The following is a 107,926-nucleotide window of genomic DNA, read 5'->3' on the forward strand; positions in this document are numbered from 1 at the left end:
TGAGCCACCGCGCCCGGCCGCTGTTTTAATGTTAAGACTGAGCTCAGAGAGGTTAAACCCTCTAACAAGGTCACAGGACTAGTGGGTAGTGCAGCCAGGAGCCAAAATGTGTGCCCCACACTGCCTGCCGACAGCTACACCTGCACTTCGTGGATTCTTGGTGGGGGTCTCTGACCCCCAAAAGTGAATGTAAATTTCATGTCTATGCATTTTTTTCTGGGGTTTGCATCTTTCATTAAATTGTCAAAGGAGATGTGGGATATGAAAGAGATCAAGTTGCTCAGATTGCTCCATTCCTTGCTGTATTCATGGAACTGAGGCTCTGAGAGAGAACGCCCCTCACTCCCTGCCCCTCTGCACAGCAGTGGGCACAGAGCTGGGCACCTGGCCAGCATTGACCAGAGACTGGAAGCATTGTTCCTGATGTGTACCTGCTAGGAGGGCTTTCTTCGTGCTCCTCCTTTCCTCCAGCCCCATATTCCAGTAGCCACCTGGCTCTTGAAGCATCTGGAAGGATTGATCTGGAACATCAGATCAGTCCTATAGATGATGGGGGCCATGGAGGCTTCTTTTTTTTTTTTTTTTTTTTCCAAACAGGGTCTCGCTCTGTCGCCCAGGCTGGAGTGCAGTGGTGCGATCTTGGCTCACTGCAGCCTCCGCCTCCATGGAAACTTTTAAATAGGGGAAGACACCATCAGAGATAGAAGGTGTTTTAAATGGGGCATCTGGTTGCCATTTAAACTAACCAACCTGGAGGATGTGGGCTCCCTGCACTCTGGTAAGTCCAGCCACTTTGCTCTTCACATTAACTGTGAAGGGAAAGACCCTAACTCATGACGGTAGGTAGTTAGGAAGTAACTCCTTCTGGTTTTGGAGGCTACTGGCAAGGAGGTTACGAACTCATGGCCTTTCCCTTAATGTCCTGCCTGCCTGGAATGCTTCCCCCAGATAACCAAATGGTCCACTCCCTCACCACCCGGCGTATTTTTTATCTGGTATCTTCCCGACCGGAATGGCAGCTACCTGAAAGCAGAGGTTTTGCTCATTGCTATATACCGAGGGCCGAACACAATGGCTGGCACACAGTAGGTACTCAATGGACATTTGTTGCATGAATGAGGAGTAGGAAGTTGGGGTGGCAGCTGAAGGTTATTTTGTCCATCCCCCAACTCCAGTGCTGGAATCGGTGCCTCCCCGGCAGCCCTGAGCACAGTGGTTTGTGCATATTAAGAATCCCATACAAGGGGCTATTGGGTTATAGCTATTTTCAATCCCTCTCAACTTTGGGTATAGTTTTGGAAATATCAGCTGCAGTGACTTCTACTCATCCTCAGAGCCAGCTACTGCTTTGATGGGCAGCCCTGGCCTTTAAAATCTTGGCAGGAAGGGTCATTCCCACTGGCTGGGGGTGGAGCCTCCTTGTCAGGAACCTCCCAAACCAGAGGAGCTACTTCCTAACTACCTGCCATCGTGGGACTCAGACTGACTAAGCTAGCGTCCAGCTTCCCCTGCTCTGGCTGTGTGTGCTCGGGCAAGCTGCCTGATCTCTCTGAGCCTCTGTTTCCTCCCTGAGGATTAAGTAAACTCATGCAGTAAAAGGTCAGGATGAGGGAGGCACTACCTTATCTTCCTAGCTAGTATTTGTGCACAGGGATGGGAAGGGAGTCGGGGAGCGGAGGGGCCACTCAGGGTGGAAGAGAGGGATTCAAAAGGTGGCAGGAGGTTCCGAGATAAGGAGGAACTCAGGCCTTGTCAGGCGGGACACGGTGGCTTTGGGAGAGATGTATGTTGGGTGGGAGAGGGGAGGTTTTAGAGAAGGAGGTGCGGTCCCAGGAGGCAACTCCGCAGACTACAGTTGCGGGAGGGTGGTGGGCTCCTCAGGCCCCAGGGGATGCAGGCTCCCTCGCATCCCCTTTCCTGCAGGCTGCTGGCCCGTGGCAGAGTCCCGCTGGTGCTGCCTTGCCTTCGTTGAATGACTGGGAGGCACTCGGACAGGCAGCTTCTTCTGTGTCTCTTTAATACCCTCCAGGCCCGTCCAACCCTCCACTCCCCCTCCCTCCCCTCCCGCCGCCTTTAAGGGTGGGCCCCCTCCCCCAGCCCACGGACTAAGGCACCAGGTGGCTGCAGCCGGCCGGCCCGGACACAGAGACGCACAGGTTGGGGATGCTGACTGCAGACGCGGATGAGCAGGGCGGGCGAGGGAGGCAGGGTTCAGGCCGCCGCGGGGCTCCCCCAGCCTCTGGGCCCATCCTGGGGGGCGTGGAAGGCGCCGACAGCCCCCGAAGGCAGCCAGTTGGGAGGAAGTGGGGAGCCACGGCGGGACTGCATCCTCACTTGCCGCCCTTGCGGGACAGACACCGAGGGAGGCACGAGAAAGTCTGCTTGACGCGCGCCAGCAGCGGCAGCGGCCGGTGGGCTTCCCGGGGCGTGCGCGGCACCAGGCGCTGCAGGGTTCCCTCGGAAGCTGCGGAGTGCGGCCCAGTGGAGGAGGCCGAGGTCGCAGAGCCCTGCCGGCAGCGCTTGCATAGCGGCAGCAGCGCGCGCAACTCCTCCTCGTCGCGGAAGGGGCTCTCGCCGAAGCGCTCCTCCAGTTGCCGGCGAAGCTTGGGTGGGCGGGTGAGGTGGGCGGGGTCAAGGCCGGCCGCGGGACGGGGTCAAGGCAGCCGGCCCCGCCCCCACCCTCCCGACCTTCGCCCTTCTCCGAGCGTCCCATACCTCGCTGAGCCCCTCCCTTCCTGAGCGTCTTCTTTGCCTCCCGTCTCCCGGGTTTCCATCCCGTCACTGAGTTCCTCTTCCCTTCTAGGAGGCCCTTCCCTCTCCCTGACCCCTCTTCCGCCTTTGACACTCCCGTTTCCAGACCTGCTAAATTGACCCCAGGCGCCCAGCGGGATCACTCCTCCCTCTTTGCACTTCTGGGTAACTCCTCCCGCTTTGCACCTCTGTGCTCACAACCCCATTCCCACAGGTTTCTTCCTTGCCCGACTCTTTCCCAACGCCGTCCTGCAGATAAGCCTCTGGGTACCGCCCTCAACCTGCTGAGAGCCCTCCCCCTCTCATCCTTTGTTCCCAGGGAAGCTTAGTTCCTGACATTTCTACGTGGCATCTGCCCAAGAGGTATAAGAGGGAAACTGCTGTGGTCTCATCAAGGACACAGGGGTGGAGTAGGACATAGTTCTCCCCGATGGGGTCAAACACTCAAATCCTTCAGGTTCCAGCCAGGTAGGGCAGGCAGTGGGAAGTGCTGGAAGACCTAGTCAAATGGGAGGGCCCGCACTGATCTAAAGGCATTCAAATTCTACATTGAAAAAGAAAACACCTGGCTGTCTGACAAAATACACCTAGGAGCTGGATTAGCTCAAAGGCCATGAGTTTGAGACCCTAGAAAAATCCGGGTCTGAGGCACAGGCTAAATTTGTTCCAATCAGTGATCAGTTTGAGTGGGAAGAAGGATCTCCCACCCATGGCCCAACCCAGCCCTTGACCCCATCCATCCCTACCTTCTGGGAACTGCCCCAGCCAAACTCTTCAAGCTGCTGCCTAAAGCCTGGGTTGGGGTTGGCGATGGGCCGGGTGGCCTTGATGGCTTCAAGCACGTCCCGCCAGCCTAGCCCCGTCACAGTCATCACATACGCCGTCACAATCGTGGTGCTGCGAGAGATGCCTGCAAAGCTGGGATCCCCGACAACCCCTCAGGCTTCAAGTAAGATCCAGTGTCCTCCATGCCCCCCATGCACCCCACCCTGCTTCAGCTCTCCCACCCTTGCCTCCTGAGCTCCAACCATAAGGGACCTGTCAGGACTTGCCATCCCACCTCCAGGCCTTTGCCATGCTGTTCCCTCTGCCTAGAGCACCCCCTGGGTTCTCCCACATCAAAGGCCTGAGTGAAACACCATTCATTCAGTCAACAAATATGTCCTGAGCATCTGTTCTTTTTCAGGCACTGGGAATGTAGCGGGTATAAAACAGACACGGTCTTTGCTGTCCTGGAGCTTACAGTATGGCTGGGGGGACAGACATTGATCAGAGAATCAATTCCAGGTGGTGATAATAGCTTTGAGGATGAGTCTGGGGGCTAGGAGATCCACATAGGAAGAGGTATTAATCTATAGGTGGAGTGGGGTTAGAGAAGGGGTTCCCAAGGAATAGACATCAATGAAGTTTGAAAGATGGATAAGGGTTACTCAGGAACCTTGTGGGCAGTGTGTACAAAGACCATGAGGCATAAGCCTTGTAGATTTGGAAGATGGGGAGGAGGTTAGTACAGCTGGAAAGGGGAAGGAGGGAGAGGGTGGGAGATGAGACTTGGGAAAACAGCCTCGTTGCTGGGCCTCCAGCAGAGCCAGCCTGAGCCTGGATAGGATGGGCGCTCAGCGAGAAGTTAAGGAATGAATGACATCAACTGAGCAAGGGGCACCTGGGAAGACCCAGAATTCTTGTCTCCCAGCTTGGGGTTCCTCACTGCCCTGCACCATCACCTCCAAGGCCTGGAGGGGAGGAGAGAGGCCCAGAACTACTGGAGGGTGAACTACTTGCATGACCTCACTATTCCTCCCAACAGTCCCGTCAGGTCAGCTTTCTTTCTTTTCCCCATTTTACAGATGAGGACATTGAGTCTCCGAAAGAAACAGCTACTTGGCTATGGCCACACAGCTCATAAGGAATAGAGCCCCGGGTTGGCCGCTCTCCAATGAATGGTGGGCCCTCAGGCACTGTGACAGGCTGGAGAAGATCCTTCACAGGTTCAACCTTCCCATAGGATGAGTATGTGTTCAACAGAGGGCACAGCCACTTCCTTCCTCCCCCACCTTACCCCCCAACCTTGACTCACCAGTGCACAAGGCAGTTCCCCCCATTAAGGCGGCAGCAGTGGATGAAGTTGATACATTCTTTGAAGTGCTTTTTGCTAGAGGAGAAAGCAATAGGGTAGGGAGCACTGTGGAGCAGATCTCTCAGGAGTTGTTCCACCCCCACCCCAATTACAGGATAGCAAGGGACACAGAGCACTGGGTTCCCCAGGTCAGCCAGCACATGCAGTGAATAGGGGCCAGTACTTAGCATGAGCTGGAGGTGTGTGTGTGTGAAGCAAGAATGGTGGCATTTCAGGCAGTGAGAGAGGCCAGTCAGGGCCAATCTCACCATCTAGGCAGGAGCACTCCTCCTGTGGACCCTGTTATCATGATGGGTTTATTGTGGCCTTTCAAAGAAATGGGTGGGAGGAAATACAAGGGTCCCACTCCTCTGGGGTCTGCAATCAGAGCACCTGGGCACAATGACGGGCAGCAGCGGGCTGGGAGCAAGATTCCCAAGGGGCAGGACTGTCTGCCTGGCTCCATCCCAAGCGGGGACGCATGACTATTGATGTTACAAACAAAAATCCCATTTTCTGAGCTTGGTTATACTTCAGGCCCTATGCTAGATCCTTGACCTCTGTCATCTGATCTTTGAAAGCCTCCTTGACTCTGATCATGCACTCTGGATTTACAGGTGAGGCTCAGAGAGGGGAAGTGATTTGTTCAAGGTCACACAGCAAGTAAATGGCAAAGCCTGGCTGGAACCCAGATGTCTTAACCCCAAGGCCAGGAACAGACTGAACGTGACCCTTTCAAATCAGCCGGTGTAGCTGGTCCCAAGGTACAGAGTGTCTTTTTCCCATTTCATACTGATGAGACTGAGGCTCGGGGAGGTCGAGAGTCTTGGCCAAGGGCATATCACAAGGGCATGATTGAGACAGAGTCAAACCTGGGACTGGTTGGGCTGACCACCTGTGATAACTTTCTGGCCTGAGTACTTTGTCCTCCTTCAAACCCCCTCCCCTTCGCCCACCACAGGAGGCGGCTGTCTGTCCATCTGTGGGTCCATCCAGGGGAACTTACATGGGTACCTCAGGGGTATCAGCCACCGGGATGCGAAGGTAGGTGATATCCTACAAGTACAAAATACACTCAGGCAGGGGACCTTGCTTGCAACCCTCCCTGACGCTGGTCTGAGCTGCCCAGGCAGGGCATGACCCCAGCCCAGTTCCTGCCCCTCTCTGGCCCACCGTGGTCCTCTCTGTCCAAAGAAAGTAGTCATCTCTGAGGCCTCCCAGCTGTGACCACTTGTGATTCCTGAACCTTCTAAGCAGATGGTGTCTCCTAACCCCATCAGCGACTTGGGCATGAGGTCTTCTATCCCTCCCAACAGGGACCCAGGAACCTTTATCAAATCACCAGGAAAGGGCTACTTAAAGGGACTCCACTCCAAATGCAAATTACAAAATTACTTCGTAAAAAAGGTAAAGCAGATTTGATTATCTTGAAGAGAAACAAAAATCATGAAAACAAGTATACATTTCATGAATCCTGGTTATAAAATGATGTGCTAATTGTGAGAATAATCAAGGAATAAATTGTCAGGATTTTTTTCCAACAAACTTGCTGTGATGTCCTTTGTTTCCTGATTAGCCATACAATATCATGAAGATTATTTTTGCCCGCCTCCTGAGGACCTCCTTGCTTTTCTCAAGAAACCGTCTTAACATTTTGATGTTCAAATGGATCTTTTCAGGGGCCAGGCCCACCACTGGCAGTAACTAACGGACCACCAGCCAGGTTTTCATTTATCCATGGCTTTGTGTGAGATTCCAGCCCTTCTCTCACTCACATTCCCCAAGGTCATGACATCCTGTATCTTTGGCAAAGTTTGCAATTTCACTTTGCAACACATTTGGCCTTGGGTTTGTGTGGTGCTATCAAACCCTGCCTGGTAAATGCGCTGATGGAGCGGGAGGGAGGAGAGATGCTCGGGAGAAGCAGGAAGGGCCATAGGAGCAGAGACTCACTGTGTAGACTGTCATTTCATTAGTAAATACACTCATGACTTGACAACCTTCCCCATGCAATCTAGTGACTGTTTACTCCAAATACTCCCAAACGAGGCTGCCCTAGGAGGCAAAATAAGACTCCAATGGCCTGGAAATTTCTTCTCTGAATGACATTGAAAATCGTAGATTATTGGAGGTTGCTGTTAGAGAATATCAAATCTGACATATGGGAAAACTGAGGCCTAGAGAAGGGAAGGACCTTGGCCAAGGTCACACGGCAAGTCTATGGCAGAACCGGATCTTCGTTTCAGATCTCCAGGACCTTTTCCCACCCATGGTTCTTTCTCTCCAGTGGATGATACAGACTCTAATAGATAAGGGAGAAGAGGCTCTGTTCATGGGATAAGAATATGATTAACTTTGTTACAGTATCAGTTGTGATTTTTTGGGCACCTATTTATGTAGTTCCCAACCACTCAGTGAAGTGGGTACTGTTACAAAGTTCCCATTTTACAGATCAGACAGCTGAGGCTCAGAGGGGGCAAAGTCCTGTCTGCAAGGTCATAAAACAAATAAACGGTGAAGATGTTCCTGACATAAGCACGTGTAGTCTGGATTTATTACTTTCCTCTGCTGGGTCCTAACACCCTCATGCCCCTTTCCCAGGAGTTGATAATACCAGCACCAACCGCTCTAGAGGGGACCACACTTTACAGTGTGCAAAGCACCTTCACTATCTTGCAGTCCCTGTGCATCCTCACAACAGCCCCCTGGGGGCAGACAGAGCTGAGGGATCGAAGCCCTAGAGAGGTGAAGTCACAGTCCAAGGTTGCATAGCAAGACACAGAGCCCAGAGTCATCCGTTTGGATTCATTCATCCAGTTGGGCCATGGGAAGCCCATATGGGGGCCATTTTAAGGTTCAGTGTGAGACTTTGGTGCTAGATGGCCTGTGTTTGTACCCCAACTCCTCAGCTTCCTGGATATGTGACCTTAGGTGAGTTAATTGACCTCTCAGGGCGTCAGCTGCCAAATAGGGATGATAATGTAAAATGGCCCAGTGGTGAGACCAAATGAGTTAACATGAGTCAAGAAGGAAGCATAGCACCTAGCACATAGTAGATATTTGATAAACGGGTCTGCACCCTCCCACCCCGCATAGCCCTGGGATGGGGGTAAGAAGTACCTGCAGCAGAGGCTGGGGTGACTCATGGATAGAGATGATGTGTGTGATCTTATTCCGGCCCAGCTGATCCAGGTCTTTGGCATCTGAAAGAAACAGGATGTTTGAGCCAATCTGGCTGGCGTAACTTATTTGTCCCTGATGGCCAAGTGCGGAGGGAGCTCACTGCCTGCCCAGCTCTCCCCCTCACCCCACCACTCCACCTTGGCCCACCCTCTGCTGGCTCCCTGATCCTCTTGCTTCTGAGGCACATGCAAATAACAGTCCAGCATCTCTCCATCCTTGCTCATGCTGTTCTTTTCATCCAAAATACCCTTCCCAGGCATATTCTTTGACCCAGCAATTCTACTTCTAGGAATCTTGTCTACGGAAGCACTTGCTCACACAGAAAGCCGTGTGTGGAGGATGATGTTCTCTGCAGTCCTGCTTATATCACAAATAGTTTAAACATGGGAACAACCTAGTGTTCATTAAAAAGGGACTGTATGATTAATGGTGTAGGCATACTTTGGCACAGCATGCAGCCATTAAAAAGAGTTATATATGTTGATGTGCAATGATGCCCACAATGTATTTTTAAGGATACAGAATAAGCTTCCACTTTTATTTTAAATATTATGCCTTTATCTACAAAGATATATGAACAAGGGATGTACCCGACAGTGGCCCTCTCTAGGGGCTGCATACCCAGCATATGCAGACCTTTTATATTCAGAATAAATAACACATGTCCCCTCTGTCTCCATTTCCTCATTCGATGAGCATTTACCGAGTGCTAATCATTTGCATACTTTGGCTGGGCACTGGAGGTCTGGGGCCAGCTTCGTAGCTCCTGCCCTTATGGGGCCTGCACACTTACAGAGGATTCAGACCTTACTTGGCCAAATACTCACAGAAATCAATGTGGCATGAGCAGCTGAGGGAGCTCCCAGGAAGGAAGGAACCAGAATTTATGAGGGTAAAGCACCTGAGCCCCTCCCTCTCTGAAGCTTTCTCTGACTCTGCAGATGGAAATGATTTTCTCACCTCGGGTCACCCAAGCCCTGGACCAGTCTGCCCCTTAGCATGTTTTCTTTTTCTTTTTTCTTTTTTCTTTTTTTTTGAGACAGAGTCTCGCTCTGTCGCCAAGGCTGGAGTGCAGTGGCACGATCTCGGCTCACTGCAACCCCCGCCTCCTGGGTTCAAACGATTCTCCTGCCTCAGCCTCCCGAGTAGCTGGGATTACAGGTGCCCACCACCATGCCTGGCCGATTTTTGTATTTTTAGTAGAGACGGGGTTTCACCATGTTGGCCAAGCTGGTCTCAAACTCCTGACCTCAGGTGGTCTGCCCACCTCCGCCTCCCAAAGTGCTGGGATTAAAGGTGCGAGCCACTGTGCCCGGCCCCCTTAGCATGTTTTCTACCAAGCATGTTTTCTACCCAAGGTCTATGTTCAGCTGTGCCTGCCAGCCACCAACCTGGAAGCCACTGAGGAACAACGTATCTATACACGGGTGTCCCCTCCTCCTGACTGAAGATTGCGGAAGGAATGGATGAGAGAGTGGGGAATGTAAAGCTTGCCAGTTCACCCCCGCCAACTTCCAGCTCCAGGCTGCCCACCTGCTTCAGGGCTCTGGGGTGTGACGGGATTGGTGCTCATGACCCTGCTCACAAGAGGGCCCAGCCCGTCTCCAGAGACCTCTCCTCTGACAAGGAGGAAGTTAAGAGGGGAAGAGTTCCCAGCTTCCCCGCTGGAAGCAGCACCCCTAAACAGACTTCAACCCAGAACCTCAGGGTCAGAAGAGCCCTCAGCGGCTGGTAGACCTTTTGTGCTGAGGAGGAGGCTGAGGCTTAGTGCGGGTGTAGACTTGCTCAGGTCCACAGCCCAGGCCCGGAGCCCTTTGCTCTGTTCCTTTGGTCTTGTGGTAGAACACTGGGTAAGGCTGAATGGCGGGGAGGGATGTCAACGTCAGGCCCCCATGCTCCCTCCATGTCTCTTCGAGCCTGGGGACATTCACCTGCACATGCACCCCTTGTCCTTCATCAGCTTTTTCCTCCTCCCAGCCTGCAGCCGCTTCCCTACCCCCAACCCCATTCCTGAGATACATGGGCCAGGGCATGAATGGTGGACACAGGCCTGAGACGGGCAGAGTGCCATGGCCTCGGGACAGAGTGGGCAGTGCTCACCAATGAAGTTTCCGAGGTAGAGTCCGGGAAGTACCTAGAGGAAGGACAGGCAGGGGTCAGTGGGGCAGAGGCACCCCCTTCCACCCCCAGGGCAGCTGGGGGGCCCACAGCCCCTCACTGTCCTATGAAGGGTATGAACCTCAGGGCTCAGGGAGCACTCGCTTCCCTTTTGTGGGCCCTGGGTCCTCTGTGAGAGGGGTCTGGGGCTCTGGGGAGGGTAGGCGAGGGGGCCAGTTAACCAACCGAGGGAACCAAGGGAGGCCAGCTTGGGTATAAGAGGGGAGAGGAGGAAGGCAGGTCTTAGGAGGAGAGGAGAGAGGTGGACTTGCAGGGTGCCGGGATGGAAATTTTGGGGCTGGGGAGGCAGAAAGGCAGGGACATGCAGAGGCGGGACAGGATGGAGAAACAGCTCCGGAGACAGCAGGCGAGTCAGCGACAAGGGAGAGGGACACATGCAGACGGAGAGCCGGACTCACTGGGAGACAGCCCGGGAGTGACAGCCAAAACAAGACACAGCGAGAGACACAGAGTCTAGGAGAGAGGGCGGACACAGCGGGGACAGAGACGCAGGGTCAGAGAAGGAGAGACCCGACAGCCGCGGTCTCAAGCCACAGGAACACGGAGATGCCGCCGCACAGAGACCGGCGAGACCAGAAGGTCAGAGGCGGGCGGACGGAGCTGGTCAGCGCCGGGCCGCGGCGGCCGGGGCGGGGGCCGGGGAGGCTGCGCGGGGCCCGCCCCCTACCTTGGTCATGCCATTGCCCATGATCCCGGGGGCGGCGGTCCGAGCGCACCCCCAGCTCGTCGCCGGGAAAGCGATCCGGTCACAGCTGCCCTGACGTCCCAGGCCCGGCGCCTGCAGCCTGGCGGGGAGCGGGGGGCCTGGCGTCCTCGGCCCTGCCCAGCCCTGCCCAGCCACTGCCACCGCCCGCCGACCCCCGGCCCGGGAGGGAAATGGTGGTGGAGCCGCCGCTGCCGCCGCCGCCGCCACAGGCTCCTCCTACCCCTTCGGTCATGTGGGGCCCCCCCTCGGGTCGCGGCGGGGGGCAGGACAAAGCCCCAGTGTGCCGGGCCCACGGCCCGCGGGACAACGGCAGTTTGTTGGGGCCGCGTGGGGCCGCCACCTCCGGAGGTGGGGGCGGGGGCGCTACCCCACCCTGGCACCGGCAGGCGCAGGCTGATGGGGGGATGTCGTCTAGAGCCCCCCGGCCGGTCCACAAACTCCCGTCCCCCTTCCGGCTCTGCCTGGACCTCCCTGCGGGCCCCGGGGCAAAGCACCCAACTTCTCCCGCCGCGGCTTCCAGCAGAAACGTGACGGGGCTGGACTTTGATCGCCAACGGCTCTCTGCTCTTCAGAGTCTGCTTGGAACGTGATAAGTGGGTAATTCCTTCCGATACATCCCCTCCACCCGTGCAGACACCCTACCAACCAGCCATCCTCCTTTCCCATCCATTCTCCCACCCTCTTGTTCACTCATTCACCCGTCCATCTTCCCATCCATACATCCACCCTCTCCTTCCTTCCTTCTACCCATTTCGGCCCCTGGGAGGGATGGTGCCATCTAGGTAAGCTCTGGGACCAGGCACAACTGCCATTAGGTGCCCCAAGAAATCACAGGTGAATGTTGGGGAGGGGTTTCAGGGAGGGTTCCAGTCTAAAGGAGACTACATCAGGATGTATTAATAGCTAGAGGTCAGGGTCCTGGAAGGGGTCTGGAGACCAAGGTTTGAGGCCCTGTTCACCTCTGACCTGCTAGATGACCCTGGGAAAGTCCCCATGAGCCCCAGCTAACCCTATCTGTGTATCTAAGGATGTTGAGGTGAGCCCTTCCGGCTCCCAGGACCAAAGCTGGAGAAAGTAAAATAATCAAGACACTTCCTATAGGACTGAAATAGAAGCAGCTGCACCAGCTTTGTTCCTCCAGCCATCACCCCCACCCCTCAATCTATAGTAGTAGGTGACTGGGGATTGTGGATAGAGAGCAGGACAGAGAGAATCCACAGAGCCCTTTGAAATACAGTGATTGGAGAAAAATAAAACTGTTTCTTTCCTGTTTCTTCCTCCCTCAAGTTCATAGCATACATGGGACTGCCTGTCTCAGCTCTCATAAAAGCCCAGAGTTCTCATAAATACCAAATTATTCAGTAAATACTTACTGAGCATCTAGTAAGAGACTAGGGACACAGCAGTGGGTAGAGATTGTTCCTACCTTCATTAGCTAATGGTCTAGACCAGCATTGTCCAAATGAAGTATAATGCCAGCCACATGTACAGCCACATTTAAAAAGCAGAAACAAGTTAATTGTTGATAATATTTTTATTTAACCCAATATATCCAAAATACCATTTCAACATATAGTCAGTATTCTAAAACTATAAATGAGATATTTTATATCCTTTTTAAATTGTATTAACTCTTCAAAATCTGCTGTCTTTTACATTTACAGCAAGTCTCAATTCAGACAAGTCACATTCCAAACGCTTACTAGTCATATGCAGCTAGTAGCTACATATTAGACATCGCAGATCTAGAAGGGAAGGCAAACAAAGTAAGCAAAGAGACAAATTATTTACAAATGGTCCCAGTTTTCTACGAAGGAAACAAAGCGGACATGGAGAACCTCTCTGAATAAGTGGCATTTGAGCTGAGAGGTGACGTATAAGAAGAACCCAGCTGTTTAAAGAGCGGAAAGCCAGGTGCGGTGGCTCATGCCTGTAATCCCAACACATGGGGATACTGAGGCGGGAGGATTACTTGAGCCCAGGAGTTTGAGACCAGCTTACGCAACATACTAAAACCTCACCTCTAAAAGAAATTTGGCTGGGTATGATGGCTCACATCTGTAATCCCAGAACTTTGGGAGGCCAAGGCAGGAGGACTGTGTGAGCCCAGGAGTTTGAGACCAGCCTGAGAAACATAGGGAGAGCCTGTTTTTACAAAACAAAAACAAAAAAATTAGCCGGGACCTGTAGTCCCAGCTACTCAGGAAGCTGAAGTGGGAGGATCACTTGAGCCCAGGCAGTCGAGATTGCAGCAAGCCATGATCACACCACTGCACTCAAGAATGGGTGACAGAGCGAGACCTTGTCTCAAAAAGTAAAAAATTACGCACACAAAAAAGAAAAAGAGTGGAGAGAGTATTTCCAGCAGAAGGAACAGCATGGGCAAAAGCCCTATGATGGGAGTAGCTTGGCCTCTGTAAAAAGCCAGTGGGACTGCAGTAGAGGGAGCTACAGGAGGTGTTAAGAGGACGGTTGGGGGCCAGAGCATGCAAAACCACATATGGCCATGATTGGGAGTTAAAGTTTTTCTTATCTTCTTCTTCTTTTTTTTTTTTTTTTAAGACGGAGTTTCGCTCTTGTTGCCCAGACTGGAGTGCGATGGCGCGATCTTGGCTCACTGCAACCTCCACCTCCTGGGTTCAAGCAATTCTCCTGCCTCAGCCTCCCAAGTAGCTGGGATTACAGGTGTGTACCACCATGCCCAGCTAATTTTGTATTTTTAGTAGGATGGGGTTTCTCCATGTTGAGGCTGGTCTCAAACTCCTGACCTCAGGTGATCTGCCCGCCTCGGCCTCCCAAAGTGCTGGGATTACGGGTGTGAGCCACCGGGCCTGGCCAGTTTTTCTTCTCTTCTGTCTGATAAAAACCCAACAGGAAAATTTAATCTGGGAGGCCAGGTCATCTGATTTATTTAAGTCAAATACTTTGACCCCTCACTGACCCTTTCCTTTGTGGGGGCCACTGCAGCAGCTCAAGTAAGAGGTGACAGTGCCCTGGGACAGAGTGGGACCCGAGAAGCTGGAAAGAAGGGGATGGACTCAGCATATATGAATATTTTGGCAGGGCAGCTGAAAGGACTTGCAGATTGATTGGATGTAGGGGGAAGGAAGGAATATTAGGATGGCCCCAAGGCTTCCTGCCTTGAAAGTTACTATCTGTGTCACAGAAATGAAAGCAGGGGTCTTCACCAATTCAACACATGTTTATTGGGCACTGAGCTATATGTAGAAAATTGTGTCAAAGATGTGCTGACTTAAGTTTCCCCAAATGCCCGACCCATGGATGGTGTAAAGAAATGCTGATGCTGGGCGTGGTGGCTCAAGACTGTAATCCCAGCACTTTGGGAGGCTGAAGTGGGAAAATCGCTTGAGCCCAGGAGTTGGAGACCAGCCTGGGCAACATGGCGAAATTTTGTCTCCACGAACAAGCAAACTAAAACAAAAAATTACCTGGGTGTGGTGGCACGAACCTGTAGTCCCAGTTACCTGGGAGGCTGAGGTGGGAGGATTGCTTGAGGTTGAGGCTGCAGTGACCTATGATCACAGCACTGCACTTCAGCCTGGATGACAGAAGAGACCCTGTCAAAAAAAAAAAAAAGGAGAGAAGAAAGAAAGAAAGAAAGACGAAAGGAAGGAAGGAAGGAAGAGGAAGGAAAGAGAGAGAGAGAGAAAGAAAGAAGAAAAGAAAGAAAGAAAGAAAGAAAAAGAAAGAAAGAAACCAAGAAAGGAAGGAAGGAAGGAAGGGGAAGGAAAGAGAGAAAGAAAGAAAGAAAGAAAGAAAGAAAGGAAGGAAGGAAGGAAGGAAGGAAGCAAGGAAGCAAGGAAGCAAGGAAGGAAGGAAACTGATAAACGAGCTTGAAGACTAGCTCCTTACCATGGCCCTGGCCTTAGCTCTGCGATCCTAGGCAGGTGAGCCAATGTCTCTTAATTTACCCATAGAGGGGCAATTATAACAGTCCTTTGTACTCCCACTGAGTGTTAAGGGGGAAGACACAAATTACATGTAGGAAATAATTCTTTTAAGTTAAAAGCCCGTATGTGTTATTAGATCTAACACATTTAATATCTATGTACTGTTCAGCCTTTGGAATTATTAGTTAATACAAAGCCCAATCTGTCTTAAATCATGAAATGACCATTTTACAAAACCAATAATAGGAAGATGCTAAAATATGGGTCTCACCCTGTCATTCCCTTGCTTAAAGCCCTTTAGTGGATTACTGTGGTAGACAAAATAACGGTCCCCCCCAAAGGTGTTTACACTCTGTTTCCTTGAAACTGTGAATGTTATGTTACATGGCAAAGGGGAATTAAAGCTGCAGATGGAATTATAGTTGCTAATCTCGGCTCACTGCAACCTCTGCCTCCTGGGTTCAAGCTATTCTCCTGCCTCAGCCTCACGAGTAGCTTGGATTACAGGTGCCCACCATCATGCCTGGCTAATTTTTGTATTTTTAGTAGAGATGGGATTTCACCGTGTTGGCCTCGCTGGTCCTGAACTCCTGACCTCAAGTGATCCACCCACCTTGGCCCCCCAAAATGCTGGGATTAGAGGCGCGAGCCACCGCACCTGGCCAGAATCAGCTGATCTTGAGATGGAGAGATTATGCTGGATTACTCAGAGGGGCCCAACATAATCACAAGGGTCATTATTAGTGAAAGAGGGAGGCAGGAGAGTAGGAATCAGAGGGCATGAGATGACAGAAGCAGAAGTTGGAGTGGTGTAATTGCTGGGTTTGCAGATCGAAGGGGGCCCACAGCCAAGGGATGCAAGTTGAAAAGGCAAGGAAACAGATTATCCTAGAGCTTACAAAAAAACTCAACCTTGCCGACACCTTCATTTTAGCCCAGTGAGACCCATTTCACACCTCTGACCTCAAGAACTGTAAGATACTACGTCTGTGTTGTTTTAAGTCACTATGTTGTGATTACAAGCAGCAACAGGAAATTCATACACTCACCAACACCTTTAGGAAAATGTCCAACCTGCTTAGCATGGCACACGAGGAGGCCTTGTGGGATGTGGTTTCTGCCACTGACTTTAAGCAAGTTTTTTTTCAACTTCTCTGGGCCTCAGTTTCATCATCTATGAAATAGGGAGGAAAAAAAAACCTCTCTGTAGGTCTGTAGTAATATTAAATGAGAGGACATGTTTCAAATACCTAGTAGAAAGACTGGAACACAGTACATTATTATTATTATTACCATTGGCATTACTATTATCACAGAAAAATTGACAGAGTAAGAACCCTTGTCTCTACTCCCTTCACTAGGGCTATGTTTCCACATCTGTGAAAAAGGAAACAAGACCAAACAGGTGTGGAAGTCTTGTCTCTCCCCTCTACTCCACTCTTTCCTAGTTACTGATCTGTGTCGTGCTTTGCTTTCTCTAACTTCCAACTTCGCATATGCTGTTCTCTCTGCCTGGAATGCTCTTCCCATCCTCCTTACCAAGCTAACTCTCATTCCTCCTGGAAGTCTTTACTGACTCCTATTAGACTAGTTTAGAAACCACTATTGTGCATTCCCAAAGCATGCTAAACTTCCTCTATCATATTATTGCTATGGCCTGTGTTGTTTTTCATTGGGAAAAAAAATCTTAAATCCAGGTAAGGATACTTTGACCTATTTGCTTCAATTGTGTTGTTTAAATAAAACAAAAACATTCTAAATAAACTTGAAGTAGTTAAGTTTCCTTTTCTCTCCCCACTTCCTTCACTCTCTCCCCAACTAGTATCATGAATTTAGTGCGTATCTTTTGACAGGCGGGGATACTCACCACTATACTCACAAGGATTGGCTATGGTGCATATCTTTTGAGTCTGTGTTTTTAAACTCTTACTATCTATACATACAAAAGAATATGAAACACACTTTATATGTGTTTATAATTAACACAAATTGTAACCTTTAAAAAACATTTCTCATTCTACAACTTTCTTTTATTCACTCAACAATAGGTTTTGGGAATATGTACATATCGATATAGCTCTGGATCATTCTTATCACTGTATGGTATTTTATTATTAGAATATATTGACCGGCTGTGGTGGCTCACACCTGTAATCCTAGCACTTTGGGAGGCCAAGACCAGTGGATTACCTGAGGTCAGGAGTTCACGACCAGCCTGGTCAACATGGCGAAACCATCTCTACTAGAAATACAAAAATTAGCTGGGCGTGGTGGTGGGTCCCTGTAATTGTAGCTACTAGGGAGGCTGAGGCAGGAGAATCACTTGAACCCGGGATGTGGAGGTTGCAGTGAGCCAAGAGCACACCATTGCACTCCAGCATGGGTGACAAGAGCAAAACTGCGTCTCAAAAAAAAAAAAAAAAAAAGGAATCTATCCCATTTTATTCACCCATCACCCTACTAGTGGACATTTAGATTGTTTCTAATATTTTCGGCGTTATCAAGAACATTGCAAACAACATCCTTATACATATGACCTATGTAGTGGTGTAAAAATTTCTTTAGGAAGGTTGTCACCTTGCACACTAACTACAAGATGAAAGGTATTCCATGGAGATGTGGGCCTATAGGATATTGTCTAGTAGTGGAATCTATAGGCTATTCAGTGGGCCTATAGGATATTGTCTAGTAGTGGAATCTCTGGGTTGTAAGGTTCCACAACTTTATGAGATACTGCCAAATTGCATTCCAAGGTGTGAATAGCATGTAAAGGCTCCCGTTTCCCCACGTCCTCACTAACATCTGACCTCATAAAAAACATTGACATATTTTATTTTTGTATAGTTGATGTATTTCAAATCATACAATTATTTTTATTTACATTTCTCAATTGGCTTACTGGCCATTTGAGTTTCTTCTGCTGAAAATTCCCTATTTATATCCTTTGCCCATGTTTCTTTTCTTTTGTAGGGGTGAGGGTAGGGATGTCTTTTCCTTAACGGTTTGAAGGAGTTCCTTGAGCACCAATCCTTTGTTATATATGTTCTAGATGTTTCCTCCCAGTCTGTAGCTTATCTGCTAATCGGATTTACCATGTCTTTTGTGCAGTGGCATGATCTCGGCTCACTGCAACCTCTGCCTCCAGGGTTCAAGTGATTCTCCTGCCTCAGCCTCCCGAGTAGCTGGGATTACAGGCATGTGCCACCACACCCAGCTAATTTTTGTATTCTTAGTAGACACAGGGTTTCACCGTGTTGGCCAGGTCTCGATCTCTTGAGCTCATGATCTGCCTGCCTCGGCCTCCCAAACTGCTGGGATTACAGGCGTGAGCCACCACGCCCAGCCTGGCAGTTTAAATTTTGAGGTAGTCACAGATCATCTTTTTCCTTTATGAGTAGTGTTTTATTATTGTTTATCTAAGAAGTCCTTTCCCACCCCAAGATAATAAATATAACATGTATATGTCTTAAATATTTGTTATCATATTTATTTAATCCATTTAATTAGGCATCTATTTTTCAACTCTATGGAAAGTAAATTTCTCAGTGCCATTTACCGAGTCCTCTATTTTTTCCCCAGTGATTTTTTTTTTTTTTTTTTGAGACGGAGTCTGGCTCTGTCGCCCGGGCTGGAGTGCAGTGGCCGGATCTCAGCTCACTGCAAGCTCCGCCTCCCGGGTTTACGCTATTCTCCTGCCTCAGCCTCCCGAGTAGCTGGGACTACAGGCGCCCGCCACCTCGCCTGGCTAGTTTTTTGTATTTTTTAGTAGAGACGGGGTTTCACTGTGTTAGCCAGGATGGTCTCGATCTCCTGACCTTGTGATCCGCCCGTCTCGGCCTCCCTAAGTGCTGGGATTACAGGCTTGAGCCACCGCGCCCGGCCATCCCCAGTGATTTATAATGCCACCTCTATTGTACATCAGGTACACACACACGCACACACACACACACTCTCTCTCTCCTGTGTCTGTTTTGAAGCTCTACTCCTCATTGGCTTGGTAGGCAGAGAAGTGTCTCCTTGCCCCAACATATACACATTGTTCTTTTGATTTTGACAAGATTCCTCAAAAATCCTGATTGGACTGGGGAAAATACACGTCTTTCTGATATTGAGCCTTCCCATCCATGAACATGTATATTATTGCATTTATTTGATGTCCTTTCATAATATTTTGTAATTTTCTCTATGAGAATATAAACTCCATTAGGGCAAATGCTCTGTCAGTTTTCCTCTCTGCTGTATCTTCAGAGTCAAGAACAGAGCAGGACACAGAGTAGATGCTTCATAAGAATTTGTTGTTTAACGTCTTTCATATACTTTATGAGATCTGTTTCTACATATCTTATATTTCTGTTGCTATATATTTTTATTGTAGTTTCCAATCAGCTATGGTTGGTATATAGAAATTCAAATGTCATTTTTGGGTTGATTTTTTTTTTAAAAAAAACCTTTAATTTGTTCTAATACTCTGTAGATTATTTGGATTTTTAAATGCAGACAGTTCTGAGGGACATCTATTTCAGAAGAAGAGAAGAATGGATATTGTGTAGGCAACTAGCAGCATCTTCCACACTACTACTGTATGAAGCTAGAAGAGTCAGGTACTCTAGCCCTGGCAGCGTTTGTGGACTTTAAATCTGAAACAAATAGTACAACAAAGCAGGTGTCTGTTGAGTATTCATTTGGCCAATTCCAGTACTAGTAGTAGTATCTATTGAGCACAGGTGCCAGTAAAAGCAACAGCATCCAGTGCTATTTGCAGCAGTCATGTCAGTAGTGGTGTCTGATGTCCAGTAATAATCAGAAATGGCACCCCAATCAAAGTTTCTGCAAACTCTGATTTTGACCATAATTTTGATCAGCTAGACTCCCTGAATTCCTTCCCCATTTTTTGATTCTGATTTCCAACAACTCTGTGACTCATTCAATATCCTACCAATGAATTCCATTTCTATTTCAGTTAATCAAAGATAGTTTTTTTTGTAACCAAGAATTCTGAACAATTAAACTCTCATATTATCTGCAAATGATAACTTTGTCTCTTTCTTATATATGCATTCAAATAATGAAATGCATAGATCTTAAGTTTTCAGTTTAGTCAATTTTGACAAATGCGTATACTCAATATAACCCACATCTTTATTAAGAGAAGGAAATCCCCATCACTCCAGAAAGTTCCTTCATCTCCTTCCCAGTCAACCCAACCTCAGTACTTTAAAAAAAAAAAAAAAAAAAAAGAGCTGGCTGGGTGCAGTGGCTCACGCCTGTGATCCCAGCACTTTCGGAGGTCGAGGCAGGTGATCACGAGGTCAGGAGTTCGAGACCAGCCTGGCCAATATGGTGAAACCCTGTCTCTACTAAAAATACAAAAATTAGCCGGGCGTGGTGGCATGCACCTGTAATCCCAGCTACTCGGGAGGCTGAAAAAGGAGGATCATTTAAGCTCAGGAGGCAGAGGCTGCAGTGAGCCGAGATGGTGCCACTGCACTCCAACCTGGACGACACAGCGAGACTCTGTCTCAAACAAGCTACAATGAGCTATCGCTGTAGTCACTAAAATGAAAAAGATGGACAACATCAAATGTTGGTGAGGCCATAGACCTTAAGAATTAGCGGCTGGGATAGCAAAGGTGACTGGCCGCGTTACTGACTGACCAAGTGACCAGGTGACTTAGTGAATAACTTCTTTAAGTAAGGAAACTCAGTAAATTACATCTGGTAAATTACATTTACCAAAAGCTGACAACTTTTCAGACTCAGCGCTCTTAGTTTAAGGGAAGTGCAGTTGGAGGCGGCGGGGGGCAGAGGCAGCCAGCCTCAGAACGAATAGCCCCAGGGTCGCGGAGAGGCGGGCCTGGGAAAGAAAGGTTGAGGAAGCCGGGGGACCTAGGCTGCCAGGACACCCAAGAGCCTCCAGAGGCTCTAGTGGATCGGAGTCTGCGCACTCCGCCGAGAGCGTGCCTTTGGCTCACCCAATCAGAGCGGCGGATCCAGCCGCTTCTCTGTCGCCTTGGCAACGGGACGCACAAGCACGCGCTGCGAGTGGTGGCGGTTTGGATCTGGCCCGTGGGGAATCGCGTTATGTCGCGACCCAAGGTAGGAGTCAACCTGACCCAGATGCTTTTATCGTCCCTAGAAAAAGGGAGGAAAGCCGCAGAGGGATTCAAAATCGGTTGGGGATGGGTGTTCCCCGCGGAATGGGTAGCGGGGTGGGGCGGGGAGAGGGGGTGGTGTTCTTGCGGAGGAATTCCGGAAAAAGGAAGAAAAAAAGTCAACGAACTTAGAGGAAAGACTACAACTCCCGGCATGCACCGCGCCGCCCAAGCTGCTGCGCAAGTCCAGCGAGCCCGGCCAGCTGGGGGGAAATTTACACAACAGTGGGATTCTAAGCTCCGTGACCCCTGGGGAAGTTGAACCTCAGAATTTCAGATTTCCTGATTTGGCGAAGCCCGCCTGCCCGTCCATCCATCCATCCATCCATCCATCCATCCATCCATCCATCCATCCATCCATCCATCCGTTTATCCATCCATTCAAAACAACGCTAATTAGTGTCTTTTCCCCCATCAAGCTCATTGCTGGTCAAGGGACACAGGTGAATCAGACAAACCTCTGCCCTCTAAGAGGGCACAGACCAATTCCCCCGTTTTAAGAATGGGAAAAATGAAAGTCGAAGAGGGAAAATGAATTACTGTAAAAACCGCTCTCCCCACCCCAACCCACTTTTTTTTTTTTTTTTTTTTTTTGAAACGGAGTCTCACTGTGTCGCCAGGTTGGAGTGCAGTGGCGTGATCGCAGTTCACTGCAGCCTCTGCCTCCCGGGTTCAAGCGATTCTCCCGCCTCAGCCTCCAGAGTAGCTGGGACTCCAGGCGCACGCCACGACGCCCAGCTAATTTCTGTATTTTTAGTAGAGACGGGGTTTCACCATGTTGGCCAGGATGGTCTCGATCTCTTGACCTCGTGATCTGCCCGCCTCGGCCTCCCAAAGTGCTGGGATTACAGGCGTGAGCCACTGCGCCCAGCCTCCATCCTACTTCTTAATCCCAGCTCTCATTCATGAGTGGAACCTTCATTTATCTTCTTTCTTTCCTTTTTTTTTTTTTTTTTTTTTTGAGACGGAGTCTCGCTCTGTCGCCCAGGCTGGAATGCAGTGGCCGGATCTCAGCTCACTGCAAGCTCCGCCTCCCGGGTTTACGCCATTCTCCTGCCTCAGCCTCCCGAGTAGCTGGGACTACAGGCGCCCGCCACCTTGCCCGGCTAGTTTTTTGTATTTTTTAGTAGAGACGGGGTTTTACCGGGTTAGCCAGGATGGTCTTGATCTGCTGACCTCGTGATCCGCCCGTCTCGGCCTCCCAAAGTGCTGGGATTACAGGCTTGAGCCACCGCGCCCGGCCTTTTTTTTTTTTTTTTTGAGACGAGGTCTCACTTTGTTGTTCAGGAGGGAGTGCAGTGGTGTGATCTTGGCTCAGTCGACTTCCTGAGCTCAAGCGATTCTCCTGCCTCTGCTTCCCAAGTAGGTGGGATTACCAGTGTGTGCCACCATGCTCAGCTAATTCTTTTTTAGTTTGTGTAGAGACAGGAGTCTCTATGTTATGTTGCTGTGTTGCCCAGGCTTGTCTGGAACTCGGCCTCAAACCATCTACCGCCTTGGCCTCTCAAAGTGCTGGGATTACAGGCATGAACCACTGCACCTGGTCAGCCTCTTATTTCTTTAATTCCCTCTCCCAACAAAAAGTGAGTTTATCTGCTTTCAGAGTGCCTTGAACTTCGCCTTTTTACTACAATTCATTACTCATGTGACTATTTGTTTAACATCTGTCTTCCTCGCTGCTCTGGGATCTAATCTGACTTGTTCTTCTCCATATTCCCGGTCCTCAGCACAGAGCTAACTACAGTTGATACATATTGAATGACTGTTGAACGACCTACCTAGATGCTCAGCTAAAAAACTGGGACTGTTGGCTCCTCCATCTTCCTCACATCCCACATCCAATAAAAGCCTCCTTCCTCTAACTTTCTGAATATGTCTTGAATTTATTTTTTCCTCTACCTCAACTACTATGCTAATCATGACCAAACTCTCAAATTTTTTTTTTTTTTTTTTTTTTTTTTTTTTTTTTTTTTGGAGACAGGGTCTCATTCTGTTGCCCAGGCTGGAGTGCAGTGGCATGAACACGGCTCACTGAAGCTTCAACCTCTTGGGCTTGAGTGATCCTCCTGCCTCAGCTTCCTGCGTATCATTTTATAAAAATATTATTAAGAAAAAAGAAAACAAACATCTACTGAAATAGTCCCTTCCCATGAACCCAACTGATTCCTTTGAAAGGAAGGACGAACTGCAGGTTGCTGAAGAATGCACAAACTCTTAGCAGTCTACACTGTGAATATAGTTTAGACATGGGTGTAGCAGACCACGTTGGATGAAGGAAAAAAATAGTGGACTACTTCTTTGTGAAACGATGAATTTTGTTTTTGTTGTTGGAAAGGGAAACAAAGGTCTCCTATATATTGACTTAGGACTTTGCGGTTTCTTTCAAATGACCCAGGGGAAATAGGAGTATGAATTTATTTGAACAGGATCATTCATGTCAGCCTTAAGAGAACATGCCGGGATATACTTTGTGTACTCTCACAAAAACATGCCCAGAGAAGGCCAGAAGTCAGAATACTATATGTTCCAACCATTGACCTCATCTCCTCAAGGTGATGGTCGCCAAGACCTCAGCTCCAAGGCATGCTGGGAACTCTTCAGAGGGCTAAGGGGAAATGAGGAATTGGATCAGGCAGGAATGAAACTGGGGTTAGTGGAACCAGCTAAGCAATGAAGCTGATCTCTGGTTAGATGTTCAAAGTCTAATCACAATGAGTAGGCTGGTGTGGCAAACTGGTTTCAGCATGACTGTCTCCACCTGGTGGGTAGTACCAGGGAGCTCAGAGCAGGACTCCAGGAATAGAGCCAGGAATGAAGGCAGCTGGCAGTGTCACAATCCTATGCTCTTTTTGACTCAACACCAACTGGTGCCATTCATGCTACCCTCCATGAATGGCACCAACGAGAAATAAAAGTTCTCTGTTTGTAGCCCATACAAGCAACCAAGCCACTTTTGAATCATTTTCTCAATAAGATCATTTTTAAAAAAAATTCTTGTAGCCTTATCTTTTCTAAATGCATTATTTTAGTGGTTTGGGGAAAGTTTATATCCCTGGGCTGTTTTTTGGGTCAAGATAGTAATAGGACTTCTATCTCAGGCAATATGACAGATGAGATTTCTTGAAAAGCTTATTAACACAACACACTTAAAACTGTTGGCCAAAATATAACAGACATCCTTTGAACTGTGTAACTGACCTGCGTATGTGGAGGGGCAAGGATTGGTAGAAGAAAAATCCCCAAGGGACCACCACCCTAACACAGACACACAGACACACAGGCACACACACACACACACACACACACACACACACACACACACACAGAAGAAAAATAAAAAACAGAATTGTCACTAACTGATTCTGCATTCGTCATTTTCCTTGGGGAAGTCATTGATTGTCTCACAAACAGGAGTTGAAGTGTCATGGGGCCCACTGGGCAAGGAGTTGGAACTGAGACCTCACCATAAAGCTGGACCCTTCAGAGACCCCCACCCTTAGTAAAAGTGTAATTAGAACCAATTTACCCTTCAGCAGTGGGAGACAACTAGGAAGCTAGGCAGCTTCAGTGTAGGGGAAAAAACCTTTCTCCTGAGAAATCTTTTTTTTTTTTTTGTGACGGAGTCTTGCTGTCGCCCAGGCTGGAGTACAATGGCACCATCTCTGCTTACTGCAAGCTCTGCCTCCCGGGTTCAAGCGATTCTTCTACCTCAGCCTTCCGAGTAGCTGGGATTACAGGTGCTTGCTACCACCCTGGCTAATTTTTGTATTTTTAGTAGAGACAGGGTTTCACCATGTTGGCCAAGCTGGCCTCAAACTCCTGACCTCGTGATCCACCTGCCTCAGCCTCCCAAAGTGCTGGGATTACAGGCATGAGCCACTGCGCCCAGCAAGAATTCTTAACCTTAGATGAGTCCTCAGGCTAGTCTGAGAAATGCTAAATAAGATGTTACCATAAAGTTTACTGTTCTTGGGTGCCCAGGCAGATGTAAATGCTAAACATCTCGGAGTCAAACATCTTTGACTCCTATAATGGTCGAATTACATAATAATTACATAATAAAAGATGTTTTAAATGAATTATATAATTGCATAATTGTATAAGAAAAGATGTTTTAAGTAAGTTTAAAAAAAAAAGCCTGTTCATGATAAACCCTCAGAAAACCAGGGAATAGTAGGAAATTTACTCAATTTAGTACAGGAAACTATAGGAATCTACAGCCAGTATCATTCTTAAAAGCTGAAATAGAGAATGCATTCCTCTTATGATCAGGAGCAAGATAAGGATGTCAGCTGTTACCACTTTTAGTCAACTTTGTATATACTAGAGTTTTCACCAGTGCAATAAAGCAAGAAAACTAAATAAAAAGCGTAAATATTGAAAAGAAAGAAGTAAGTCTGCCTTTATTCACAGATGACATCATTGTATCCAGAGAAAACTCCAAGGATTTACAAACTACCAGAACTAATAATTCAGCAAGGGCATCAAATACAAGGTCAATGTACAAAATCAGTTATACTCCTATGTATGTATCAGTTTCCAATTTGTGACAAATTGTCACAAATTCAATGGCTTTTAAAAACACTAACTTATTATCTTACAGTTATTTATTTATTTATTTATTTGAGATGGCGTCTCACTCTGTCACCCAGGCTGAAGTGCAGTGGCACAATCTCGGCTCACTGCAACCTTTGCCTCCTGGGTTCTCCTGCTTCAGCCTCCTGATTAGCTGGGATTATAGGTGTGCACCACCATCCTGGCTAATTTTTGTAATTTTTAGTAGAGATGGAGTTTCACCATGTTGGCCAGGCTGGTCTTGAACTCCTGATCTCAAATGATCTGCCTGCCTCGGCCTCCCAAAGTGCTGGGATTACAGGCGTGAGCCACTGTGCCTGGTCCCTGTCTTACAGTTAATGAGATCAGAAGTCTGAAAGGGTTCTCGCTGGGCTAAAATCAAGGTGTTAGCAGGGCTGCCTTCATATCTGGAGGCTCTAGGAGAGAAGCCCTGTTTTTTGCCTTTTCTAGTTTCTGGAGACTGTCTCATGGTCCTCTTTCATGTTCAAAGTCAGTTCTCACAGTGTGTGACTGCCACTCTGACATTGACTCTGCCTTCTTCCACATTTAAGGATCCTTACATTGGGCCCACACAGAAAATACAAAATAATCTTTCTATTTTAAGGTTCTTTGATTAACAACCTTAATTCCATCTGCAATTTTAAATTCCCCTTGCCATATAATGTAACACATTGATAGGTTCTAGGGATTAGGACACAGACATCTTTGGAGATGGCCTTTTTCTGCTTGTTACAATTTACTATCATCAGGTAGAAAATGAAATTTGAAAATACTGTATCCAATAGCATCATAAAATTAAAAACCTAAGAATAAATTTAATTAAAAATGTACAAGGCTGCTATACTGAAAACTAGAAAATAGTGTAGAAAAAATTTTTTAAAACATTTAAATTAATGGAGAGACCATATTACTCATGGGTTGGAAGGCTCAGTACCTTATAATGTCACTTCCTGAAAATATCTGTAGATTCAATGCAATCCCAGTCAAAATCTCAACATGTTTTTTCGTAGAAATTGGCAAGCCAATTCTGAAATTTATGTTGAAGTACAAAGGACCCCTAATTGCAAAGACAATCCTGAAATCAGAATTTACTCTACCTGACTTCAGGATTTACTAGAAAGCTACAGCAGTAATTAAGCCAATGTGATAGTGACATAAGGATAGACAAGTAAATAGAATAAAACACAGTCTCGAGATAGATCCACATACACATGGTCAATTGAATTGTGACAGACGTGCCAATGCAATTCAATGAGGAGAGGAAAATTTTTTTAACTAAAGGCTCTGGAGCAACTGGATAAACATATGGAAAATGGAATTGAAAGCATGAGAGAGGATTAAAGATAAAATACAAAAAGACGAGGACAGCTTGACTAGTGTTGGGGGAGTTGGAAGGGCTTGAATGGAAGAATGAAAGAAGATTTCACTGTGTTTCAGTGGGGCTTGCTTCTGCCAGTTTTATAAAGCAGTATCCTCCACCCCTCTCCGCCGCTCTTTGAGGGGTAGGCTGGTGTGCTAAGCAGAATTCTAAGATGGGCCCCAAGATTCCCACCCCCTGGCGTACATGCCTTGTACAATTATCTCTCCTTGAGCATGGAGGAGTCTGTGAATTTGATGGTATGGTTACTATGGTGATTACCTTCCATTACTTAGGACTCCATCATAGGTGACTTGGAGAGGGGAGGATTGGAAGTCAGAGGGACGTGCTCCACGTGGCCTGGAGGAAAACAAACGTGCATGTTGTGAAGTGCCTATGGGGGCCACACTGCAGCTGCAGGCAGCCTCTAGGAGCTGAGAGCAGTCCCCAGCAGACAGCTAGCAAGTAAACAGGGACCTCCATCCTACAACCCCTGGCAACTGAATTCTGCCAACAACCTGAATGAGCTTGGAAGGGGACCCCAAGCCCCAGATGAGAGCCATAACCCCAGCCATCACCTTGACTGTGGCCTTGTGAGAGCTGAGCTGATGATGCAGCTAAGCCATGCCCACGCTCCTGGCCTATGGAAACTGAGATAATGGATTCCCATCATTTTAAGCCACTGATTTTGTAATAATTTGTTACCCAGCAATAGAAAATGAATGCAGATGGCAGGTCTGTCCCAGCTGCAAATGTCATCCTGCACAGGACCAATTTCGATTTCTCTCGTCATACGTGCCTTAGGGATTGGTCTTCCCAGGACAGAGGGCCAAGCTGTTTTGGACGTGGTTGAAGTGAAATAATACCCACCACCCACTGAGGATTTGAAAGGTCCATTTGGGGTGAAAGGAATTGACATTGCTCTGAGTCTTTAACCTAGCCTCTTCTGGGATCAATTTAATCAAACATTCCAAGTTAAGAGTAGGAAGTCCAGATCGGCTGGGTGTGGTGGCTCACACCTGTAATTCCAGCACTTTGGGAGGCCGAGGCGGGCAGATCACCTGAGGTCAGGAGTTCCAGACAAGCCTGGCCAACATGGTGAAACCCTGTCTCTACTAAAAACACAAAAATTGGCTGGGTGTGGTGGTGGGCACCTTTAATTCCAGCTACTAGGGAGGCTGAGAATCACTTGAACCCGGGAGGTGGAAGATGCAGTGAGCTGAGATTGCGCCACTGCACTCCAGCCTGGGCGACAGAGCAAGACTCCATCTCAAAAAAACACAAGGAAAAAAAAAGTTCAGATCCTTCTCACACAGTGTATTGAGCTGAGCTTTCAAAACTGGGGTTCAGGGCTGACCTTTGGAGTACTGAAAATCAGGCATTTGCTATACTGGTCGTATCTGTGGAGCAAACCTGCAGTAAGGTGGTACCTTGGATACTTGGGAGTTCATTCATAGCAGATAAATTCTGGTCCATTTGCTGGGGACATGGTGGCCAGTGGGAACTTGATCAGACTGGACCTTCATGTCTCAGAACCTAAGCATTATTGAGTCTGATGGTTTCGGCATTTTCATATGTGCAGTAAGTTAACCTGGGAAAGCAGGGCAGATATACAAAACCAGTTACAGCCTTTTCCTTTCCTCATTGCAGAACCAAAATTACAAGGGCCATGGATTGTCAAAGGGAAAAGAGCGGTGAGTGGTCCCATCCAATCCAACAATCACAGACAACCAACCTCCCTCCCTCCCTCGCCTTTTCAATCCCTCTCTCACTTTTCTACTTCAACAATTATAATGAAAATGATAGTAGAAGTAGTAAAGCTAAACCATTATTGAGCACTTACCATGTGCCAGGCTCTGGGCCTGTCACTTTACCTGTATTGGCTCATTGAATCCTGACCCCAACCATTTGAAGTAGATACTACTATTGTGCCCATTTTACAGATGGAGAAACTGAAGCTCAAAAAGGCTAAGTGACTTGCTCAAGATCACATGATCAGTTAGGGGCAGAGCTTGTTGGACTCCAGGGCCCACTATCTAACTTTGGTCTCTCCTGCCTCCTTCAACAACCCTGTGATGACTTGATGACTTGCATGTCAGCTGTCCTCTGATCTGCTTCACTCTGCATCGACAACCTGGATGCCAAACCCAGCACCCCTTTGGATCTCCTAAAGAGAATCCACTTGCACAAAGCAGGAGTGAACAATGTAGACTTTATTGAAGATTTTTGTGGGGAGTTAGAGGAGGTAGTTTACATAGCAAATGTTTTGATAATCTATTCTCTGGCTCATTAGATATTTCTCTCTCTCTCTCTCTGTCTTTCTCTCCTTTTCTTTTCTGTTCTTTTCCTTTGAGTTTCGCTCTTGTTACCCAGACTGGAGGGCAATGGCATGATCTCAGCTCACGGCAAACTCTGCCTCCTGGATTCAAGTGATTCTCCTGCCTCAGCCTCCCGAGTAGCTGGGATTACAGGCATGCGCCACCATGCCCAGCTAATTTTGTATTTTTAGTAGAGACAGGGTTTCACCATGTTGGTCAGGCTGGTCTTGAACTCCCGACCTCAGGTGATCCACCTGCCTCGGCCTCCCAAAGTGCTGGGATTACAGGCGTGAGCCACCGTGCCCAGCCAGATATTTCTGTTCTTTCTAAAGTCCCTCCTGGCTATACCACCACTGAGGAGGGCATGTGTGATTTGGGATGCTTCTCTCATGCAGCGCCCATCTTCTTTGCCTTCTTTCTCTCCATACTGACTATCCCACCAACTTCAAATCTCTCACTCTCTTATGCAGGGCAACTCAGCAATGTTCCGGATCCTGGCCCTAAACATACATGCCTGCCTGCCTGCCTTCCTTCCTTCCTTCCTTCCTTCCTTCCTTCCTTCCTTCCTTCCTTCCTTCCTTCCTTCCTTCCTTCTTTCCTTCCTCAAAAGACCAAAACTGTCCCAGGAACTTACCCTTTCTAGCAGTCTTATGTTTCTATCTTATTGACTAGAATTGTGTAACGTGGCCACCCCAACTGCATGGGTAGCTAGGAATACAAGTTATGTTAAGTGTCATTGTACTGTTATTACTATTCTGCACCCTGCTTTTGTCACACAAAATATGTTTCATGTTTATCCACGTTGGCACATGTAGCTCTGAATGCATTGTAACTGCTACCTCTGTTTCATTGTGTATCACACGTTATTTACCCATCTTCCTGTCGAAAAACACTTATGAAGTACTGGTTTCAGCAGAAACTGACCCTGGGGGAAGGATGTGAGAGCAAATGGTTTATTTGGAAGGTAATTCCAGTGAGCACTGACAGGGAAGTGGGGAAGTAAGACAGCTGAGGAGGGAAACCAGTAAAAGGTGCATCATCGACAGGTAATTGCTGTGAGCAAGTGGGCTCAATCCCCCCAGGGAATTCCTGGGAGAACGTAGAATGCACTGCAGACTCATCCTAAGTGAGAGATGAGAGACTTAGCGGATTTATCCACCAACTCCAGTCGTCACTGCTTGTATGCTGCTGGCAGAGGGGCAGTTCACTCTGGTGCTTCCAATCTGCTCCACATGCTGGCTGAGCAGACTCCGGGGGCCAGGGAAAACCCTCAGGTAGCATCGAAGGTGCTGGCAGTGGGAAGCTCTTTGATTTGCACGCACAGGAGTGGTGAATGCCAAAGGGATATGGGTAGACCACCAACAGTGTGTGCCACAGGTTATTTCTGTAACAATATTAACAATTACAGACAAGTATCTTTGCACATGTGTTTCCTGGTAGAAATGCAGAGTACAAACCCAGGGTATAGAGCTAGGATAGGTTGCTGAGTTTAGGGTACGTGCATATTCGATTTTACTGACAACTGCCCAGTGGCCCTCCAAAGTGCGTTCTACCAGCAGAGGAGGAGTTTCCATTTTATCCCATTGTTGCCAAAACTTGGACCTTTAGATTTTTGCCAGTCTGATGTGTGTGACATAGTCCTTGATTGTTGTAATATGCCGAATTGCTCTCCAAAGATGTGTCCAATGTGCACCCCATCAGCATTGTAAAATAATTGTCATTTCTCCACATTCTTGCGAACATTTGATATTTGCCTGATTTTTAATATTTTCTGCAACCTGATGGATTTTGAAATTGTATCTCTTTGTCGTTTTGGGTCTATTGCATATATTTTTAGTAGTCCATGTTGTCTCCTCTATTGACTTTTAGCGAAACCTCCTAATTTTATCTTTTTTTTTGTCATATTATTTGTAGAGATGAGGTCTTACTATGTTGCTCAGCCTGGTCTCAAATTCCGGGGCTGAAGTGATCCTGCCTTGGCTTCTCAAAGTGCTGGGATTACGGGCATGAGCCACCGTGCCCGGCCTATTTGATCTTTTAAATGGTTACTTTAGAGCAGCAGTTCTAAAAGTTTAAGCTCAGGGTGGGTCCCTTTACAACTTAAAAATTATTGTGAAACGAATTAACTTTTGTATATGTGGCATACATCTAACAATGTGTACCATATAAGAAATTTAAGCTGATAAATTTTAATTTATTTTATTATTTTGTTTTATTTTTGAGACAGAATCTCACTCTGTCACCCAGGCTGGAGTACAGTGGTGCGATCTTGGCTCACTGCAATCTCCGTCTCCCCAGGTTCAAGCAATTGTCCTGCCTCAGTCTCCCTAGTAGCTGGGATTACAGGCATGCACCACCACATCCAGCTAATTTTTGTAATTTTTAGTATAGATGGGGTTTCACCATGTTGGCCAGGCTGGTCTCGAACCCCTGACCTCAGATGATCCACCCACCTTGGCCTCCCAAAATGTTGGGATTACAGGCATGAGCCACCATGCCTGGCCTAAGCTGATAAATTTTAAAAATACTTATTCATTCATTTAAAAATCAATAAAATACTCATTACATAGTAGCATAAACTTTTTTTTTTTTTTTTTTTTTGGAGACAGGGTTTTACCCTGTCACCCAGGCTGGAGTGCAGTGGTGTGATCTCAGCTCACTGTAACCTCTGTCTCCCGGGTTCAAGCGATTCTCGTGCCTCAGTCTCCCAAGTAGCTGGGATTACAGGCTACCACGCCCGGCTAATTTTTGTATTTTTAGTAGAGACGGGGTTTCACCATGTTGGCCAGGCTGGTTTCGAACTCCTGACCTCGAGTGATCCGCCTGCTTCGTCCTCCCAAAGTGCTGGGTTTACAGGTGTGAGCCACTGTGTTCGGCCCAACATTTTTAGGAGTTATAGTTATATTTCCCCACCAAAATGTACTGAGGTGAGTAGTAGTCATTTTACATTTTTGTGAATCTCTTTAATGTTTGGCTTATTGGAAAACATTTGACTTTCCAGATCTTCTGTGCTCAATCTGTTAATATAGATTGTTTTGGTCGAAGGACAGGAAGAAAATCCAGCCTCACAAAGGTATTTGGAAAAGGGAAGACTTTGTGTACCCCTGAAAGAGAGTTGGGGACCCTGAGGAATATTTGAGACCACACTTCACAACCTATGGCTCTAGGGGATTACAATATGCATCCTTACCTTATCACCTTCAAGTCTACCTTGAAGCATAATTACACCACTTCAGGTACAACTAAGAACCCTACAGCAACACACTTCTGTTTGCTCCCCTCTGGTCCTTTGTGCTGCTATTTTTGTCATATATGTACTTGTAAATATGTTACAAACCCTTCATTACATTCTCACTATATTTGCTTTAAATAGCTACTTGTATTTTTTTTTTTTAATTAAGACATGGAAGAAGTTATTCCATATTTACTCCACTCATCTTTCCTTCTGAATTTCCATCTGGTATAATTTTCCTTCAGCCTGAGGAACGTTCTTTAGTGTTTCTTATAGTGTGGATCTGTTGGCAATAAATTCTCTCAGCTTTTATTTATTTGAAAATGTCTTTATTTCACTGTCATTTTTTAAGTAAAGTTTTACTGGATATAGAATTCTAGGTTGATCTTTTTTTCTTTAAGCACTTGAAAGATGATATTCTTTTGTCTTTTCAGGCTTATGTTGTTTCTGATGTGAGGTCAGCTGTTCTTTTTTTTTTTTTCGGTGGGGGGACAGAGTCTCGCTCTGTCGCCCAGGCTGGAGTGCAGTGGGGTGATCTCAGCTTACTGCAACTTTCACCTCCCAGGTTCGAGGGATTCTCCTGCCTCAGCCTCCGAGTAGCTGGGATTACAGGTACCTGCCACTACGCCCAGCTAATTTTTGTATTTTTAGTAGAGACGGGTTTCTCCATGTTGGTTAGGCTGGTCTCGAACTCCTGACCTCAGGTGATCAACCTGCCTTGGCCTTCCAAAGTGCTGGGATTACAGGCGGGAGCCACTGTGCCCGGCCAGAGTCAGCTGTTCTTGTCTTCCACTCCCACTCTCCACCCCTCCCCCCCACCCCCCTATGCAATGTGTCTTTTTTCTCAGGCTGTTTTTTTTTTTTTTTTTTTTTTTTTGAGACTGTTCTGTTTTTCAGCAATTTGGCTATGGCTTACCTGGGTGTAGTTTATGTTGCGTCTATCTTGCTTGGGGTTAATTGAGCATCTTGGATCTGTGAGTTGATAATTTAATCAAATTTGGAAAACTTTTTAGCCACCATTTCTTCAAAAAATATTTTCTGTCCTATCTCTTCTTCCTCTCTTTCTTGAACTTCAATTACATGTATGTTAGACTGCTTGATATTATCTCACAAGTCGCTGAGGTTCTGTTCATGTAAAAATTTTTTCTCTAATTCAGTTTGAACAATTTCAGTTGTACTGTTATAAAATGTATGGTTTTTCCTTCTCAATGCCCAGTCTCTTGTTAAGCACATCCATTGAACTTTTAATTTCAGATATTATATTTTTCCCTTCTAGAATTTCCATTTGGTTCTTTTTTTTTTTTTTTTTTTTTTGACAGTTTCTTACTCTGTCACACAGGCTGGAGTGCAGTGGTGCGATCATGGCTCACTGCAGCTTTAACTTCATGGGCTCAAGTGATCCTCCCACCTCAGCTCCCCAGGTAGCTGGGACTACAGGCACGTGCCACCATGCCTGGCTAATTTTAAAACTTTGTGTAGAAATGGGGTCTTACAGTGTTGCACAGGCTGGTCTTGAACTCCTGGGTGATCTTCCCACCTCAGCCTCCCAAAGTGTTGGGATTACAGGTGTGAGCCACTTGGCCATTTGGTCCTTTTCTGCAATAACTCATCTATTCACACATTGTATCCATCTTTTCCCATAAATCCTTTAACATATTTATAAAGATTTTTAAATTCCTTCTCTAATGATTCTGATAACTGAGTCATTTATGGGTTTATTTCAATTGGCTATTTTTCCTCTTGATTATGTATTACATTTTCCTACTTTGCTATTGCATGTGTTATATTTTTAGAACTGCACTCTGGATCTTGTGTATGAAAAGCAATTATATATAATAAATTTTAGTCTATATATACACACACATACATACACACACTTTATAGAGTATGTAAGCTCCTTCCTCTGTCTAGCGGTTAGGGTTAGGGGCTGATCTTTCAGATTCCTCCTAAAGCTGAATTGAACATGGATTGGGCTGCAGCTTTAATTAAATTGTGTGCACTCCAGTCCAGTCTCCTTCACTGCCATTTTGAGCTTGTTAGTGTTTGAACTAGGTGGGGCTGCAGTGCCCATTATTGTTTAATTTATTTTTATTTTTAGAGACAATGTCTCACTATGTTGCCCAGGCTAGTCTCCAACTCCAGTTTTTCATCTGTCAACATAAAAAAATAGAGACAAATCTCCAAGTAAAAAGGTTTTATTTGGGAATAATATACAAGAAGTAGAACTGCAATCTAGGATGTCCATATAGACTAGGATGGCCCCCAGCATGTCTGAGAACAAAGGAAAAGATTAGGGTTCTCCTGGGGAAAGAGGAGATTTACATAAGTTGTTTCAAAAGAAAGTTCATTGGTGCTAGCAGGGTTTTTTATGAGAGCTGGCGAGTTCAGTAGCAGATTGGTGAGTGTCAGTAGTTGCTAGGTAGGACTTGGAGTCTTGGAGTTCTTGTTAGGCCCTTGCAGTTTTGGATTGGGCCTGAGAAACAGTGTCAGGCTAGTATTCTTCTGTTAGCTGCTAGCTGCCCTTGTGCTGTTAGCAGTACTTGTGTCTCATGTGGTAAGCTGTGGTTTGGAAAATGTTCTTGTGATGGTTCTTATTATCTGGCAACTCATACATGAGAATCCTCCCTTCATGACCTTCCCTGGCTCTGTTTCTTTACTTTTTTACTTTTTATTTTTTGAGATGGAGTCTCACTCTGTCACCCAGGCTGGATGCAGTGGTGGGATCTCGGCTGACTGCAACCTCTGCCTCCCAAGTTCATGAGATTCTCCTGCCTCAGCCTTCCAAGTAGCTGGGACTACAGGTGTGCACCCCCATGCCCGGCTAAGAGCATGGGGCGGAGGCTGGAGAGCAGTGGCGTGATCTCGGCTCACTGCAGCCTCTGCCTCCCAGGTTCCAACGATTCTCCTGCCTCAGCCTCCTGGGTAGCTGGGATTACAGGCACATGCCACCATACCTGGCTAGAAGCTGGGAAAGGCAAGGAAACAAATTCTCCCATAGAGCCTCCAAAAGGAATGAAGCTCTGCCAACCCATTTCAGTCCCTCTGACTTCTGGGACAGTAAGGTTATTCATGTATTTATTTATGTATTTATGTATTTATTTATTTATTTATTGAGACAGGGTCTCACTCTCTTGCCCAGGCTGGAGTGCAGTGGCACAGTCTCAGCACACTGCAACTTCCACCTCCCGGGTTCAAGTGATTCTCCTGCTTCAGTCTCCCTAGTAGCTGGAATTACAGGCGCCAGCCACTACACCCAGCTAATGTTTGTATTTTTAGTAGGGACAGGGTTTCACCATGTTGGCCAGGTTGGTCTGGGACTCCTGACCTCAGGTGATCCGCCTATCTCGGCCTCCAAGAGTGCTATGATTACAGGCAGGAGCCACTGCGCCCAGCCTAATTTTTTTGTGTTTTTAGTAGAGACGGGATTTCACCAGGTTGGTCAGGCTGGTCTCCAACACCTGACCTTAAATGATCAAATGATCCACCCGCCTCGGCCTCCCAAAGGGCTGGGATTATAGGCGTGAGCCACCTCGCCGGGCCCCCGGCCCTATTTTGCCAGGGTCTGACATAAGTGACTCCATTTTGAATCTAACAACTTTCACATACCACTAATTATAATGTTAGCTCGAGTTTTTTTAGATGCTTTTATCAAGTTGACGAAGTTCCTCTCAGAGTTTTTAAATGAATGAGTGTTTAATTTTTGTCAAATGCCTTTTCTGCATCAATTGATATGATCATGTGATTTCTCCTTTTTAGTATGTTAATGACTGTTTTTTTTTTTTTTGAGACAGTCTCTGTCGCCCACACTGGAGTGCAGTGGCGCTATCTCAGCTCACTGCAACCTCTGCCTCCCCAATTCAAGCGGTTCTTCTGCCTCAGCCTCCCGAGTAGCTGGGACTACAGGTGCCCACCACCACACCTGACTAATTTTTGTATTTTTAGTAGAGATGGGATTTCACCATGTTGGCCATTCTGGTCTTGAACTCCTGACCTCAAGTAATCTTCCTGCCTCAGCCTCCCAAAGGGTTGGGATTATAGGCATGAGACACCATGCCTGGCTCATTGATTAATTTTTGAATATTGAACCAGCCTTGCCTGCTGGAATAAACTCTGCTTGGTTATGGTGTATAATCATTTTTATATATTGCTGAAATCTATTTGATTGCATTCTGTTAAGGATTTTTCCATCTATATTCATAAGGGATATTGGTCTGTGGTTTACTTCTTGTGTACTGTCTTTGGTTTTGATATCAGGTTAATACTAACTTGGCAAAATTGAATTTGGAAATTCTCCCTCTTCTTCTATTTTCTGGAAGAGATTGTGTAGGATTGGTGTTAATCCTTCTTCAAATATTTGGGGAAATTCTACAGTGAAACCATCTGAGCCTGGAGATTTCTTTTTTGGGAGGTTTTGAATTATGAATTCAATTTCCTTAATAGCTATAGAGCTATTCAAATTACCTATTTCATATTGGATGAGTTGTAGTAATTGTGCTTTTTGAGGAATTGGTCCATTTCATCTAAGCTGTCAAATGTAGGTGTGTAGAGCATTTCCTCATTGTGGCTGTGATACCTGCGGGCTCCATAGCAGGAGCCTCTGTTTCGGTCCTCTTATTGGGTAGCTGGGTCTTTCTTTTGTCAGTCTTACTGACAAATAGGCTTGTCGATTTTATGGATCTTTCCAGAGAACTTGCCTTTTATTTTACCGTTTGGCTATACTGTTTTTCTGTTTTCGATTGTATTGATTTCCAGCTCTCCTCTAGGCCCTCTTTAACATCACCCCAGAGTGGGAGGGCACCTCATTACTGCCAGGTCGGGGAGGAAGTCCAGGCTCCACACGTGGTCTCCACTGCTCAGTGGGGGTGGAAGCCTCATTACCGCCTGGCAGAGGTGAAAGCCTGGCTATGTCTGTGGCCTTCTCTGACAGCACCGGGCAGGGGTGTTGGGTGCCCTGCTGCAACCTCAGGGGAAGTCTAGACTCCCTACCCAGCCTTTGCTGGCATCACTGGGAGTGGGCCACAGATGTGTTCTTGGGGATCCAGCTGGAGTAGAGCAGTGATGTCCAAGTCTTCTGCCTGGTTAGGCTGCTCCTTTCTTGGTCCTTTGGCTAGAAACGGGGTGCTTTTGTTGAAGCTTTATCGTCTGTGCCCATTGGCATTTCTGGGTTGGTGGCTTTTCATCTCCATATCTGAACTATATGAGATAAAAAGGAAACTCAGGGAATTCACCACCTTGTAGTTCCCATGGTCCTGAAGTCCTCAGCCAGTCTGCCCTCTTCTCTATCTTTTCGTCTTGTATTTGTTTTATAGATAATATCTTGAGTTTTCAGTTGTATCAGTAGGAGGAATAGGAAAAAGTACATCCGCTTCATCTTCCCAGATGATTGCCAGGAGAGGGCTTTGCAAATACTTATCATTTCACGTAAGGATTAGTCATAGCACATGGAAAGCAACCAGATCATGCCTGGCACGTAGTAGGCTTGGATACAATGATCATTATTTTTCAATGATTCGAAGATGCTATAATTCTCAATTTGATTATGCTAAGTGTTGTCATGCTCTAATGCTAAATTCTAAAATACAGTGTGGAACTTTCCAGGTATGGAACTTGACTTCTCTTCCTCCCACTTTTTTCCTCTCCCTGCGCCACCCTAGGAAAATCATTGATCCTGAGCAAATGTTCATTGCCTTGTCTTGCAGAGAGCAGAGAGCGTCAATCCGGTTCAAGACCACCCTCATGAACACACTCATGGACGTCCTTCGCCACAGGCCAGGATGGGTGGAAGTGAAGGAGTAAGACACTCCCCCCAGCCTTGTCCCTTCTTCCCTTTGTCTCATAGGTCCTTGTCTTCCTTCGGTTTTCTCCTAATTCCCCTGGGTGGCCACTGGGACTTGTCCCAAAGTGGCTGTGATATTTATTTAGCACCCACAATGTGCCAGGCACATTATCGCTATCATCTCTGTCTTATTTAAGCTTTCCAACTAAACTGTAAGATAAGATTATGTTCAGAGTTATGAAACCAATTGCTTAAAGTCACACAGCATTGCAAGCGTCAGAGCAGGATTCAAACCCAGGCGCATTTGTGTCCTACGGCTTTCAGTAGAAACTAGGAATGCAGCTACCACAGACCTGTGGCCTGGATCCTCCTGTGATGGGTCCAGATCAAGGACTGCTCTTCCCTGGCCACTTGCTAATTCTGTGACTTTGGCCTGTAAGCCTGCCTTTCTTCTTTCATGCTGGCCTCTGGGGACACTGATTGAGACAAATCAGCATGTGATGCCTGGCACACAGTAGGTGCTATTAGTTAGGGCTAAGGATTGGATGTATGCAATGGAAACCCAAAGTAAAAGAGGCTTCGACCTGCTAGAAGTTTATCTATCCCATTGAAGTTCATATGTAGGAAGTTCAGAGATGGTAAGGGGGCCCCACAGAAATGTGAGATCCATCTGCTTCTGTCTTTCCACTCTACTATCCCTTAGGTGAAGTCCTTGTTTTTCATAGTCCAAGATGGAGTTCCAGCCTTGCTTTCACATTCCAAACAGCAGGAGGTAGGCAAGAGGCAATAAAAGGCATAAGCCAGGTGCAGTGGCTCACACCTATAATTGCAGCCCTTTGGGAGGCCAAGGCGGGAGGATCGCTTGAGCCCAGGAGTTCAAGACCAGCCTGGGCAACATGGCAAGACCCTGTCTCTACAAAATTTTTTTTAAAAAGTTAGCCAGGCACGGTGGTGTGTGCCTGTAGTCCCAGCTACTTGGGAGGCTGAGGTGGGAAAATTGCTTGAGTCTAGGAGGTCGAGGCTGCAGTGAGCTGTGATCACACCACTGCACTCCAGCCTGGGTGACAGAGTGAGACCCTGTCCCAAAAGAAAAAAAAAAAGAAAGAAAAAAAGAAAAGGCAAGCCCATCCCTTGAAGGACACAACCCAGGAGTCTCTCACAGCTCACTGGCCAGACCTTAACCATGTGGCCACACCCAGCTACAAGGGAATCTGGAAAATGTAGGTTTTTTTTTTTTTGAGACGGAATCTTGCTCTGTTGCCCAGGCTGGAGTGCAGTGGCACAATCTTGGTTCACTGCAAGTTCTATCTCTCAGGTTCACGCCATTCTCCTGCCTCAGCCTCCTGAGTAGCTGGGACTACAGGCGCCCGCCACCACACCCAGCTAATTTTTTGTATTTGTAGTAGAGACAGGGTTTCACCATATTATCCAGGATGGTCTCGATCTCCTGACCTTGTGATCCACCCGCCTGGGCCTCCCAAAGTGCTGGGATTACAGGTGTGAGCCACCACACCCAGCCGAATCTGGAAAATGTAGTTTTTATTCGGGGAAATACAGGCTACATTTTCTCAAGTAAATGCTGAAAATTCTTTTACTGTAGAGAAAGGGGAGAAGGGATAAGAGGGATAGCTGCCCTGCTGTGTGGTGCTCAGGAAATATGTGCTGCTTACCATTAGCTAAGCCTTCTGGACACTCTGTAGCATTTTGCATGCATGATCTTTTAGTCATCCCAACAAATCTTTCAGGTAGATGTTATCATCATCCCCATTTTACTAATGAGAAAACTGGGCACAAAGTAGTGAAAATGCCATGTTTGAGGTCACTCAGCTTGTGAGGGCTTGGGCTGGGATTTGCATCAATACCTACATGTTGGAAGAAAAAATATATAAAATCTTTTTAATTTTGATTAAGTCCAAAAAAAGTATATATATACAATTTCATGTCTTTTAGAATATTCACAAAGTTGTGTAATCATCACCATTTTTTTTTTCCCCACATACCTGCTATGTCAAAACCATGATCTAATTCCAGAACATTTTCATTATCCCAGGAAGAAACCCCATACCCACCAGCAGTCATTCCCATTTCTCCCTCCCTCCAGCCCCTGTCTTGGGCCCTGTCTCTATCTATTCTGGACACATCATATAAGTGGAATTATACAATATGTAAACTTTTGCCTGTCTTCTTTCACTTAACGTAATGTTTTCAAGGCTTATCCATGTAGCAGTATGTATCAGTACTTCATTCCTTTTTTTGTTTCTTGTTTTGTTTTTTTGAGACAGGGTCTCAGCCTGTCACCTAGGCTGGAGTGCAGTGGTGCAGTCATGACTCACTGCAACCTCAACTTCCTGGGCTTGAGTGATTCTCCTGCTTCAGCCTCCTGAGTAGCTGGGACTTCATTCTCTTTTATGACTGAATAGTATTCTACTGTGAAGAAGTACCACATTTATTTATCTATTCATTAATTGATAGATGTTTAGGTTATTTCCACCTTTGGGCTGTTATACATAATGCTGCTGTGAACATTCATGTATGAGTTTGAATGTACATATGTTTTCACTTTTTGTGGGTATATACATAGGAGAGGAGTGACTGGGTGATATGATAACTCTATGTTTAACTTTTTTAGGAACTGCTAGACTGTTTTCTCAAGTGGCTGTGCCATTTTACATTTCCACCAGGAGTGTATGAGGGTGCCGATTTTTCCACATTCTCACCAACTCTTGTTATTATTCATCCATTTATTTATTTATTTATTTATTTATTTATTTATTTATTTAGAGAAAGGGTCTCTCTCTGTCACCTAGGCTGGAGTGCAGTGGTACAATCACAGCCAACTACAACCTTGACCTCCTGGGCTCAAGTGATCCACCCACCTCAGCTTCCTGAGTGGCTGGAACTACAAGCACACACCACCATACCTTGCTAAATGTTTTAAGTTTTTTTTTGTAGAGATGGGGTCTCATTATGTTACCTAGGCTCATCTTGAACTTCTGGACTTGAGTGATCCTCCTGCCTCTGCCTCCCAAAGTGTTGAGATTATAGGTATAAGCTACCGTACCGACCCTCGCGTTTATTATGGCCATCCTAGTGGGTATGAAGTGGTATCATTGTGGTTTTGATTTGCATTTCCCTGATGGCTAACGATTTTTAGCATCTTTTCATGTGCTTATTAGCCATTTATAAATCTTCCTTGAAGAAATATCTATTGCCCATGTTTAAATTTAGTTGTCTCTTTATATTCGAGTTATAAGAATTCTATCTTATAAGGGTATTCTTATATATGATTTGCAAATATTTTCTTCCATTTTGTGAATTATCTTTCCTCTTTCTTTACTGTGTCTTCTGAGGTAAAAACTTTTTCATTTTGATAAAGTCCAATTTAACCTATTTTTTCTTTTGTTCCTTGTGCTTTTGGTATCACATCTAATAAACCATTGTCTAATCCAAGGTCACAAAGATTTACTCCTATGTCTTATTCTAAGAGTTTTATAGTTTTAGCCCTTACATCTAGGTGTTTGATTTAATTTTTTTTTTTTTTTTTTTTTTGAGACGGAGTCTCGCTCTGTCACCCAGGCTGGAGTGCAGTGGCCGGATCTCAGCTCACTGCAAGCTCCGCCTCCCGGGTTCACGCCATTCTCCTGCCTCAGCCTCCCGAGTAGCTGGGACTACAGGCGCCTGCCACCTCGCCCGGCTAAGTTTTTGTATTTTTAGTAGAGACGGGGTTTAGTAGAGCCAGGATGGTCTCGATCTCCTGACCTCGTGATCCGCCCGTCTTGGCCTCCCAAAGTGCTGGGATTACAGGCTTGAGCCACTGCGCCCGGCCTTGATTTAATTTTTTATATGGTGTGAGGTAGGGGTCCAACTTTAATATTTTAAAATACTTACTTTTAAACTTTTTTATTTTGAAATAACTTTAGACCTACAGAAAAGTTTCAAAAATCATACATAGCTTCCTCTTTTAGCAGTTTCACCACCTTTCCCTGTTAGCAGCTTATGTAATCATAGTACATTTGTCAAAGTCAGGATGTTAACACTGATATATTACTGTTAACCAAGCTGCAGACATCATTTGAATTTCACCAGTTTTTTTCCACTAACATCCTTTTTCTGTTCCAGAATCCAATCCAGGATCCCACTTTGCATTTAGTTGACCTTTTTTACCTTAAATATGTTTCAGTTCCTTGGTCTTTGTCTTTCATGCCCTTGACACTTTTGAAGAGTACATTTTGTAGAATGTCCCTTGAATTGGATTTGTCTGATGTTTTCTCATCATGAGGTTATGGATTTTGGCAGGAATATCACAGAAGTGGTGCTGTGCCCTTTCCAGTGGAACTCATCGGGAGTTTGTGATGTCAATGTGTCTTATCACTGGTGACAGTACCTTGATTGACCATTAGATTAAGGTGGTGTCTGCCAGGTTTCTCCAATGTAAATTAACTTTAAAAAAATAATTAATATGTATCTCATGGGCAGATACTCTGAGACTGCAAATATCTTGTTCCCAACAAACTTTCATGCAATTTAGCGTGAAAATTTAGGTTTTAGCATTTTTTGATAATTCTTTTTTTTTTTTTTTTTTTTTTTGAGACAGAGTCTCACTCTGTCACCTAGGCTGGAGTGCAGTGGGACAATCATGGCTCACTGCAGCCTTGACCCTCTGGGCTCAAGTGATCCTGCCACCTCAGCCCCCTGAGTAGTTGGGACTACAGGCCCATGCCACCATTCCTGGCTAATTTTTGTATTTTTTGTGGAGATGAGGTTTAACCATGTTGACCAGGCTGGTCCTGAACTCCTGGGCTCAAGTAATCCCCCTGCCTTGACCTCCCACTGTGCTGGGATTATTGGCGGGAGCCACCGTGCCTGGCCTTTTTTGAGGATTCTTGCCTAAATCTAATATTATTACAATAATTGCAAAATGGTTACTCTCTGTCATTCCTTCTACATGTATTAGGTGGCATTCTTCTGTAGAGAAAGTTTTTCTCTTCCTGCCCCTTATTTAATTATTTAGTATCAGTTTGGCTCATTGCAGTCTATCATCTTGCCTAGAGGTTACCACACCTAGATTTTCCCAATAGGAAACTGAGGCCCAGAGAAGAGGGCAAGGTCACATAAGTGCTACTGCCTGACAAGACGAGAATCAGGGCTCTTGACTCCTGTTCTAGTGCTCCTTGCACTGTGTGACATGACTTGGTAAAAACATCAGGGTGGCAAAAAGGCAGCACTGGGCATCTAGATGAAGCCCCAGCCAGCCAGCCAGGAATCTGCGAGTCTATGGTGTCTGAGGGTTTATAGAACACATGGCCATTTCCTTTTTTTTTTTTTTTTTTTTTTTTTTTTGTGAAATCGAGTCTCACTCTGTCGCCCAGGCTGGAGTGCAGTGGTGCAATCTCGGCTCACTACAACCTCTGCCTCCTGTGTTCAAGCAGTTCTCCTGCCTCAGCCTCCCAAGTAGCTGGGATTACAGGAAACTGCCACCACGCTGGGCTAATTTTTTTAGTTTTTAGCAGAGACGGGGTTTCACCATGTTGGCCAGGCTGGTCTCAAACTCCTGATCTCAGGTGATCCACACTCCTCGGCCTCCCAAAGTGCTAGGATTACAGGCGTAAGCCACCATGCCCAACCAGCCACTTCTCCAGTGGGTTTCCATCAGTTCTTGAAACCGTTCTTGCAAACCACTGTGCCTGGGCACAGCCACAGGGGAGGTTTGGAGAAGGACCAGGCCCCAGATTTTCATGAGTAACTTAGGACAAAATTTGGAAACCATAGATTTCTAGTTCCAGTGTCATTCTGTTACCATGTGCTTCACGTCACCATATCTGTGCACAGTGTGTGCACCGATGTCCATCTCTGGACATCTCTGAGCACAGTGAAAGGCTGGGCCTGTCTGCCTGCTTTAAAGCCCTTCTGCACATGGTGTGACATTCAGGAGAAACACCAAACCAGCAGCCACAAGGAGAAGCAATTTAAATCTTTAGTTCTAGGAAAATTCCAGGCTGGGTGCAATGGCTCACACTTATAATCCTAGCACTTTGGGAGGCCAAGGCGGGCGGATCACCTGAGGTCAGGAGTTCGAGACCAGCCTGACCAACATGGAGACACCCGTCTCTACTAAAAATACAAAATTAGCCAAGCGAGGTAGTGCATGCCTCTAATCTCAGCTACTCTGGAGGCTGAAGGAGGAGAATCATTTGAACCCGGGAGGCAGAGGTTGCAGTGAGTTGAGATCGTGCCATTGCACTCCAGCCTGGGCAACAAGAGCGAAATTTCGTCTCAAGAAAAAGGAAAGAAAATTCCAAAGGGAGCTCCATTTACAACACAAGGCTCAACTGCTTGTTCATTGTTCCAGTTGCTATGGCTGTGTAACAAATCCCAAAATTTAGCTGCTTAGGACAGCATTGCATTAGGCACGGGGCTCCTGTGAGTTAGGGACTCTTACAGGACACAGTGGGACTGGCTTGTCTCTGTGACATCAGCTGGGGGCATCAGCTGGGAAGAGTCCAGATCTGGAGGTCACTTGGTGGCAGGAGTAGTCTGAGGGCATCTGACTCACAAGTGTGGCAGTCGATGCTAGCTGTTTGTGGGGATCTCACTAGGGCAGACAGCTGAAGAAGGTTCTCATGGGTTCTCCTTGTGGCCTCACAGCCCCGCAGCCTCTGGATGAGGGATATAGTGTAGGCATCTTTTGGAACTACAGTCTGCCCCTGCATCCTCCCCATTGGTCCTGTTCAGGGCCTGTTCATTCATCATCCCAAGGTGATGGCGATGTCTCTTCACTTTTCTCCATTTCTGCCTCAAATTTCCTTCAGATGTCCTTTAAAACTCAGTCTACTTGTCTGTATTAGAGAAAAGGGGTGGGGGGAAAGGGAGACAAACCAAACACTTTTTTTTTTTTTTTTGAGATGGGGTCTCACTCTGTCACCCAGGCTCGAGTGCAGTGGCACAATGTTGGCTCACCACAACCTCCAACCCCCTGCTCAAGTGATTCTCCCACCTCAGCCTCCAGAGTAGCTGGGACTACAAGTGCATGCCACCGCTTCTGGCTAATTTCTTGTATTTTTGGTAGAAATGGGATTTTACCATGTTGGCCAGGCTGGTCTCAAACTCCTGAGCTAAAACAATCCATCCACCTTGGCCACCCAAAATGCTGGGATTACAGGTGTGAGCCAGCACGCCCAGCCCCAAACACCTTTTAATAGGAAAATGGATATACTGTGGTATGTTCACCCAATGGAATGGGAAATGGCAATTAGAATGACTGAATTAGACTCCTATGTATCAAAAGGATCGATCTCCAAAACAAAAGTTTGGTGGGAAGAAAGCATGTTGTGAAAAGAAACAGACGGGAGTGGTTCTAACCACAGAGCTTGGACTCTGGAGCCTGAGATCTGAGTTCAAATCCTGCTCTGCCGGTAAGTAATAAGTATTAGTGTTAAGTTTAAAATCATGACAAACAATGCCATGTGCCATGATGCATGGATACACACATATGTACATGATGAAACTATAAAGTCACTGCAGGCCGGGCACGGCGGCTCACACCTGTAATCCCAGCATTTTGGGAGGCCAAGGTGGGTGGATCACCTGAGGTCAGTTCCAGACCAGCCTGGCCAACATGGCGAAACCCTATCTCTACTAAAAATAAAAAATTAGCGGGTTGTGGTGGCACGCACCTGTAGTCCCAGCTACTTGGGAGGCTGAGGCAGGAGAATCGCTTGAACCTGGGAGGCAGAGGTTGCAGTGAACCAAGATCACGCCACTACACTCCAGCCTGGGCAACAAAGTGAGACTCCGTCTCAAAAAAAAAAAAAAAAAAAGCCACTGCATAGAAATGATAACACACCAAACTCAGGCTGATGGTTTCCTTTGCAGCAGGAGAGAAGAAGATAGAATCAGGCAGGGATAGACAGGGGGCTTCAGTTGTATCTGTACTTTTTTACTTAAAAATGATTGTGAACAATCATGGTGGTGTTTTATTTCCTGTGGCATCTTTTCAAGCTCCTCCTCCCAGCACCCTAGCACTGGCACCCAGATTTGGTAGATTGACCCGGTTTCCTCTCCCTGGCATGGTGGTGGAGAATGGGTCAGAATTTGGAGCCGGCAGAGCTGGATGTGGGTCCTGCTGCTGCCATGTCCTCGGTGAGCAAGGTCATCCCGCCTTAGAGCTCTGGGGATAATCCAAGTCACCTTTGAGGGCTGCTCTGAGGATTTGGTGAACAGAGAGTTTTGTGAACTGGGAGGGGCTTGCAGAAGTTAGCTCATTCCACTGCGGGCTGCAGGCGTGGCAACTGGCAAGAACAAGTGAGGCCAAGTGGCTGTCGCACCACAGAGAGTCGTAGGGACTGTGGTCTGGGGAGGGTGTGCCCTGTCTGAAGGGGTGGCCGCTCCTCAGCCCAACTAATAGGTGCCAGGAGGCACTCTGGGTTCAGTGATAGCTCAAGGGAAGCCAGCCACCTGGATTTTTGTGGGAACAGTTCCCTGGTTTTTGCTCTGGTCTAACAAAGAACATTTAGGCCAGTGACACCCACGGCCACTTTCAAGAGACTCCAGAGGGACACATTGCTGCCTACCCTTCCTCAAACCCCCTCGGCAGCACCTCCCTGGGCCCTGCAGTGCCAAGGTCCTCAGATCATGACCTTTATCCCCACCCCCAACCGCAACCCCAGCGAAGGAGAGTGGGATTTCTACTGGTGCGACGTCAGCTGGCTCCGGGAGAACTTCGACCACACCTACATGGACGAACACGTGCGGATCAGTCACTTCCGGAACCACTACGAGGTAAGCTGGGCAGGCAGGAGGGGACCGAGCCAACCAACTCATGTAACTGGGTGTGGCCATGAGCTGGAGCTGGTACAAGGATCAGAACAGAAAAGTATACTGGAAAAGTGTATTAGAATGTGGGATGCAACGCCGGGTGGGGAGTATGAGGGCTAGACCTATGGAGAGCCAAATGGTTTGGGGGTATAGAGATCTAAGGCCTGAGGATTGGAGGTCACAGGTTGGTTGGAGTTTCAGCACCAAGATTTGAGGAGCAAGCTGGTTTGAGGGTGCAGGGTCTGAAGGGAGAGGATGTATGAATGATTATGGTGATTTCAGGGTGGAGGCAAGTTGAGAAGTTTGGGGTCTAAAGATGGGAAGGAGGTCTAGAAGGGACAGGACTGGGGGAGGCTGTGGTGGGAGATTTTTAAAGGTTAGTCTAGCTTAGTGGTTAGAAGCATGAATTTTTTTTTTTTTTTTTTTTGAGATGGAGTCTTGCCCTTGTCACCCAGGCTGGAGTGCAATGGCACGATCTTGGCTCACTGCAACCTCTGCCTCACGGGTTCAAGTGACTCTTCTGCCTCAGCCTCCCGAGTAGCTGAGATTACAGGTGCTTACCACCACGCCTGGCTAATTTTTTATTAGAGATGGGGTTTTGCCATGTTGGCCTGGCTGGTCTCGAACTCCTGACCTTGTGATCCGCCTGCCTCAGCCTCCCAAAGTGCTGGGATTACAGGTGTGAGCCACCGCACTCAGCCAAAAGCATGAATTTTGGAATCAAGACAGGCCTTGGTCAAATCCTGGTCAAATCCATAGCTTCGTTGGATAGCTATGAGCAATTGACTTAATCTCTCTAAGCCCCAGTTTCCTCATCTGTGAAATGGGGATAATTCTTGACTAGCAAGCTCTTTCTGGGTCAAAATTACTCTTACTGTTGCTATTTTGTGGGCCAGAGCATGGAGGCTGCAGGGTGGCTGGTGGATGTGTGTGGCTGGGAGGGGAGCGGGGCTGCGAGCAGGAGCTGATGGCTGCCTGTCCTTCCCGCCACCCAGCTGACCCGGAAGAACTATATGGTAAAGAACCTGAAGCGGTTCCGGAAGCAGCTGGAGCGCGAAGCGGGAAAGCTGGAGGCAGCCAAGTGCGACTTCTTCCCCAAAACCTTTGAGATGCCTTGCGAGTACCATCTTTTTGTGGAGGAGTTTCGCAAAAACCCAGGAATCACCTGGATCATGAAGCCTGTGAGTGCCCAGTGCCCGGGGCTGGTGGGAGGGAACAAGTCCCAGGCACCAGAGCAGGGATCAGGTGCAGACACTGTCTGGGAATGCAGCCTTAGATGCAGTCTGCCTTCCCGAAGGGCCAGCTTTAGCTCCTCTTCTCTGCAGTGTGTGGACCCAGCAGCTATGGCTGCCGGCACACAGTAGGTGCTCAATGAGTGTTTATTGAATGCAGAAGTGATCAAAGCCCTCTTATGTTTCCAGGCCTGAGAATGTTCCAGGCCCCAGGGAGGGAGTGGGAGGGAGGAGGGAGCAGACCTTTCCTGTGGAGCTGAAGACTGATGTTGGCTGATGCAGATTTAGCCAATAACACAGGTGCTTGGAGGGCAACTGACATTGGGCTGACAAAAATAATGGATGCTCCCAACGGGCACGGAGCCAGGGTGTACCTGCCTCCCAGGTTCTTCCCCTGGCCCATCCTGCCTCTCCTGTGTCCAGGGAAGACGGTGAGGAAGGCTGTGGCTGCAGCAGTAGGGATTAGGCTGATGCGCATGGAGTTCTGTGACCCACCGGGGCAGATTCCAGCTCCCAGCATTATCCTCTCAGACAGATGGTAATTTGTGCTAATTGGGAACAGCACTTGCATATTAAATTGATTCCATTCCCAGCCCACAGCCTTTGTTAGCAGCAGACACAACGGCAGCTACAGCTGTAATTAAGAGGAGGCATCTTGGCTCTGTGTGTCTGTGCGTCTGTGTGTGTGTGTCCTGTCTCCCAAATCGTGAGGCACCCTGTCTGGGGAGTGGAGAGTGGGTGCTTCTGTGCTTCTAGTCATTTCTGGCCTGGGTTCTAATTCTGTGTCCACTGCTTACAAGCTATATGACCCTGAGCAGGTCACCCAACCCCTTTAAGTCCCTCTGGGCTCATTTCTTCATCTGTAAAATGGAATTAATGAGTGTGTCTACCTTACAGGGTTGTGAGAGAATTCAGTGAAGTTACACACATTCAACACATGAATTATACAAGTTATATCAAGGGCTTGGCATTAAGTGCCTGATAATTGACCACTGGTATTTCCAAGAGTCCAGGAAACACTGTCTCTTCGCTGTGTCCCTGGGAAAGCACTAGGTCAGTGTTTCTCAAACCCTAGAGTGCCCGTGCAGCATCCAGGGACCTGGTTCAATGCAGAGCCTGATTCACAGGTCTGGGTGGGGCCTGGGAATGTGCATTTCTACCAGCTCCCAGGACCTGCCAGTGCTGCTGGTCTGTGCATACACTTTCAGTATCGAGATTGTGGAGCAGCGGTTCTCAAACTTGAGGATGCAACAGAATCTCCTGAAGAGCTTGTTCAAGCATCCCACCCACCACCCCAGAGTGTCTGATTCAGTCGGCCTGGTGGGGGCCTGAGAATTTGCATTTCTAGCAAGTTCTCAGGTATAGCAGTCAGGGTTCTCCAGAGAAAGGAAAGCGTGTGTGTGTGTGTGTGTGTGTGTGTGTGTGTGTGTAAGGAATTGGCTCATACAATATTGTGAGGGTTGGCAAGTCTGAAATCTGCAGGGCAGGCCAGCAGGGTGGAGCTTCAGGCAGGATTTCTATGTTATAGTTTTGAGGCAGAATTGCTTCTTTTTCAGAAACACTCAGTTTTTACTCTTAAGCCCTCAACTGATTAAATGAACCCCCCCATGCTATCAAGGGTGGTAACTTAAAATTAATGATTACAGGCCAGGTGAGTGGCTCATGCCTGTAATCTCAGCACTTTGGGAGGTCAAGGTGGGAGGATCGCTTGATCCCAAGAGCTTGAGACCAGCATGGGCAACATGCAAGACTTAGTCTCTACAAAAAATACAAAAATATTAGCTGAGTGTGGTGGCATGTGCCTGTAGTGCCAGCTACTTTGGGGGCTGAGGTGGGAGGACCGCTTGGGCCTAGGAGGTTGAGGCTGCAGTGAGCCGAAATCATTCCACTGTACTCCAGCTTGAGTGACAGAGTGACACCCTATCTCAAAAAAAGCTAATTGCAGATGTTAATCACATCTACAAACTACCTTCAGAGAAACATCTAGACTAGTGTTTGACCAAGCAACTGGGCACCATAGCCTAATCAAGTTGACACATAAAATTAACCATCACCCCAGGTTCTGAGGGTGCTACTGGTCTGAGTACCACACTTTGAGAACCACTGGGTTTCAGTATTAATTCCAGGATCTTATTTGGATTCCGTTCAGGAGGAGAGAGTGTTAAAAACAGAACATTGCCCTAAATTTGGAGAATAGAGGGAGAAGAGTCCCCCCAGTCCCTCCACTCTTCCCATAAGGCCTGTCTTTGTGACATGGTTGATCTTTGCCCACCCACAGGCGAAAGTTTTCGCATAGTTGCTGTGGCCCGGCCAGTCACAGGGCAGCCCTCGGGCATCTCCTCTGCATTGTCTTCCTGGTGTCTGCCGAGTCTTCATCTTCCTCATCAGTGGCAGCAGAGCAGCCCAGGACTCAGAAGGGAGCAGGCAACATCATCCCCTCTCCACCACCCTGTGGGGACCCTCCTCCCACCAGGCCACAGCCCCAGCCCATCTTGGAGCTCTTAGGGGAATATAAGAACAGACCCAAGAGGGTCTGGCATTTAAATGTCCAGTGTAAACATTGCATTGCTCTTAACTTTTTTCCCATGGAAGCATTCTCCCTTGCCAGCAGTTCAGGCTGGCAGGGTTGGTGGGGAGGTGGGCAGGACACTGACATGGGTCATGGGACCACTGTGACTCCAGTATGCCTTGTGGTATGGGGAGGTGGGTGCTTGGCTGTCAGGGACTGGGCCTGTCAGTCTCTCTGTGTGCCCCGCAAGCTGCTCAGGGACAGGGCCTATCTATCTGCTCACCCTGTGTCCACTAAGCTGGTCTAACACTTCACACACCGCAGCAAGCGTTCTTGGCAACCAGGGGGCTGTTCTCAGCCTTGGGGGCCTATTTCCAAACTGCAAGGCAGGAAGAGCCACATTCTAACATTCCATTACACTAGTTTACCCCAACCAGAGCTTCTCAGAATTTTTCACTGAAACTTTCTAAGAGTTGGGATGATTTGCTTAGTAAAGAATAGAAAATCCAAATAACAGCAGCTTAGACAAGAGGGCAAGACTTCTGTACTGTTTTTATGCCATTGGCCTCTGGAATCTGGTGAAATGTGTGGACCCTATCACAGAATAGTGGTGTTTTTTTAACCACTTCATTGAAACAGAATTGGCATACAAAAAGCTGTGCATATTTAATGTAGACAGCTTGATGAGTTTGGAGATAAGCATGTACCAATGAAAGAGTTGTGGTTTTCAAAACAGAAAATACAGTACATTTCATTATAAAAGAAGGCAGCTATATCGAAAAGCCATTATCAAACTGTTAGTCTGGGTTCCCCAAGAAACGGATGCCAAGACAAAATTAAACAGTTTGGCTGGTGAGAAAAAATGGGGAGGGAGCTAGCAGGTGAGACTGGGAGAGAAGTCAGGCCTCCAAGGAAGGAAAGAAAGAAGAGAGGGAGGGAGGGAGGAAGATTAGAAGCCTTTGGAAAGTTCATCAAGGCTCCTGGGAGGCCTCAGCCAAAGTTGGCTGTCAGGAGTCCACTGTCTCTCAGGAATGGCTGGTCTTCATATCCCCTGGGGCGCAGTCACTGACTGAGCAGCCCTAGCAAGGCGCTCTGGCAAACACAGCTAGACCTCAACTGGAAGCAGCTGGCACTCTCAGTCAGTTACTCTGTTGGAGGCCTGCAAGGTGCATTGTCATGGGCACCACACAAGCTATTACGAAATTCTTTGTGCTATAGAAATATGTGTGCTTTTCATTAACAATTAAAGAGGATCTAACAGCAGGCCTCACAGCTACCATAATTTTAAAGTCAAGAGGAGCATAAACAATATTTTGAGATATCTGCAACAATTGTAATGTGATATCGAAATCACTGTGATCTCTTTTGATGGCAAAGTCACAGGCATGGCTAACACTCCTATGATTTGTTGCATTCCTAATAGAGAGAAATGTGAACATCTGGTTAGGGGTTAATGAAAATAAAGATGAAAAAAAATTTTTTTTAAATTTACATTTACAGACACTGGGGAATTTTTTGAATGACGAAAAGCCGACTCTAGGGATGGTTTATTGGGTGGCTTAGCAACCCCACCAATTCCCAGCCCAGCAGGCTGGCTGCTTCTCCCGGGCCCCTCTTCACACCTCCCCTGCCTTGGGAATAAAGGAATGCCCTGGCCTCATGTCCTTTTTGAAGAAGACACACATTTTTCCCAGAAGTCCCTGTAGCAGGCTTCCCGTAGCATCCTGCTGGCCCCTGCCTGAACCAATCACATGGCAATCACCGTGAGGGCTCAGACCGCCCCAGAGGACAGGGCCACCGGGAGGAGTTGGTCCAGATGGGTTCTGTTGGCAGAGGAGAGGAGGGCATGGCTGCGCCACTGGCTGTATTCCACACCCGATGAATGCTACGTGAGGAATGCAGCCCCCAGCGACAGGGCATGGGGTGACAAGGGGACAAGGACTTTGGTTGGCCACAGCTGGCACAAAAATTTATGGCTTATTCTGATAATCCATTCAAATAGTGGTTTCCAATAAAAAATATATCTTTTTATAAAACGCATAATATGGCTGGGCGCCATGTCTCACGCCTGTAATCCCAGCACCTGGGGATGCTGAGGCAGGTGGATCACATGAGGCCGTGAGTTTGAGACCAGCCTGGGCAACATGAAGAAACCCTGTCTCTACAAAAAATGTAAACATTAGCCGGGCGCGGTGGCTCACGCCTGTAATCCCAGCACTTTGGGAGGCCGAGGCGGGCGGATCACAAGGTCAGGAGATCGAGACCACGGTGAAACCCCGTCTCTACTAAAAATACAAAAAATTAGCCGGGCGCGGTTGTGGGCGCCTGTAGTCCCAGCTACTCGGGAGGCTGAGGCAGGAGAATGGCGTGAACCCGGGAGGCGGAGCTTGCAGTGAGCCGAGATCGCGCCACTGCACTCCAGCCTGGGCGACAGAGTGAGACTCCGTCTCAAAAAAAAAAAAAAAAAAAAATGTAAACATTAGCCAGGTGTGGTAGTTCCCACCTGTAGTCCCAGCTACTCAGGAGGCTGAGGTGGGAGGAGTGCTTGAGCCCTGAAGGCAGAGGTTGCAGTGAGCTGAGATGGCGCCACTGCACTCCAGCCTGGGTGACAAAGCAGGACCCTGTCTCAAAGAAAAAAGCATAATATAAAAATATTTCCCTCCCAAACCATCAAGTAATAGAGATGTCCCCAGAAGTAGCAATGTTTATCATGTGATTTTGTGTATCCCCGGCACTTTGCAAGAGGTATATGAGCCCCAGGTTTGTGTAGCACAGATTTAACTATCTCGGATTTGTCACCCGTTGGCTGGGTGACCTTGGGCAATGTGTTTGGCCTCTCTGTTCACTGGTTCTCTCGGCTGCAAAATGGGGATAACATTAATGTTTATGTCAAAGCTGTGTGTTTTTTTCAAGCTTTAATGAGGTAACGCGTGTAAATCACAGTGCCTGGCACAGAGTAAACACCTGGTAAGTATTAGCTGCTGGCATTGCCATTGTTATGAACCATTTTACTAAAGTTCGTATTCTGATTATCTATTTCAGAGAAGCAAACCACTCCCAGACGTAGTGACTTGAAACAACAGTAATGTCTTATTTAGTTCATGAGCCCCCAGCTTGGGCAGCGCTTGACAGGGAAGGCTCATCTATGCCCCAGCATCCACTGAGGGCTGGAAGATCCCCTTCCTAGCCTGCTCACTGGCTGGGCTAACAAGTAGGTGCCGGCTGTTGGCTGGGAATTCAGCCAGGGTTGAGGGCTGGAAGACGCAGTTGCCTTCCAGGTGGGCCTCTTCCTGTGAGCTGGGCTTCCTCACGGGATGGCTGCTGGGTTCTGAGGGCGACCATCCTGAAAGAGAGAGCCAGGTGGAAGCTATATTGCCTTTTATGATCTGGCATTGGAATGCACACATCACTTCTGCCATAGGCAATTAGTAGAGACACTTCCAGATTCAAGGGAGGGGACATTGACTTTACCTCTTGACAGGGTTCTGGAGAACATATAGGACTAGAAATATTGTCGTGGTTGTTTTTGGAAACTGCCATCTGCTGGATGTATTAGGTGATTTCCTAATCAGTATTAGGTGATTTCCATCTCACCAACCCCAATGTAACACCATGCAGGCGCTTCATCTTCCATTCTTTAGGGTTAGTCCCTTAGGAAGGCACCTCCTGGAACAGTCGTGTCAAGTTAGTAACAATGGCCTGAACAATAAAGGCATTTTGTTATCTCACAGAACTAGAAGGCTGAGGGTAGGCAGATCCAGGTTTGGGGATGTGCTCCATGATGCCACTAGAGGCCCAGGCTCCTTCTCTCCATCCACTCTGCAGCCTGTGTGCTGGCTTTTTGTCATCAGACTTGTCACCTCATAGGTGTGACATGGCTGCTGCAGTCACAGGCATCATCTCTGCAGACAGTAGCATTCAAAGAAAGAAGGAAGGAGGCCAGGACTTTTCTTCCCGACCCCCTTTCTCCCCAGCTCCTTCCCTAATATTTTTAGAAAGGAGAAACATCTTTCCTGGAATCTCTGAACAAATGTCTCCTTAGGTCTGATTGGCTAAAACTGGTCATGAGGTTTCCACCAACTGCAAGGGAAGCTGGGAAAACCTACATCTGGCCTTTCCAGCCTCCCTCATGAGAGGTGGGCTTTGCTAGCAAGGAAGAAGAAGAAGGAAAGTGGCCATAGGAAAGGCAGCCAATAGGGTTGGAGATAGGGGTTCCTAGATCAAAGAGTATGAACCTGAAAAGATACCTTTTAATTGAAGTTTAATAAACCATAGAAGAGTAGTCAAATTATAGGGGCACAGTATGAATTTTCACAAAGTGAATCCACTCAAATAACCAGCACCCAGGTCATAAACAGAGCATTCCCTACCCCTCAGCCACCCTCTTAGACCCCCTTCCACTCACTCACAGCCCCTCAAGGCACTAAACAGCATAGGTTTGCTTTGTCTGCTTTTGGACTTCAATTAATTGGAATCTTATAGGGTGAGTACCTTGTGTCTGGTTTCTCTCCCTTGACATGTTTTGCAGTTCATTCTGCTGTTGTGGGTAATTGTACATTACTGTCATCTTTGTATACTATTCCATTGATTAAATATTCATCCATTGGGTAGTCTCCGGGTGGAGCTATTATGATAGTGCTGCTATGGGTGTCTGGGGCCATGTCCATGGTGACATGTCCAGACATTTCTGTCATGTAGGTCCCTAGGAGAGGAATTTCTGGGACCTAGGATAGAGGATGCCTATGTTCAGCTTTAGCGGATGCTACCAGTTTCCAAACAACATACTCTCATACCAGCAGTGTGTGCAAGTTCCAGTATCTCCACATCCTCACCAATACTTGGTATTGTCTGTCTTTAATTTAACCATTCTCAGGTAGTATGTAGTAGTATCATATTGTGATTTTCATTAGTGTAAGAATTAAAGAAAGAGGAGAGAAACTCGAAAGGTGGCTCGCCAGTCAAGACAGGTTTATTTTAGAGAAAACAAACCTGAGAGGAGCCTTCTGGCTGAGTTAGGTCAGAGCCACACTTTCTTACAGACTTAAGAGTTTTTTGTTTTGTTTTGTTTTGTTTTAAAGGTGGAGTCTCGCTCTGTAGCCCAGGCTGGAGTGCAGTGGCGCGATCTCGGCTCACTGCAAGGTCTGCCTTCTGGGTTCACACCGTTCTCCTGCCTCAGCCTCCTGAGTAGCTGGGACTACAGACACTCACCACCATGCCCAGCTAATTTTTTGTATTTTTAGTAGAGACGGGGTTTTGCTGTGTTAGCCAGGATGGTCTCGATCTCCTGACCTTGTGATCTGCCCACCTCAGCCTCCCAAAGTGCTGGAATTACAGGCATGAACCACCGTGCCCCAGCCAGACCAAGAGTTTTTAAGGATTCAGGGTGGGAGAATTTATTAGAGGCTTGGACTGCTTCTGTGTCTCTTTGTTGTGCTTATCTGGGAGGGAGAGTTGTGTGTCTGTTCCCATACATCTTTCTGCAGCTGCAGGCATATCCCCCAAGTCTGCTTTTAGCTTTCCTATCTTAGTGCACCTGAAGGGAAAGGAATGTGCTTATTAAGACCCACTGTTTTACTGGAGTCCATTGTATGAGGGTGAAGTTTGGCAGTTGCCCAAGAGACTTTCCCCCCGCCTCCCTCTGTGCCTGAGCTGTCTTATCAGTGTTTTACTGTCTGCTCTTTCTGGCTGTTCATAGTTAGAAGAGAAGTGATTTCCTTGGAATGCATGAGGCTAGAAAGGGAGCTGGAACTTAAAGTGGTGGTGTTTGTCCAAGATGACGGTGCTCTTGTTTTGTCAATTAGCACTTCTCTGTTGGTGAACTCTCTGATGAAGTTGAGTGCCTGTTCTTTTGTTTTCTTTTCTTTTCTTTTCTTTTTTTTTTATAAAGACAGAGTCTCATACTGTTGCCCAGGCTGTGCAGTGGTGCAATCCCTGACCACTGCAGCCCTGCTCTCCTGGGCTCAAGTCATCCTTCCACCTCCACCTCCCAAGTAGCTGGTACTACAGGGGTGCACTGTCACACCCAGCTAATTTTTGTTTTGTTTTGTTTTGTTTTTTTTGAGACGGAGTCTCGCTCTGTCGCCCAGGCTGGAGTGCAGCGGCCAGATCTCAGCTCGCTGCAAGCTCCGCCTCCCGGGTTCACGCCATTCTCCTGCCTCAGCCTCCCGAGTAGCTGGGACTACAGGCGCCCGCCACCTCGCCCGGCTGGTTTTTTGTATTTTTTAGTAGAGACGGGGTTTCACCGTGTTAGCCAGGATGGTCTCGATCTCCTGACCTCGTGATCCACCCGTCTTGGCCTCCCAAAGTGCTGGGATTACAGGCTTGAGCCACCACGCCCGGCCACACCCAGCTAATTTTTAAAATTATTTTTAGTAGCCATGAGGTCTCCAGGTCTTACTACGTTGCCTAGGCTTGTCTCAAACTCCTGAGCTTAAATAATCCTCCTACTTCGGCCTTCCAAAGTGCTGGGATTACAGATGTGAGTCACTGGGCCCAACCTATTGTATGTTTACACTGGCAATCTTCTTTCATAAAATGCCTGTTCAAGTCTTTTGCAAGGCTGTGAACTGTTGGAAGCTCCTGGTGCACACTGATTAGTTGCTTTCTAAAATTGCTATGCACATTTGGCTGCCCCTGAGCCACCACCAGTACTCCATAGAGTTTTTGGCACCCAGTCTTCTGGGCATACACAACCCTGAACCAGGGTGCACAGCATGGCAGGCAGAGCAGGGGCCCTTTGTGCAGTTAACAACCTGTACAACCACACTTGACAACCCTGCCTGCCCCTACCTTGTACAGAGAGCCTCAGGTGGGTCAGGTGGGCCATGTTCAGAGGAGAACAGAAGGAAATGAGAGTTTGCAGTTATGCTGGAGGTAAGATGGCTTGGGGGACCTGCTCAGTTGCTGCAAATACCTAAAGGACTCTTCTGGACCCAGGAATCAGCTTTGTTCTAGGAGGTCCTAGAAGCCAAAGCCAGACTGGCCAGTTTTAGCTCAACACAGGTTAGGCTGTGAACGTTCTATGAGGTCTGGGTTATTGCATAAAGCTCAACATACAGTATGCACTTCATATATACCTTTTGGATGACTACTTAACAAAGCTATCCTGTAACAAAATGGGCTGTGTTTGGCGTGGGTTGGGGGAGGTAGTGAGCTCCTAGGCACTGTGGGTGTGCAAAGTCAGGCAGGAGGACTGTTGTCCTTCTACAGTGGTAGAAGGGGAGTAATGCCTTTGTTGAGGACCACTCCATAAGAGATCAAAGATTCTGTCAGCCCCTAGACTCTGTGAAGCTATGAATTATCCATGCTGGGTTTCAGTAAAGGCAGGCTGATTTCAGTATTAGCCGAAGCAAACCCTAATTAGGAAGGCAAATTGATTTCCAAAAAAAGAATTGGATAATATGTTCCCAGGACTGTTAGAAATGGCTTTTTAATTGTCTGTTCTTTTGCATTATTCATGCAAATGTATGTCTTTGTGAGCTAAGTCAGTCTGCCTCTTTCCCTCGCTTCCCTCTCTCCCTCTGCCAGGGTTAGCACCTTCTCTGTTCCAGCCCCTTCAGTTAGCCTTCCTCTGGGGAGAGTTGGGGGCTCATAAGGAAAAAGAGACAGATATGCTGGGGAGAGCCTCCAGCCATGGGGGCCAATGAAGAACCATGCAGAGCTAAGAGCTGGCTTTCTGCGCCCACCCCACCCCAGGTAGCCCGGTCACAGGGGAAAGGCATCTTCCTCTTCCGCAGGCTGAAGGACATCATGGACTGGAGGAAGGTGAGCCTGCCTCTTCCCCTTCCTCCCTGAACCCTCCTCTGACCTTGCCAGCAGGAGGGGCCCCTCCTTCTTGCTGTCAAAGCTCAGAGGGCTGGCAGAGAAACTCTGCCCACAGGTCTGCCCATTGGAGCAGGGTCTCCAGAGCCAGATTGTTCAGGTTCAAATCCTGACCTTGCCACTCAATCACTCAATAGCTGTGTGCCCTTGGGCAAGTTACTTCACCTGTCAGTGCCCCAGTAAATGTGGATGGTGATTGTACCTGCTGAGGATGCAGTGAGCTAATAAACACACACACACACACACACACATTCTCACACATACCCACACACCCAGCACAGTGCCTGGCACTCAGCGCTCGATGCACATTTTTTTTTTTTTTTTTTTGAGACGGAGTCTCGTTCTGTCGCCCAGGCTGGAGTGCAGTGGCCGGATCTCAGTTCACTGCAAGCTCTGCCTCCTAGGTTCATGCCATTCTCCTGCCTCAGCCTCCCGAATAGCTGGGACTACAGGCGCCCGCCACCTCGCCCAGCTAGTTTTTTGTATTTTTTAGTAGAGATGGGGTTCACCGTGTTAGCCAGGATGGTCTTGATCTCCTGACCTCATGATCCGCCCGTCTCGGCCTCCCAAAGTGCTGGGATTACAGGCTTGAGCCACCGCGCCCGGCCTCGATGCACATTTTTTATCTGGGCCTCCTGCTCACGTGGCTGGGGAGAGTTTGGCTGACTCTTCCTCAGGGCCTAGACTGAGCCTCGGGGGCAGCTCCCTCCCAACCCCAATCCCTTCCTGTCCCAAGACACGGTGCAGTAGAAATCCTGATTCAAATCCTGCCTCTCCCACTCAGCAGATGTGTGGTCTTGGGAAAATGACCGAAGCCCTCTGAACCCTCTGAACCCGAGTGGTGACGATGGTGCAGGGTGGGTGGGAGGAGCAGGATGGCTGAAATCCTATAGGACCGGCCCCTGCTGTACCAGGAGGTGAACAGCAGTGCTCAGTGTCTTGACTCCTCCCATGAAACTGTCAGGGCACTGCAGGGAAGAAGCTCAGCAGCCTGGAGGCCCAGCCTGCTGGAGCACTGTCAGTCCCTCTGGCAGCCACGTGAGTGGCTGGGCCCAGGTCTCAGGAAGGCAAAACCTGGCTGCTTCTGTCGTGATACAGCTAAATGGGGAACAATGGGGGGTGGAGCAGGTCTACCCTGAGAGCCAGTGCTGCCTGCCATTGTTGGGGCTGTTGTGTCACCCCATCAAGTGTGTGACCCTTGTCTGAGTGAAGGGGACAATAGGTGGGAAAGGCGTTTGCAGCCTGTGAGGTGCTGTGCAGATGCATGAGAGCATTGCTGTCTTCCAGAGCTGGGCTGGCAGGTAGAGAAGAAGGAGCAATGTCCTCGGGGGCCCATGGGTGGTATAAGCAGCACTGTCCAACAGAACTTTCTAGAGGGATGGAAATGGTGGATATCTGTGCTCTCCAATGCGGTGACCACTAGCTACATGCAGGATGTTGAGCGCTTACCATGTGGCTGGTGTGACTGAGGACTGGATTTTTAATTTCATATCCTTTGTAAAAATTGTGGGCTGGGCGTGGTGGCTCACACCTGTAATCCCAGCACTTTGGGAGGCTGAGGTGGGCGGATCACTTGAGGTCAGGAGTTCGAGACCAGCCTGGCCAAACATGGTGAAACCCCATCTCCACTAAAAATGCAAAACTTAGCCATGGTGGCTCTCACCTGTAATCCCAGCTACTTCAGAGGCTGAGGCACAAGAGTTGCTTGAACCCGGGAGGTAGGGGTTGCAGTGAGCCGAGATCATGTCACTGCACTCCAGCCTGGACAACAGAGCAAGACTCATTCTCAAAAAAAAAAAAAAAATTGTGGTAAAATATGTAGCATGAAATTTACCATTGTAACCTCTTTTAAGTGTGTGGCTTTGTTACATTAAGTGCATTCACATTGTTGTGCAACCACCACCACCGTCCATCTCCAGAATGTTTCATCTTCCCAAACTGAAACTCTGAAACTGTTAAACACAAGCTCCCCATCCCCTTCTTTCCCCAGCCCCTAGCAGCCCCCATCTACCTTCTATCTCCATGAACTCGACTGCTCCAGGCACCTCATCTAAGTGACACCAGACAATATTTGTCCTTTTGTGTCTGGCTTATTTCACTTAGCCTTATGTCTTCGAGTTTCATCCATGCTGTAGCATGTAATTTCATTTACTTTTCATCAAGGTAAATGTAAATAGCCTCTTGTAGCCAGTGACTGCCCTACTGGGCAGCACAAGTCTAGAGGTTAAACACTCAGGCTCTGGGCCCAGACTGTGTGGGTTTACATCCCAGCAACACCACTAACTGGCTGTGTGAACTCGGACAAGTTACTCTCCCTCTCTGTGCTTCTAATCTGTGAAATGGAAATAACATTAGTACTTACCTGATAGTAAGTACTAATAGGGTTGATTTAAAGATCCAATGAGCTACCCCAAGTAGTATCTAACACAATGCCTAATACATAGGAAATGTTCCATAAATAAATGTTCAATTATTATTATTATTACAACTAGGACACAAGAAGCTCTGATGACCAGAAAGATGATATTCCTGTGGAGAACTATGTGGCTCAGCGTTACATTGAAAATCCCTACCTGATAGGAGGTGAGATGGCTGTCTCTGCTCCTGCTCTTCCATTGCATGGTCATCAGTCAGTCAGTCAACAAGCTTTGACCAGCAGCCTGCCAAGGGCCCAGCCTGACACCAGGCATGAAGGGTTGCGTGGAAAGATTTGGGTTCTGCAGTCTCCCACCTCCTGGCCATTGCCTGTACGGTTCCCTCTCCCCAGCATGTCCATTCCACTCCCTTCTTGGTTCAGGAAAATTCTCCTCCTTTAAAAACTAACTTATTCATTCATGCATTTATCCAACAAATATTATAAAGTACCTACTTGGTGCCAGCACTGCCCTGAAAACTGGCTACCCCCCAACCCTGCTCTCCTGGAGCTTACACCCCTGATGAGCAGGCTGCAATAAACCAGAAAACAAACCACGGGACGGTCCCATGCAGTGCTGGGTGTTAGGAAGTCAGTCAAGCAGAGCAATGGGACAGAGAGTGACATGGGGGCCAGGGGGTGGACACGTGAGCTGAGACCTGAGTGACAACTATGAGTCACTGTGGGTAGATTTGGAGGGAGGGGAATGCAGGGAGGAGGAATTGCAAAGGCAGAAGGCCCTGAGGTGGAACCCAGCCTCCTGCCCGCAACCTTGGTGGGTTTCCCCAGGCAGGCCAACATCTGCTTTTCTCACTGGGGCTCTGGGAACTACAGGCACATCAGGCATGCGGGACGTCATTGCAATAGTGTTAATGCCAGTTGCCTCCTCCCACGTCCTCTGGCAATTACCTTCCCCAGGGGGAAGTCCCTAGGCCTCTTCTCCTTTCTCCCCCATAGTGACCCCATCCTGTCTGTGGCTTAAACACCACCCAAAGGCCAGTGACTCCCAGCTTTCTGTCCCCAGCCGAGATCTTGCCCCTGAACCCCAGATCCTGATGTCCAGCAGCCTGTGACATCCCTCTTGGGCATCTGCCAGCCACTCAAACCCAACACATCCCAAATTCTGCCCTCCCATCCCCCCACCACTCCTCAGCTTCTGTGTCGGGGACACAGCTAGAAGCCAGGAGCCATTCTGGGTGTGTCCCTCTTCCCCTGCCACATCTGGTTCTCACCAAGCTCCTACAAGCTCTTGAATCTGCCTGGCCGCTCCTCTCACCTCCACCCTGGGCCCGGCCACCATCCTCTCCCTCCTGGACCACCACACCTGCTCCCTCACTGGCACCTGCTGCTGTTCTGCCCACTTCTCTCCACCTCAGCGTGGCAGCCAGAGGGAGGAGACACCCTTCCGTGGCTTCCCATGGTTTGTGAGACAAAACCCCAAAACTGCATGGGCCCTGACCTCTGCCAGCCTAGCCGACCTCATCTCCTTCCACTCTGCCCTTGGCCCGAGCTCTTTCCCCCTCCAGGCCTCTGTTCTCGCAGTTCCTCCTGCCCAAGGTCCTGCACCACTGTGGGCTAGGCAGGCACCTTCACTCCATGAAGGTCACCACTCCCCATGGGGGTCTTTGACCACTGAGTTTCAAGCCTTTCCCCCAAGTTGACCCCCACGCACCCCTCCCCCGCCTCCCGTTATTCTCTCTTTATACCTTGTGCAGTTTTTTTGTTGTGTTTTTTTGAGACCATGTCTCGCTCTGTCACCCAGGCTGGAGTGCATTGTCATGATCAGAGCTCAGGCAGCCTCCATCTCCTGGGCTCAAGCGATCCTCCTGCCTCAATCTCCAGAGCAGCCGAGACTACAGGTGTGCACCACCACGTGAGGCTAATTTTTTGTAGACACAGTCTCACTATGTTGCTCAGGTTGGTCTTGGATTCCTGGCCTCAAGCGATCCTCCTGCCTCCACCTCCCAAAGTGTTGGGATCACAGGCATGAGGCACTGCACCTGGTCCCTTGTGTCGTTTCAGTGGGAGCTTCATGAAGGCGGGGTTTCCTGTCTGTCCACTGCTATTTTCCCAAAACCTAGCACAATGTCTGACGATCAATATTTGTGCACAAATTCTTTCTTTGCCTGACAGGCCGCAAGTTTGACCTGCGTGTCTATGTGCTGGTGATGTCGGTGAGTAACAAAGGTGGGGTCCCTCTTCCAGCAGGGGTTAAAGGGTGGCTGGACTAGGGAGATGGGGGGAAGAGGCCTGGGGGTACCTTGTATGAACTTGTCTGGTCTTCTCTGCCTGGGAGAGCCCCAAGGGACATCTAGGGATAGGGTGGGGGCAGGAAGACTTATCTGAGGTTTACCATCTTAGATGCCCAAAAATTTAGATTTGCCCTCTATCTGCCCTTCTTTATTCATTCGGTCATCCACAGCAGACATTTATAGAGCACCTATTAAGTACCAGGCCCTGGCACTTAGCAGGTTTTATCTCATTCAGGCCTCCTAACAACGCAGAGAGGCAGGTTCTATTATTATCCTCCCTTTACAATGAGGGAACAGATACAGAGGTTGTGTACCTTGCCCAAAGTCACACAGTTGGTGAGCAGCAGAGCTGGGATTCAAATCCAGGCAGCCTGGCCTCAGAGCCTACTCTCTTAACCAGGGAGCGGCTATGTTCCCTCCACCCATTCATTCATTCCTTCATCCAGCCAACGTTCAGATCTTTTTGCTGGGCACAGGATATGGAGGTATCTGAGGCAGGCCCCACCCCTGTCCTCCTGGACCTCACCTTCATTTTGTTTCCTTCTGTATCCCCCTCCCCCTGGGGGAAAGGAGGGGACAGAATCAAAGAAGGCTGGTGTAAAAGCAGGTGCCTGAAGGATGATTTGGGAAAGACAGAAGGGCACTCCCGGTGGAGGAAACGGTAGGTGCAAGAGCTAGGCGGTCTGAGAGTGCCTGAATATATTCCCTTTCCCTTCTCTCTCTCTGTTTCCACCTCTGCCTTAGTACATCCCGCTGCGGGCCTGGCTCTACCGGGATGGCTTTGCCCGATTCTCCAACACCCGCTTCACGCTGAACAGCATTGATGACCAGTGTATCCTGGGATCCTGCCGAACCACCCCCAACACACCTACCCCTTCCCACACTCTGGCCGGTCGCAAGTGAACTCCTTTGTCCCACAGATGTTTGCTGAGTGCCTGCTGTGGTCTGGGCACAGGAGACAATGTATGAGACAGGTCTGGTCCCTTCCCTCCGGGAGCTTCCAGTCTTGTGGGGGTGATTCCGTGGGAGAGGCCAACTCTGCTTAGCGCAGCTCACCACAAACCGCTCTGCCTAATGATAGTTTTGGTGCTATGCCTAACATTCACATTTACTTATATTCCTAGGGTCGGACAGTTTTAGCCCTTTGGAGAACACTGTATACGCCTGTTTCTTCGGTGCCTAGTCATTGGCTCACTCATTCATTCAAGCACAATGCTATTTTCACCCATCCGATTGGCAAAGACCAAAAGTTTGATAACACGCTGTCCTGGCGAGGCTGGGAGAATACATATGTTGCTGGCGGGTTTGTAAATTGATTGGTATGACTCCTTTGAAGATAATCTGGCAAAGATCTGTTAAAAGACAAATGCACCTACCCTATGACCCAGCAATTCCCCTTCTGGGATTTTATCGTCTTACAAGTACATCTGCAGTATGAGACAAGACAGGCTTCAAGGTTATTCACTGCACAGCCTTGTCTGTGAGAGAAAAAAATAGGGAACAATGAAATGAATGGCTCCTTTATACAGTGGAATACTATGAAGCTGTTAAAAAGGAATGGGGAAAGTGCTTTATGTCCTGATATGAAACGATTTCCAAGATATATTGTTAATTGGGAAAAAACAAAGTATGTCTAGAACAGTGTGAAAGTATGTTCTCGTTCATGTTAAAAATTATATCTGGCCAGATGTGGTGGCTCACACCTGTAATTCCAGCACTTTGGAGGCTGAGGCAGAAGGATCACTTGAAGCCAGGAGTTCAAGACCAGCCTGGGCAACATAGTGGGATCCTGTCTCTATGAAAAAAATAAAAATAAAAATAAATTAGCCAGATGTGGTGTCACATGTCTGTACTCCCAGCTACTCAGGAGGCTGAGGTGGGAGGATCACTTGAGCCCAGGAGTTCGAGGCTGCAGTGAGCTGTGATTTTGCCCCTGTGTGCCAGTCAGGGTGACAGAGCATAGACCCTGTCTCAAAAAAAAATTCTCTCTCTCTCTCTCTATATATATATGTTTGCTTATCTGTACATAGACATCTCTGGAAGAACAGACAAGAAGCTGGGTGCAGTGGCTCACACCTGTAATGCCAGCACTTTGGGAGGCCAAGGCAGGTGGATCACCTGAGGCCAGGAGTTGGAGACCAACCTGGCCAACATGGTGAAACCCCATTTCCACTAAAAATACAAAATTAGTTGGCATTGTGGCACCTGCCTGTAATTCCAGCTACTAGGGAGGCTGAGGCATGAGAATCCCTTGAACCTGGGAGGCAGAGTTTGCAGTGAGCCGAGATCACACCATTGCGCTCCAGCCTGGGTGACAAGAGCAAGACTGTCTCAAAAAAAAAGAAGCTGGAAATAGATGTAGCGTTTGGGAAGAGAAATGTGAGTGGAGACAGAGGTAGAAAGGAGATGTTTCCTTACATACATTGTGTGCGTTTTAACTTTTGAGCAATGTGAATGTATTATCTGGTCATAATAAACACATCAAAAGAAGATCTTTAGGCCTGAGCCTCAGAAGAAAAGAGGTAGAGAATCCAGCAATATTTAGGAGGCAAGTGGGCAGGACCAGATGACCTGCACGTTGGAAAGATGGAAAGGGGTGACGCTACCCAGCTTCGGGTGTGGGCAACCTAGCCAATGCTTTTAGTCCATGTGCATCTCTCTGCGTTAATTTTCCCATTCAGTTGAGTGCGTGTCCAAGGTGATGCATGTGCATTGCCTGCATGTGAGACTGGGATTAGACCTTTCTGAGTATTTTTTGCAATTTGTTTTTTTCTATTTTGCCAACGTCAGCACTTCCAGTACATTCATTTTATTTTGTAATTCTAACAAGCATTTATCATACGCAAGTCATCGAGTTTTTTTTTGTTTGTTTGTTTTTTGTTTTTTACTAAAGTTAAATAATACATGTAAAGCACTTAAAACAGTGGCTGGCCCAGAGTGACCTCTCAGTAAATGTTAGTGGTCCTCCTCTCCCACTTAAAAATGTTTGCACAGCTCTGGGCATCATGGGGACTTTTTAAACAAATCAAGCCCTCTCCCGAGGCTAGTTACTAGTTAATGAGGCTTTGCTGTTTTCACAGTGAGTAAATACACATTTTCCACCCCTTCTTTTATATTGTTTAAAATTTTTAATCTTGAAATATTAATAGAAAATAATTTCCTATAAATAGAAAACTGCAGGAAAGACTGTAACAACCCATGCATTTACCATCCAGATTTAACAGATTAATATTTTATCATATTCACATCAGATATTACATACCAAATTTTAAAATAATCTTGGATCACAAAATAATAAACATTTTCAACCTGACTTTATTATATATAATATATATAGTTTATATATAATTATTCAAATATATATTTACATATAGTATATCTATACATATACTAAATACAAAAATATTCATTGAAACACTGTATATAATAGTGTACAGTCATCACCCTTGATCCCTTAAATCTCCCTTGAGGGATGGTGAAATGAATGATAAAGCATCTATGTGATCTTTGCATCTATTAAAAGCAATGAGATAGGTCGAAATATCAGGACATAGAAAGGTACCTAAAACAGATGACTAAGTTAAAAACAAAATGTAAGATGGAGAACTGGTATATTCACGTTCCCATTTTTGCCTTTTTTTTTTTTTTTTTTTGAGACGGAGTCTCGCTCTGTCGCCCAGGCTGGAGTGCAGTGGCCAGATCTCAGCTCACTGCAAGCTCTGCCTCTCGGGTTCACGCCATTCTCCTGCCTCAGCCTCCCGAGTAGCTGGGACCATAGTCGCCTGCCACCTCGCCCGGTTAGTTTTTTGTATTTTTTTTTAGTAGAGACGGGGTTTCACCGTGTTAGCCAGGATGGTCTCGATCTCCTGACCTCGTGATCCACCCGTCTCCACCTCCCAAAGTGCTAGGATTACAGGCGTGAGCCACCGCGCCCGGCCTCATTTTTGCCTTTAAGGAAGAATGTTTCTGTTTAAGAAGAAGTATGAAAGGATGTTCATGATTCACTAATCTATCTTACTGATTGATTGATTGATTGACAGTTTCCTCCTCTATTGCCCCTGATCGAGTACAGTGGTGGGATCACCACTCTTTGCAGCCTTGAACTCCTGGGCTCAAGTGATCCTCCCATCTCAGCCTCCTGAGTAGCTGGGACCACAGGCACACGCCACTGTGTCTGGCTAACTTGTTTTTGTAGCAATGAGTTCTCGTTAGGTTGCCCAGGCTGGTCTCAAACTCCTAGGCTCAAGAGTGTGACCTTGATTCAACAGTTTGAATCCTCCCACCTTGATCTTCCAAGGTGCTGGGATTACAGGCGTGAGCCATCGTGCCCAGCCTCACTAATTTATTAACTCTGAAAACTGCAGAGTATTAGAATCAGGTCAGGAAACATTTATTTTCAACTTTATACATAACTATTATGAATTGTTTCTACAACGGATAGGCCTTACTCTAATAATAACATCATAAAACATCTAAAGGATATAGTTTTTATAAAAGTGGTATAGCTCATGAAAATCAAATCAGAAAATTCAGAAAAGTACCAAAAGGAAAAGAAACCTTCTCTAGGCACATTTTCTGGCAAAAACTACTTACTTGTTTTCCTTCTAGGCTTATTTGTAGGGAATTTTGTTGTCATTCACCTTTTATATACAAATGATCCCACTGTATAAATATAACCTTTTCTTGCACTAAACATTATCAGCAGTATTTTCCTTGTAGACTTTTTTTTTTTTTTCCTGTTACAAAAATATTCCACTGAGTAGGTTTCCTGGTTTTCTAATCCCCCATGCTGCAGGCATTCGGGAAGTATTCAGTTTCTTGCTATAGTGACACATAATGCTGCAAAGGAGCATATTTCTTCATAAATCTTTTACGGTATTTAAGATGTTTCCTTTGGATGGTGTCATAGAGGTGTAAATACTGAGTCAAGCCCATCTGGCCACATTGCTTCCCAGAAGTGTCCTTTTATGTTTTTACCCTCGCTGGGTGTGGTGGCTCACGCCTGTAATCCTAGCACTTTGGGAGGTTGAGGTGGGCAGATCACTTGAGGTCAGGAGTTCGAGACCAGCCTGGCCAACATGGTGAAACCCTGTCTCTACTAAAAATATAAAAACTAGCCAGGCGTGGTGGTGAGCGCCTGTTACTCACCCCACGGGAGGCTGAGGCAGGAGAATCGCTTGAACCAGGGAGGTGGAGGTTGCAGTGAGCCAAGATTGTGCCACTGCACTCCAGCCTGGGTGATAGAGCAAGACTCTGTCTCAAAAATAAATATAAATAAATAAATAAAATAAAATATGTTTACCCTCCTATTGACTGGTCCATTTCATCCCAGCTCCCCAGTCCTGGGGACAATTGTTTTAAACAGCCATTTCTGAAATGATTGGGCACATCTAGGTGAAGCAGATAGGGGCATTCATTATATGACTCTTGCAAATATTCTGTGAGTTTTGAAGTTTTCAAAATGAAAAGATTTTGTACATCCCACTGACTTGATGAGGAAGCAGAGTTTTGCCTTAAAATTAGCATTTCTTCCAATTTTCATTTTCCCCCATTTGCATGCCTTTGAAATTATGTATCTTCTATTACTAGGAACTTTGAGCTTTTTCCCAGATGGGGTCCTACCAGCTGTATTTTCTCTTTTATGTTTGTCCATATCCTTTACTTAGTACATAAACAGTCATACTTTTTACTGTTACTTCATGTGGGATTTTCATGTGACAGAAACATTAGACTATTGCATTTGCTACACATCTTTTCTGTGGTCACTGATTCTTTAATTTTTGTCTTGACATCTGTTCATTTTTATTTTCACATGCTTGACGGCTTACTTGTCCACTGGTTTCTTCTGTGATTTTTACCATCATTTCTAAACTAAGAAAAGTCTTTTTCTCCTAAAGATTTCACCATGAATCAGTTCTGTTTCTCTGTGGATTTGGTTATATGTTTACTCTGCTACTTGACCGTTGGTCCATCGAGACCTGGTTTTAGGTTCCTCTCTAGAGACGGGAGGCTCTGAGGTTTGCTGACCCATCTCCCACCCCTTTCTTTTAGCCTCTCCTCCTCCTCTGCTCCTAAGGAGGCCCACTGTCTCCTCCACAGCAGGCAAGAGCAGTGTGTGAAGTGTGAAGTTCTGGGAGCCGTGCTTCCTTCATCCGAAGAGAGCTATTCGTCCTCTTCAGCAAGTAACTCACTTTGCTCCAGCATCCTCTTTTCCTTTTTTTTCTTTTTTTCGAGACAGTCTTGCTCTGTTGCCCAGGCTGGAGTGCAGTGGTACAATCATGGTTCACTGCAGCCTCCATCTCCTGGGCTGAAGCGATCCTCCTACCTCAGCCTCCCTTGTAGCTGGGCCCACAGGCATGTACCACCATGCGCAGCTAATTTTAAAATTTTTTGTAGAGACTGGTCTCACTATGTTGCCCAGGCTGGTCTCAAACTCCTGGGCTCAAGTGATTCTCCTGCCTTGCCCTTCCAAAGTGCTGGGATCACAGGCATGAGCCACTGAACCTGGCCTTCTCTTTTCCTATTTTTTATAGCAGCTTTATTTGGCCATAATATCTTCATATATTGAGATATATATTGAGCTTTATTGAGATATAATTCACATATCATACAATTTACCCAGTGAAAGCATGCAATGAAATGCCTTATCATATCCACACAACCATTACCACAATCAGTTTTAGAAAATTTATTTTTTTTTTAAATCAGGGTCTCCCTATATTGTTCAGGCTGGTCTCGAACTCATGGGCTCAAATGATCCTCCCACTTCACCCTCCTGAGTAGAGGATACTATAGGTGTGAGCCACCATGCCCAGCTTTTTAGAATATTTTTATCCTCTCCCCAAAGAAATTCCATACCCATTAGCCATCATCCCCTATTCCTCCCTAGACTCCCCTCCCAGGCCTTTGCAGCCACTTCCTGTCTCTGTGGATTTGCCTATGTTGGACATTTCATATAGATGGAATCATACACTATGCAGTCTTTTGTGTCTGACTTCTTTCACTTGGCTTGTTTCTAAGGTTCTTCTATGTTGTAGCATGGATCAGTACTTCATATTTCTTTCTGGTTTTTGTTTGTTTGTGACCAAGTTTTGCTCTTGTTGCCCAGGCTGGAGTGCAGTGGCGCCATCTCAGCTTACTGCAACCTGTGCCTCCTGGGTTCAAATGATTCTCCTGCCTCAGCCTCCCAAGTTGCTAGGATTACAGGTGCAGGCCACCATGCCCGGCTAATTTTTTTGTATTTTTAGTAGAGATGAGGTTTCATCATGTTGGCCAGGCTGGTCTTGAACTCCTGACCTCGGGTGATCCGCCCATCTCAGCCCCCCAAAGTGCTGGGATTACAGGTGTGGGCCACCGCGCCTGGACTTTCATATTTCTTTATTGCCAAATATTCCTTGTATAGATATATCACATTCAGTAAAATGGGTATACCATTTTATCCATTGTTGGCACTGGAGTTGTTTCTGCTTTTTGGCTATTATGAAAAATGCTGCTATAAAAATTTCATGTACAAGTTTTTGTGTGGACATATGTTTTCATTTCTTTTTCTTTTTCGAGACAGTGTCTCGGTCCCCCAGACTGGAGTGCAATGGTGCCATCTTGGCTCACTGCAACCTCTGCCTCCCAGGTCCAAGCGATTCTCGTGCCTCAGTCTCCTGAGTAGCTGGGACTACAGGCGTGCGCCACCATGCCTGACTTAATTTTTGTATTTTTAGTAGAGATGAGGTTTCGCCATGTTGGCCAGGCTGGTCGCAAACTCCTGACCTCAAGTGATCTGCTCACCTCGGCCTCCCAAAGTGCTGGGATTACAGGCATGAGCTACCTCACCCAGCCTATTTCATTTCTCTTGAGTATGTATCTAGGAGTGGAATTGCCGCACATAATAATTCCATGTTTAACTTTTGAGGAACCTGTAAACTGTTTTCCAAGGTGCTGCACGATTGTACATGTCCCCTAGTATTGTTTAAGGGTCCCAATTTCTTTATATCAACACTTGTTATTTTGTATTTTTTGAGACAAATTCTTGCTCTGTTGCCCAGGCTGGAGTGCAGTGGTGTGATCTTGGCTCACTGCAGCCTCGACTTCCCAGGCTCAAGTGATCCTCCCGCCTGAGCCCCTCAAGTAGCTGGGACTATAGATGCTCGCTTCCATGCCTGGCTAATTTTTGTATTTTGTGTACATACAGGGTTTCATCATGTTGCCTAGGCTGGTCTTGAACTCCTGGACTCAAGCGATCTGCCTGCCTTGGCCTCCCAAAGTGCTAGGATTACAGGCATGGCCATCATGCCTGGCCAGTACTTGCTATTATCTGTCCTTTTCATTATAGCCATTCTAGTGGATGTGCAGTGGTTTTGATTGGCATTTCCCTGATGACTAATGATACTGAGTACCTTTTATGTGCTTGTGACCACTTATAAATCTATTCAAATCCTTTGCCCATTCTTAAATTGGATTATCTTTTTAGTGTTGAGTTATAAGAATCCTGTATGTATTCTGGATACTAGTCCCTTATTAGATACATTATTTGCAAATATTTTTTCTCATTCTGTGAGTTTTCTTTCATTTTTTTCCATAATTCCCATTGAAGCACAGAAGTTTTAAATGTTGATAAAGTTGAATTTATCTATTTTTTATTTTGTCATCTGTGCTTTTGGTGTCCTATCTAAGAGGACCTGCCTACTCAAGGTCACAATGACTCATTCCTCTATTTTTCTCTATGAATTTCATAGTTTTGCCTCTTATATTTAGGTCTGTGGTCCATTTAAAATTAATTTTTGGGCTGGATGTGGTGACTCATGCCTGTAATCCCAGCACTTTGGGAGGCCAAGGCAGGCAGATCACCTGAGGTCAGGAGTTTCAGACCAGCCTGGCCAACATGGTAAAACCCCTGCCTCTACTAAAAATACAAAAACTAGCTGGGCGTTGTGGCACACGCCTGTACTCCCAGCCACTTGGGAGGCTTAGGCAGGAGAATCGCTTGAACCCGGGAGGCAGCAGTTGCAGTGAGTTGAGATGGTGCCACGGCACTCCAGCCTGGGTGACAGAGCAAGACTCCGTCTCAAAAGAAAAAAAAAAAAAAAAAAGAGCTCTGAAGAAGAGCTCTAAAGAAGATGTCTAGGAAAAAGATGCTAAGGAGGATACTCACCTTCTCCAGAGAGGTTGAAACCACCCTACTCTGTTCAATATACCACAAACTGGAAGAACCATACGTTTAGGGGAATTAGACTTGGAGTCAGAGACCTAGAACCTCTACCTCCCCATCTGAGAAATGCCCCAAGTAAGTCCTGGAGAAAGTCAGGTCTTATGGCCATTTCATGAGGTTTGGTACTGAGTGTGGTAGCTCACACCTGTAATCCCAGCACTCTGGAGGCTGAGGCGGGCAGATCACTTGAGGTCGGGAGTTTGAGATTGGCCTGGCCAATATGGTGAAACCCCATCTCTACTAAAAACACAAAAATCAGCCTGGCATGGTGGCGGGCGCCTGTAATCCCAGCTACTTGGGAGGCTGAGGCAGGAGAATCGCTTGAGCTCGGGAGGCGGAGGTTGCAGTGAGCTGAGATTGCACCATTGCACTCCAGCCTGGGCAACAGACTATGTCTCAAAACAAACAGACAAACAAATACAAGGAGGTTTGAGGAAGCCATCCTGCTTAGCTGTGGGGGGAAGATGTTAAGGAAGGAGTATTCTGAATGGTGGTCACTTAACTTCTCTGAGCCTCCAAGGTCTCATCTGTGAGACGGGAATAATTTAGGGAACAAGTGAGATGCTCTGTAAGCTGCAAAGTGCTGCTGATGTCACTGGTGGTGATGATGGTGATGGTACTGAGAGGCCAAATCTCCGGGCTGGGTCTTCCAAGGCCACCCTGACCCTATCCCAGTGCTGGATCCCTTTGCCAATATTCCTACAAAGTGGCCGCCCAGCCTGGACCCCTCTAGTGACAGACAGCCTAGTGTGTCCTGAGATGGTTGTTCTGTATTTAGTTCCTTTACTTGTTAGAACCACTCCTCTTGATTTAAAAAAAAAAAAAAAAAAAAGATTAAAAAAAAAAAAAAGAAAAGAAAAACCGTAGTATAATATCAGCTATGCCAGGCACTGGAAGAGGCACAGTATTTAACCTTTTGAAAAATCCTGTGAGGTCAATATACTACTAAGTACCCCCATTAAAAGGTGGGGAAATAGGCCCAGGGAAGTGAAATGGCTTTTCAGGAGCCCACAGCCAGGAAAGATGCAGGCAGGATTTGAACCCAGGCCCAACTGACTCCAAAGCCCACACACACGACCGTGGAGCTATTTCGTAGTCTTCCCCATCAATTCCCAAGCAAGGTCTCAGTTCAGTCCCGGGGACTTCGGGGGGCAGGGCTCGCCCTTTTTGTTCACACTGACCCTTGACTACCACCCTTTCCCAGATGTTCACCTCACCAACGTCGCCGTGCAAAAAACATCTCCCGACTACCACCCAAAGAAGGTGAGGAAGCCAGGCGTGGCTCTGCACGGGGGCAGCCCTCTAGGGCCGGGTCGGGGTAGGGAGGGTGGAGTGGCAAGGAGCCCAGGATAGGCCTGTCTGAGCCTGTGTTCACCAGTGAGGCAGGCCTGCCCATCCCACTTGCAGGGCTCAGGGCAGGACTACAAATGGAGGCCTACATATCATGTGTCTAAGTATTTAAGAGTTGTAATCACACTAACACACCCCTAAACAAAAAATGTCCTATTCCCCTACCTTGACAGATATCTTCTATTGGTCAATGGATTAATCGATTAATGTAATGTATCATACAGATATATTTTATCTCTATCTATGTAAAATAACCTGCAAGGCCAGGTTCAAATACAGAATTCTCAGACTTCTCAAAGTCAAGGGCCAGACCAAGGGGACACAGGAGAGCAGGTCCCCAGCTCACACCTGTTCCCTTCTCTCCCTCCTCTGGCTCCATCCCACACAGTGGGGCCCTTGTGCATACACACCCCTGAAAACGGCAGCCTGTTGGTCACTCCTTGGCCTTGGGATGTACACATGGTCAGTGTGGTCTGTCCTCAGCAAGTCAGGCTCAGGGAAGGGGCCTACGCAGGCCGTGTGGGTAGGGACCTCTGGAATCCTGCATAGCCAGTCCTCTTAGACATGAAGAATTTTTTCCCCTGAAAGAGGGGCACACCTGGGGTCATCCTAATTACAGGGCTCAGGGCTGGGCCCCTCTTGCCCAGGTCTAAGGGAAACACTGAAGGCAATTGTGTAAGGGTCCTACCAGGCCAGATCCTGACTAACTGAGGCTCCTCTCTCAACCTGGCTGCCCGGGGCCCAGGGCTGCAAGTGGATGCTGCAGCGCTTCCGGCAGTACCTGGCATCCAAACACGGGCCCGAGGTGGTGGAGACACTCTTCAGGGACATCGACAACATCTTTGTCAAAAGCCTGCAGAGTGTGCAGAAGGTGATCATCAGTGACAAGCACTGCTTCGAGCTGTACGGCTACGACATCCTCATCGACCAGGACCTCAAGCCGTAAGTGGGTGGGTGGGAGAGCCAGGAGGTCACAGTTTGAATACCCAGACTGCCCAGGTTTGAATCCCAGCTCTGCCAATTCCTAGTTGTATAACCTTGTGCACACTTACGTTTTCTGTGCTTCAATTTGCCCATTTGTAAATGAGGTTGGTCATGACAGGATCTATCCATAGGTCATTATAGGAACGTTATGATGAATAAGTGAGATATAGTCTGTAGAGCACTGAGGACCAAGCCTGGCACTGGGAGGCCTTTCCTGATCATCTGCTGAGTCAGGAATTCTCCCCTATACCAGGCAAGAAACTTCCCCTCTGTAAGTCTTGGAGCTTTGAAGATGCAAAGCACCATATAATGGAATATTGTTACAATGTTGATCTTTGCCAAGACTTTGATCCACTCCCAAGATGCCGGTGGAAGAGGTTGAGCTGATGAATAGAACAAACTGGACCTGGCAGGGACCACTATGATGGCCTCACATGATGCAACAGGACACAGAAGCCTAGTGAGGGTCAGGGAGCTTGAGGTTATGTAGCCAGTCAGGGGCAAAGCCAGGCCCAGGGTCTAAGGACTTGGACTGAGCTGCTCCTCACCAGCACTGCCAGATCCAGGAGCCAACCCTCTATTCAGGGTCACCATGTAAGTGTTGAGGGGTTTTCTAAGCCAGGAGAAGCCCTCGCTCAAGGGAAACAGGGTCCCGGCACCAGCAGGACTCTCTCCTTTGTCCCCTGTAGCAGGATGTGACTGCTGGCATTAAGGTGGACCTGGTGGAGGAATAAGCTCTGGTCGGTGCTTGGACACCAGCTACTGCAGGAAGCACTGGAGCATCCACTTGCAGCCCTGGGGCCTGGGTAGTCAGGTTGGGGGAGGGACCCTCAGTTAATCACCACCTGGCCTGCTGAGACCCCTAAACAATGGCCCTCAGCACTGCCCTTAGGCCTGGACAAGAGGGGTCCAGCCCTGAGTGTTGTGATTAGGATGACTCTGGCTGTGCCCCTCCGTGTGGGCAAAAATTCTGCAGGTCCAAGAAGACTGGCTGCATAGGACCCCAGGTGCCTACGTCACCCCTCAGAGCCTCAGCTTCCTCATTTGTAAAATGGGAAACACCATGTCTACCTCTCCAAGTTGTTAGAGTAGTTTACCAAGATAATTTGCTATATAGTGGAAAGGGACTTGGTCTCCCACAGACCTGCCAGGTGAGCCCTTCCCTCTCTGGCCTTTTCCAGCTTCCTGTCTGTAAAAGGATGGGGTTGAACAAGACAAGAGGTGGTTAGCGGGAGGTCTTTGGGCTGCTTTTGGCCTGCAGATACTTGGAATTTGGCCTTTAGACTGTTTTTAATTTTAATTTATTGACAGGCTCTAAAATTTGGAAGATGTTTACATAAAAATCAGAATTACCAAGTACAGTGGCTCAAGCACCTATAATAATAATACCAACTACTCAGGAGGCTGAGGCAGGAGGATGACTTGAGGCCAGGAATTCAAGGCTGCAAAGAGCTAAGATTGCACCACTGCTCTCTAGCCTGAATGATAGAGCCAGATCCTGACTCTTAAAAAAAAAAAATTCACAATTTTTGGCTTTTCTGGAAAAATCAGATGATCTCTCAATTCTGGACTCACATGCCCACAAGGCAACACTCTCCTGGAGCTGGCCACAGCCACCCCTTTAGACATGGAATGCCCTTTCCAGCTCACCACAGTCTCCACCTCTCCCCACTGCTTCCCAACCCCTGACACAGCAGGTTGGGTGCCACCTACAGTGCGCAAATTTTCACTAAGAAAGGGAAGTTTTTCTTGCATTCACATCTCTGTTGGAAGAAGGGAAAACAATAACACCACGAAAGCACCATAATCATGCCTGTGCCAGCTTTCTACATTTAAGTTACCTTTCTTCAAAGTGGAAAGGTGGCTCATGCCTGTAATCCTAGCACTTTGGGAGGCCAAGGTGGGTGGATCACCTGAGGTCAGGAGTTTGAGACCAGCTTGACCAATATGGTGAAAGCCTGTCTCTACTAAAAATACAAAAAAAAAAAAAAAAAAAAAAAAAATAGCTGGGCGTGGTGGCGGGCACCTGTAATCCCAGCTACTCTGGAGGCTGAGGCAGGAGAATCGCTTGAACCTGGGAGGCAGAGGTTGCAGTGAGCTGAGATCATGCCATTGCACTCCAGCCTGGGCGACAAGAGCAAAACTCCCTCTCTAGGAAAAAAAAAAAAAAAAAAAAAAAAAAAGGCAGGGGGGTGGGAGGGAGCTGGGCACAGTGGCTCCTATCTGTAATCCCAGTACTTTGGGAGGCTGAGGCAGGAGGATCACTTGAAGCCAGGAGTTTGAGACTAGCCTGGGCAACCTAGCAAGACCCTATCTCTATAAAAATAATTTAAAAAAATAGAAAGGTAGAGGGAGTAGCCTGGATTGAATTAAGGGTGGGGTCCATGCATCCATCTAGCCTCTCAGTGAAATCCTAGGGGCTCCAGGGACCGAGTAACCCTAAGACTCTCTACTCCCCTTCCTCCCCAGGTGGCTCCTGGAGGTCAATGCGTCCCCGTCACTGACAGCCAGCAGCCAGGAAGACTATGAGCTCAAGACCTGCCTCCTGGAAGACACCCTGCATGTCGTGGACATGGAAGCAAGGTGAGGGAGGGCAGCCTTGATCACATGTCCTTGTACATGACAACTGAGGCTCCCACCAAGGAAGAGGGGGAGCTTAGAACCTTGGGGCCTGAGTGGCCCTCAGTGATGGCTTTGGCCTGCCCTACCACTTTGTAGATGGAGAAGCTGAGATGTCCACAGAGGGTAGGGTCCTGACCCAAGGACTTGACCTCTCCAGGGCAGAGCAGGGCCAACTACAGCTTTCTGAGACAGTCCAGCAGGATTTCCTCGAAACCTTCTGACTGTGAGGCTTTGGACTAGTCACATCACCTTTCTGAGCCTCAGCTTCCTCATCTGCAAAATAGGAAATGCCATGTCTACCTCTCAGAGTTGTTAGATTAATTTACAACGATAATTTACTATCTAGTGCCTAGCTAACAGTAAGTGCTGAGTACAAAGCTATTGCTATAACAATGTGCAATGGCAGAAAAAAAAACCCAGAGCTACTTTTAGGAATGGGTGAATGTGTGAATCCAGGTGCTCAATGTTGGCTAGTCTGTTCCCCCTCCCCCTCCCCCTCCCCCTCCCTCTCTTTCCTCTGTATTAGCTTTTCCCCAATTATTCCAGCAGAAGTTTGAGGATTGATTCTCTTTGCTGGGAACTGGGACACATGACCATTCCTAAACCACTCATTGTGACTCTGCTTGACCAAGCATAGTTCTTGTGCCCACATCCTCGGGAGTGGGGTCAACCCCACGTGAGCCATGGGATGAGGGAGGGAGAAGTGGTTCTCAAAGGAAAACCCAAGGTACTCTTGGACTGAAAGGTGAAATGGATGCTGAGCAGGCAGAAACCTCAGGTATCCACTATTCCTACCATCACCTATTCATTCAACAAACTTTTGAGCCCTGCTCTGTACCAGGCCCTGTGCCATATCCTGCGGACACAGTAAGGAACACGACAGAACTAGTCCCTGCCTTTATGGAGTTTAAGGTCTAAGGAGGAAAGGAGACTTTAAACCACAAATCACAAATAGAGGCACGTGGCCAGGCGCGGTGGCTCATGCCTGTAATCCCAGCACTTTGGGAGGCCGAGGCAGGCAGATCATTTGAGGTCAGGAGTTTGAGACCATCCTGGCCGACACGGTGAAACCCCATGTCTACTAAAAATACAAAAATTAACCGGGTGTGGTGGTGTGCACCTGTAGTCCCAGCTACTCGGAAGGCTGAGTCAGAAGAATCGCTTGAACCTGGAGGCAGAAGTTGCAGTGAGCCAAGATCGTGCCATTGCACTCCAACCTGGGTGACAGAGACTCCGTCTCAAAACAAAAACAAAAACAACAACAAAAACAAATAGGGGCACGTTATCAAGAGCAAGGAGCCTTGGGGGAAAACTGGGGAACAACCCCTCAGAGACCTGCATAGGTACCTGGGAAACAGTCAATGAATGGTTGGGAAAAAAGGACTTCTGAGAGACGGACATCAGTCGGGCTCAGGGAGGGATCAGGGACCTCACTTGGGTGTTAGGGCCCCGCCAGGTGCACCTTCATTAACCCTGTGTGCTCCTTCCTGTCCAGGCTCACGGGAAGGGAGAAGCGAGTCGGGGGCTTTGACCTCATGTGGAATGATGGCCCTGTTAGCAGAGAGGAGGGGGTTCCTGACCTGTCGGGAATGGGAAACTTTGTGAGCAACACACACCTCGGTATGTAGGGCCAGGTGGAGTGGGCACAAGGGATGGGTCATGGGAGGTACCAGGTAGTCTAGGAGGCAGGTTGGGATAGTGGTTAGATTGTTTGAATTCAATCTGCAACTTACCAGCTGTGTGACCTTGGGCAAGGGACTTAACCTCTGTTCCTCATTTTTAAATTTGGTTTCTAAAAAGTGAAAACTTCCCCTGATTATAAAAAAAGGATTCACACTCATTGTAGAATATTTGAAAACTAAAGAAAGAAATAAAAAAACATCCAGACATAACCATCTTTAACAATCTGGTGTATTTCCTTCCAGTTCTTAAAAAATGCATATATTCATACTTTTTCTTTTACAAAATTGGCATTGGGCTAGAGTTTCGAATCCCACTTTTCCCCATGGCATTTTCCATTCAAGTATATTAAGAGCCTCCCTCTTGAATGTACTTTTTGGTCCAGTCTGGATGAAATCTTTTACATACATTATCTCATTTCATCTTTAAGCAGTTTTTATTGTCATTTTACAGATGAGGAAATGATATCCAGGTGCTATGTAACTTGCTGAATGAAGGTTTTGGTCATAAGTGGTGAGCCAGGACTCAAACTCCCATCTGCCTGGCTCCAAAACCTGAGTGCTTGACCGTTAGACTTTCCTGCCTCTTGGCACAGTTTAAAAAAATTACCGTATGGCTGCAAAATATTTCAGTTTGTACATATGCCGACATTTACTAAACCAATTTCTTATAATTGGACATTTGGCCCAATTGCATTTTATATTTTTTAACTTTTATGAATAATACCCTGATGAACACCCTTTCACATTAAGCTCGGCTGAAATTCTGGTCATTTCCTGAGGACAGATTCCTAGAAGCAGAATTATTGGGCCAAAGGGACGGGATTATTACAACCAAACTGCTTTCCAGGAAGATTATACGAATTTGCCAGATTTGAATTTTTAGGGAAAAAAAAAATCTGTGCCAACTGGCGAGGTAAAACATACTGACTCATTGTTGTTTTATGTGCATTCCATTGATTACTGGTGAGGTTTCCGTTTGGTAAATTTGCACTTCTTCTTTTGTAAGCTGTCTATACTCTTTATCCATTTTTCTAGGGGTTGTTTAGTTTTCTAAATGTATAAGGCTTCGGATGACTATATAACCCTGTCCAAGCTTAATTTAATACGCATATAATCACCTGGAAATCTTGTTAAACTGTAGATTGTGACTCCATAGGTCTAGGGTGGGGCCTAAGATTGTATTTCTAACAAGCTCCTGGGTAATGCTCCATGGATTAACCATTGCTGTATAACAAGCCCTCCCAAAACCTAGCAGCTTAAAGCAACTGTTTTATTTGCTCATGCTTCCTCAGGTCCCTCCTGGGGTCACTCATAGGGCTGCAGGCACCTGGCAGATTTACTGAGGCTTGATAGCTACGACAGCCTCATTCATAGGTGTAGGGGTTGATACTGGCTGTCAGTTGGGCCTCTCTTTCCATGTGGCCACTCGTCTTCCAATAGTCTGGCCCTGGCTTCTTCATGTGGTAGACTCGGGGTTCCAAGAGGGTGAGAAAAGACACTGCAAAGGCTTTTGTGGCCCAGACTCAGAAGTCCCATAAAGTCATTCTGCTACAATCAAAGCATGTGTTAGTCTAACCCAGTCACTGGGTAAGAAAATAGACCCCACCTCGCCGGGCGCAGTGGCTCACGCCTATAATCCCAACACTTTGGGAGGCCGAGGCGGGCATATCATGAGGTCAGGAGATCGAAACCATCCTGGCTAACACGGTGAAACCCCGTCTCTACTAAAAAATACAAAAAAAATTAGCCGGCCGTGGTGGCGGGTGCCTGTAGTCCCAGCTACTCGGGAGGCTGAGCAGGAGAATGACGTGAACCCAGGAGGCAGAGCTTGCAGTTAGCCGAGATCGCGCCACTGCACTCCAGCCTGGGCGACACAGCGAGGCTCTGTCTCAAAAAATGAAAAAAAAGAAAATAGACCCCACCTCTTGATGAGAGGAGCAGCAGTCACCTTGCACAGAGGTGTGCATATAGGAATGGAATTGTTGCAGCCATTTTTGCTAACAGTGTACCTCAGATATCAATGCGCTAGTTCCTGGACCCCCATTTGAGTAGCAAAGATGGAAAGTGGCGGTTCTCTACCTTGGCTGCCCATTGGAATCACCCGGGAGCTTTAAAGACTACTGATGCCTGCCAGATCAAGATATGGTTGGTGTGGGCATCAGTAGCTTTTAAAGCTCTCAAGTGATTCCAATATGCAGCCCAAGTTGCAAGCCACTGTTTTATATTTTAATTTTTTTTTTTTTTGAGACAGAGTCTCGTTCTGTCACCCAGGCTGGAGTGCAGTGGTGCGATCATAGCTCACTGTAACTAACCTCAAACTCCCAGGCTCAAGCAGTCTTCCTGCCTCAGCCTCCCAAGTAGCTAGGCCTACAGGCACACACCATCACACTTGGCTAATTTTATTTTTTTGTGTGTGTTTTTTTCCTGTAGAGACAAAATCTCACTATGTTGACCAGGCTGGGAGAGCCAGTGCTTTAGAAGTCTCTAGAATTATTCCTGTTTCAAGTGTTTGGGTTGATGGTGGTAATCACAAGGGTAGCTGGTTAGGGTAGGAAGAGTACTGATGGATTGTGTTAGGGAAGTGTTCAGGGACATCCAGGTGAAAGGGTCAGCAGATAACTCAGAGATGAGTCTAGAACTCCAAGAAGTTTGCACTGGACAAGAAGACTTGGGAGTTATGAATGAGCCAAATAGAGTTTAAGTTAGGGCTGCATGGAACTCACTCTGGAAAACCCTGAGGATGTGCATAGTAGGCTCTCAGCTCAGGGAATGGCTAAGTGAGTGCCTAGGAAGCAGGGACAGACAGGGTTTGGGGGGATGTGGAAGATGGCAGACACCCCCAGGTCAGTACTAGTGGCCAGAGAGATTCAGTCACTCAAGCAGCATTTTTGAGTGCCATCAATATGCCTGGCATGAGATTAAATGACCAGAGAGTTACCCCAAGGATCAGCTCTGAGAGCAAATAGCCAACATGTAGCACCATGAACGTCCTGGGAGAGACGTCTCAGCGCTCACATCAGAAATATTTAAAAGCACGAACTGCCTGGGACTGGGAGCCACATGTACGGAAAACTCATCCCTTAGCCAGTTGTGCCTGACACATGGGTTGGGTAAGGGAAGAAAGCTGACAGTACTGGGCAGCTATGAGAAGCCAGGCACTGTGCTAGCTTTAAATGCATTTTCACTGAGCAAAGCCAGGAGGAGCGGCAGTGTGGGGTAGTGGTTAAGAGTGTAGCTCTGGCACCAGGTAGTCTGGGTTCAAATGATTTAACCTCTCTGAGCCCGTTTTCTCTTCTACACATCATTCCCGTGAAGGCCAAACAAATCCATCCACATTCAGCATCTGGAGCAGTCCCTGGCTTGAGGGAAGCTCCCAATCCTCACGTTCACTCCCTAAGGTGGGCAGTAGTATCCTGGTTTACAGATGAGAAGACCGATGCTGGAAAGGGTAAATGACCTGCTTGAGGGCCATGGCAGTTCAGGAATGGAGCCAGGATGTAAACCACAGGCTGTGTGTGGTTGTCTGACTCCCGCTGTCCCCTCTTCCCAGCAGGGAGTGGGGGCACAGGCCCCTCCACTCCTCCCAAGCACAGGTCATCCCAGCCAACACCCCACTTCCTTTCCAGGCTGCATCAACGATCGGAAAAAACAACTGAGGCAGCTCTTCTACTCCCTTCAAGTCCAGAAGAAAGCTTCCAGTTGATCCCCAGCTGCCAGGAGGAAATCAGCCTTAGCAGGTGCCACCCAGGCCTCCCCTGCACTCTCAGATCCCAGCACAGCACCTCAAAGCTCTCACCTCCCCACCTCCACCCTGGCACCAGCTTTGCTGGCTTAGCAGCTGCAGCTTACTACCTGAATTGGGCCGCTTGGATACCTCCAGCCCATCCCCAGGCATCTTTGCACCAGGAGACGCCAATCCCTAGGACTGGGGGGTGTTTTAACCTTGACAAACTGACTTGGCAATTAGGCCCAAAGAGAACAAATACAGCAAGTTCTGCTACCCCCAAGAGATCATATCTAATAAATGAGCACAGGCCCTACTTGGAGTCACTGGGCACCAGGCCTGGTTCAGGGGATACTGCTGGCTGCAGCCAAGTCCTCCTGGCTTTGACACTTGGATGCCTCCCAAGTCAGTGCTGAAAAGGTCCTTCAGGAGCAAGGGTTTGGAGGCTAAGGAACTTGTCTTTAAGCTGTGCTTACAAAGCAAGCCGTTATTAGATTGTATTTATTGGGGGTCTGGGGAAGTACTGAGCCCTAAACACATCCTCTTCTCCTTGTAATACCCTGACCCTGCATATGGGGAACCCATGGGGCTCCCTGACCATCATCTGAAAACCAGTGGGACAGAGCATCCCCACTTCTCAGGTGGACCAGACAGACCAGGGAGGCAGAGCTTAGTGAGGGTCTCTGCAAAGGTGTATTGATCTAAGTCAGATGGGTGACTTAAGTGCTTCTCTAGGCCCTGTGTTTGAGCTTCAGAGCTGAGCCAGAAACCAGAAAACCTTGGGCTCATGGGCAGGACAGCTTGGGGAGTTGAGTGTGAGTAAAAATCTCTGCATTTTCACATCTTACATTCCTAAGCCTCCTCTTGGTTTAAGAGGGGTTGCAACAAGAGTCGGGGCTGTTGGGGTAACTGCTCCAAGGGGGATTTACTCCCTCTACCACTCCGCCAGCTTCAGAGTACTTTCTCTGGCTGCAAATGGTGGAATCTGACTGCCTAGGTTAAGCGCAAAGGGAAGACTTTTGGAAGGAAAATACTGGCAAATCCAAGAAGTGAACCCGCTGACTTTAGGAAAGCCAGAAGCCAAGCTACTCTGGACCTTCTGCCTTCAGAGCATGAGGACTTGTCCCATTCATCCTTGTGACTGAGGCAAACACAGACAGGTCCAGGCATGGGCTCCAGGTTCCCTATTTCCAGAAGGAATGCGATTGGCTCTTTTTGGCCCAGCACCCACCCTGCAAGGGAGGAAGGGGCAATTTTCCAATGGTGAAATTGTGAATCAGGCAGTCATACTGGAGAACATCTAGCAAGGTGAATTCTGCAACTCCCTACTTTATTTACATTTAAAAATAAGTAATATATTCATGTGGTTTAAAATCCAAAGTTTACCAATGGGTATAGGGTGACATCTCCTTCTCTCCCACCTCTGTGCCCCAACCCTGCAGGTGCTGTTCTGAGGGAATGACATTGTATTTGCACACACACATTATTAGCTTATAAGACACCTGCCTTCCCCTTGCTTTTCCCACTTGATGTATCTTGGAGCTTGTTCCTTATTCTTGATTATAGTTGTATGGTATTGCACTACCTGGAGCTACTGATTCCTTTAACTAGTCCCCTGTGGATGGACAGTTTGTTTCCAATTCCACCTGCCTACTTCTTAAGAGTTCACAGGGAAAACACATAGTAATTTCTGCAAAACTCAAGAGGATTCAAAACTGTAGGTCTGGGCCAAGTTTGGCTTGGGTAGGGTAAAACACCTGTGACCCACACTCACGTTTTAAAACAGTTTCTGCATTAGACAAAAATATTTAAAAGACAGGAGATTCAACTTCACAACCCAAATGTCTAGCTTCTCTTGAAAAAACGTTGCCGGGCGCGGTGGCTCAAGCCTGTAATCCCAGCACTTCGGGAGGCCGAGACGGGTGGATCACGAGGTCAGGAGATCGAGACCATCCTGGCTAACATGGTGAAACCCCGTCTCTACTAAAAAATACAAAAAACTAGCTGGGTGAGGTGGCGGGCGCCTGTAGTCCCAGCTACTCGGGAGGCTGAGGCAGGAGAATGGCGTAAATCCGGGAGGCGGAGCTTGCAGTGAGCTGAGATCCGGCCACTGCACTCCAGCCTGGGCGACAGAGTGAGACTCCTTCCAAAAAAAAAAAAAAAAAAAGAAAGAAAAAACGTTACGAACTGGCCATGACAGCCTGTGTTTCTATGTAACTATGAGCCAGAGCCAAGAAGCAGGGGGACCAGGAGAGGTGTGCCCTGCCATGCTGCCATTTGTTGTCACCTGCCTATCACAGGTTCATTTCAAGGCAAGAACCATGTTCATAGGTGGTATTCTAAATGGAGCGGCGTGCCCTCACTGAAGGACTAGATGAGGTAAATAAAGACTAGTTGCTGCTATTCATTCATTCAGCTAACATTTATTGAGCCCTTAATGAACACAAGAGTTTTGACTTCATGACAGTTCATACTGGGACCTCAGACCACTGAAGGCAGACAGTAACGAGCAGTGCTGGCCAGGCCCCACTTTCAGAGGGGGTGGAAGGTCACTCTTGACACATGTCATATATGGTAAGAGGGGCACCCACTCACCCAGGCCGGGTACAGGACTCTGCAAGGCCCTCCTGAGTAAAGAGCGGCCACAAAGGGCTGCTAGGCAGCACCCACTCTTGGAATCAAGCAGGGAAAAAGCGCAAAAATGGAGCTGGCAGGGAGGTGTGTGCCTGCCCCACAGATGGCTGTGGTGAGCCATAAAGCACCAAGATTCTGTTCTTCATTCAGCAACCACCCATGAGCCTCCTGGTTTATTCCAATCCCATGGCACCTGCCTGAAAACCTCTCTCCCTTCTGAGGGGAATGCTGGAATGAAACTCCACTCTGCCCCTCCCTCCCTCCCTCCTTGCTCAGGGTCCATGTGAACAGCAGGCCATTGTTGGGAAGTGCCTGTTGCAGTCATTCTTACACCCCCACAGCCACTGCCCCACACACCCACTGATGGCTACCAGGGCCCATCAATAGATCTTGTGTCCACTGAGCCCTGGTGTCCAGGTCCAGCAGCCAGATAGGCTGAAGGTTCCCTCCTGCCATCACAGAGTAGCCAAGCACTACAGACAAAGAGGTTTTCATGGCCAGATTCCTGACGCCTGTCCCCTTACAGGGCAGATCCTGTTCTTACAGATGTCAAGGTTGGAGGGTTCTGGGTCCTTCATGACCCTGGGGGGTTGCTGGTCCCCCATCTTGGTTCTTGAGTCTCATCCTTTTAAGATGACCTTGAGAGCTTTAAGCTCATCCTGGTTGAGGGGGTTCAAGTTAAAACCCTTCAGCTCCGGTTTGCCTAGGAGAGAAGATGATCCATCAGCATGTCAGGCCTCCTGCTGGCTCTGGAACCAGGCCCAGGAAAGGGGCTGACGCTGCACTAATGCTGCCAAACTTGGCCTGGAGGTCTGGCAGGGATGGGCCTCCAATTCTGCAATGCACCAGATGAGGCATCACCACCACTCCTGTGTCACCAAGAACCTACAAAGTCATGACTCTGCTGTCTCAGGTTTTTACAAGACCTGTGACCAATCTAGAGTGCTTGTGTTTATCAAGAATTTCAGCTCTGACCTCAATCACTCACTGAAGCCTTCTGAGTTTCCTCAGTCGGAGCTATCTGATCCCCATGCCATGCCCTGATGTATAACGTGAGATCACCCCAAGCGGTTCCTGGGACCTGGAAAAGAAGCTGTGACAGGACTAGGACTCTATAAATTCCCGTCCATTCTGTCCCTGGGCAGCTACAACCAACCACTGTGCATACCTCCAGGGCCACTCACAGGCTGCCCCGGCCACTGCCCACCTCTGAGGGTTGGGCTTCCCACCCCTGCCCTTCAAAGTCCATGCTGATGATTCTCTCCCCTCCTCGTCTCCAGTCCCTGCTAGGCCAATACCTTGGGCCTCAAAAAGGCGGTTGACCTTCACTTTAAGTTGCTTCCGGAGTTTTTCTATTTCTTTATCCAGATGATCCTGATCTGAAAAAATGAGGGGGGCAAGCAGAGGATAAGATTGTACCAGACAGACTTGACCTCAGGAGTGGAGATGCCAGCCTCTCCCCAGCAAGGGCGTGTAGCTTTCAGGAAGGAAAAGGAGACATCAGAGGCCAACTGAGGAAGGATTCAAGGCTAGAAGGGACATGACCTGCTCAGGACCACTCAGAGAGCCCAGGACACAGCAGTCCCGACTTCCATTACACTGGCCTTTTTTGCATTATGCAAAGTACCTTGAGGTGGTCAGTGGACAGAAAAGGCAACATCAGGACTTTAGGCCGCCCTCCCACAATGAAATTATGGAAAACTCCAATGCACAAACAAAGAAGCATCTCTAGATTCAGCCCACCCTAGATGGCTAGAAAATGGATGCCTAAGAAATTTTACAAACCCGAGTCCATCAAGGTGGGGGGGTTTTAGAAAAATATGATTGTGTGAACATGTGACGTAAACAATCAACACGAAACCCTAATGCTCAGGCTTAACTTAATTAGCCACTGTGAACAGAAAAGGGTCTCCTAGTGTCCTGGACTGCCCCTGAGAAAAGTCAGTGTGATGACAGAGGTGGCTATCAAAGCCTCATTGACCAATCAACTGAAGTCACCCAGCCAATTCTACCTGCTCACGAGTGACATTCTGGCTAGTCTGTCTCCCCACAGACTCACTCTTTCTGACGGGGAGAAACCCTGAATGGCCAAGTCTTATAGCCTGGTTCTATTTCTCATTGTGAATGAGTAACCCCAGTGTCTATGAGCTTGTTTAGCCTGTGTTGATCCCCAAGAAACCTGATGATGTCTCAGAACCCCTCTAGGTACGGTGACAAGACCACATTTGGGGACCAAAAGAGCCAACAAGATCCTCAACCCAGGCAAGGGACCCCTCTGAAAGCTTAGTCTACAGCCCACCACCAAGTGCAGTTTAATTTTATAACCATATTATTACTGTATTTTTTCAACACAACAGTTGGAAACTTCTCCATGCTGGATATAGCTTTCTCTGTTAGTAGTTTTATGTAACTGGCCGGGAGCAGTGGCTCACGCCTGTAATCCCAGCACTTCAGGAGGCCAAGGCGGGTGGATCACCTGAGGTCAGGAGTTCTAAGACCAGCCTGGCCAACATAGTGAAACCCTGTCTTTACTAAAACAACACAAAAATTAGCCAGGCATAAAGGCATGCACCTATAATTCCAGCTAATCAGGAAGCTGAGGCAGGAGAATTGCTTGAACCTGGGCAGCAATGTTGCAGTGAGCCGAGATAGCGCCATTGCACTCCAGCCTGGGTGACAGAGCAAGACTCTGTCTCAAGGAAAAAAAAAAAAAGAAGTTTTATTTCATGAGGTGTGAAGACACCCTATCTTCAGGGACTGAGTCAACCTGGCTTGTCCTTTTGGCCATTTTCAAGGTTATGGAAGAAAAAATATGTGTAGCCTGTTCTTTTTCTAGCCAATAATCCATTTGTAGCCTGACTTGCTTTAAGATGCTTTTCCAAAGAGCTTCCAGATTATGGCTGTGGAAACTGAGTACGCTGAGTGCCCAAGCTATGGCAGACCCTAGACGTTTACTCTCCCCAAACCTCCATATTCAACCCAGTCTCTATTGCAGGGCATGTGAAAAAGAAAAGCTCACTCTCCCGGGCTCTCTTGCAGCTATGGGTAACCATGTGACTTAGTCTGGCCAATGAGATGTTGGCAGGAAGTCCCTGAGGAGATGGCCTCACTTCCAAAATAGAAGGCAAAGCTCTATGTGGCAAAAGCCTTCTGTCTTTCCTCCAGCCTGGCATGAGGACATGAGGACATGAGGCCTGCAATGATGAAACAACAACCAGGAGAATATGCTAAGGTGCCACTGCTGGGCAGCTATGCCAGGCCTGGACTACACACCTCTGGACAATTTCTTATGCAAGAGTAAAAGAAGCATATTTCCTTAAGCCTCAATTTGTTTGGTTTTGTTAGTTGCAGCCCAACTGATTCCTCACTAGTAAGAAAGCACTATGCTAGGCACACATAGTGTTTTACCTCAACTTCACAGCTGTGCTACACAGACACATTCCCCTCTTAGAAATGAGGAAATAACCCACAGTGGCAGAGGTGGAATTGAAACCCACAGCAGTCTGAACCCTGTGACAGAGCTGCCTCTCCTCCAGCTGCCTGAAGCCTGACTCCCTGTTCTGGGTTAAGACCAAAGCTGGTGGAAGAGGCAGCACATCCCTGACCCATCCCCAGGAGGCCTTACCTTTTTCAATCATTTCCTTTGTCTCAGGGTGAGGCATCTTGATAAACATGTTCCCAAAGCAAACCATCACATCTTCTGAAAGAGCAAATGGTAATTCCTTCAACAATTTTTTTTTTGAGTACCTATTATCTGCCAGGCATTATTTTAGATACAACACAGCAGAACAAGACAAAGTTCCTGCCCTCTTGGAGCTTATGTTATAGTGGAAGAGAGAGAATAAACAAAGATAGGATTTTTCACACCTCGATTAAAAGTTGTAGAGAAAAATAAAGCAGGCTAAGATGGCTAGGCAATGCCAGAGGAGGACCTTGTTACTCATACCAGGTAGTCCGAGAAGGCCTTACTGATTATACGATATCTACATAGAGACCCAAGGAAAGTGAGAGTGGGAGCACTGCAGACATCTGGGGAAAGAGTGAGCCAAACAGAGGAAACAGGAACAGCAAAGATCCGTAGTGTGCTTGGGGTGTTCAGAACAGCAAGGGACCAGGCGAGTGGCTCACGCCTGTAATCCCAGCACTTTAGGAGGCCAAGGCAGGTGGATCACTTGAGGCCAGGAGCTCGAGACTGGCCTGGCCAACATGGCGAAACCCTGTATCTATTAAAAATACAAAAATTAGCTGGGCGTGGTGGTGCATGCCTGTAATCTCAGCTACTCAGGAGGCTGAGGCACGAGAATCACTTGAACCTGGGAGACAGAGGTTGCAGTGAGCCGAGATCACGCCACTGCACTCCAGCCTGGGTGACAGAGCAAGGCTCTGTTTCCATATACATAAATAAAGTAACAGCAAGGAGACCAGTGTGGATGGAGTCATGGGGGGCGGGGCAGGGGCAGAGATTATATTGGCACACTCATGGATTCACGGGGGCTGGATTACTCAGTCTTGCAGGACCTCTGGATTTTACTCAGATGAGATGAGAAGCAACTGGAAGATTCTCCACATTCTAGTGCACTTTCAACAAAATGTAAACTTCCTCCCTTATCCCCCAAGACCTTTCATTATGGCCTGGTCTCTGCCCCTCTCTCCAGCCATACTTACTCCCCATCTGCTTCCTCTGCCACAGCCACTCGGCCTCATCTAAAGGGTTCCCATTCTGCCAGATATATATTCTCAACACCCACCCCAAGTCCAATTCCATCTTTGGCTTTCTTACAACTTTCAATTACACATTTTACGTTGTTTTCCTCATCTGTAAAGCACAAGGGCAGGAACCATCAGTTTCATACATCCCCAACACTCTCTCAGTGTCTGCCATTGTTGCTAAGCCAGGAGCTAACAACCAGTCACTGAAGTGAGCAGGCAAAATCCTGAACCACAGTTTGTGCCAGAACTGCAAAATTTGCTCCCCCATCTCCTCAGACTGTTTCAATTTCCCACAAGGCTGTTATACAGCTGTGACCTCCTGCCTGATCTCTATCAGGGACAAGGTAAAGGCCTTAAAGGAAAATGGAACAGGCCTCCAGGGCTGCACTGAGAAAATTTCAACTTACCAGAGAGGCTGAGATCCTTCTGCAGGGCCCTCAGGCCCTCTCGATTCTGATTCCTTTTAGTGTCCAGGTCCACAATCTGAAAACCACAGGGACAGGAGGGAACTCAGCTATCTCTTGCCCCAAGCTGTCACCTCTTGACAGACAACAGCTGCAGAGACAATGAATTATTCCTGGTTACATCCAATGTCCTGCCTAAAATGGATTGATGTGTGAATGTATTTCTTCTCACTCAGCTTCCTGGTCTGAAAGACAATGCTGTGTGCAGCTGCCCTCTGCCCAGAGAAGATGCTGGGAAAACATGTGCTGACTAAACGGGAAATTCTGCATTATCCACTCGAACTTTAGGGCATGTCAGAATCACCGGGGGAGTGGAAACCCTTCCCCTACACACTGTGATTAAGCAGGCCTAATGTTTATTTTTGGACAAACTTCTCCAGCTGATTCTGAACTAGTAATATGAGAAACCCAACAGTACTAGATTGGAACAGCAGGATTGGGGGCACTGAGACAGTGGCAACAACACAATAGCTACTAAGGAAGTGAAGCAGTAGTACAGTATACTGCACAAGAGTGCTGGTTCTGGAGCTGGAATACCCAAGTTCGAATCCTGCTGTCTGCCTCAAGCTGTGTAATTTCACCTTCCTATTTACTCCTCCTCAAAATGGAGCTACAAACAGTACCTACCTCACAGGTTATTGAGCCAGCAATTAAATGACTTAACACAGTACCTGGCACATAGTAAGTAGCTGATAAACTTTATTTATTTATTTATTTTTACTTTTTTTTTTTTTTTTTTGAGACGGAGTCTCGCTCTTTTGTCCAGGCTGGAGTGCAGTGGCGCAATCTCAGCTCACTGCAAGCTCCGCCTCCCGGGTTCATGCCATTCTCCTGTCTCAGCCTCCCGGGTAGCTGGGACTACAGGCGCCCGCCACCACGTCCGGCTAATTTTTTGTATTGTTAGTACAGACAGGGTTTCACCGTGTTAGCCAGGATGGTCCTGATCTCCTGACTTCGTGATCCGCCCGTCTCTGGTCCTGATCTCCTGACTTCGTGATCCGCCCGTCTCGGCCTTTCAAAGTGCTGGGATTACAGGCGTGAGCCACCGCGCCAGGCCTGCTGATACACTTTAAGTGCTCTTATTATTCTCATCCAGCACACCCTGATCCAGTATTTAATTTGACAGATTCTTGCCCAAGTTTTCCCTTTCTCAGTAAATACCTGACCCTTCTAACTGGAGATGAGAGGGAGTCACGACTCCCGTGGCTCCCTCACCCATTTACACAGCCATTATCACGGCCTACTGAGTCTGTCTCCAAAATACATTTCTGACCCCTTCACTTCTCTCCACCACCACTACCTAGTCCAAATCCATCTCTGGTCTGAACCATAGCAATGGCCCCTCACCCGTCTCCCTGCCTTCACCCTTGCCCGCCTATATTCTGTATTCCACACAGCAGCCGGGGGATCCTTTTAAAACCTAAATCCAATTACGTCACCCTCCTTCCCCAAGGAACTCCCTTCTAAAGCTTGGCACTTAAATTAGAGCCTGACCCAAACCCCCTACAAGGCACCCCATAAACAGGGCGCCACCTTCCCCCAGGTCCCCACCCCCTCCCAGTCACAAGGTCCCCTCAGGCCTCTTTTCGGTTCTAGCTCTCCCCGAGGGCCTTTACAGGGCGGTGCCCCCAGATCAACCATGGGGCCTGGAAGTGCATTTTGAAACAGGTGCTCAGGAAACCGCCCAGAGCATGATGGGTCGAGATCCAGAGAGCATGGCAAGGGGCAGAGAAAAGATGAAGAGCGAGGAATGACCAGCACAGCGCAGGCGGCCGAATATTTATTGGCCCACGTCTGTCGCCTCGGAGCCGTTAACCGCCTGTCCGGGTCAACTCTCCGCGACCCCGCGGGCTTTCCGACGGCGCCGGCCGCCAGGCCCCAGCGCCGCGGACGGGCCTCTCACCTGCCGCTTGTCCGCCAGCACCTCCTCGGCGAGCTCCTCCACCTCTACCAGGTACCGCAGCACTCGCTCCGCCTCGGGCGATAGCATACCGCCCACCAACTCCTCCTGCGGCTGTCGTGCGACCCCGGGGGTCTCCGTTTCGACTCCCGCGCTGCGCATGCGCCGCTCTCAAGGGGCTTCCGGCGCGCCTGCGCAGTTAAAAGAACGGTGGTGCGCAGGCTCCAACGCTCGTGCGCCAGCCGGCTGCGAGAGGCGGGGCCTAGCTTTGGGGGCGGGGCTGGAGCGCCCTCTGCAGGCTCAGAGAGTTCAGTCCGTGGGTTGTCTCTGAACCCCTCGGTTCACACTTCTTGAGCGCTTACTATGTGCCAACCAGTTTTAGGTGCTTAGGATGCAGCAGTGAGCACAACAAAATCCTTGCCTTCATGGAACTTCATTCCAGTGGGAAACACCGACAATGGCAGGTAGTGATCAGGACCTGGGAAATTCCTGGCTAAGAAACACCAAGAAGGCCCATGTGGCAGTGTGACTTATGTTTAATCTCTGACACTTTCAGTTTCTAATTTATAAAAAGGGGATGAATAAAAATCCGCCTCAGTGTTTCTCCACAGAATCGGAAGGAAGTAGGAATCGGCTGGGCGCAGTGGCTCATGCCTGTAATCCCACTTTGGAAGGCCAAAGCCCGGGGGGATCACTTGAGCCCAGGAATTAGAGACCAGCTTGGCCAGCACAGTAAAACCTCCGTTTCCACTAAAAATAAAAAATAAAATTAAAAAAAATTAGCTGGGTGTGGTGGGGCGCGCCTGTTGGTCCCAGCTACTCAGGAGGCTGAGGTGGGAGGAGCACCTGCACCTGGGGAGTGGAGGCTGCAGTGAGCTCTGATGGCACCACTGCACTCCAGCAGTAATCACTTTATCACTTTTAATTCCATTTAACCAGAGTTCACTTGAGCCCCTGTGTTGGACCCAATGCCCAAAGTAACTGGCCTATACATAAGGAACAGACTTGAAAACTATGGGCAGTAAGCAATGAAATGGTAGCTCAGAAAAGCAAACGGGTGTGGGTTGTAGGATTGGTAGGACTTCCCAGAGGAGGCAGGAAGATGGAAAATGGTTACCATCAGAACCAGAGAGTTCCCACGAGGTCTTCATGCCCAAACTCCTCATTGGATAGCTGGAAAAAAAACAGAACTCAGAGAGAGGTAAGGCTTTGAAAAGAAGGTGAGGGGTGAGCCATGTGGATGCCTAGGAGAAGAGTGTTCCAGGCAGAGGGAACAGCCAGTGTATGTGGAACAGAATGGGCAGGGGGAAGCAGGCAGGAGGTCAGAGGGGAAGGAGGCATTGAGCCCACAGGGCTGTAAAAGGCGCTGGGAAAGGACTTTGAAAGTCTAAAGAGCAGAACTGGTATTATCACTTTGATCTTTTGCCTCTCTGACTCCAGCTTCTTCTTCTCTCCTTTTGACCTCTTGTAACCCTTCACACCCCTTGCCTTACTTGAGTGTCAAAGCAACCTTTGTATGGATGGGATTATTACTGCCCCATTTTACAGCTGCAGACTGAGGCCATGAGAAAGGCAGTGCCTCATCACACAGCAAGCCAGGAGTGCCTGGTGTCCATGCCATTTCTGGACCCTGAAAAAACCCTCTCCAAAAATTGTGGCCCCAGAAGCCCCAGCAGCACCTCTGTGTTGCCTAGCCTTTGGCTGCCTTCAACTACCAGAGGCAGAGCTAATTTTTCCTTCAGCCACCTGGTGTGGGGAAGGAGGGAGATTCATTAAGGATTCCTCACTGAGGGTGAATTTGTCGCCAAACCCAGGATGTTTTGTATAAACACCTTCTGGTTCAAAAATGCAGACACAGGCCCTGAGAAGGAAAGGGGGATGTTTGCCAAAGCAGAAATGGGGCTCACCAGGCGTCCCTCGGCCTGGACCCCAGAACTGCGTCTCCTCTACCTCAGGACCCACAGAGGGCTGGACCACGTTGACCCTTGACCCCTACCAGATGGGCCTGGATGGGGAGAGGCTGAGAGAGGCTCCCAGATTAGCAGCTTCTTGGTGGTGACTGGCCGTTAGAGGCCACCCCTGGCCACTGGAAATGTTGGGGTGGGGAATCATAGTCATTTCCAAGACTTTGAAATGGTCAGACTCAGAAAGACTCTCGGAGAGCATTTCAGTTTCAGAACCATTTATTTCACAATTATTTATTGACTTCCCAGGCCCTGTGATAGGGATTCTACCATGAGCAAAACTGGACATGGTCCCTGCCCTCAGGAATCTCCCAGTCTGGTGAGAGAAACAAACAATCAACATACAAACAAGTAAATATATGTCAGGTGGTGAAAAGTGCTACCAGAAAAATAGCAGCCTGATGTGGGGGCTCACACTTGTAATCCCAACACATTGGGAGGCCAAAGTGGAGCATCACTTGAAACCAGGAGTTCGAGACCAGCCTGGGCAACATAGCAAGACCCCCATCTCTACCAAAAAAATAAAAATAAAAAAATTAGCCAGATGTAGTGGTGTGCGGCTGTTGTCTCAGCTACTCAGGAGGCTGAGGTGGGAGGATCACTTGAGCACAGGAGTTCAAAGCTGCAGTGAGCTACAATCGTGCCACTGTACCCTAGCCTGGGTGACAGAGTGAGACCTTTTCTCTAAAAAAGAAAAGAAAAGAAAAGAAAAGGAAAGAGAAAGAAAGAAAGAAAGAAAGAAAGAAAGAAAGAAAGAAAGAAAGAAAGAAAGAAAGAAAGAAAAGAAACAAAGAAAGGAAGGAAGGAAAGGGAAAGAAAGGAAGGAAGGAAAGGGAAAGAAAGGAGGGAGAAAGAGGGAGGGAAGGAAGGAAGAAAGGAAGGAGAGAAAGAAAAGAAAAGATAGCACAGGACAAGGTGGAGAGGGAATAATGGAGGGGCCATTTGAGATAAGATGGTCAGAGAGGGTGTCTCTGAGGAGATGGCATTTGAGCAGAAGTGTGGAGGAGATGAGGGGGTGAGCCTTGTGGATATCTAGGGGAAGAGCGTTCCAGGCAGAGGGAACAGCCAGTGTAATATTTGAATAGAATTAGTGAGGGAGGGAGGGTAGGACAGAGAGGAGAAGGAGACATTGAGCACACAGGGCTGTAGAAGGCGGTGGCAGAGCCCCACCCAAAATCCACTAGGGCCTCCCCAGAGGTCATCTGCAGACACTGCTGCATATGCCTGTGGCTTCCTGCTTCCTCTGCTCATGGATGCAGGTTGAGAGGGGAATGCAGTGAATTAATATCCACGAGTGTGAACTTCTACCGAGAAAAGAGAGGCGTTAGTGACTGCATACTCTAGCTTCTTTGCCCCTCTGTGGGAGACCCAAGAGGAGGCTGCTATAATCATCCAGGCAGGAGAGGGTGGCCACTGCACCAAGAGACAGCAGTGGGGTTGGTGACCAGTGGTGGGATTCTCAGGGCCTTTGCACATACTCCCCCATCGGTCTAGATTAATTTTCTCCCATGCCTTTATTCATGTGTAACTATTCCATAGCCCCCACTGCTCAGCTTGGGGTTACCTCCTCCTGAGGGTCGAGTCCTCTCTGGGCCCCCACAGTTTCTTGGACTTCCCTCATCTCTGCACTTCCCATACCACCTTTGTTCTCTAAACACCTCGCTTTGTAGTCGTGAGCTCCCCAGGGCAGAGACTTTGTCTGTCTTGTTCATTGGAAAAGTGTCCCCCTCTCTGGGTCTTCGACTACCTCCCTGCTGCTGCTCACACAAGCCAGGCATGGTCCTGCCTCAGGGTCTTTCGATTGGCTGCTGCCTCCGCCTGCACTTTTCCCTGATGTCTACATGGTTCCTTCCCTCACCTCCTACTAGTCTTTTCGTTTTCTTTTCCTTTTTTTTTTTTTTTTGAGATGGAGTCTCACTCTGTTACCCAGGCTGGAGTGCAGTGGCACAGTCTCTGCTCACTTCAACTTCTACCTCCTGGGTTCAAGTGATTCTCCTGCCTCAGCCTCCCAAATAGCTGGGATTACAGGTGTGTGCCACCATGCTCAGCTAATTTTTGTATTTTTTTAGTAAAGACAGGGGTCTCACCATGTTGGCCAGTCTGGTCTCAAACTCCTGACCTCAGGTGATTTGCTTACCTCGGCCTCCCGAAGTGCTGAGATTACAGGCATGAGCCACCGCGCCTGGCCCAGTCTTTTCTTAAATGACACCTTCTCAGTGGAGCCTGCCCTGACCACCATGTTTAAAATGCAACTTCTGCCCCTCCTGCTACTCCTGATCAACTTCCTCTGCTCTAGTTTTTCTTTTTCTTTCTTTTCATCATAACTTTTGTCACCTCCCAGCTTGCCATATAATTTACTTATGGTTGTTGTTAGTCTCTCTCTGCTAGAAGAGAGGCTCCTTGAGGGCAGGAATCTTTCATTCATTTCTTCACTGATGTCTCCCAAATGTCTAGAACAGTGCCTGGCTCCCACAGTAGGTGCTTGATAAACAATTTTGAATGAATGAATAAATGAATGAATGAATGAATGAGGAGAAGAGTCAGAATTCTACTTAAGGCAGATTCTCTCTGAGGCCAGACTCTTAAAGGTGAGGCCTGGGATCGTGCCTTATCCACTAACGTAAGGGGACTGGTTTGTTCTCAGATCCTGAGAAGCTGCTGGAAGGTGCTGAGCAGGCACAGATATGATTGGGTTTACCTTGTGAAAGCCCCGCGTGGCTCTGGTGATAGGATGGGTGAAGAGGGGCAAGTGCAGTGCATTCCTCTGAGATATGTGTGTATGTGTTGAGGGGGTGGGAGGGTGCAAATGGGGGCTTGGGGAAGTGACAGGGCTGGAGCTGCACTAAGAGAGCAGTGAGAGGAATCCTTTTAATGTCCAGATTCTCCAAGCAGCCTGGGTGGCTGCCCTACCAGCTCTGGCTGGGCCTCCCAGCTGCTGACAACATGCTCCTGTCCTGCAGATGGGCTGTGTGCTCACTTGGGTGGTCCTCAGCTCCTCCCTCCACTTCCTTTGCACCCCTGTGGGCTTGGCTAGGGTAGAAGAGATGCTTCCACCCTGTCTCCTCCCCGACCCGGAGAATAATCCCTTACATTCATGTGATTCTCTTTGCGCCCTCACTTCATCCTCCCACATCCCTGGGTAACACAAAAATCTGAATCCCATTGGGCAGATGAGGACATTGAGGTCAGGAAAGGGGATGGGACCCTCCCAAGGTCATGCAGCCAGATGGGGACACCAGGTGGGGACATGTCTCCCAGCTCCCCACGCCTCCATTTTCACCAGGCAACAGATGGCCCATGGCTTGACTTGAAAAATCTTAAGTGATCCCAAAGAGAGTGCAAGCCCAGAACATTCCAGCCCTCCTTGAGCTGGTTTTTACTACTACCTTTTAATACCAAATTCATTCATTTTAATTTCTATAAATGGATTCTTCTTATGGAAACTAAAAACATTACAGAGAAGACTAAACTCTTCTTTACCCTCCTCCCGCTCTTCTCAGTTCCCTCTAGTATCCCAGTTTGGGTGTGTCTTTTCAGAACTGTGATATGCATTTAAAGACATAGCTGTGAACCTGGAGAAAACCCACAGGACAATTGTGAGATGGTAGGACAGGAAGGCAGGTGGAGGGCATCGCACACAAACCTAGTGCTTTGCAGCATTGCTCTTGGACAGCTTTGATTGACATTTAGATCTCTTTTCTATTTTCTAATAGCTGCAAAATATTCTATAGTGAGGCCAGCGCAGTGGCTCACGCCTATAATCCCAGCATTTTGGGAGGACAACGGGGGCATATCACTTGAGCTCAGAAATTTGAAACCAGCCTGGGCAACATGGAAAAACCCTATCTCTACAAAAAATACAAAAAGTAGCCAGGCATGGTGATGCACACCTGTAGTCCCATCTACTCAGGAGGCTGAGGCGGAGGTTGCAGTGAACCAAGATCGCACCACTGCACTCAAACCTGGACAACAGAGCAAGACCCTGCCTCAAATATATAAATATAAATTCTGTAGCGTGTGTGTGTATATATATGTGTGTGTGTGTGTGTGTATGTGTGTGTGTGTGTATATATTCTGTAGTATATTAGCCATATAGTCTGTTTGCTTATCTCATTTTCTACATTAAAATTTACATTTCATTTTCATGCACTGAAGTACAGTGGGTTGAGTTAATCCTGCCTCTCAGTTATTAGCACGTGGTCATGATTTAGTCTGCAAGGACCCTTTCTTGTTTATATTATTTTCTCCCACCTCCACTCACTTTTGACCTCACTGAAACCCTCTCTACTGTGTTTGATATGTCCTTAAATACTCAGAATTTCTTGCAAAATGCATCATTTTTTTAATGTGTTTCTGTTTCAAAACTTCTTAGTGGGACCGGGTGTAGTGGCTCATGCCTGTAATCCCAGCACTTTGGGAGGCCAAGGTGGGTGGATCACCTGAGGTAAGGAATTAAAGATCAGCCTGGCCAACATGGCAAAACCCGTCTCTACTGAAAATACAAAAATTAGCCTGGTGTGGTGGCACACGTCTGTAATCCCAGCTACTTGGGAGGCTGAGGCAGAATCTCTTGAACCCAGGAGACAGAGGTTGCAGTGAGCTGAGATCGTGCTACTGCACTCCAGCCTGGGCGACAGAGCGAGACTCCATCTCAAAACAAAAATAAATAAATAAATACCAAACCATATACCCAGTTTATTAGTATCGGCTGAAACTGGGCATACCTAACAATTCCACTCCTATCATTGTGTGTAATTCCACACAATAGAAACACATACCTATGGGCCGGGCGCGGTGGCTCAAGCCTGTAATCCCAGCACTTTGGGAGGCCGAGACGGGCGGATCACGAGGTCAGGAGATCGAGACCATCCTGGCTAACACGGTGAAACCCCGTCTCTACTAAAAATACAAAAAAATTAGCTGGGCGTGGTGGGGGCGCCTGTAGTCCCAGCTACTCCGGAGGCTGAGGCAGGAGAATGGCGTGAACCCGGGAGGCGGAGCTTGCAGTGAGCTGAGATCCGGCCACTGCACTCCAGCCCGGGCGACAGAGAGAGGCTCCGTCTCAAAAAAAAAAAAAAAAAAAAAAAAAAAAACAAAGAAACACAAACCTACATGTACCCAAAGGCACACACACAGATGTTCTCAGCTCACTGCAGCTTCTGCCTCCTGGGTTCAAGCGATTCTTGTGCCTCAGCCTCCGAAGTAGCTGGGACTACAGGTGTGCACCACCACACCCGGCTAATTTTTGTATTTTTTGCAGAGACGAGGTTTTGTCAGGTTGGCCAGGCTGGTCTTGAACTCCTGGCCTCAAGTGATCCTCCCACCCCGGCCTCCCAAAGTGTTGGGATTACAGCCATGAGCCACCGTGCCTGGCCCAGGGCATGTGTTTTGAATCCACATAAATGTTATTGAGTTGTAAGTCATGTTCCTTTCCTCTCTCTCTTTTTTTTTTGCCTCTCCCAATGTTTCTCAGATCTCTTCATGCACTGTAGCACTCTAGGTAGCTCTAGCTCCTTACTCCTCTAGCTCCAGAGAACTGCAGAGCTGCCTCTACCTCATTTCACTTGTCCACTCTCTTGATTATGGACACCTGAGTTGCTTTCTGCCCCTATCAACACACACAGCGCCACACTGGACATCCTATGTGGTATTGCCTTGTCATAGGGCACACACACACTTCTTCTTCCTTTTTTTCTTTCTTTTTCTTTCTTTCTTTTTTTTTTTTGAGACAGAGTCTCACTCTGTTGCCCAGGCTGAGTGCAGTAGCCTGATCATAGCCCGCTGCAGCCTCGAACTCCCGGGCTCAAGTGATCCTCCTGCCTCAGCCTCCCAAGTAGCCAGGGTTACAGGCACGCACCCCACCATACCCGGCTAATTTTTAAAAATTTTTAATAGAGACAAGGTTTACCATGTTTCCCAGGCTGGTCCCAAACTCCTGAGCTCAAGCAATCCTCCCACCTTGGCCTCCTAAAGTGCTGGGATCACAGGCGTGAGCCAGCATGCCCAGCCTTCTTTTTCCTAAATGCTGCCACATTTCTCTCCCGGATGGCTTCCTCATTTTCACTCCTACTGGTGAGGCACATTCTCACCAACTTTGGGCATTTCCACCTCTCCATGGCCCGCCAGTGTGGTGGCTGTAAGTAACGTATTTACTCAGCCAGTCTCTTGTGGATAGACATTTAAATTGTTTCCACATTTGCAGATGATACAAACTGCTGCAATCATCCTTCAGGGACATGCTTCCTTGTACTTTTCTCTGAGTTCAATTTCTTTTCTGCCTCATCTTCCTCCACTCTTCTTGAACACCAGTTCCTAAACACATCCTAACTTTCCCAGATCTTTCCCTGTGCTCAGGCCGTGCCCTTTGCCAGGAATGTCTTTTGCTGAGTGTTTATTCTTCCCTTAAGGACCCTCCTCCTAGAAGGCCCTGCCCCACCCCTGCCACCAAGAGGGTTGCTCTCCTTCAGCTTTCTCAGAGGGACTTTCATTCCCTTTTCTCCTGGCATCAGACACTTTCCTGTTTTGGACAAGACCAGGTATTTGTTATTGTTCATGGTTTTGGCTTTCTCACCAGCCCAAGAGTCCATTGAGGCCAGGGGTTCCATTGGCTTCCTTGAAGGTGCTCAGGACCCTCAGATGGGGCTCAGGAGAGGTCTGTTGAATGACTGAGGCCATGACCTAATTATGGGAATGAAGGGTCCACTCTCCCTTTCTCTCTCTCCCTCTTCTTCTCCCCTCTCTCCTGCCTCTCACCCCTACCCCTTAACCAACTAGAACCTTTCAGGAGCAGCTCATTCCACTGGAAAGAGGATGGAACATTCAGTCAAGACTCCCCCTCTCTTGGCTGGGCACAGGCAGGTCCACCCATTTGGAAAGTTGATGTGGGCCTCACTTATTCCCTCAGGTCAATGGCTATTGAGTACCTGTATTCGGCCAGGCCCTGGGATCCAGTGGTACATAGGACAGGCCAAGTCCTGGGCCTGACAGGCTTTCAGCCATGGGGACAAGATTGACACCATGCATGCACCCTCCTAATTGTGATAATGCTTGAATAAAAAGCTCAGAGTCCAGTGAAATTATATAGAGGGCGGTCCTGGACTGGAGGTGGAGGAGGCTTTCTTGAGAAAGTGACATTTAAGCTGAGATTCAAGGATGAGTAGAAATAAACTAAGCAAATGGAGAGGCTATGGGTGGTGGGGGGTTGGGACAGGGGTGGAGAAAGTGCTTCTGCCAGAGGGAACTGCAAGTGCAAAGGCACTGTGACAGGAGGGAGCCAGGGGAAGACCAGTGTGTCTGGAGTCCAAGGAGAAGGGGAAGAGAGGCTGTAAGGATAGACAGAAAGCCCTGGTCAGCAAAGTAAAGCTGGAAAATGGACTCATTCACTCAATAAATAATTACTGGATGCCCACTATTAGCCAGAAGCTGTGCTATAGCAGTGAACATGACAGACAAAGTCCCTGTTTCCACAGAGCTCCCTGGGGGCAGAGAAAGAATAGCTAACCTTTATAGAGGCCCTACTATGTGCCAGGAACTGTGCTGAGCACTTTGCATGCACTATTTCATTTCATCCTCACCACCACTCTATGAAGCAGGATACCCATTTTATTGAAGAGGAAACTGAGCAAGGTGAAGTGATTTACCCACCTGTAAGGAGTCTTGAGGACTTACTGCAGGCCATTTACAACGGCCTTTTACAAGCACTCTCACTCAATGCTGGTGTATGCAGGATAAATTGGTACAGCCCCTATAGAGGGCATCTATCAAAATTATAAAACACACACGCTGTTCAATCAGCAAGTCTATCACTAGAAATTTATTCTACAGATACCCAAAATGGCATGTCCACAAAGTCATTCACTGAAGTATTGCTGTAAAAGGCTGGAGAAAACCTAGCTGCCCATGATTTGGGGGACTGATGAAGTGAATTGTGGCATGTGCATGCAATGGAATGTTGCCATACTATGAAAGAATGAGGGTCCCTCTATGCACCGATAGGAAGCAGTTTCCAAAAATGCTGTCATGTGGGGAAAACAAAGTATAGGACTATATATAATTAAGCTATCATTTGTTTTAAAATGGTGATGGTAGGTATATAAATAGGAAGATGAGAGAGAGACGAGATAGGCAGAGAGGAAGAGAGGGAGAGAGAGAGACTCAAGAAACTTATAGCATTGATTGCCCACTGGGAAGGGGAGGGTGGCTGGAGGATAGGGTAGGAGAGACACTTTTCAATGTGTCCCCTTTGTGCCTTTGAGTTTTGAACCATGTGAATATACTGACCATTCAGTAAATAAATAAATACAATTATGTTTATTGAAAGGACTTTCTGACTCTATGGGGAAGAAAGAGGCATTGGGATGAAGAAGACCTCTCAGGATTGTTGAGTTGAAGATGTCAGTGATTCCCTTTTTTTCCAAATGAGGAAACTGAGGCCTACAGAGGCGAGGTGACTTGCTCAAGGTCACCTGTGCAGGTAATGGCAGAACCAGGACTGGCTCTTACCTGAATTGTAGCGCTTTGTCCTTTTCTGTCACACTGAGCATCTGCTATATGCCAGGCCCCACTAAGCGCTGAGGATACAGTGGTGAACAAGATAGGCATGACTGCTGCCTTAATGCAACTTACCTTTTAGGCAAGAAACAAATAAATATATTTATAAAATCAGGTAGTGATCAAGGTTATGAATGAAAAATAAGGCAAGTGAAAGGATAGAGAACATAGGGGAGTGGGAGAAACGATCGAGAAAAATCCCTCTGAAGAGGCAACATTTTAGAAAGGAGAAAGATGGAGCCTTGTGAATACCTGGGAGCACCGCAGGAACAAAAGCCCCATGGAAGGAAGAAGGTTGGCTTGTTAAAGGAGCCAGTGTGGCTGGAACAGAGTGAGCAAGGGAAAGACAGTGGGAGATGAGGTCAGAGAGGGGGCCTGGACAGAGAATATATGCAGGGCTGAGGACTTTGGCTGAAAGTCAGGCAGGAAGCAGTTGGAAGTTCTAAGCAGATGTGGGACCTGATGAAATTTCCCTTTTTAAAAGGCCCCTCTGGCTGAAGGTGGAGACTGAACATGAGGAGAGAAAAGAGGGGCTGCTGGGAACCCAGTGAGGAGGCAGGGGCAGTCCAGTTGTCCTGGAGAAAGGTGACAAGCCTGGGGCAGTGTGGTGGGGAGCACAGGTTGGTGTCCTCATCTGTCCAATAGGGGAGTTGAACAAGATGTTCCTTTAGGGCCTTTGCAGCTTTGGGATTTGGTAATTTGGTGAATGACCTCAGAACATATCAACTAGGTGAGCCAGCCACACTGTTTTTCTTTTCTCACAATCTCCAGGTTTCTCCCCTTGGATTCTGGGTCTGAACAGACCCAGTGATCTGAGGCTCAGATCGGGGACTCCTGCCCACCCCCTCCCTGCCAGCCCGCTCCTGTCCCCACCTCCCAGGGACAGATGGGTGGGCGGCAGGAGCAGCTGGGCCTTGATGCCTGCAGGGCCCTGGGGGAGGGAATTATCTGAGAGTTCATAACCCTGCTCTGCCTTCCAAATCTTGAGTTAAAAGCCCCACATGTCACAGCTCCAAGGGGCGCGGGTTGGAGGGTGGCAAAAGGGGTAGGGCAAGACACTTTTCAGTCCTGTAGCTGCCCATGGGGGACAGTAACCTGGGGTGCTGAGGACTCCAGGAAGCTATTAGGGCTGAGGCTGAAAGTGGTGACCCTCAGGCTGCGTCTAACCTGCTGGCTTTTTTATTTGGCCTGAAAAGTGTTTGAGAAAAGTTGGAGCCAGTGCTTAAAAATCAAGGAACTTCACAGTAAAATCCAAATTTCTGACTTCTCCTGAATAATTAACAAATGTGACCAGACTGACCACCCATTCCTAATTACAACACCCAGCAGGAGCTGAGTAGCAGCTGTCCCTATTATTATTTTATTTTATTAATAAGTAAATACATGCACATGACTCCAAAAAGAAATCATAAATTGGCATATATCATGAAGTCTCCCTCCCATCCTTGCCTGCCCTTCTCCCCAGTTCCCCCTTCAGTAATCTCTTTATTTTCTTATGTAAATTTCCAAAGTTTATGCATATAAAAACACATTAAAAATATATATTATTATTCCCCTTTTCACCTAGCTTCATCCCCTGTTCTCTGCCTTGTTTTTCCCCGAGGAAGTCTTTCTGTATTAGGACATAGAGAGCTTGCTGCTACACGCCATCGCATTGTCACAAGTCTCATGATTTATTTAGCTGGTCTCCCACTGATAGGCATTTAGGTCATTCCCACTATTTGCTTTTATAAACAATGCTGTATCAGTGTTCTCATGCATAGTTTGCACAGGTGCAAATATTTTAGTCGGAACTAAAGGAAGATTATCAGGAGCTGGTTCAAGCAGAGGGTGCAGTATACAAGAGCTGAACCCTCAGCAGGATCCCGAAGCAAGGCTAAGCAAGGAAACGTGATGAGGGCTGTTTGTAAAAGTGATTCCTGGCAAGGCACAGTGGTTCACGCTTGTAATCCCAGCACTTTGGGAGGCCAAGGGAGGATTGCTTGAGCTCAGGAGTTTGAGACCAGACCAGGCAACAAAGCAAAATTCGTCTTTACAAAAAAATGTTATAGACTAGCCGGACATGGTGGTATGTGCCTATAGTCCCAGTTACTCAGGTGGCTGAGGTGGGAGGATCGCTGGAGTCCAAGAGTTTGAGGCTGCAGTGAGCTATGATTGCACCACTGCACTCCAGCCTAAGCAACAATAAAGAGTGATTCCCAACAAAGGTCAGAGATGTGGGGGACTAGGGAAAGGCTCACAGATTGGCTCCTGCCACTTGCAAAACATGGGACTTCTTTCTGAGTCTCAGAGTCCCTGCCTGTAAAATGAGAGAGGGGCTTGGAGAGCTGGATGAAATCCCAAAGGACTTTTCCAGTTCTGACCGGCTGCAGCCACCTTCTCCCTCCACACAAGACAGACTCAGCCTCTTCTCAGTCCTTGAACTTGCCTATTGCAGAGTGCTTGCCCAAGCTGATCCCACCCCAGCCCCCACCACTGGAACATCACCTCTGTGCACTCCTATTGGTTTTTGTCTGAATCTCTGAACTGGCAGGCCACTCGGAACACACCAGCCCAAACCCCTTCAGGGTAGAGTCCCCTGTACAATACCCCGGAGAGGTGGGTCACCTCCACACCTCATCCACACTTCAAATCCTTCTCCTGGTCACTCCCCCTAGTCACCTGAACTTTTAGCATAGAGTTCTTGAATGCCAACTCTGCTACTTCCTAACAAATGGCATTTGTGACAGTACCTCCCTGAATTTCAATTTCTACCTGAGAAATGGCTGGTTTGAGGATAACATGTGATGGTACTAGTAAAGTTCTTAGCACAGCTCGTGACACACAGAAAGGCTTAATAATTCCATAAGTCACTGCCCTTGTCTGAATAAGTTACCTTGTTTATAAAATGGGAAGAACCTATAGAACCTATCCTTTTTTTTTTTTTTTTTTTTTTTGCACAATGATTTCTTACTCTGTCACTCACGCTGGAGTGCAGAGACATGATCATGGCTCACTACAGCCTCAAATTCCTGGGTTCCAGTGATCCTCCCATCTCAGCCTCCCCGGTAGCTGGGACTACAGGTGCATGCCACCACACTTGGCTAATTTTTGTCTATTTTGTAAAGATGGGGCCATATTGCCCAGGCTGGTCTCAAACTCCTGGGCTTGAGCAATCCATCCACCTCCGCTTCCTAAAGTGCTGGGCTACAGGTGTGAGCCACCATGCCCAGCCTCAGAACATATTTGTAGGGGTGATCACTCACTCACTTATTCATTCATTCATTGACTTAATGATTTTTATAGAATACCTATTGAGTGCCCGGCATAGCACTGGGCACTAGGAGATTTGGTGGTGAAGAAAATAGATGAATTGTTCCAATCCTCATGGAGCTCCCAGGCAATTCCAAACAGACAAGCATAGATTGCCAATGTGCTGATATTAAGAAGGAAAAAACAAAGATATTATGGAAGCTCATAACAGGATTGTGTCAGGGAGACATCTCTGTGAGACAAGGAGCAGGGCACGGCTGGGTGGGAGAGTCAGGAGGGTTTCCTGCAGGAGACATCACCCTAGTCTAATAATTAGCTTTAATTATCCTCACCACAGTCCTAGAAGGAAGGCACTGGTTATCTCTCATTTTACTTTTCCCTGAAGATAAATTAAGTGACTTGCCCAAGGTGATGGAGCCAGGAAGGGATGAATGGTTTTTGTTTGTTTGTTTGGTTGGTTGGTTGGTTTTTGAGAAAGAGTCTTGCTCTGTTGCCCAGGCTGGAGTGCAGTGGCCTGATCTCGGCTCACTGCAACTTCCGCCTCCCAAGTTCAAGCAATTCTCCTGCCTCAGCCTCCCAAGTAGCTGGGACTACACCATACCCGGCTAATTTTTGTATTTTTAGTAGAGACGGAGTTTCATTGTGTTGGCCAGGCTGGTCTCTAACTCCTAACCTCGTGATCTGCCCACCTCGGCCTCCCAAAGCGCTGAGATTACAGGTGTGAGCCACTGCACCCAGCTGCTGAATGGGTTTTAAACCCAGATTCCCTGGCTGTGGAGTCTCAGACCTAAAAAACCTGTCTTCTGCTGCCTGTTTGAATAGGCAAATCCTGGGATATAGAGCATCATGGGAAGTAGAGAGGCTGCCTTCACTTGGATGGGGCCCAAAAGTGGGACTCTAACTTTGCCATATCCTATCCAGACACCAGTGAAAAGGAAGAGATCAAGACACATACAAGAACTGACTGAGGACCCTCAGGGTGGCTGCGGCCAGAGTTTCTCCCCTGCCCGCTACCATCCAGGGCTCTCTGCACTTCATTAGTCTTCCTGCCTAGGGTTGTGGGAGAGAAAGAAAAAGCAGAGATATTCCTTTCTAAATTACACTGGGATTTAGACCTTCCAGCCTGACCCATAAACACTCTTGCTCACTAAACATGCCTGTCAATACGGGACTGTCAGCCTTGAATCCATGCTGGAAAACTCCCTTAATCCCTAACTCTTTCTGCTCTGTTTTCAGCCTTGGGCAACAGCTGGTACCCCAACCTCCTAAGCATTGCTGAGACCAAAACAGTCCCTGGGCATGAAAAGGATGCCAGGCTGCAGGACTGCAGATGGCTTCTCCTTCCTGACCCAGGGCAGCTGTCTCCCTTCATCCTCTCTTCCGTGCCACTCTGAGGCAGGTTGGTTCTCCTGCTTCCCTTCCTCAGCTCCTCTTTCTTCACCCCCTACCCTTTGCCCCTCCTCTGTCCCTCCCCTTGAAGGGTAGCAAAGCCTATTCTGGAGCCAGATGATGGGCATGAATTTGGCTCTAGCTCCTACTAATTGTGCAGCCCTAAACAAATTAATTTCTCTGTTACTTAGTTTCTGCGTCTG

The 107,926-nt window shown here is 47.6% G+C and overlaps 3 protein-coding genes and 1 long non-coding RNA gene across 7 annotated transcripts; 2 read left to right on the forward strand and 2 right to left on the reverse strand.

Annotated features, from left to right (window-relative positions):
• Positions 1-2,000: 2,000 nt before the first annotated feature.
• On the reverse strand, positions 2,001-11,474 carry DUSP15 (dual specificity phosphatase 15). Of its 3 annotated transcripts, none has more exons than XM_015149276.3 (7): positions 10,896-11,474; positions 10,151-10,184; positions 7,988-8,070; positions 5,874-5,923; positions 4,829-4,903; positions 3,498-3,669; positions 2,001-2,603 (listed from the first exon to the last, which is right to left on the reverse strand). In XM_015149276.3, the coding sequence occupies exons 1-7, from the start codon at positions 10,914-10,916 to the stop codon at positions 2,331-2,333; spliced, it is 708 nt and encodes a 235-aa protein (XP_015004762.2). In that variant the 5' UTR covers positions 10,917-11,474; the 3' UTR covers positions 2,001-2,330. The 3 variants fall into 3 exon arrangements, with proteins under 3 accessions (XP_015004762.2, XP_015004765.1, XP_015004764.1); XM_015149279.3 differs by lacking the exon at positions 10,896-11,474 and adding an exon at positions 10,739-10,840; XM_015149278.3 differs by lacking the exon at positions 10,896-11,474 and adding an exon at positions 10,627-10,830.
• LOC144332058 (uncharacterized) lies at positions 4,590-6,412 on the forward strand. Its single transcript, XR_013399776.1, has 2 exons — positions 4,590-4,761; positions 5,485-6,412. It is a non-coding gene; the product is annotated as an uncharacterized LOC144332058 (long non-coding RNA).
• Positions 11,475-20,860: 9,386 nt separating the features above from the next.
• Positions 20,861-84,441, forward strand: TTLL9 (tubulin tyrosine ligase like 9). Its single transcript, XM_077951419.1, has 14 exons — positions 20,861-20,941; positions 28,580-28,623; positions 38,179-38,271; positions 46,922-47,033; positions 48,065-48,250; positions 58,506-58,574; positions 61,124-61,214; positions 63,178-63,218; positions 64,217-64,259; positions 73,703-73,761; positions 74,594-74,790; positions 77,302-77,415; positions 78,950-79,074; positions 82,763-84,441. The coding sequence occupies exons 1-14, from the start codon at positions 20,927-20,929 to the stop codon at positions 82,837-82,839; spliced, it is 1,266 nt and encodes a 421-aa protein (XP_077807545.1). The 5' UTR covers positions 20,861-20,926; the 3' UTR covers positions 82,840-84,441.
• Positions 84,442-85,267: 826 nt separating this feature from the next.
• On the reverse strand, positions 85,268-92,757 carry PDRG1 (p53 and DNA damage regulated 1). 2 transcript variants are annotated; one of them, XM_015149228.3, is made up of 5 exons: positions 92,572-92,741; positions 90,612-90,687; positions 89,120-89,194; positions 86,793-86,873; positions 85,268-86,575 (listed from the first exon to the last, which is right to left on the reverse strand). In XM_015149228.3, the coding sequence occupies exons 1-5, from the start codon at positions 92,728-92,730 to the stop codon at positions 86,553-86,555; spliced, it is 414 nt and encodes a 137-aa protein (XP_015004714.2). In that variant the 5' UTR covers positions 92,731-92,741; the 3' UTR covers positions 85,268-86,552.
• Positions 92,758-107,926: the final 15,169 nt, after the last annotated feature.

The sequence above is a fragment of the Macaca mulatta genome, chromosome 10 (genome assembly GCF_049350105.2).
Source record: "Macaca mulatta isolate MMU2019108-1 chromosome 10, T2T-MMU8v2.0, whole genome shotgun sequence".
Taxonomy (NCBI): Eukaryota; Metazoa; Chordata; class Mammalia; order Primates; family Cercopithecidae; genus Macaca; species Macaca mulatta.

Bases quoted from the DNA above. Each gene is read 5' to 3' on its own strand.
- PDRG1 (XM_015149228.3), bottom strand. From the start codon at position 92,730: ATGCGCAGCGCGGGAGTCGAAACGGAGACCCCCGGGGTCGCACGACAG. The intron at 89,195-90,611 runs GTAAGTTGAAAT...TTGCTCTTTCAG, and splicing joins GAAGGATCTCAGCCTCTCTG to AAGATGTGATGGTTTGCTTT. The intron at 86,576-86,792 runs GTATTGGCCTAG...CTTCTTTTCCAG, and splicing joins CCGCCTTTTTGAGGCCCAAG to GTCCCAGGAACCGCTTGGGG.
- DUSP15 (XM_015149276.3), bottom strand. From the start codon at position 10,916: ATGGGCAATGGCATGACCAAG. The intron at 5,924-7,987 runs GTACTTCTTACC...TTGTACTTGTAG, and splicing joins CACCCCAGCCTCTGCTGCAG to GATATCACCTACCTTCGCAT. The intron at 2,604-3,497 runs GTAGGGATGGAT...CGCCCACCCAAG, and splicing joins GCTGGGGCAGTTCCCAGAAG to CTTCGCCGGCAACTGGAGGA.
- TTLL9 (XM_077951419.1), top strand. The intron at 61,215-63,177 runs GTGAGATGGCTG...TTTGCCTGACAG, and splicing joins AAATCCCTACCTGATAGGAG to GCCGCAAGTTTGACCTGCGT. The intron at 63,219-64,216 runs GTGAGTAACAAA...TTTGTCCCACAG, and splicing joins TCTATGTGCTGGTGATGTCG to ATGTTTGCTGAGTGCCTGCT.